The sequence below is a fragment of the Miniopterus natalensis genome, chromosome 11 (assembly GCF_054644295.1).
Source record: "Miniopterus natalensis isolate mMinNat1 chromosome 11, mMinNat1.hap1, whole genome shotgun sequence".
Classification (NCBI taxonomy): Eukaryota; Metazoa; Chordata; class Mammalia; order Chiroptera; family Miniopteridae; genus Miniopterus; species Miniopterus natalensis.
The window spans coordinates 6,245,494-6,386,694 of NC_142091.1; the positions used below are offsets into that span (position 1 = coordinate 6,245,494).

The 141,201-nt window shown below is 49.0% G+C and overlaps 5 protein-coding genes and 1 pseudogene across 9 annotated transcripts in view; 2 read left to right on the top strand and 4 right to left on the bottom strand.

Moving 5' to 3' along the window:
• Window positions 1-27,851: 27,851 nt before the first annotated feature.
• Window positions 27,852-29,844, bottom strand: LOC148091913 (trehalase-like). Its single transcript, XM_087822131.1, has 5 exons — window positions 29,761-29,844; window positions 28,579-28,679; window positions 28,324-28,416; window positions 28,085-28,201; window positions 27,852-27,978 (listed from the first exon to the last, which is right to left on the bottom strand). The coding sequence occupies exons 1-5, from the start codon at window positions 29,842-29,844 to the stop codon at window positions 27,852-27,854; spliced, it is 522 nt and encodes a 173-aa protein (XP_087678257.1).
• Window positions 29,845-30,244: 400 nt separating this feature from the next.
• On the top strand, window positions 30,245-31,520 carry LOC107530790 (trehalase-like). The gene is made up of 4 exons (XM_087822133.1): window positions 30,245-30,374; window positions 30,725-30,837; window positions 31,082-31,135; window positions 31,380-31,520. Exons 1-4 carry the CDS (start codon window positions 30,245-30,247, stop codon window positions 31,518-31,520), a joined length of 438 nt encoding a protein of 145 aa, XP_087678259.1.
• Window positions 31,521-50,746: 19,226 nt separating this feature from the next.
• TREH (trehalase) lies at window positions 50,747-73,774 on the top strand. Its single transcript, XM_016204686.2, has 15 exons — window positions 50,747-50,835; window positions 68,400-68,500; window positions 68,637-68,781; window positions 68,861-68,948; window positions 70,117-70,217; window positions 70,380-70,472; window positions 70,595-70,711; window positions 70,818-70,940; window positions 71,165-71,214; window positions 71,307-71,501; window positions 72,041-72,258; window positions 72,517-72,628; window positions 72,979-73,091; window positions 73,336-73,389; window positions 73,634-73,774. The coding sequence occupies exons 1-15, from the start codon at window positions 50,747-50,749 to the stop codon at window positions 73,772-73,774; spliced, it is 1,740 nt and encodes a 579-aa protein (XP_016060172.2).
• Window positions 73,775-74,722: 948 nt separating this feature from the next.
• On the bottom strand, window positions 74,723-118,988 carry PHLDB1 (pleckstrin homology like domain family B member 1). Of its 4 annotated transcripts, XM_087821504.1 has the most exons (23): window positions 116,343-118,988; window positions 115,561-115,684; window positions 111,936-112,106; window positions 103,746-103,871; window positions 100,760-102,105; window positions 98,275-98,556; window positions 97,704-97,844; window positions 97,455-97,592; window positions 95,017-95,145; window positions 94,512-94,667; window positions 89,648-89,758; window positions 89,437-89,526; window positions 87,027-87,212; window positions 86,421-86,561; window positions 84,907-85,044; window positions 84,657-84,759; window positions 83,268-83,562; window positions 83,069-83,159; window positions 81,571-81,717; window positions 79,825-79,941; window positions 79,479-79,581; window positions 76,234-76,319; window positions 74,723-75,414 (listed from the first exon to the last, which is right to left on the bottom strand). In XM_087821504.1, exons 1-23 carry the CDS (start codon window positions 116,400-116,402, stop codon window positions 75,274-75,276), a joined length of 4,422 nt encoding a protein of 1,473 aa, XP_087677630.1. In that variant the 5' UTR covers window positions 116,403-118,988; the 3' UTR covers window positions 74,723-75,273. The 4 variants fall into 4 exon arrangements, with proteins under 4 accessions (XP_087677630.1, XP_087677628.1, XP_087677632.1 ...); XM_087821502.1 differs by lacking the exons at window positions 87,027-87,212; window positions 95,017-95,145 and having other exon boundaries at window positions 81,571-81,711; window positions 116,343-118,986; XM_087821506.1 differs by lacking the exons at window positions 86,421-86,561; window positions 87,027-87,212 and having other exon boundaries at window positions 116,343-118,986.
• On the bottom strand, window positions 91,142-93,834 carry LOC107530771 (centromere protein U pseudogene; annotated as a pseudogene).
• Window positions 118,989-125,928: 6,940 nt separating the features above from the next.
• The window catches only part of ARCN1 (archain 1 coat protein complex I subunit delta), an 18,077-nt gene continuing 2,804 nt past the window's right edge, over window positions 125,929-141,201 (bottom strand). Inside the window, exons 3-10 of one of the 2 annotated variants that reach the window (XM_016204707.2) lie at window positions 140,059-140,238; window positions 139,720-139,925; window positions 138,594-138,758; window positions 135,118-135,283; window positions 133,202-133,349; window positions 132,535-132,643; window positions 129,542-129,746; window positions 125,929-127,876 (exon numbers count right to left, since the gene is read on the bottom strand). In XM_016204707.2, the coding sequence (XP_016060193.1) occupies window positions 127,787-127,876; window positions 129,542-129,746; window positions 132,535-132,643; window positions 133,202-133,349; window positions 135,118-135,283; window positions 138,594-138,758; window positions 139,720-139,925; window positions 140,059-140,238 (1,269 nt within the window). In that variant the 3' untranslated portion in view covers window positions 125,929-127,786. The remainder of the gene's footprint in view (window positions 127,877-129,541; window positions 129,747-132,534; window positions 132,644-133,201; window positions 133,350-135,117; window positions 135,284-138,593; window positions 138,759-139,719; window positions 139,926-140,058; window positions 140,239-141,201) is intronic. The other variant, XM_087821507.1, reaches the window with a different exon arrangement.

The window sequence follows — 141,201 nt, forward strand, 5'->3', positions numbered from 1 at the left end:
ATTTTTTCTACCCTGTCTTCTAATTCACTGATCTGATCTTCAGCTTCCATTAATCTTCTGTTTATTCCTTACAATGTTTTTTTTTTATTTCCTCTATGTCATTCTTAATTTTCTTCATAATTTCCTTTTCTTTTCTCATGCTGTTGAGCATCCTTATGATCAGTATTCTGATAGGTTGCTTATCTCTGTTTCATTTAGCTCTTCTTCCGGAGAATTCTTTTGTTCTTTCATTTGGGGCTTGTTTTTTTGTCTCTCCATTTTGGTTGCCTGTTTGGATTTGTTTTTATGTACTAATTAGATCTGCTAGGACTCCCAGTCTTTTGGATGGTCTCTGGTGCAGGCCAATGTCAGACATTGTATGTGAGTGGCCTTGAGTACCTTGTTTGAAGTTTCCCACACTCCACAGCTTGTGGTTCCCTCTGATGGGGCTGGGTGTGTTTGAACAGGACCAAGATGTGCACCAAAGTCTGCTTTTCCAAGCCCTGGGTCCAGAAGCAAATCAGGCAAAGACTCAAAGCACCCAAAGGCTGTTATTCAGTCTCTTAATGAGCCTCAGGCTGTAGAAACTCCACAGGGTGGGAAGAGAGGTTTTCCAACAGGGTGGGCAATTGCTTCCCCCCCCACACCCAGGCAAAAGCAGCAAATTGTATGCCTGAGAAAGATGTCCTCTGCCTTATGGCAGAATGACTCAGCACAGGAATCCAGATGGCTGCCCTCTGATCTCTCTTCCCCCAAGCCAGCAATCCCAGACTCTCCTCACACAGCTCCAGTCCATTCTGCCCTCCCTCTGCCACATCCAGAGGTAAGTGGCTGCACATGAAAGTTTGCGCATTGGCATTTTAACAGGGTGCCTGCGTTTCCAGCCATCTCTCCCTGGCAGACAGAAAGCCTGCAGCTTTTCACAGCCAGATGTTATGTGGGCACCTTTTTCAGTTCTGGTGCTCTTAGCTGGAAAGCCCAACTTGGGGTTTAGGCCCCAGAGTCCTCAGTGGGAACACCACAGCTGAGATATCATTCCAGACTTTCAGTTGCTGCCTGTGGGAGCCCAGCCAGCCCTCTTGTGCCTCCGCTCTTCCTACCAGTCTCTGTGAGGTCTCCACTTTAGGTCCTTGGTTATGAGGGTGCTCTCCAGCTCGTCTTCAGTTGCCATTGATTATTCAGGATGTTTTTTCTATATTTCAGTTGTCATTCCAGTTTGGTCGTGGGAGTGTGTCAGTGTAGCTTCCATTCAGTTCACTGCCATCTTGGAATCTTCATGAGTTTATTCTTATATGTGGTGTAAGAAAGTAGTTTAATTTCTTCCTTTTTTTTCCTGTGTATCTGTCCAGGTTTGTTGACACCACTTATTAAAGAGACTATCTTTACCCCATTGTGTAATTTTGCCTCCTTTCTCATAGATTAATTGACTATAGAGGCATGGTTTGTTTCTTGGGTTTTTCTTCTGTTCCACTAATCTTTGTGTCTGTTTCTATGCCAGTTTGGCTATTATAGCCTTGTATTATAATTTAATATCAGGTAACATGATTCCTCCAATTTTGTTGTTCTTTCTCAAGCTACTTTGGCTATTTGGGTCTTCTGTGGTTCCATATAAATTTTTTATTTGTTCTAGTTCTGTGAAATATGCTATTGGTATTTTGATATGAGTTGCATTGAATCTATAGATTGCTTTGGTGGTATGGACATTTTAATGATGTTAATTCTTTATATCCATGAACATGGTATATGCTTTCATTTAGTTGTATGTTCTTAAATTTCTTCCTTCAGTTTTTTATAATTTTGATAGTACAGGTCTTTTACCTCGGTTAAATTTATTCGTAGGTGGTGTTTTTTGGGGGGACAATTGTGAATGGGATTATTTTCTTAGTTTCCTTTTCTGAGTTCATTACTGATGTATAAAAATGTAACTGATTTCTCAATATTCATTTTGCATCCTGCTACTTTACTGAATTCATTTATCAGTTCTAGTAGCTTTTTGGTGGAATCTTTAGAGTTCTCTCCATATAGTATCATGTCATATGCATATAATGACTGTTTTACTTTTTCCTTTCAATCTGGATATATTTTATTTCTTCCTGTCTTTGGCTTTGACTAGGACTTCCAGTACTATGTTGAATAAGAGTGGTGAAATTGGACACCCCTGTCTTGTTCTTCATCTCAAAGAAAACACTTGTAGTTTTTACTCAATGAGTATGATGTTGGCTATGGGTTGGTTATATATAGCATTTTTATGTTGAGGTATGATCCCTCTATTCCCACTTTGCTGAGAGTTTTTATCATAAATGGGTACTGGATTTTGTCAAATGCTTTTTACTGCATCTATTGATATGATCACTTTATTTTTATCCTTAATTTTGTTTATGTAGTTTATCACATGTAGTTTGCTTGTGGATATTGTACCAATCTTGCCCAGCGGGGCGTGGCTCAGCGGTTGAGCATCGACCTGGGATCCAGGCGATCGGGGTTCGATTCCCGGTCAGGGCACATGCCCAGGTTGTTGGCTTGATCAATGACTCTCTCATCATTGATGTTTCTATCTTTCTCTCTCCCTCTCCTTTCCTCTCTCTGAAATCAATAAAGATATATTTTTAAAAATTAAATTTAATTTAATTTAAAAAATAGAAATAAAGAAAGATATTGTACCAATCTTGCATCCCAGGAATAGATCCCACTTGGTCTGGTGTTTGATCACCATGAATTCGATTTGCTAATATTTTATTGAGATTTTTTTCATCTATATTAATCAGGGATGATGGCCTATAATTTTCTTTCTTTGTAGTGGTTTTATCTAGTTTTAGAATTAGGATAATGCTGGCCTCATAAAATGAGGGTGGGAGTCTTCCCTCCTCTTGCATTTTTTGGAATATTTTTAGGATAGGTGTTAGTTCTTCTTTGAATGTTTGGTAAAATTGACCTGTGGAGCTATCTGGTCCAGGACTTTTGTTTTGTTCGGAGTTTTAAAAAAAATTTTTTTTATTACTCCTTCAATTTTATTAGTTGTAATGTGTTCAGATTTTCTGATTCCTCTTAATTCAGTTTTGGAAGATTGTATATTTCTAGAAATTTATCCATTTCTTCCAGATTGTCCATTCTGTTGGCATATAGTTTTTCATATTTTCTTATAATTCTCTGTACTTCTGTGGTGTCAGTTGTTAGTTCTCCTCTCTCATTTCTGATTTTATTTATTTGGACCCTCTTTCTTCTTGATGAGTCTGGTTAAAGGTTTATCAATCTTGTTTCTCTTTCCAAAGAATCAGCTCTTGGTTTTATTGATCCTTTGTATTATTTTTATTTTAGACTCTGTTTCACTTATTTCCACTCTCATCTTTATTATTTCCTTCCCTCTACTCACTTTAGGCTTTGACTTTTTTCCTAGTTCCTTTAGGTGTAAGGTTATATTGCTTATTTGAGATCCTTCTTGTTTCTTGAGATAGGCATTTAATGCTATGAATTTCCCTCTTAAGACTGCTTTCACTGTGTTCCATAGGTTTTGTGTTGTAATGTGTTTATTTTCATTGATCTCAAGGTATCTTTTGATTTTTTTCCTTGATCTTGTTTTTAACCCATTCATTGTATAGTAGTACAATGGACTACTATACAATGTGTTTATGTTTTGGACTCCATGTGTTTATGTTTTTCAGTTTCTTAAAATTGATTTTTTGTTTCTTACCATTGTGTTCAGAAAAGATGCTTGATAGGATTTTAATGTTCTTAAATTTAATGAAACTTGTTTTGTGCCCTAAGATGTGTTTTGATAAAGATTGCATTGTATTTGTAGATTGTTTTGAGTAGTATGGACATTTTTAAAAATTTATTGAATTGAGAGAGAAACATTCATTTGTTGTTCCACTTATTTATGCATTCATTGGTTGATTCTTATATGTGCCCTGACGAGGGATTGGAACCCACAACCTTCGCATATCAGTACAACACTCTAACCAACAGAGCTACCCTGTCAGTAGACATAAAGTGTGGACATTTTAATGGTTAATTCTTCCTATCCATTAGCATGCTTTCATTTATTTGTATATTTTTCAATTTATTTCTTCAGTGTCTTACAATTTTTTGAGTACAGATCTGTTATCTCATTGGTTAAATTTATTCCAAGGTATTTTTTGATGCAATTGTAAATGGGATTGTTTACCTAATTTCTATTTCTGATAGTTCATTTTGGTGTATAAAAATGCAACCTATTTCTGAATGTTAATTTTGTATCCTGATACTTTACCACATTCTTTTATTACTTCTAGTAGATTTTTTATGGAATCTTTAGGGTTCTCTATAAATAGTATCATGTCATACGCAAATAATGACAATTTTACTTCTTTTTCAAATTAGATGCCATATTTCTTTGACTTTTGTGATTGCTATTGCTAGGACTTCAAATAATATGTTGAAAGTGGTGATTGTTTGCATCCCTGTCTTGCTCCTGATCTTAAAGAAAAAGCTTTCAGCTTTTCACTGTTGCGTATGATGTTAGGTGTGGGTTTGTCATGAAAGGCCTGTATTATGTTGAGATATGTTCATCTATCCCTACTTTGTGGGTGTTGGATTTTGTCGTGTTTTTCAGCACTTTTTATATGATCATATAATTTTTATCCTTCATTTTGTTTATGTGGTGAATCAGTTGATTGATTTGCAGATATGGAACCAAACTTGCATCCCAGGAATAAATGCCACTAGATCATGGTGTACAATCTTTTTAATCTATTGCTGAATTCAGTTTTCTAATATTTTGTTGGAGATTTTTGCATCTATGTTCATCAGGGATATTGACCTGTAATGCTCTTTTTTTTGCCTTTTTCTGGTGTTGGTATCAGGATAATATTGGCCTTGTATCATGAGTTTGGGAGCCCTCCCACTCTTCATGTTTTAGAATAGTTTGAGAGGGATAGGTGTTAATTTTTTGAATGTTTGATAAAATTGGCCTGTGCAGCCTTCTGATGCAGGACTTTTGTTGGTTGGGACTTTTTTTTTATTACTAATTCAGGTTTTTTTTAGCAGTTATCAGTCTGTTCATATTTTCTGTTCCTTCCTGATTCAGTCTTGGAAGGTGAGAGAGAAATGTCAATCGATTGTCTCCTGAACTCGCCCCAACCAGAGAGCAAACCTGCAACTTAGGTATGTGCCCTGACTGGGAAACAAATCCACAATCTTTTGGTGTACAGGACGATGCGCCAACCGAGTCCCCTGCCCAGAGGTATTTGTATTACTACTACTATTATTATTATTATTTTATTATTATTTTAATCCTCACCTGAGGACGTTTTTCCCCATTGCTTTTCAGAGAAAGTGGAAGGGGAAGAGAAAAGAGGGAGGGAGGGAGGGAGGGAAACATCAATGTGCGAGAGACACATCAATTGGTTGCCTCTCACACTCACCCCGACCAGGGCCAAGGATTGAGCCTGAAACCAAGGTATGTTCCCTTGGCCGGAATCGAACCAGGACACCTTCAATCTGCCGCTCTAACCCCTGAGCAAAACTGGCTAGGGCTATTTGTATTTTTAAAATAATCATTTGTATTTCTGTGATGATGTCATTTCTGTTTCATTTCGGATTTTATTTAAGTCCACTCTCTTTGTTTCTTGATCACTCTGACAAATTGTTTATCCGTTTTATCTCTTCAGAGAATCAGCTCTTGGCTTTACTGATCTTCTGTATTTTTTTAGACTCTATTTCACTTATTTCTGCTCTGATTTTTATTATTTCTTTCCTTATACTTACTTTGGGCTTTGTTTGTTATTTTTCTGGTTTCTCTAGGTGTAAGGTTATATTATTTGAGATATTTTGTTTCTTGAGGTAGGTCTGTATTGGTATGGATTTCCCTCTTAGGACTGCTTTTACTCTGTTCCATAGATTCTGGGTCATTGTGTTTTCATTTTCATTTGTCTCAAGTAACATTTTGATTTCTTACTTGATCTTGTTGTTAACCCATTCATTGTTTAATAGCATGTTGTTTAGCGTCCATATGTTGTGTTTTTAAGTTTTCTTCTTATAATTGATTTCTAGTTTCATACCATTGTGATCAGTGAAGATACCTGGTATAAGTTCAGTCCTCTTAAATTGATTGAGACTTGTTTTGTGGCCTAACATGTGGTCTAGCCTGGAGGATGTTCCATGTGCATTTGAAAAGAATGTATATTCTGCTGCTTTGGTGTAAAATGCTCTAAAAATATCAATTAAATCTATCTGGTCTAATGTGTCATTTATAGCCACTGTTTCCTTGTTGATTTTCTGTCTGGATGGTCTATCCATTGATGATGATGGGGTGTTAAAGTCCTTTACTGTTATTTTTATTTATTTATTTTTTAAAAATATATCTTTATTGATTTCAGAGAGAGGAAAGGAGAGGGAGAGAGAGAGATAGAAACATCAATGATGAGTCATTGATCGAGCCCGAAACCCGGGCATGTGCCCTGACCGGGAATCGAACCCCGATCGCCTGGATCCCAAGTCGACTCTCAACCGCTGAGCCACGCCCAACCGGGCCCTTTGCTGTTATTGTCTTACTGTTGATCTCTACCTTTATGTCCATCTATATTTGTTTTATATATTTAGGTATCCCTACATCGGGTGTGTTGAACTTTATAAGAGATTCATACTCTTGTATATTGATCCCTTTATCACTATGAAAGGCCCTGTTTCTCTCTTCATATATCCTCTGTTTTTGTTTGTTTGTTTTTTAATCCTCAGTGGAGGATATTTTTCCATTGCTTTTTCAGAAAGAGTGGAAGGGAGGGAGAGAGATACATTGATGTGAGAAAGACACATTGGTTGGTTGCTTCCCACTCATGCCCTGGCTGGGGCACAGCCTGAAACCAAGCTACGTGCCCTTGGCTGGAATTGAATATGGGACCCTTTAATTCACCAGCCAACACTAACCACTGAGCAAAATGGCCAGGGCATGCATATGTATATGTATGTGTGTGTGTGTATATATATATATACACACACATATATATCTCCTCTGTTTTAAACTCTATTTTGTCTGATATAAGTACTACTACTCAGTTTTTTTCCATTTCCATTTGCATGAAATATCTTTTTCCATCCCTTTACTTTCAGTATGTTTGTGTCTGTCAGTTTGAAATGGGCCTCTTGTAGGCAGCATTTAGTCTATTTACATTTAAAATAATTATTATTGATAATTACGTAGTTTTCTCCATTTCAATAATTTTTTTTATTTTTATTTTTAATGTTTTTTATTCTTCAATTATAATTGATGTACAATATTATATTAGTTTCAAGTGTGCAACATAGTGATTAGACATTCATATAACTTACGAAGTGATCACCCTGATAATCTCACACCCATCTGGCACTGTACATAGTTGTTACAATATTATTGACTGTATTCCCTGTGCTGTACTTTACATCCCCATGACTCTTCCATAACTACCAATTTGTACTTCTTAATCCTTTCACCTTTTTCACCGAGCCCCCAGGCCCCTCCCATTTGGCAACTATCAAAATGTTTTCTGTATTGGTGAGCCTCCTTCTGTTCTATTTGTTTATTTTGTTTTATAAATTCCACATATAAATGAAATAATCTGCATTTGTCTTTCTCTGACTTATTTCACTCAGCACAATACCCTCTAGGTCCATCCATGTTGTTGCAGATGCAAGATTTCATTCTCTTTCATATTCCATTGAAATATATGCACCAATCATATTCCATTGTATATATGCACCACTTCTTTATCCACTCATCTGTTGATGGACACTTAGGTTGCTTCCATATCCTAGCTATTGTAAATAATGCTGCAATGAATATATGGATGCATATGTCTTTGATCTAGTACTTTGAGTTTCCTTGGAGAAACATCCAGAAGTGGAATTGCTGGGTCTTTCTTTGTTTCTTGGTATAGCCTTTGTTTTAAAGTCTGTTTTGTCTGATATAAGTATTGCTACCAGCTTTTTTTGTTTGTTCCATTTTCATGAAATGTCTTTTTCCATCCCTTTACTTTCAGTCTGTGTGCCTTTCCATCTGATATGAGTCTCTTGTAGGCAGTCTATGTAAGGGTCTTGCTTTCTTATCGATTCAGCCTCTGAATGTCTTTTGTTTGGAGCATTTAATCCATTTGCATTTAAAGTGATTGTTGATAGATATGTATTTATTGCCATTTTATTATTCGTACTTTGATCTTTTTTTCCTTCTCCTCCTCCTTCAAGAAGACCCTTCAACATTTCCTGTAATGCGCATTGGGTGCTGATGAACTCCTTTAGCTTTTCCTTGTCTGGGAAGCTCTTTCTCCTTTAATTCTAAATGATAGCTTTGCTGGGTAGAGTAATCTTGATTGTATGTTCTTGTTTTTCATCGCTTTGAATATTTTGTGCCACTCCCTTCTGGCCTGCAAGGTTTCTATTGAGAAATCAGCTGACAGTCTTATGGGAGCTCCCTTCTGGTAACTAGTTGCTTTTCTCTTGCTGCTTTTAAGATTCTCTCTTTGCGCCTGGCCGAGCGTGGCTCAGCGGTTGACGTCAACCTAGGATCCAGGCCATCGGGGTTCGATTCCTGGTCAGGGCACATGCCTGGGTTGCAGGCTCGATCCCTAGTCAGGAGCATGCGGGGGGCAGCTGATCAATGACTCTCTCATCATTGATGTTTCTATCTCTCTCTCTCCCTCTCCTTTCCTCTCTCTGAAATCAATAAAGATATATTTTTTAAAAAAAGATTCTCTCTTTGTATTTTAATTATGATGAGTCTTGGTGTGGGCCCCTTTGGGTTCATTTTGTTTAGGACTCTCTGTGCTTTCTGGACTTATGTATCTACTTCCTCCACTATGTTAGGTACATTTTTCTGTCATTATTTCTTTAAATAGGTTTTCAATATCTTGCTCTCTCTTTTCCTTTCAGCACCCCCACAATGTGAATGTTGGTGCATTTGAAGTAATCCTAGGAGGCTCCATAAACTATCCCCATTTGTTTGGATTCTTTTTCTTTTTGTTCTGATTGGGTGTTTTCTGCTTCCTTCTCTTCCTACTCACTGATTTGATCCTCTCCTTCGCCTACTCTATTGTGAGTGTAATGTATTCTTCATTTCAGTTAGTGTATTCTTCATTTCTGATTGGTTCTTTTTTATATTTCCTATCTCTTTGTTGAAGTTCTCACTGAGATCATCGAGCATCCTTATAATGAATGTTGTGAATTCTGAATCTGGTAGATTGCTTGTCTCCATTTTGTCAGTTCTTTTTTCTGGAATTTTGTTCTGTTCTTTCATTTGGGACATGTTTCTTTGTCTTCTCATTTTGGCTGCCTTCCTGTGTGTTGTTGTTTTTCCCCCTATAAATTAGGTAGAGCTAATGTGTCTCCCAATCTTGGTAGAGTGGCCTTATATAGCAGGTGTCCTGTAGGGCCCAGTGGCACAGCCTCCCAAGTCACTCAATCTGGAGACTTCAGGTACAACCTCATGTGGGCTCTGTGCATCCTTCTGTCGTAGTTGTGCCTTGATTGCTGTTGGTACATCAATGGGAAGGATTTACCCCCAGGTTGATCAGCTTTGAGGACTGGCTGCAACCACACTGGAGGAGCTGCTTCAGGGGTCTACCCCACCGAGCTCTGGTGCCCAATGAGTCCACCCCTTGAGTGTGTTGCTAGTGGAGGTTATTGGGGGGTGCTCTGGTGTGGTCCTAAGCTGGCCACTGGGTGCACTGGGTCTGGGGCCTCCTGGGAGGTGCAGGTCAAGTTCCCTGCCTGGGGCCCTCTGGCATGAGCTACAAAGCAATCTGCAGATGGTGGCTACTTGTGCTGGGCTTGGAGGTGCCCAGGAGAGGCCAAACTGAGACTGAGGCTGACTACCACTAGTGCTGGGCCAAGGGCCACTTAGCAAGAGGTATGGGGTATGCTGAGGCCAGATTGTTCTTGTTTGAGAGATTTAGGAAAATCAGCATAAGCCAATACTGGCTGTTTGTATGGAAAAGCAACTGGAAACAGCTTAGGTGGGTCTGAAAGTTGGGTGGGGGAGGGTCTCAGGGAATCACCAGGGTGGAGGGAAAAATGTTAGCTAGGTTGATGGAGACTCAGATATAGTGCCTACCTGCTGGCTTTTCTGGGGGGAGGGCTCAGAAAAGAAACAATTGTCTGTACCAAGATTTCTGTCTGGGAGAAAGCTTGACCTTCATTCCTTACCCCTAGCCCAACAATTACGTTTCTCCTCATATGTACCACATGAACCTTTTGAAGTGCTGCCCCAACGTGGGCCCTTTAAGAGGAATGCCTGGGACTCCAGCAGTCTCTGTCTCCCTCAGCCACAATCCCATCTGGTTTCCACAGCTAGAAGTCATGGGGACTTCTGTTCCTGGCCCTGGAACCCTAGGCTGCTGGGTCCTGGAGTAGGCTAGGACTCCTTGCTCCTTGGGGGAGCCCTGCAACTGAGATATACTTCCCAAGTGGTTGTTAATCCTCACCTGAAGATATTTTTTCCATTGATTTTTAGAGTCGAAGGGCAGAAGGGAGAGAGAGAGAAACATCTATGTGAGAGAGACACATTGATTCGGGGTCAGGGGCCGAACCTGAAACCCAGGTACGTGCCCTTGACTGGGAATCGAACCTGGGACCTTTGGTGTGCAGACCGACATTCTAACCACTGAGCAACACTGGCCAAGTCTACCCCTCAGTTTTTACCACCACACATGAGTGTGGAACCAGCCCATTTCTGCATCACCATTCCTCCTACCAGTCTCACAGTGACTTCTTTATATTCTTAGTTATAGGACTTCTGTTTAGCTAGATTTCAGGTGGTTCTGAATGATGGTTGTTCTGAAGTTTAGTTTTAATTTTGATGTGGTTGTGGGAGGATGCAAGAGTACCACATTTAATTACACCGCCATCTTGACTAGAGGCCCTGATTGTTTTTGTTGATCTTCTCTGTTCCTTTTTTACTCTCTCTTCTTTTGTATATTGATTACTTTCTGTTGTGTTGTGTTTGGATTCCCTTCTCTTTACTTCTTGTACATCTCTTACAGACTTTTGGCTTGTGGTTACCATAGGCTTCATATATATCAAGCTGTGTTTATAGCAGTCTGTTTTTTTTCTTTATTGTTGAGAGTACTACAAAAGTCTCCCCCCTTTTATTCCCTTTCCCCCTCCACTCAGTTCCTGCCACACCCCAGGCCTTTATCACCCTATTGTCTGTGTCCATGGACTACGCATATCTATATATAAGTTCTTTGGTTAATCTCCCCCCCCCCTTGAGATTCGTCAGTCTGTTCCATGTTTCCATGCCTCTGGTTCTATTTTATTCATCAGTTTATTGTGTTAATTAGATTTCACATATAAGTAAGATCATGTGATACTTGTCTTTCTCTGCCTGGCTTATTTCACTTAGCATAATACTCTCCAGGTCCATCCATGCTGTCTCAAAGGGTAAGAGATCCTACTTTTTTACAGCTGCATAGTATTCCATTGTGTAAATATACCAGTTTTGTTATCCATTTATCTACTGATGGGCACTTGGGCTGTTTCCAGTCTTAGCTATTGTAAATAGCGCTGCTATGGACATAGGGGTGCATACATTCTTTCTGATCCAAAATATATAAAGTACTCATACAACCCAACAAAAGGAAGGCAAACCATCCAATTTAAAAATGGGCAGAGGATCTGAACAAACACTTCTCCAAAGAGGACATACAAATGGCCAAGGGACATATGAAAAAATGCTCAATGTCACTAATCATCAGAGAGATGGAAATTAAAATCACAATGAGGTATCACCTCACACCTGTCAGAATGTCCACCATCAACAAATCAACAAACTGCAAGTACTGACAGGATGTGGAGAAAACGAAACCCTAGTACACTGTTGGTGGGAATACAGACTGGTGCAGCCACCATGGAAAACAGTGTGGAGTTTGCTCAAAAAATTAAAAAGGGAACTGCCAATTGTCTCAGCAATCCAACTTCTAGGAATATATCCTAAGAATCCCAAAACACCAATCAGAAAGAATATAGCAGTCTATTTTAAGTTGATGGTTGCTTAAGTTTGAACTTAATCAGTACAATTTTTATTCACCCTCTCTACATTTATGTTTTTCTCATTTTTTACTTATTTTTTGTGTGATTGTGTGCATCCCTTAATTTATTGTAATTACATTTGATTTTCCTACTTTCATCTTTTAATCTATATACTAGCTTTATAGTTGGTTGATCCACTGCTTTTACTAACTGCTTTCGTCAGTGAGAATTTTTTCTTTCCTATATTTTCCTATTTATACTTTTGATCATTTCTTCTTTTTTTTTTAAATTTTATTTTTGTTTAAAATATTACAGATGCCCCTTTTTCTCCCCAATGACCCATTCCACCCTGTTCCTTTCCCCTCCCCAGTCCCTCTCCCCACCATTGTCCGTGTCCTTGGGTTGTGCATATATGCATATAAATTCTTTGGTTACTCTCTCCCCCTCCACCCACCCACCCTCCTCCATCCCTCTGCCATTTGTCAGTCTCATCTATGCTTCCATGTCATTGAATCTATTGTGTTCATCAGTTTATTGAGTTCTTTAGATTCCACATATAAGCGAGATCATGTGATATTTGTCTTTCTCTGCCTGGCTTATTTCACTTAGCATAATATTCTCCAGGTCCCTCCATACTGTCCCAGAGGGTATGAGATTCTTCTTCTTCACAGCTGCCTAGTATTCCATGGTGTAAATGTCCCACAGCTTTTTTATCCGCTCATCTACTGATGCGCACTTGGGCTGTTTCCAGATCTTAGCTATTGTAAACTGTGCTGCTATGAACATCGGGGTACATACATTCTTTCTGATGAATGTTTCAGGATTCTTAGGGTACATTCCTAGGAGTGGAATCACTGGGTCAAAAGGCAGCTCCATTTCTAATTTTTTGAGGAACCTCCATACTGTTTTCCATAGTGGCTGCACCAGTCTGCATTCCCACCAGCAGTGCACCAGGTTCCCCTTTCTCCACACCCTCGCCAGCACATGTCATTTGTTGACTTGTTGATGGAGCCATTCTGACAGGTGTGAGGTGATACCACATTGTGGTTTTAATTTGCATCTCTCTGATGATTAGCGACGCTGAGCATTTTCTCATGTGTCTCTTGGCCATCTGTATGTCCTCTTTGGAGAAGTGTCTATTCAGGTCCTTTGCCCATTTCTTAATTGGGTTGTTTGTCTTCCTCTTGCTGAGTGCTATGAGTTCTTTGTACACTTTGGAAATTAGACCCTTATCAGATACATCCTTGGCAAATATGTTTTCCCAGACTGTGGGGTTCCTTTGTATTTTGAGGCTGTTTTCTTTTGCTGTGCAGAAGCTTTTTAGTTTGATGTAGTCCCATATGTTTATTTTTTCCTTTGTTTCTCTTGCCCTAGGAGATGTATCAGTGAAAAGTCCACTACGTGGGATGTCTGTGACTTTACTGCTTATGTTTTCTTCCAGGATTTTTATGGTTTCGTGACTTACATTTAAGTGTTTTATCCATTTTGAGTTTATTTTTTGTGTATGGTGAAAGTTGGTGGTCTGGTTTCATTCTTCTGCATGTTATCTGTCCAATTTTCCCAGCACCATTTATTGAAGAGACTGTCTTTACTCCATTGGATACTCTTGCCTCCTTTGTCAAATATTAACTGACCATAATGGCGTGGATCTATTTCTAGGGTCTCTGTTCTGTTCCATTGACCTATATGCCTATTGTTGTACCAATACCAGGCCGTTTTGATTACAATGGCTTTGTAATACAGTTTGAAGTCTGGTAATGTGATCCCTCCCACTCTGTTGTTTTTTCTCAAGATGGCTGCAGCTATTCGGGGTCTTTTTTGGTTCCATATAAATTTTCAAAATGTTTGTTCTAGGTCTGTGAAATATGCTGTTGGTATTTTAATAGGAATTGCATTAAATTTGTAAATTGCTTTGGGTAGTATGGACATTTTAATGATATTAATTCTTCCAATCCATGAGCATGGTATATTCTTCCACTTGTTTAAATCTTCCTCTATTTCTTTTTTCAGTGTCACGTAGTTTTCCGAGTACAGGTCTTTTACATCTTTGGTTAAGTTTATTCCTAGGTATCTTATTTTTTAATTGCAATGGTAAATCGTATTGCTTTTTTAGTTTCTCTCTCTGAAAGTTCATTGTTGGTGTATAAGAATGCCATTGATTTCCGGATGTTGATTTTGTATCCAGCTACCTTGCCAAATTCATTTATCAAATCTAGTAGTACTTTGATGGAGTCTTTAGGGTTTTTATGTACAATATCATGTCATCTGCAAATAATGACAGTTTTACTTCCTCCTTTCCAATTTGGATGCCTTTATGTTTTCTTCCTGTCTGATGGCTATGGCGAGGACTTCCAGTACTATGTTGAATAAGAGGGTGAAAGTGGACATTCCTGTCTTGTTCCTGTTTTTAAGGGAAATGATTTTAGTTTTTGCCCATTGAGTATGATGTTGGCTGTAGGTCTGTCGTATATGGCCTTTATTATGTTGAGGTATGATCCCTCTATTCCCACTTTGCTGAGAGTTTTTATCAGAAATGGGTGCTGGATTTTGTCAAATGCTTTTTCTGTGTCTATTGATATGATCATATGATTTTTGTCCTTCATTTTGTTTGTGTGATGTGTCACATTTATTGATTTGTGGATGTTGTACCAGCCTTGCATCCCTGGAATAAATCCCACTTGGTCATGGTGTATGATCTTTTTAATGTATTGCTGGATCCGGTTTGGTAGTATTTTAGTGAGGATTTTAGCATCTATGTTCATCAGGGATATTGGCCTGTAATTTTCTTTCTTTGTAGTATCTTTATCTGGTTTTGGGATTAGGTTGATGCTGGCCTCATAAAAAGAATTTGGGAGTTTTCCTTCCTCTTGAATTTTCTGGAATAGTTAGAATAGGTGTTAATTCTTCTTTGGATGTTTGGTAAAACTCTCCTGTAAATCGATCTGGTCCATGACTTTTGTTTGCTGGGAGTTTTTTGATTACTGCTTCAATTTCATTAGTTGTTACCGGCCTATTCAGGTTTTCTGCCTCTTCTTGATTCAGCTTTGGAAGGTTTTATGCTTCTAGGAATTTGTCCATTTCCCCTATGTTGTCCAATTTGTTGGCATATAGTTGCTCATAATATTTTCTTACAATCCTTTGTATTTCTGTTGGGTCAGTTGTTATATCGCCTCTTTCAGTTCTGATTTTATTTATTTGGGTCCTCTCTCTTTGTTTCTTAGTGAGTCTGGCTAAAGGTGCATCAATCTTATTTACCTTTTCAAAGAACCAGCTCTTGGTTTCATTGATTTTTTTGTATTATTTTTTTAGTCTCTATGTCATTAATCTCTGCTCTGATTTTTATTATTTCCTTCCTTGTACTTCCTTGGGGCTTTTCTAGCTGTTCTTGTTCTAGTTCTTTTAGTTGTTGTGTTAGATGGTTCATCAGATCGTTTTCTTGTTTCTTGAGATAGGCCTGTAATGCTATGAATTTTCCTCTCAGGGCTGCTTTTGCCGTGTCCCATAGGTTTTGGGTTGTTGTCTGTTCATTGTCGTTACTTTCCATGAAGTGTTTGATTTCTTCCTTGATCTCATTGGTAACCCATTCATTGTTTAATAACATGTTATTTAGCCTCTGTGTGTTTGAATATTTTTGAGTTTTTTTATAGTAGTTGATTTCTAGCTTCATGGCATTGTGATCCGAGAAGATGCTTGATATGATTTCAATCTTCTTATATTTGTAGAGACTTGCCTTGTGCCCTAACATGTGGTCTATTTTTGAGAATGTTCCATGCGCACTTGAGAAGAATGTGTATTGTGCTGCTTTGGGATGAAACATTCTATAAATGTCAATTAAATCCATTAGGTCTAGTGATTCATTTAAGGTCTGCATTTCTCTGTTGATTTTTTGTCTTGATGATCTGTCCAGTGCTGACAGTGGGGTGTTAAAGTCCCCCACTATGATTGTGTTGCTGTCAATCTCCCCTTTGAAGTCCCCCAAGAAACTTTTTATATATTTAGGTGCTCCTGTATTGGGTGCATAAATGTTCATAAGGGTTATTTCCTCCTGTTGGATTGATCCGTTTAGTAATATGTAGTGACCATCTTTGTCTCTCGTTATGGTCTTTATTTTGAAGTCTGTTTTGTCAGAAATAAGAATTGCTACTCCAGCTTTCTTTTCCTTTCCATTTGCATGGAATATTTTACTCCATCCCTTCACTTTTAGCCTGTGTGAGTCTTTTGCTCTCAGGTGGGTCTCTTGTAGACAGCATATATTTGAGTCCTGTTTTCTTATCCATTCAGCTACCCTTTTTCTTTTGATTGGCCCATTTATTCCATTTACATTTAAGGTTACTATTGATATCAACTTATTTAATGCCATTTTCCCCCTTTATGCTGATGTACCTTTCTCCCACTATTCCTTCTTTTTCTTAAAGCAGTCCTTTTAGCATTTCTTGCAATGCTGGTTTAGTGGTACTGAACTCCTTTAGCCGTTTTTTGTCTGGGAAGCTTTTTATTTCACCTTCAAATTTAAATGATAGCCTTACTGGATAAAGCAATCTTGGTTGCATGCTCTTGCTTTTCATTACTTGCAGGACTTCATGCCACTCCCTTCTGGCCTGAAGAGTCTCTGTTGATAAATCAGCTGTCAGCCTTATGGGGGTTCCCTTGTAGGTCACTGCTTGTCTCTCTCTTGCAGCCCTTAATATTTTCTCTTTGTCCTTGACATTTGCCATTTTAATTATGATGTGTCTTGGAGTGGGTCTCTTTGGGTCCCTCTTGTTTGGAACCCTCTGTGCTTCCTGAACTTGTGTGGCTTTCTCGTTTGCCAGCCTAGGGAAGTTTTCTATAATTATTTCTTCCACCAAGTTCTCTATCCCTTGCTCTCTTTCCTCCCCCTCTGGCATTCCTATAATGCGAATGTTGTTTTGCTTCATGTTGTCCCAAAGTTCCCTTAGACTGTCCTCATGCTTTTTAAGTGTTTTTTTTCTTTTTGCTGCTCTGATTGTGTGATTTTCTCTACTTTGTCTTCTAAGTCACTTATTCTATCCTCTGCTTCATTGAGCCTGCTTTTAATTCCTTCCAGTGTATTCTTGATATCAGATACTGCATTCTTTATCTCTGTCTGAGTTGTATTTATGGTATGTATCTCTTTTTTCATGTTTTCACTAAGGTCCTCGATCTTATCATCTATAGTCTTCTTAAGTTCCTTGAACATCTTCATCATCCATACTCTAAACTCCATTTCTGATAACTTGCTTAACTCCATCTCATCAACGTCTTTTTCTGGCGATCTTTCCTTTTCTTTAATTTGGGGGTTGTTTCTTTGTCTCCTCATTTTGGTAAGTCTTAGTGCTTGTATCTATATATTAGATATATTTGCTGTGTCCCAGTCTTGTGGGATGGGATTTTGTCTTGTGGGTCCAGTGGAGCCCAGAGGTGTATATTGTTGTTAATACTGGTGAAAATTTAGAAAATAATAATAAACTAAAATGTAAAAAATAGAGAAGCTACTGGGAGGTAACAAAAGCAGAGAAAAGATTCTGAAAGAAGGGCCAGCAAAAATTAAGGGAGAGAATAGGAATAGGATAATAGTTGAAACTGAGGGGAAAAAAATACAATAAAGAGAATAAGAGAAACTTAACAATCAGACAGGAAGACAGAAGGGAGCATAATGAAAGAATGAGAGAAAAGTAGAAAAAGAAAGAAGAAAGGGAAGAAAAAAGTTATGCCAATGGATTGAGAGGAGAGAGAGAGATAAAGCCCAGGCCGGCAGGGAGTCTGGTAAGAGATTTGGGGGAAACTATAGAGGAAAGCAGTAAACTTGGTTATAATGATAAAGTCCCAGTCGTTAAGCAGGGATATCAAGAAAGTCTTGATAGTAGAAGCAAGGATATAACAAAACAAAGCAAATAACAAAAACAAAACCAAAAACAAGCTAAGCAGGACAAAATTCTTTTATAACAAAGAGAAGGAAAAAAAAATTTAGTTAAAAAAAGAAAAAAAGATTATTATAAAATTTAAAAAAGAAAAAACAAATTTTCTCCCCTTTCTCTTCTTCCTAAGGAAAAAAGAGAAAAACAAACCCACAAACAAAAAAGAAACAAAAAAAACCCCCAAAAACCAAAAAAACCAAAACCAAACCAAACAAAAAAACAGTAGAAAAAAAGGTAGTCAATCAGGTGAGTTTCTTCTGGGCAACTTATCTCATCTGAGGCTCACTGTTTTATGGGCTGATTTCCGTTCTCCTGGGAGATGCTTGTGTATCACCCACTGTGAGGAGCCGTCTAGGTTTGGCTCTGGTGTCCTTAGGTAGATGGTTGATCTGAGGCTCTCCTTGGACCACCTCCTCTTGTCAGCTATTTTGCAACCTTGTAGTTGCCTGGTCTTGCTCCAGAGTTTTCTATAGAGTCTTTAGGGTGCAGGGTGGCTAAGTGTAGCTCAGGGTGTCACTCCCCTTAGAAGTGTCGCTGTCAGGCGCTCGCTCTGTGGGAGTTAGTCTCTGCTCCACCGCCAGCTCCTCAGTCCCCACCCTGTCCTCTGATTCTAGTCCCCCAGGCTCTGGCCTGCTGCAGCTTCAGATTGATTTCCGCCTGTTGCCTCTTCTGTGTGGGCCATTTCAGCAGCCTGGGCTCCGTGGGTTCGATTAAAGAACATTCCAGTGAGCCCTTTGCCTGCCCAGCCCCCAGCAGGGGTTTTCAGCGTTTCCTCCAGCCCCCAAACAACAGTCCCTGAGAGTCTTATTCTCGTAAAGTCCTCCTGTGAGCTGCTCTCCCTTCCCCCTCAGGACTGTGCCTTGCGGGTGATCTGGGGCCTCAGTGAGCGGGACCTGCCCCTTTCCTGTTGGGGGCGGGGCTCCTGGCTGCAGGAGAGGCCCTCAGGCTCCGCCCCTCCCTGCTCAGCTCTGGTTGGCTGGTCGCACCAGGCCCGCCCCTCAGACTGTCTTCTGTGCAGACCCCAATCCCAGCCTCTGTTGGTCTGTGCGCAGTGCATCCCGGGAAGGTGGGAGCCAGTTCCACGATCAGACTCACAAACGCCCAAAGCAACACACAGGCAGAGAGTCCGCCCTGCAGGGTCCCGCCGCCTGAGCGCCAAGGCCCCCAGGGGGAGGGGACGCACAGCCAACTCCACGCAGCTCCCCGCATCGCTGGCCTGACCAAAGTTGGAGCTGCTTCACATGCCACCACGGAGCCCCTCAGGGCCGGTCACAGATCCCAGCCTCTCCCACCGGGAGCTCAGGGCGGGAGGGCTCCTCCTCTCCCCCTCGCCATGCAGGTTCAGTGCTTTCTGGGGCTCAGCACAGTGCCCCACAGGGAGGCAGAGGGTCCCTGTGTGCGGCCACTCAGCGCAGTCCTCTGGTCCCTCACCGCTTCGGTGCCACAGGCCTTGGGACAGCCTTCCCTATGGTCAGCACCCCGAGCACCAGACGCCAGTCACAGCCGCCCCTAGAGGCTCTGTTTCCTAGGAAGGCGCCGGCCACCATCAGAGGCTGTTTCCTGGGAAGGCGCCATTCCCTCCGGGACTCACCACTCCCCTGGGTCCCTCTGCCCTGTGCGCAGGACGCTCCTTCCCCTCTCTGCTCTGGGTGTGGGGTCCCCGCTGTTGGATGCCATCCGCGGGGCTTTGCAGCCTCCAAGCCTTCAGGCTCGGAGCCCAGCACAGGCTTCAGGGGGACTCCCCCTTCCAAGGGCCCCCTCTCTTACCGGACTCCCTGATGGTTCCTCAGTGCTCCCCACTCACACTTCATCCACTCAGGTATGTTTCTCTGTTTTTTCAAGCTGGTTACATAGGATTTTAGGAGGAAATCAAGTCCATGGCTGGAGCGGGGGCGCTGCTGCTTCTCACAGGGCTGCCATCTTCTAAAATCCTAAATTGCTAAATTTAAAAACTTAGCCCTGGCCAGTGTGACTCAGTGGTGGGAGTGTTGTCCCATGTGCACTGAAGGGTCTTGGGTTTGATTCCCAGTCAGGACACATGCCCAGGTTGCAGGTTCAATCTCTGGTCAGGGCTCGTGCATGAGGCAGCCAATTCCCACCCACTCTCTCTAAGGAAAAAAATCAATGAAAAAATATCCTGGGGTGAGGATTAATAACAAAATAATAATAATAATAAATAAAAATGTAAAGAAGTCACTTGACAAAGGAAAACAGAAAGTGGACTTTTCAACAGCAGCAAAAGAAGACAGAAGTCAATGGAATTCAAAGTGTTGACAAAAACTAACTCATTCAGGAGTGTTTCGGTGATCTGCTGCTGGGTAACGCACCTCTGCAAAATTTAGTGGCTTAAAACAACGAGCACCGTTTCTTTGCTCACAGCCCCGCAACTAGGCAGGGCACCGTGGGGACGGCCAGCTCTGCCGTGCGGTGCCTCAGCTGAAGGTATTGGAATAGCTGGTAGGGGGCTGGGCCCCTCTCTCCCTTTGCCGTCTTTCACCTTCCAGGCCCCCTCTCTCTCCAGTAGGGCAATGGACTTAGTTTCACAGTGGCTGGATCCGGAGAGAGTCAAAGTAGAATCTTCAAGCCTCTTAAGATTTAGGCCAGGATGTGGCGCTGTGGCAGTCCCACGTTGTATTGGTCCAAGCAAGTCACCCAGCCAGCCCGCATTTAAAGGGAGGGCGAAGCGGCTCCCTCTCAGTGGGCAGCGTCAGCATCACCGGGTGGACCACAAGGAGTGCAAGTGAAATAAAGACCTTTCCAGACGAAGACTAATAGAGTTTGCATAACATATCACTGGTGGTAGAGCTGCTAACATTTATTTTAAGAGGAAGGAAACTTAACTCAAAAGGAGTAAGATGTAAAAATCAATGAAGAACAAATCGGTAAACATGCTGGTAAACGGATATAAGTACAGGCTGTGGAAACTACCACAGTGATGGTGAGGCATGAAGACGACAGAGGCCTGCACTGCTGGCGGACAATGGGGAAGGTGGGAGGCGATCAGAGGAAAGTGTTCCAAAGGGCCCTCCTCCTCAGAGGGTAATTGAATTTCTGACTAACTTTAGAGTCAGAGTGCACGTGAAAAGATGTAGAGATAAGCGCTAAAGAATAGTAATGAAATCTACAATTTCCAAGAAAAGAAATCAATGACTAAAACTAGAAAAAAAATAATTAAAAGGCTCAATAAATTTGATAAGAGTAGGAAACAAGGGAAGGAAAACAAACAAACAAACAAAACACCAAAACAAACAAAAAACACCAAAATAAGATGGTAAAAGCAAATCCAAATAATAATACTTAAATTTGTAAGTGAAAAGACATTGATTCTTAGATTAGATCCATGTTTTAACATGCCTAAATCTCAGAAACACACCAGCACCAAAAAAAGGGCAGCAAATTGCAAATGATACACTACAATATTCTGTACATAAGATTTAAAATATGCAAAGCAGCCCCGCTGGTGTGGCTCAGTGGTTGAGTGTCAACCCATGCACCAAGAGGTTGCGGGTTCCATTCCTGGCCGGGCCACGTGCCCGGGTTGTGGTGTGGGGCGTGCAGGAGGCAGCTGATCAGTGTCGATTCTCTCCCATCAATATTTGTATCTCTCTCTCCCTCTCCCTTCCTCTCTCTCTAAAACCAATAAAAACATTTAAAATAAAATACAAATATGCAAAGCAGCACAGCAGTTCCTCAAAAAAGTAGACATAGAATTACCGTATTACCTAGCAATTCCAATTCTGGAATTGAAAGCAAGTAATTGAACAGGTATCTGTGCACCCATGTTGACAGCAGCTTATTCACAGCAGCCAGAATGTGGAAACAACCCAAGTGTCCATTGACAGATAAATGGGTAAACAGAATGTGGCAGGTACAGACAATGAAATATTATTCAGCCTTTATTTATTTATTTTTATTTTTTAATCCTCACCAAGGATATTTTTTCCATTGCTTTCCGAGAGAGTGGAAGGGGAGGAGAGAGAGAGGGAGGGAGGGAGAAACATCAATGTGAGAGAGACACATGGGCTGGTTGCCTCCGGTACGCTCCCCGAGCTGGGCCCGGGACCAAGCCTGCAGCAGAGGTACCTGCTCTTGGCCAGAGTGGAACCTGAGACCCTTCCCTCTGAGGGCTGACACTCTAACCACTGAGCCACACCAGCCAGGAAATCCTGACTGGGGCTGCAACAGAGACCGAATCTGAAGACAGTATGCTTAGTCAAATAAACCAGACTCGAAAGAACAAATACTACATAATTCCACTTATGTGAAGAGCCATAAATTCATAGAGACAGAAAGTAGACTGGTGGTTGCCAGGGGCTGTGGGAGGGGGAGAGTCAGTGATGAATGGGCACGGAGTTTCAGTTTGGGGAGATGGAAAGCTCTGGAAATGGATGGTGGCGACGGCTGCACAGCAATGTGATGTACTTAATGCCCCTGAGCCATACACTTGAAAATGGTGAAAACTGTAAATGTGATATTATGTACATTCACGGCAATAAAAATAGCACGTGAAGCAACGCTACCCATCGTTTGCAAACACATACAGTGAGAGCATAAAGACGCGCCTGGGGACGGCCAGCAGAAAGCTTGGGGGGCGCCTCGGGGGCAGGAAAGGCAGACGTGGTCAGTTGGGCCTGTTGCACTTCAGTTCCAGACACAAAACCGAAGAAAGCGGGACAGGCCCAGGTGGGAGCCTAGTTACGTTTCTCACCACGGCGCTCCCAGCCTTTCCCTTTGCGCTGGGCTTTCCGCACCCGAAGGAGCAGGGCGCCTGTGCGCCGCGGGTGGGGGCGCTGTCGCCGGCCCGGCTGCCTGTGCCCCGCGGGTGGGGGCGCTGTCGCCGGCAGGGCTGCCTGTGCCCCGCGGGTGGGGGCGCTGTCGCCGGCAGGGCTGCCTGTGCGCCGCGGGTGGGGGCGCTGTCGCCGGCAGGGCTGCCTGTGCGCCGCGGGTGGGGGCGCTGTCGCCGGCAGGGCTGCCTGTGCCCCGCGGGTGGGGGCGCTGTCGCCGGCAGGGCTGCCTGTGCGCCGCGGGTGGGGGCGCTGTCGCCGGCCCGGCTGCCTGTGCCCCGCGGGTGGGGGCGCTGTCGCCCGCAGGGCTGCCTGTGCCCCGCGGGTGGGGGCGCTGTCGCCGGCCCGGCTGCCCGTGCGCCGCGGGTGGGGGCGCTGTCGCCGGCCCGGCTGCCTGTGCCCCGCGGGTGGGGGCGCTGTCGCCGGCCCGGCTGCCCGTGCGCCGCGGGTGGGGGCGCTGTCGCCGGCCGGGCTGCGTGACGCGCCGCGGGGCTCGGCTGAGGGCAGCGCCGCCGGCTCGCGTCGCCTGGCCGCCGCCACTCCCTGCCCAGCGGGCCCGGCCTGGAAGCCGCGGCGTCAGCCCCACCCCGGCTCCTGCCAGCCTCACCAAACCAAACCACAGCCCTCTGCGAGCGAACCGCTGGGGAACCCCGGCGCCCGCGGGCGCTGTGGGCGCCCAAGGCTCCCGGGGGGAGGGAAAGAGCCCCCTTCCCAGCGGGCAGCCGCCGGCGGGCCTCGCCCTGGGGGCCTTGCGGGAGCACTTGCTGGGTCAGGCCGGGTTTGGAACCAATTCCGCACCCACAAGGCTGCGAGGAAGATGGTGGGTGCCCACGCTCAGCATCCCCTGCTGAAGGCCCCTCCTTCCCTGCGAGGAAGGACCAGAGCCCCCCGCCCCCCCCCCCGAGTCTGAGACACTCCGTTGCTGCACTGAAGCCCCGTGTCTCCGACGCGGGTCTGCACCCCTGCTGCGCTGAGGCCTGGACGGGCTTCCTTGCAGGGGCCCCTCTTGCCCAGCTTCACTTCCACGCAAACGGTGAGCCAGGCGACGCTCTCTGGACCCACCTGGGCGGTGGCGAGACACGGCGGCGCGGTCATCCTGCCGCCTCGAGGCTCGTCTTTGCTTGTCTTCCCTCCAGTTTTCTTGGAAGAAACGCTCAGACGGGCACCCGCCACCCCGCCTCAGGCAACAGGCTCGTGCCGCACAAGGTTCAGAGCATGAGGGGTCCTGAAGAGGCAGCCCCGTGGCGACTGGCCGACAGGAGGTCCTCCCAGGTAGGCCTGGTGGTGCCTCAAACACACCTGTCAGCCCCTTGGGAAAGTCTGTCAGCTATGTGACGTGAGGTCTGCACAGCGGAGTGGACCCTCAGCTGCTGGGCATCTCTACCCACTAACAAAACAGGTGCTGCCCTTGGCTGACACCTAAAACACAGCATCTGATTCTAACAAGAAGCCTCTAAAGGAGATTTTGTCATCCCCACTTCTCAGATGAGGAAACTGAGGCTCAAAAAGGTCACACGACTTGCCTGCACCATGGAGACCGAACATGGCAGAGCCAGGGTCTGTCTGAAACCCCACTCAGAGGCAGCCTTGTCCTCAGCAGGCAAAGGCAGGTGGTCCAAGTGGGCGGGGTGGGGCTACAGGTGCAGGGCTGCGGTCGGGCTGGGCGCCCAGCGGGGCCGCATCCTGCGCACCCACTGCGGAGCGGGCGCAGGTGTCAGGCTGCGGCAGCGCCTTCCCAGCAGCGAGGGGCTGTCTGCTCCGATGAGCGCCTTCCCTCCTGCCCTTTTGTGTAACTACTTCTCACCACAACAGAAACTGCCTGTCTGCAGGTGCGCGGCTACTCTAAGAGAAGGAACAACACACAGCTCCGTGGCAGGGCTACAGGGGCCGGTCAGAGCCCACCTGCCCAGCGGCTCTGCGAACCTGCCGTCATCGCCGCAGGCTCTTCGGGCTGCCGGCCCTCGCAGACCCCTCAGTCCCTCCTGCCCCAGGGAGCCAGACCAAGCAGGCCGAGGGACTCTTTTTCAAATTTCAAACCATTTTTATTATGAACTATAGCACAATACAGGAGAGTGTATGGCCGCTAATAGGTCGTAAAGCAAACACCTTGTAGTCAGGTCACGAGGAAGAACATCACCAGCACCTCAGAAGCTGGAAGAGGTACCATCTCTTTGGCAGACACTCACCATGCTGGCCTTGCCGCCCCAGGAGATTCAGGAACTGTTGGCACCACCACTGATGGGAAGTCCTGAGCCTGGAGTGCTGTGAGGATGGTGGGCAGTGCATCTGCTTAGCGTCACCCGATATGTGAATATGTGGCAATAAATGATAGGTAGGTGGGTGGGTGGGTGGGTGGATGGATGGATGGATGGATGGATGGATGTTATGTCTTCCCCTCACACCCGGAGCTGGACTGAGGCTAGGCTGGCAGGTGGGAGCATCACAGTGTTCCTGGGACATTACAACTTTGCTGCACGTGTGATGGGGTTGAAGGAAAGTGCACTGACTAGAGGCCTCAGAGAAGGACCTGTTAGAGACTTTCAGTCAAAAGTGACAGAAATCTGAAAAACGGGCTCAGGGGTTTGTTTTTCTCATATAACCAGAGCCCGGGGCTGCTGTGGCTGAGGTGCCATGGAGCACAGTCTCTCTCCATCTTTCTGCTCTGCCATCCTGAGCGTGCACAGTCTCTCTCCATCTTTCTGCTCTGCCATCCTGAGCGTGTGCCTTTAGCCTCAGGTTCATTGCTTCCTGGTTGCAAGTGGCCTCTGCAATCCCGAGGTCACCTGTGCTCAAGGCAGGAAGGAGTGGGGAGGGCAAAAGGCAAAAGACCAAGTGCAAAGCCAGCTGAGTCTTTTCCAGTTTATTTATTTGTTTGTTTGTTTAATTCTCACCCAAGGACATGCTTAGAGAGGAAGAGGGAGAGAGAAACATCAATGTGAGAGAGAAACATCAATCACTTGTCTTCCGCATGTGCCCCAACCAGGAGCGAGCTGGCGACCATCAGTGCACAGGACACTCACCCAACTGAGCCACTCCAGCCAGGTTTTTTTCCCTTTAACGGAGCTTTCTCAGGGGCCCCTTCCCGTGACTTCCGCTAACATCTCATTTGTCAAAAGTGGGCCCCCCGGTCACCTCTAACTGCAGGGGAGCCTGGGAAATCAACTTTTTAAAATGCCAGTCACATGGCTACCCTGAGAATCGAGAAGGGAACTAGTAATTCTTCCTCCAAGAACTACTTTGGGGTAAAGGCAATGAGAAGCCCCCCTCCAAGGATGGTAGGCCGAGCAGGTCTCAGGGCTTTTGCTGAGGACGTAGTTCTGAGAACTGAGAAAAGGGGTCCCCTTCTCAGTCCCTCCCCCTAATAGCCTACAGCTTCACTGCGAAGTCAAAGCTGAATAAATGTTCCAAAGTGTTGCTCTCGCCACTGATGATGCGCTTGCGCATACGTGTGCTGAGAAAGTCTGGCAGACAAGCTAAGTGCTGAGGCGGGAGAGCAGGTCCAAGGTCAGGGAGCTGCCACAGGGGCGGTGGGGCTGCCTCGTGTGGGCTGAGCCTGATCAGATCAGAGAACAGTAAATGCGTCACGTTTACCCACCATCCATGGGGTTCTGTAGGTGTCTTCCAAGTGTGACAGGATTTTTTCACTTTTGGATTTGTAAGAGATTTCTACATATTAAGGATCTCAAATACGTACAGAGTATCTCAGTGTAAAGGGCACCAAGTAATTGTGAGTCAGCACCCCCGGATGGGGCTTCATTCAAGGGCAGGGCCCTGAACCCTTGGGGGGAAGTGGGGCCCTGCAGTGGGGCCATGTCTCCTCCTCACCACTCCACACCGCAATAGGAATCACTCCCAGATTTACAGTCAGAATTTGGGACATTGGGACACTTAAAATTTGGCATATTTTAGGTAAAAATATATATTTCCACCTTACTTTGAAAAATTGGGAGATCTGGCAAATAAGGGTCCACATCAGCTACGTCAGCCACCTTCTGCCACAGAGACTCTTACACAGGAGCGCATCTCCAGTTCCGCCCAGTCCCCACGCAGGGCTCCTGGAACCCAGCTCCATTTTCAAACGTCTCTCAGGGAGATTTGCAAACATGTGAGTCCATTGATTACTGGCTTGTGCAGGAGAGAGTGTGTGACTTGAGGGCTCCCCAGGGAGCACCTGAATTTTGCTGATACTGGGCTGTGGCAGTGGAAGGTTTGGCCTACAGGGAGATGCCTGGTAGTATGAGTATGGCAGGAGCCCCTGACCCTGTGCCCTGTTCCCACAGGGAGAGGAAGTCACAGTGGTGGAGGTGTGAACAGAGGTCGGGCAACCTGGTTGGGCAGAGGCAACCACAGACAACAGCAGCAGGCTGGTGCCTGGCCCAGATGCACCTTCTAAACCCTTTCTGCAAAAATTGCTGCCATGTGCAGAAATGCAGAAACGTGCAAGCTCTGAGAGCAAGCACTGCTCACCAGTCCCCACTCTGTGTGCAGGTGGTCCTCTGACTAAGCCACAACCGTGCACATCTCTCAGGCAACTGAGGGTTTAAAAAAAGGTGTTTTTGATCCACAGGTGGATATGGTTTGAGGAGGGGAGTATGGGGAGGGGACTTGAGGTGCTCTTTTCCAGCTCCAGGCCCTGGCCAAGAGGTGCCAGGGGAGGTGGGGCCAGTGCTGCGGTGCACAGGCTGGTGGCCAAGCTGCAGGACACAAGCCCCAGGGTGCTCTGCCCTCCTCTGTGGCCTCCTGTAGTGGGCTTTCCTCTCCCCTTGCCAGGACTGAATTCTGCTCCCCTCTAGAGGTCCATGTCCCCAGTCACAGGCCTGTCCTGCCTACTCCCTTTGTCCTTTGGGGTCTCTGCTGCCTCAGGGACAGCCCAGAGTAGGCCCTGGAACTCTGTGGGGGTGGAGGCAGACACAGGGCATGCTGCTGGACTTGCCAGCCCCTCTCCCAGTTTGGGGCAATCACTGCTGCAAACACAATGGTGTCTTCAGAAGGCCTGGCCAAGTGGCATGGACTTGAGAGAGGGCGATGCAGGCGCCCTCTCCTCAGAGCACAGACCAGGTTTCCTTTCCTAAAACACAAGCCCCCATCCCCAGTCTCACCATCAGAGAGGTGGACCTAGGTCCCCTGCCCTCCTGCCCAGGGGCCTGGTGACCCCTGAACCAGGTGAATAGACAAGAGATTGAGAGGCTATCCCCGCAGTTCCTCACCTGGGTCCCCCAAAAGGGACATAGTAGCGATTCAGGACGTAGCTCTTTCCCCCCAAGCTCACAGAGACGTTCCTGTTCTCAGTCCAGAAGTCCAATTCCAAGGCTAGGGTCCCAATGTTGTCCCTGGGGTAGAGCCAGGCACCACCTCAGCCCAGCCACACCCCCCATTCCCGCCCTGGGAGGTCTCAGGTCTGGGGAGCCTGCGGGCAGCATGGGAGGGGCCGCCCACCGTAGGAAGGCGGTGTCGCTGGTGTAAGCCACGTAGCGGTCCATCATGAGGGTGAGGAGCGGGGGCTGGCTGCGCTGCAGGTAGTACACGCGGGCCCCATTGGGGATGTGTCCATAGCTGCCAAGAAGGAGGCCTGCTGACGCCCCCGCCCATCCCCCAGGGCCAAGGCAGATCCGGCTCCAAGCCGTGGCACCTGCTTGTCCTCCCCCCCGGCCTTGAGGTGCCAGGCCCCTGCTTACGTTTTCACCAGGTCCAGGAAGTTCTGCAGCATGCCCTTCACCGTCTCGGGCATCTCAGAGAGGAGCAGACCCTCCACCACCCAGTAGGAGTCCCTGGGGGAAGGGTCCCTCAGTATCCCAGCCGGGCATCCCACCACCCGCCCTCTGCCCTGCATGCCCAGGCCACATCACCTCAGGGTATCTCACCCTGCTCAGGCCACCCCGCAGGCTCTGGGCTCCCCACCACTCCCACCCCCGCAGCTCCTGGCTGCTCACCAGTAGTAGAACTCGCGAAAGCGCCCGCCAGGCACAATGAAGGGGTGCCGTGAGTAGATCAGGGAGAACCGCTCAGGGTGCTGGAGGACCTCTGGCTTCACCTGGACCCAGGGGACGGCACAGGGAGCCTAGACCCCACGCCCCTTCCCCCAGGCTGGAGGCTGGAAGAGGCTGGGGCGGTAGAGGCCCTGGCAGCTGTGGGCTTTGGAGCCAGGCAGCCTGGGCTTGGGCTCTGCTCTGCTGCTGCGCAGCCCTGTGGCCTCAGTCAAGTCTGGCTGCTGGGAGCCCGGCCTGCTCACCCCCACGTGCGGGCTCCTGCAGCCCTGCTGTGCTCGGTGGTGTGAAGGAGCCCTGACCCCTTGCCTGGCACCAGCAGGTGCTCACCAAGCAGTGGCCACTCTCAGGACCCAGGCGGGGGGTCATTTCCTCCAGCTCCCCTTGCCCCCCGAATCTCTGCTACCACCACCAAGCCAGGCCCAGAGACTGAGGGCTCCACATTCTCTGGCCCAGAACCGTTTCCCCAGTGGGGTGGACGTGAGTGAACGTGGCTGAGGGAGAGCAAGGTCGGGCCAGAGTGGGGCTTGCTGGGTGTCCGCCCCAGGTGCTTCCTTCCCTCTGCTCCTTCCTGCTAGTTCTGTATGAGTGAGTGTGGTTTTGGTGGGAGAGGCCCTGTGGGGAGCAGTGGAATGAGGCTCAGGTTCCCGGGGGCTGGCTGAGGAAGCAGCATACACTAGCAGAGGAGCCCGGAGCACTGCTCTGCCTGTGGGTGCCAGGGCCCTGGGGGCTGGGTGGGAGGACAGGTGCTGTGCAGCCTTGGGCAAATCACTGCCCTGTCTGAGCCTCAGACAAAGGAGAGAAAGTGCCAACAGCTGAGCTGTGCTGATCACAGGGCTGGGCCACACCGAGCAGTAGCCATGGTCATTCCTGTGCAGAAGCGTGGCCCGAGGAGCTCGGGGAAGAGCCCAGCAGGAGTGAACAGTTACCAGGCGCTGTTAGAGCAGGAGTGGGCAGCCTGGAGGTGGCGGGACTGGCTAGGTTTGCCTGGGGGAATGCTGGGAGGGCTTCATGGAGGAGGGGAGGAGTTAGAAGCAGATATTCCCCTGCTCCCTCTGTGAAGTTCTCTATAAAATTCTTATATCTCTAGATTCCTTCTGTAGAAGCTAAGTTTAGGAGCCTGCTTACTCCATCCACATAGAGTGTTGCCCCAGAGAATGACACTGAAGCCACAAAGTACAGGAACCTGCGGGACCAGCGCTTGGCGGCCATGAAGGCTCTCCTTTGGGATGAGAAGAAGGGTGCCTGGTTTGACTATGACCTTGAAAGCCAAAAGAAGAACCAAGAGTTTTACCCATCCAACCTTGCTCCCCTCTGGGCCGGCTGCTTCTCTGACCCAGGTGTCGTGGACAAGGCCCTGAAGTACCTGGAGGTGAGGGGGCAGCAGGGCAGCCTGGTGCACTGGGGCAGCTCCACTGGCTTTCTCCCTGCCCCTGAGCAGTGATCTCTGGCAAGGGGCAGCCACTCTCTCCTGTGGCTTAGCCTGAGGGTCCCGCTGCAGCCACCAGGGGGCAGCTGAGAGCCAAGAGGGGAAGGCCCAAGAAAGGGACATCTGGCTTGAGCAGGGCCCAGCCTCCTGGCTCCCCACCCAGCCCCACCCACAGTCACACTGATGTCTGGAACATTCCAGGACAGCCAGATCCTGACCTACCAACACGGGATCCCAACCTCTCTCAGGAAGACGGGCCAGCAGTGGGACTTCCCCAATGCCTGGGCCCCCCTACAGGACCTGGTCATCAGAGGTAGGAGGCAGGATGGGCATGTCCCAGGGCCTCACCCCGTGGAGGTACAGAGTGGGCCTCCCTAGTACTGGGGAGGTGTGAACAAAGGATGTGGGGTCTTTCTCTGACTCCCCTGTTCTCTCAGCCTCCCAGTCAGCAAGCATTTGCGTCCACGGCCACCTGGTAGGGGACTCAGCCCTCCTCTCCCTCCAAACCCAGGCCCTGGATCAGAGCAGGTTCGCCTGTGGTTCCAGGAAGAAGGTCATAGGGTCCGGCCTCTTTCCCACCTTGAGAAGCATTAGCTCAGGCCCCGGCTCCCCCTCGGATGGGGGCTCTGGAGATTCAGGGTCCTGCCTTGGGGCGGGGTCTAGGTCTGGCCAAGTCGCCTTCACCCAGGACCCAGGAAGTGGCTTTCCAGCTGGCGCAGAATTGGATCCAAACCAACTTTGATGTCTACTCCCAGAAGTCAGCCATGTTCGAGAAGGTGAGCTGGCCCTGAGCCCAGTCCCCCCAGTTGGCCTCCCCAAGGTGAGGTGAGGAATTGTCAGGCTTGCAAAGCCCAGGCCCAGGGGTGGTGGCGGCACCCAGTGGCTACTCCTGGGCACTGCAGAGGTAAGAGACAGGCCAGAGCAGCCTCTCCCAAAGGATCTCCCATTTCCTGCTCCCCCTGGAGGCTGGGTCAGGGGGTGGGGATAGTGCTGACCTTAGGCTTGTCCTCTTGTCCCCAGTATGACATCAGCAACGGAGGACAGCCAGGTGGTGGAGGGGAGTATGAAGTTCAGGTGAGTGGGCCAACATCCTACAGGGAACTGTGGGGCTCTGCTGTCCCCACAGCTGACCATGACCTTCCCTCTCTAGGCCTCAGTTCTCCCATGGGTGTGGGTCTGCAGGGAGGAGCCAGACTGGTCCTCCTTGGTCCCCTGGGCTAGGCAGGGCCAGTGCCTCTGGGTAGAGATCCCACACGTGCCTAAAAGGACTTGAGGGCCTTCCCCAGAGGGCTTGCCCACAGGCCATGCCTCTCTCCAGAAAGGGTTTGGCTGGACCAATGGAGTGGTCCTGATGCTCCTGGACCGTTATGGTGACCGGCTGAGCTCAGGAGCCCAGACAGCTTTCCTGCAGCCCCACTGCCTCATAGCTGCCCTTCTGCTCAGCCTCCTGCCACAGTGATGGGCCCCACTGCCCCATCTGCCTCAGTTCCTCCTCCAGCTCCAGCTCCTGCCTCATTAAACCTGTGCATGTGTCCCTACCTTCTTCTGCCTCGTCATTCTCCATCCCTGGAGACCTCGTGCCCTTCTGTGCCTCCTGCCAGTCCTCAGTCGTCCTGGAGGAGGGCAGGGTAGTGACCTGGAGGTCATGGGTTGGGCCCTGGGTCCCTCCTGGAACTTTTAATAAGGTGGAAATCCTACTCTGTGGGGAAAACCTAACCCTCCTACCTCATGTACCTCAGCCCAGTGCCCCACACAACTTGGCCTTCCAGAATCACACTCCAAATGCTTTATTGTTCTGCTGAGATGCTTACAAATACTGAAAGCCACCCAGCCTGGCCCCCGCACCCACAGCCCTGTGCTGGAGCCGGGATAGGTACACACTCCCCTTTTGAACCATCCCCTCAAAGGAATCCAAACTTGAATGTATTAGTCTGGATCATTATGTCCTTGGACCCTTTTGAAATCAATAGAGTAAAAGCTGGCAGTTGTTTTATCAGCTGAGTACTCAGAGAAAGAAGGGAGTGAACCCTGCTAAGATCACAGTTCTTTTAGGGTGACTGTGGGCATAACCAAAGATGTGCCCCACTCTGGAGCAACATCCAGCTGAACACTGATGGTGGGAAATGGGATTAACTGAGGTAATCTAGCCAGTCACTCCACAATAAACAAGCAAATAACAATGTTTTAAAACCCCTGATTGGGGGAAAGGGGGACAGAGGGGAGTCAGGACACAGATTTGCTACAATATATTATCCAACATTTTTATTTTTTAACCAAAATTATGAGACATGCAAAGATGCAGGAATGTGTGGCTCATATACTAAAAAACGTAGAAAAAAAAAAACTGCCTGAGAATGACCAAATGTTAAATTTAAACAAAAACACTCTAAAGTGACCATTATAAATATGTTCAAAGAACTAAAGCAAACTGTGTTTAAAGAAGTAAGGTATAATGACAACATTGCATCAAATAAAAATATCAATAAAGAAATAGAAATTGTTTAAAAAGATCCAAAAGAGTACTTCTAGTTTCTAGTCCAGTCATCACCCTGTTTGAACAATTCAAAAACTGAACAAATCGAAAAGTAACAACTCTTAGGTCTGCTAGAGAATTGAGGCCACACGGCAAAATTGGAGACAGACAGGCGGATACAGAGAATCACAACTTACCAGAGGAAAATCTCACAAACCAAAAGCCCTACAGAAACGAAGTTTATAATAAACTAAGTTAATTCTACCCAGTACATCATGTCCAGCTTTCAACCAAAAATTTGAAAGCATAGTAAAAGGCAAAGAAGAAAACAGTTTGAGGAGATAGAGAAAGCATCAGAGCCAGCTTAGATACAGCAGGGATAATGTTGGAACTATTAGATTGGGAATTTTAAAACAACTACAATTAATAAGCTAAGGGCTGTAATGGAAAAAGTAGACAACATGCAAGAAAAGATGGGTAATGTAAGCAGAGAGAGGGAAATTATTAGAAGGAATAAAAAAGAAATGATAGAAATAAAAAAACACTGTAACAGAAATTAAGAAAGCCTTTGTTTGATAGGCTCTTTAGTAGACTGGACATAGCTGAGGAAAGAATCAGTGAGTTTGAGAATATGTCAATAGAAACTTTTAAAACTCAAAATCAAAGAAAAAAAACTGAAATAAACAGAACAGAATATCCTAGATCTGTGGGACAACCACAGAAGGTGTAACACATGTGTTAATGGGAATATCAGAGAAGTCAGAGAAGAACAAAAAGTAATATTTGAAATAATAATGACTGAGAATTTCCCAAAATTGATGTAAGACACAAAACCACAGATCCAAGAAGTACAGAGAACACCCAGCAGAATAAATGCCCCCAAATCTACACCTAGGCATATCATACTTAAACTGCAGAAAATCAAAGATAAAGAAAAAATATTGAAAGAAGCTAGTAGGGAAAATAAAACCTTACTTGTAAAAAAAATAAAGATAAAAATTACACTGGAGTTTCCTCAGAAGCCATGTAAGCAAGAGAAGAGTAGAGTGAAATATTTGGTGCTGGGAGGTGGGAGGAATGGATGTATGAACAAAATGAGAATATCAAGAGAAAGAAATTATAAAAATATACCAAACAGATTCTGGAGCTTAAAGGTACATAACTGATATAAAAATTCATTTAGAAGCATTCAATAATAGATTTGAGCAGGCAAAAGAATCAGAAAACTTGAGGATGGGACAATTGACATCAAATCTGAAGGGCAGAAAGAAAAAAAATGTGCACAGAGACAAAAGGACATGTGGGTTACCATCAAGAAGACCAACATACCCACTATGGGAGCTCCAGAAAAAGAAGAGAAAATAAAGAGGATAAAGAATATGTTTTAAAATAATGCCCAAAATTTGATGAAATACATGAATCTAAAAATTCAAGAAGCCCAGTGAACTCCTAGTATGAGAAACTCAGAGAGACACACCAAGACACAGTATAATAAAACTGTTGAAGGACAAAGAGAGAATCTTAAAAGTGGCAAATGTTAGTTACCTACAAGGGAGCTCCTATAAAACTGTCAGCTGATTTTCCAATAGAAACATTTCAGACCAGAAGGGATTGGCATGAAATATCCAAAGTAATGAAAAGCAAGGATCTACAACCAAGACTATTCTACCCAACTATCATTTAAAACTGAAGGAAAAATAAAGAACTTTCCAGACAAGAAAAATCTGAAGGAGTTCATTACCACCAAACCAATATTACAAAAAAATATTAAAGGGACTTCTTTAAGAAAAAGAAAGAAAAAATGAACATAAATATGTACAATAAAATGGAAACAAATACATACCTATCTAAAATCACTTTAAATGTCAATGGCTTAATTGCTCCAAACAAAAGACACAGGGTATCTGAATGGATAAGAAAACAGGACCCATATATATGCTGTCTACAAGAGATTAACCTCAGATCAAAAGACACACAGAGACTGAAAGTAAAGGAATGGAAAAAGATTTTTCATGCAAATGAAAATGAAAGAAAAGCTGGGGTAGCAATCCTTATACCAGACAAAATAGACTTTAAAACAAAGGTTTTAATAAGAGACAAAAAAGGAAATTACATAATGATAAAGGGACCAATCCAACAACAGTATATTACCCTTGTAAACACTTATGCACACAACATAGGAGAACCTACATATATTAAGCAAATATTAATGTACATAAAGGGAGAGATCGACAGTAATACACCCCATTGACATCAATGGATAGATCTTTCACACGGAAGATCAACAAGTAAACAGCAGCCTTAAATGACATACTAGACTAGATGGATTTAATTGGTATAGTCAGAGCATTTCACCACAAAGAAGCAGGATATATATTCTTTTCAAGTGCACATGGGATTTTCCAGGATAAGCCACATAGTAGGACACAAAACAAGTCTCAATAAATTTAAGAAGATTGAAATCATATCAAGCATCTTCTCCAACGACAATGATATGAAACTAGAAATCAGTTACACAAAAGCCTGAAAAACAGAAACACATGAAGGCTAACGAACATGTTACTAAACATTGAATGGGTTAACAATGACAAAAAAGAAGTCAAAGGATATCTTGAGACAACTGAAAATGAAAACAATAACTCAAAACCTATGGATACTGCAAAAGCTGTCCTAAGAGGGAAATTCATAGCATTACAGGCTTCTCTCAGGAAACAAGAAAACTCTCAAATAAACAATCTAACATTACACCTAAAGGAACTATAAAAAGAACAATAATCAAAGCCCAAAGTGAATAGAAGGAAAAAATAGTAAAGATCAGAGAGGAAATAAACAAAATGAAGTCTAAAAAAATACAAAAGATCAATGAAACCAAGAGCTGCTTCTTCAAAAAGATAAACAAAATTGATAAACCTTTAACTAGACTCATCAAGAAAAAGAGAGAGGACCCAAATAAAATTAAAAATGAAAGAGGAGAAGTAACAACTGACACCACAGAAATACAGAGAATGGTAAGACAATATTATGAACAACTATATGTCAACAGATTGGACAATCTGGAAGAAATGGATAAATTCATAGAAATATACAATATTCCAAAACTGAATCAAGAAGAAAATTTGAACAAACCAATTACAACAAATGATATTGAAGTAGTAACCAAAAAACTCCCAACAAACAAAAATCCTGGACTAGGTGAATATTACCAATCATTTAAAGAGCTAACACCTACCCATCTCAAACCATTCCAAAAAATTCAAGAGGAAGGAAGATTCCCAATCTCATTTTATGAGGCCAGCATTATCCTAATTATAAAACCAGATACAGACACTACAAAGAATGAACATTAAAAGCAAATATCCCTGATGAACATAGATGCAAAAATTCTCAACAGAATATTAACAAAGCAGATCCAGCAATATATTAAATAGATCAAACAGCATGACCAAGTGGGATTTTATCTCTGAGATGCAAAGTTGGTATAATATGTGCAAATCAATTAATGCTGTGCACCACATAAACAAAATTAAGGATAAAAATCATATGGTCATATCAACAGATGCAGAAAAAGCATTTGACAAAATTCAATACCCATTTATGATAAAACCTCTCAGCAAATGGGAAATAAAAGAAACATATGCCAACACAATAAAGGCCTTTTATGAAAAACTCATAGCCAACATCATATTCAATGGGAAAAAACTAAAAGCATTTCCCTGAAGATCAGGAGCAAGACAAGGATGTTCCCTTTCACCACTCTTAGTCAACATAAGTCCTAGCCACAGCCGTCAGACAAGAAGAAATAAAAGCCATCCAAATTGGAAAGAAAGAAGTAAAACTGTCATTATTTGCAGATGACATGATACTGTATATAGAGAACCCAAAGATTCCACCAAAAAAACTACTAGAACTGATAAATGAATTCAGCAAAGTAGCAGGGTACAAAATAAATATTCAGAAATTGGTTGCATTTTTATACACCAACAATGAACTATTAGGAAGGGAAACTAAGAAAATAAACCCATTTACAGTTGCTTTAAAAAAAAACAAACCCACCTAGGAATAAATTTAACCAAGGAGGTAAAAGACCTGTACTAGGAAAATTATAAGACACTGAAGAAATCAAAGAATATACAAATAAATGGAAGCATACACCATGTTCATAGATAGGAAGACTTACCATCATTAAAATGTCAATACTACCCAAAGCAATCTATATATTTAACACAATTCCTACCAAAATACAAATGGCATATTTCACAGAACTAGGACAAATAATTCAAAAATTTATATGGAACCACAGAAGACCCGAGTAGCCACAGCAATCTTGAGAAAGAAGAACAAAGTTGGAGGTATCACGTTACCAGATATCAAACTATACTCCTAGGCTATTGTAACCCAAACAGTGTGGTACTGGTATAAGAACAGACATACAGATCAATGGAAGAGAATAGATACCCCAGAAATGAACCCATGCCTATATAGTCATTTAATATTTGATAAAGGAGGCAAGAACATACAATGGGGCTAAAACAGTCTATTTAATAAATGGTGTTAAAACTGGACAGATACATACAAAAAATAAAATTAAACTATTTTCTTACACCACACATAAGAATAAACTCAAAATGGATTAAAGACTTAAGATAAGACTCAAAACCATAAAACTCCTAGAAGAAAACATAGGCAGTAAAATCTCTGATATTTCTCTTAGCAATATTTTTTTCTGATATATCTCCTTAGGCAAGGGAAACAATAGAACAAATAAACAAATGAGACAACATCAAACTAAAAAGTTTGTTCACAGCAAAAGAAACCATCAACAAAACAAAAAGACAACATACTGAATGGGAGAAGATACTGGGTGTCCCCCAAAAATGTATATACATTTTAACAGCTGATCGCTCAATTTTGAAAATGAAATGTATTTTAATAAACACTGCCTTTATAATAATTATTCAAGGTGTGTGTATACATTTTTTGAAGACACCCCATATTTGCCAAAGAGACATCTGAGAAGTAGTTAATATCCAAAAATTATAAATAACTCATACAACTTGACACCATAAAAAATATCCAATTTAAAAATGAGCAGATGACCTGAATAGACACTTCTCCACTATGGAAAACAGTATGGAGGTTCCTCAAAAAAAATTAAATGTGGAACTGCTTCATGACCCAGCAATTCCACTTCTGGGTATGTATATTTGAAGAAACCCAGAACACTAATTTGAAAAAATATATGCACCCCTATGTTCATTGCAGCATTATTTACAATAGCCAAGATATGGAAGCAACCCAGGTGCCCATCAATAGACAAGTGGATAGAAAAGCAGTGGTACATATATGGAATATTACTCGGCCATAAAAAAGAATGAAATCTTAACATTTGTGACAGCTGAATGGACCTTTAGGGCATTATGCTAAGTGAAATAAGTCGGTCAGAGAAAGACAAATACCATATGATTTCACTTATATGTGGAATCTAAAGAACAAAATGTACTAACAAGCAATATAGAAACAGACTCATAACAGTAAAGTTGCAGGATACAAAATCAACGTCCAAACATCCATTGCCTTCCTGTACACTAACAACAAAACTTAAGAAAAAGAAATGAAAAAAGCAATTCCTTTTGCAATTGCAACCAAAAGAATAAAATACCTAGGAACAAACTTAACAAAGAACGTGAAAGACCTATATACTGAAAACTACAAAGTATTATTAAAAGAGATAAAAAAAGACACAACAAAGTAGGAAAATATCCCATGTTCATGGACTGGAAGAATCAGCATGGTTAAAATGGCCATACTACCCAAAGCAATACACAGATTCACTGTATCCCCATCAAAATCCCAAGGTCATTTTTTAAAGAAATAGAACAAGAAATCATCAGATTTGTAGGGAACCACAAAAGACCCCGAATACCCAAAGCAATCCTGAGGAAAAAGAACAAAGCTGGAGGTATCACACTACCTGACTTCAAATTATACTATAGAGCTACAATAATCAAAACAGCATGGTATTGGCACAGAGACAGACACACAGATCAGTGGAACAGAACAGAGAGCCCAGATATAAAACCACATGTATATGGGCAGATAATTTTCAACAAAGGAGCCAGAAACACACAATAAAGTAAAGATAGTCTCTTCAATAAATGGCACTGGGAAAACTTGAAAGCCACATGCAAAAGAATGAAACTGGATTACAGTTTGTCCCCATGAGCAAAAAGTAACTCAAAATGGATCAAAGACCTAAATGTGAGACCTGAAACAAGTTACATAGAAGAAAACATAGGTATCAAACTTATGGACCTTGATTGTAGAGAATATTTTATGAACTTGACCCCAAAGGCAAGGGAAGTAAAGGCAAAAATAAATGAGTGGGACTACGTAGAACTAAAAAGCTTCTGCACAGCCAAAGAAACTGACAACAACGCAAAGAGGCAGCCGACAGAGGGGAGATGATATTTGCAAACAGCTGACAAAGGTTTGATTTCCAAAATATATAAAGAACTCATAAAACACAACACCAAACAAACAACCCAATCAAAAAGTGGCAAAGGACCTGAACAGACACCTCTCCCAAGAAGATGTATAAACAACCAATAGATATATGAGAAGATGTTCAGCCTCACCAGCAATTAGGGAAATGCAAATCAAAACTACAATGAGATACCACCTCACACCGGTTAGAGTGGCTGTTATCAACAAGACAGGTAATAACAAGTGTTGGAGAGGCTGTGGAGCAAAGAGAACCCTCACTCACTGCTGGTGGGAATGTAGACTGGTACAGCCACTGTGGAGAGCAGTCTGGTGATTCCTCAAAACATTAAGAATAGAGCTACCATATGACCCAGCAGTCCCTCTCCTGGGTATATACTTGAAAAACTTAAAAACATGTATTGGCAAGATGTATGTACCCCTATGTTCATTGCAGCATTATTCATGGTGGTGAAGACATGGAAACAACCAAAATGTCCTGCGGTAGAGGACTGGAAAAAGAAGATGTGATACGTGTACACAATGTAATACTACTCACCATAAGAAAGGATGAAATCCTGCCATTTGCAGCATGGATGGACCTTGAGAATATTATGCTGAGTGAAATAAGTGAGTCAGACAAAGCTAAGAATCATGATTTCACTCATATGTGGGATATAAAACTGAAACTCATGGACACAAACATCAGTGTGGTGGTTGCCAGAGGGAAGGGGGGTTCGTAATATATGGCAATGGGAGAAGATTTGACTTTGGGTGGTGGGCACACAGTGCAATATACAGATTTTGTAACATAGAAACCCACACCTAATATGTTTGTATTAACCATTGTCACCCCAATAATTTTAATAATAAAATAGAAAAAGGAAAAAAGAAACAGACACATAGACACAGAGAACAGACTAATGGTTGCTAGAGGGGAGAGGGATTGGGGACTGGGTGAAAAGGTGAAGAGATTAAGAAGTACAAATTGGTAACTACAAAATAGTCATGGGGATGGGGGGGCTACAGCATGGGGACTTCCAGTCAATTTGGCTGCCTAGGTAAACACGGTACTTGCCACCTCCCACAACCACATCAAAATTACAACTAAAATACAGAACAGCCAGCATTCAGAATCACCTGAAATCTAGCTGAACGTAAGTCCTACAACTAGGAAATTAAACATGAAGCACATGGGAACCAGTAGGAGGGGCAGAGACTCTGGGCATAATCTTGGAATCAGCTGGTCTGACACCCACATGGGGCAGTTTAAAATTGGGAGGGATATCTCAGCTGTGGAGGTTTCCTGGAGGAGCGAGGGGTCCCAGCCCTATACCAGGCCCCCCAGCCCAGGGTTCCAGTACCAGGAAGAAAAGTCCCCACAACTTTGGGCTGTAAAAACCAGTGGGAATTGAGACTGAGGGAAGCTGAAGCCGCTGGAGTCCCAGGCAGCTCCTCCTAAAGGGCCCATGTACGTACTTACTCAAACGTACTCCCTCTGGCTCCAGCGCTGGGCAGCAGCTCGAAAGGAACCTGGGACATTCAGGGAGGAACTAACTTACCTGGAATCAGGTTGAGAGGTGGAGGGGCAGCTTTCTCCCAGACAGAAGTGCTGGCAGAGGCCAGTGTCCCTTTGCTGAGCCCTCTCCACCATAGCCAGCAGGCAGGTGCCATATGAGTCTCCATCATCCTGACCCACACTTTTTGCCCCACCCTGGTGATTCCCTGAGACCTCGCCCCTCCTTACATGCAGTCTCATCCAAGACATTTCCAGTGGCTTTTCCATACACTTGGCCTCTCTTGCCTCAGGCTTAGGACTTTCCTAAAACCTCTCAAACAAGCAGCAGCTGACATCAGCATGCCCCATACCTCTCAATAAGTAGCCTCAAGCCTGGCACTAGCAGCAGCCTGCCTTGGTTCATAAGTTGGCTTCTTCTGGACACCTCCAAGTCCAACACAAGTAGCAGCCATCTACAGATTGCTGTGTAGCTTATGCTGGGTGTCCCTGGTCAGGGCACAGGCAGAGGCTGACTTTGCACCTCCTGGGAAGCCCCAGAGATTGTGCACCCAGTGGTCAGCTTTGACCATGCCAGATTACAACCCTACCACCTCCACGAGTGACACACTCAAGAGGCAGACTCAGTGAGCACCAAAGCCCCACTGAAGCAAGCCCTGCTTCATAGGGGCATCTGCTTCACAGTAGCTCTTCTGCTATAGTCGCAGATGGACCTCAAAGCTGATTGGCTTGGGGGTCAATTCCATCCCAGTGATGCCAATAGCAACCAAGGCTCAACTACAACAGGACAGTGCACACAGCACACACAGAGGAGCACCTAGAAGGCCCAGCTCAGGTGACTGGGGAGACTGAGCCACTGGGTCCTGCAGGACACCTACTAAGAGCAGAAAGAAAAAAAGAATCCAAATATATGAAGATAGGAACTTCTGGAACAACTTCAAGCATACCAACCTTTGCATCTTGGGGGTGGAAGAAGGAGAAGAGAGGGAGCAAGAAATTGAAAACTTATTTGAAAAAATAATAACAGAAAACATCTCTAGCTTGGTGAAAGAAATAGACTCACGAGTCCAGGAAGTGCAGGGTCCCAAACAAGATGAACCCAAAGAGGCTCACAGCAAGACACATCATAATTTAAATGCCAGAGGTTAAAGACAAAGAAAGAATCTTAAAAGCAGCAAGAGAAAAGCAGTTAGTTACCTACAGGGAGAGCCCATATGACTGTCAGATGATTTCTCAACAGAAATTTTGCAGGCAAAAAGGGAGTGGCAAGAAATAGTCAAAGTGATGAAAAACAAGGACCTACAATATTACTCTACCCAGAAAAGCTGTCATTTAGAATTGAAGGTCAGATAAAGAACTTCCCAGACAAGAAAAAGCTAAAGGAGTTCATCACCACCAAACCGGTGTTACATTAAACGTTAAAGGGTCTTCTTTGACTTAATGAATAAATAAACTGATGAACGAAATAGACCCAGAGACACTGAAGCATGCAACAGACTGACGAATCTCAGAGGGAAGAGGGAAGAGGGAAGGGGGATGGAGGTGGGAAGAGATTAACCAAAGAAATTATAGGCATATATGCATAACCCCTGGACACAGACAACAATTCAGCAAAGGCCTGGGGAGGGGGGAGGAGTGGGGGGGAGGGGTTAATGAGAGAACAAAGGGACATCTGTAATACTTTCAACAATAAAGATAAATTTTAAAAAGAAATGAAATACAGCATAGGAAATATAGTCTATAACATTGTAATAATTATGTATGGTGCCAAGTGGGCACTGGAAATATTAGGAGTACACTTTGTAAAGTATATGATTGTCTAACCACTACGCCTGAAACTAAACAAAATAATATTGAATGCAAACTGTAATTTAAAAATAAAAATAAATAAAATCCACACACCAAAAATAACCCATAAATCTCCCAACAAAGAAAATTCCCTTTGATGAATAGTTTTGTGTCAACTCGTCTTGGCCAAGGTACCCTGATATTCAACAAAAGGTTATTCTAGATGTTTCTGTAAAGGTGTTGTTTGTTTGTTTGTTTGTTTGTTTGTTTTTACCCTTACCCAAGGATATGTTTTTCATTGATTCGAGAGAGAGGAAGGGAGAGGCAGAGAGAGAAACACCGAGGTGAGAAAGAAACATGGATGGGTTGACGACACTCTTGAGCCACAACAGCCAGGACTGCGAAGGTATTTTTTAGATGAGATTAACCTTTAAATCTGTAGACATTGAGTAAATTGCTTTCCATAATGTGAGTGAGCCTCATTTAATCATTTAAAGGCCTTAAAAGGGAAAGACCAACTTCCTGAGAAGTAGAGGAAACTCTGCCAGTACATTGCCTTCAGGTTAAACTGCAACTCTTCCCAAGGTCTCTGGCCTGCTGGCCAAACCTGCAGATTTTGGACTTTCCAGCCTCCACAGTCACATAAACAAATTCCTTAAAGTCTCTCTCTCCCCCTAACCACCCCCCTCTCTCTCTACACACACACACACACACACACACACACACACACACATTCTATTATTTCTGTTTCTCTGGAAACTGGAAAACCATAATACAGTCTAAAACCAATGGCTTCATTGGCAAATTCCACCATATATTTAAGAAGAATTAACAGCAATCCTTCTCCAGCTCTTCCAAAAGTAGAAGAGAACACTTCTAATTAATTCTATGAGACCAGCATTACCTAATGCCTAAGCCATTACGAGAAAAGAAAATTACAGCTTAATATCTTTTATACGGATGATGCAAAAATCTACAAGCATGGTCGGTGTGGCTCAGCGGTTGAGCATCCACACATGAAACTGGAGATCATGGGTTGATTCCCGGTCAGGGCACATGCCTGGCTTTCGTTCTAAATCCCCAGTAGGGGGCGTGCAGGAGGCAGCTGTTGATGACTCTCATCATGGATGTTTCTCTCTCTCCTTCTCCCTTCCTCTCTCTCTGAAATCAATAAAATAAGTAAGTAGAAATAAAAATAGACTACATACATGTACAATTTAAAAAACTTTTTTTAAAAATATATCTTTATTGATTTCAGAGAGAGGAAAGGAGAGGGAGAGAGAGAGATAGAAACATCAATGATGAGAGAGTCATTGATCAGCTGCAGCCCGCAACCCCGGGCATGTGCTCTGACCGGGAATCAAACCCTGATCGCCTGGATCCTAGGTCGATGCTTAACCACTGAGCCACCCCCGGCCGGGTTAAAAAGCCCTTAATAAAACACCAGTAAAACAAATCCAACAGCATATCAAAAAGATTATACATCATGCAAATGAGATTTATCCCAAGAATGCAAGGGTGGTTCAACATAAAAAATTAATCAATGTAATACACTGCATTAATAGAACAAAAGAGAAAAACCCACAATTGTTAATTGATGCAGAAAAGGCATTTGACCAAATCCAACACCCTTCCATAATAAAAACATTCAAAAAAGTAGGAATAGAAGGGAATTTCCTCGGTACAATATAGGGAATTTATTCAAAACCCATATCTAGCATCACACTCAATGGTGAAAGATTGAAAGCTTTCCCCCTAAAATCAAGAACAAGACACAGATCTCTACTTTCCCCACTGCTATTCAACACTGCACTGGAAGTTCTAGCCAGAGTAACTGGACAAGAAAAAGAAATAGAAGACACTCAAATTGGAATGGAAGAATCTATCTATTCACAGATGACATGATTCTATAAATAGAAAGTCCGAAAGGATCCACAAGAAAAGCAACCAGATCTAATAAGCAGATTCAGCAAAGCTGTAGTACAAGATCAACACCCAAAAATCAGTTGAGTTTTTGTACAATCAGAACAACCTGAAAGAGGAATTTCAAAAGCAACCCCACTTCACAGTAGCATCTAAAGAGTAAGATACCTGGCATCAAGTTACTCAAAAAGATGGAGACTTGGACACTGGACACTACAGAACATTGCCAAGAGAAATTAAAGATCTAGATAAAGGGGAAGACCGCTAAAGCTCATGGATAAGAAGGTGCCACTAATACCTACAGCGATCTACAGATTTAACACAATCTCTACCAAAATTCTAACAGCCTCTTTTGCAGAAATGAGAACAGTGATCTCCTAATCCATACGAAAACGCAAGATATCCTAAATAGTGAAAACTATCTTTAAAAGGAAGAACAAGCCCTGGCCAGTGTGGCACAGTTGGTTGAGCGTTGTCCTGTGCATCGAAGGTCGCTGGTTCAATTCCCAGTCAGGACACATGCCCGGGTTTCAGGTTCGGCTCGGTCAGGGCAACTGGAGAATGTTTCTCTCCCAAATCAATGTTTCTCTCTCTCTCTCTCCCTCTCCCTACCTCCTCTCTAAAATCATTTTAAAAAAAAAAGTAAGAACAAAGTTGGAAAACTTGCACTTCCCAATTTCAAAACTTACTACAAATTTTAAATGGGTGAAAAACTTGAATAAACATTTCTCCAAAGAAAATATACAAATATCCAATAAGCACATAAAAGATGCTCAGCCCTAGCTGGTTTGGTTCAATGGTTAGAGTGTCGGCCCACAGACTGAAGGGTCCCAGGTTCGATTCTGACCAAGGCAAGTACTCGGTTGTCAGCTTGATTCCTGGCCCAGGTCCAGGCACGTTCTGGAGGGAACCAATCGACGTGTCTCTCTCACATGGATCTCTCTCTCTCTCTCCCTTCCACTCTCTCTGGAAAACAATGGAAAAAATACCCTCCAGTGAGGATTAAAATAAATAAATAAATAAGTAAATAAATAAATAAACAAATGACGCTCACCATTGCCGGAAGCCGTTCCATCCTCGCTGCTTGACACAGTCCTTCAAGGAGGAAACATTTGCACCGTCAATGCTCCATGGGACTTGGTGTGTGGCATATCCCTCTTTCGATGCTTGTTCCCCTTCCTGACGCTCTGTGTCCTTACCCGAGTCACTGCACCAGAAAAGGGCATTACTCTAGCTGGAAACTTTTCCCTAGCAAGGGCTATCGGATGGGACTGGAAAAGACAATGATTCAGTAAAAGCCGCAAGGAGTACGGGAAAATCATGTGCCGCTTATGAGGAACTCAGACTGTCAGCAGAAAGTTTAGGACTTGTTAGGCCCATTACCACAGGGAGCTCCCCACCAGGGAAGAGGCCTGGGTCCGGGCCCCTGCTGATTCGTGAGCGCAGGGCCATCCACAGGGAGTCCACCAGGGAGTTCCCAGTGAGGAATATATTACTGGGGGATGTTTATATTAATGGAAAACTCTGGGAATCCCCACAAGGAAAAAGCAGTCTAGGAAAGAGATGATTTCAATCTGCACCTCAACCCTTATCATACACAGAATATTACAATGAAGATGGACTGCTGCAGGGAATGCAAGCAGAGAGGCTAAGGCTAAGTGCCAGACAGGCGGGCAGTCACCACAGCTAAAACAATCACAGGCAAGCTGCAGAACCCTTACTTAGGACTCGCATAACCGTCACATAAGAAAAGCTGGCTCAGTTATTCTCCTTTAGCTATGTGGTACAGCAATAAAATAGCAACTTCAAAATATGAATAAAACAGTAAGTAAGACAAAAATTAACAGACCTAAACAGATGTAAATTCTTTAAAAGGTCAGATAAGAAGGTATATTCATTAACTGTGGAAGGCCAAAACAGAAACTGGAACATAGCATGATGTCATGTTGTTCAACCAGCAACAAAACCAAATAGTATAAATACAGTTGTAACAAGGCAATAGGAAGAAGCTGATTGCCATGACGCTCTGAACGCTGTCTCCGTGTCCTTCCTTCATTCTTTGCGATCGCCGTCCATACCTTTGGGGACCCCTGGACTGCTGGGGCTGGACCCCGGCACACTATCACTAATCATTAGGGAAATGCAAATCAAAACCACAATAAGACATCTCTTCATACCCACTAGGATGGCTATTATTTTAAAAAGCAAACAAACAAAAAACAGAAAATAGCAAGTGTTGGGGAGAACGGAGAAACCGGAACCATTGTGCACTGTTGGTGAGAATGTGGAAAACAGTCTGGTGGTTCCTCAAAAATTAAACATTGAGTTACCATAGGATCCAGCAATTCTACTTCTAGGTACACACTCAAAAGAACTGAAAGCATGTCTCTAAGATATTTTACACCCATGTTCATAGCAGCATTATGCACAGTAGCTAAAAGGAGAAGGAAACCCAAGTGTCCAGTGACAGATGACAGACAGACAGAATGTGTGACGTACATGCAATGGAATATTGGTTATTATTCAGCTTTTAAAAGGAAGGAAACTTTAATACATGGATGACCCTTGAAAAGATTATGCTAAATGAGGTAAGCCAGACACAAAGGCAATACTGTATGCTTCCACTTCTATGAAATACCTAACACAGAGGAATTCACCAAGACAGAATAATGGTTCCCAGGGGTGTGGGGAGAGGGGCCTGAGGAGTTATTCCTTAATAGTTACAGAGTATTTGTTGGGATCGTAAGAAGGTTTCGGAAACAGGTGATGGTGGTAATTGCACAACACTGTGAAGGTGACGTAAATGAAATTGTATCATGCACCAAAAAATGGTTGATATGGCAAAGTTTGTGTTATGTGTACTTAACCCCAATAAAAAATTGGAAAAGGGGGGAGAGGAAAGAAGCTGGCGGCGTAGGTAACAGCTGCACCCACCGCGTCCCGCAACCACATTAAAATTACAACTAAAATGCAGAACCACCATCACTCAGAGCCTCCTGAAATCTAGCTGAACAGAAGCCCTACAACCAGGGAGCTGAAAAAGCATCGAGACTGGTAGGAGGGGTGCAGACGTGGGTGGATCGGGGCTGGATTCCAGAGACACAGCTGTGGGCCCACACCCGGTGTGGCGGAAGCCCCAGGCTTTCCTCTTAAAGGGACCGAGCACGGACTCACTCAGACGCGCTCCCTCTGAGCCCAGCGCCCAGCAGCAGCTTGAAAGGACCTGGGACATTGGGGAGGAACTAACCTGCCTGGAACTGGGGCGAGAGCTGGAGGAGGAGCTTTCTTCCTGACAGAGGAGCTGGCAGAGGCCATTGCTCCTTTGGCGAGTCCTCCCCACACACCCCCGGCAGGCAGGCGCCATATGTGAATCGCCAGCACCTGACTCACACCTTTGGCCCCGCCCTGTGATTCCCAGAGGCCCCGCCCCTCCCCACCTGCAAGCTCATCCAGGCCATTTCCAGTGGCTTTTCTGTGCAAGTGGCCTCTCGAGCCTCATGCTTAGGACTTTCCTAAAATCTCTCAAACAAGCAGCAGCAGGCCCCATACAGCTTGATAAGCGGCCCCAGGCCTGGCACTAGCGGCAGCTGCATTGGCTCATAGCTTGGCCTCTCCTGGGCACCTCCAAGCCCAGCACAAGTAGCAGCCAACTACGGTTTGCTGTGTAGCTCATGCTGGGTGGCCCTGGGCAAGGCACTGGCAGAGGCTGACTTTGCACCTCCTGGGAGGCCCCAGAGACTGTGCACCCGGTGGTCAGACTTGACCATGCTGGATTACAACCCTACCACACCCACGAGTGACACACTCAAGGGGCGCACTTGGTGAACACCAAAGCTCCACTGAAGTAAATCCTGCTCTATAGGGGTGTCTCCAGCACAGCAGCTCTTTGGCTGTAGTTGCAGCTGGTCCTCACAGCTGATTGGCCAGGGGGTCAATTCCTCCCAGTGATGCCAACAGCAAACAAGGCTCAACTACAACTGGTCAGAGCACACAGTCCACACAGGGGAACATGTAGAAAGCCCAGCTCAGGTGACTGGGGAGGCTGAGCCACTGGACCCTACAGGACACCTACTACACAAAGCCACTCTACAAATTCCAGGAGACATAGCAGCTCTACCTAATACTAGAAACAAACACCTGGAAGCAGTCAAAATGCAGAGGCAAAGAAACATGTCATAAAGGAAAGAACAGCAGAAATCTCTAGAAGAGAAGCTAAATGAAATAGATTCAAGGAAGCTAACAGATACAGAGTTCAGAATTTTGTTTATAAGGATGCTCAAGCATACTATTACAAAAACAACTGAGAAAATTGATAACATTATAAAGTACCAATTTGAAATGAAGGCTACACGAACCAAAATGAAGAATAATTTACAGGGAATCAACAGTAGCGTAGAGGACGCTGAGAATCAAATCAGCAATTTGGAACATGAGGAAACAAAAAACACCCAACCAGAAAAGCAAAAAGCAAAAAGAACCCAGAAATATGAAGATAATATAAGGAGCCTCTGAGAAAACTTCCAGAGGCCCAACATTCATATTATTGGGGTGCCAGGAGGGGGAGAAAGAGAGCAAGAAATTGAAAGCTTATTTGAAAAAATAATTACAGAAAACTTCCCCTACCTGGGGAAAGAAATAGACTTACAAGTCCAGGAAGCACAGAGGGTCCCAAACAAGAGGAACCCAAAGAGGCCCACAGCAAGACACATCACAATTAAAATGCCAAAGGTTAAAGACAAAGAGAGAATCTTAAAAGCAGCAAGAGAAAAGCAATTAGTTACCTACAAGGGAGCACCCATAAGACTGTCAGCTGATTTCTCAACAGAAACCTTGCAGACTGGAAGGGAGTGGCAAGAAATATTCAAAGTGATGAAAAACATGGAACTACAACCAAGATTACTCTACCCAGCAAAGCTATCATGTAGAACTGAAGATCAGATAAAGAACTTCTCAGAAAAGGAAAAGCTAAAGGAGTTCGTCACCACCAGACCAGCACTACAGGAAAAGTTAAAGGGTCTTCTTTAAGACGAAGCTAATGAACAAAAGAATCTGATGAACTAAATAGATCCAGAGACACTGATGCATGCAATAGACGATCATATTTCAGAGGAAAGAAGGAAGGGGGGTGGAGGCTGGGAAGAGATTAACCAACAAAGTTATGTGCATATATGCATAACCCATGGATACAGTCAATAATGGGGTGAAGGCCTGGGGAGGGGGTGGGAGCAAAGTGGAGGGGATCAATTGGGAGAAGGAAATGGGACACCTGTAATACTTTCAACAATAAAGATAAATTTTTAAAAAAGGTAAAGAGGGGGAAAAAATTGGAAAAGAAAGGAAGGGAGGAAGGAAGAAAGTATTTAGCATCTGGAGTCAGGGGTGGCAGGAAGGAGGGGACTGTTTGGGGAGGAGCAGGGCACTGTCCAAGGAAAGCACAGGGCCCAGGCCATCTCATCTAGTGGCAGACACTGCCCAGGCACTACACTGACATTCTGGACAGGGAGCCTGGGACATAAAGGAAGGATATATGGTTCCTCGTAAAGACATACATGCAGTCACTGGACTCTGATGGTGATGGCTGGCAGTAGGCTCCTCCCCCACCCGTCACCTCAGGCCCACGTCATCAATCCGGGGTCATTGTTCCAGACTCTTAATGTGCCCCTGCCCCACATTCTGCCCTTAATGCATCTTCCCTAATACCGAAGGGTGAGCTTCCTAAAGCACATCCAGTCCTGCTGCCTCAGCTCACAAGCGTCTCTGCTGGTTCCCTCCCTGGGAACCTGCTGCCTTCTTGGCCTGGCCAAGGCTATTTGCAGGCTCATGCCAGCAGGTCCCTGTGGCCTTGCCTCACACCCTCCCCTGCACCAACTCCAAGTTCTATCAGCCAGGCTGGGCTTCTCCCGGTCCTTTAAAGTGTGCTCTGCACACATTGGAATGGTCTCTGCCCTTTCCCTTGGCAGACTCCTCAGTAATCTTGAAGGCCCGTTGGGAATGTCACCACTGTGTTGGGCCTCCCTGCATCTTCCTCAGAGGGATGTCTTTGTCCTACTCTCCTGCAGCATTTCTTGTAGATAATTGAGTTTCACACTACACCTGGATAGATCCTGAGCTATTCTGTTAGAAATGTTAAAGGAATGGTAACCTGAAGTGGTGGTCTTGCCACCACCCAAGCCACTGGCACCTGGTTCATAGATGTGTGGCCTAATTATGTCCCTTGCGCTCAGGTGCCCATTCCCCCATGCCCACTCCTCAACCATGTGAGTCTGACAGAGGGGCCTGAGCAGGTGATACCAGTTGAGACTGAGAAACAGAAGAGGAGGAAAAGTACAAAGATTGGGGGTGGGGTGGCCACTGTGAGCTGAGAGCAGAAGTGCATCACATACCCCTTGGGTGACCACGCCTCAAATGTGGACTTTGGCTGCTCTGGCTGGGTGCATGAGCTAAGCTGTGCCCCAGCAAGCAGGAGGTGCCTGAGCTTGTTCATTCGGCTACAGCCATAGACACCATGCCTGAGAGGACCTGGGAGCTGCGCCTGCTGATTCTGCTGGGCCTGGCGCTGGGGTCCCAGGAGGCCCTACCCCCACCCTGTGAGAGGTAGGAGTGGAGAAGGCAGCTGGGGATGGGGCAGGGAGGCAGAGGTTTGAGGATTGAGACGAGACCTCAAGCACTGGGAGTCAGACCTTCAGAGGGAAGTGCAGGGAAGGAAGTTCCGTTTCCTTGTGTAGCAGGCTCTGTGTGGGCACTGACCTCCAGTGTCGGGAAGCCGCTGCCTGAGGTTGGCCTGTGGGAGGTTTAGGAGCCCTCCTTCCTACCCTCCCTCCAAGCTGCTCCTTGAACTCCACAGGGATGCCCTCAGGATTGTTCTAGAATAGGTTCTACTTTCCCTAGCCTTGATATGGGAGAGAGTGTAAGGAACTGAAAAGAGCTCCTGGGTTTAACCTCTGACCTCTGTGACAAAGGACGAGTCAAACTGCTTTCCAGAGCCATAGTTTCCACCACCACCCCAAATAATAGGGGTAAGTGGCCCTGTCCTGCCTCCCAGGCTTTCAGGGCGTCATCCATTCTCATTCAACATGGATTTACTGAGCTCTCACTATGCCCTTGGGCTGCAGCAGTGAGCAAGAAAATTTAGGTCCCCGCCTTCATCAACCTTACATAACAAGCAAGAAAAATAATAATAGAAGCTAAATAGTGATAGAAACACAATTAAAAGTAAAGTGAGTCCGGCTGGGTGTGGCTCAGTGGTCAAGCATAGACCTAGGATCCAGGAGATCATGGTTCAATTCCCAGTCAGGGCACATGCCCGGGTTGCGGGCTCAGTTCCCAGTCGGGGCCATACAGGAGGCAGCTGATCAATGACTCTCTCATCATTGATGTTTCTCTCTCTCTCCCTCTCTCCCTCTCCCTTCCTCTCTCTGAAATCAATAAAGATATATTTTTTTAAAAAGTAAAATGAAGTTAGGGAACTGCTCATGGGGGTGAATAGAGTGTTTCAGATAAGGAAAGGGGAGGCCTTTTTGAGGAGGTGACACTAGAGCAGAGTTGTGGAAGGAACCATCACGGCAGATCTGGGAGAAGATATCCATGCATGGAAACTGCAATCCAAGGCCCTGAGGTCACTGCTCAAGGGTCAGGAAGAGGTCTGTGTGGTTGGGACAGAAGTGGGAAAAGGCTGGAGGAGATAGGGACTTCAGGGAAGAGGGGACTGGGCTTCCATGGTAGGACCAGAAAGGTGGGAAGTGGTTCAATATGGGATATATTTTGAAGGATGGGCTGATCGGACTTGCCAATGATTGATTGTAGAATATAAAAGGAAAGAACATATCTGGGATAATTCATAGATTTTTTCCTGAGCAGTTGTAATAGGGATTTCAGAAAGGTTATGTGATCGAGTGTTTGTCAAGCGTTAGGTTGGTTGCTGAAAGTATAGAAAGAAGATTGTCGGGGGTCCCTAAGAGCACCCTCAGCTTCAGGGATTTCCTAGTGCCCATCAAATGGTTATGTCCATAGTTATAGTTTATTACAGTGAAAGGATACAGACTGAAATCAGGAAAGGTTAAAGGCATAAAGGGCAGAGTGCAAGAGAGGAGTGTGAGCTCCAGTTGTCTTCTTCCAGTGGATTTATACAGACAGCACCTCATTTTCCCAGCAGCAATGTGTGACACACACACAAAGTATGGCCAACCCAGAAGGTCACCTGGGCCTCTCCTCCAGGGTTTCTGTTGGGGATCAGTTACAGAGGAATGGAGTGTCCTTAGTTACTCAGGCTCCAGGTCTCTGAAGGTCAGAGTGATAGTGGGTGGCCCTTGGCCCCAACCATAAATCACATTATCAGCAAAAAGTACCTGGCATGGCCAAGGCCTCAGGAAAACAAAGACTTATCCAACAGAGCAAAATACCAAACCTGAGGGATTTGTGTAAACTCCTAAATTTGTAGCCAGTTGGTCAGAAGTGGGTGTAGCCTGGGGACCCCTGAACTTGCAGCTGGTGCCTGGAGTGAGGGCAGTCATATTGGGGACTGTGCCCTTGACCTGGTGGTGGTGTCTGAGCTAACTGGCTAGTGTCAGAACTATATTGCAATATTGCAGTTGGCGTCGGAAAATGTGTGACTTACTAGGATGACCTCAACTCACCGAAAAACGTGGTTTGGGAAGAGCAAGATGGAAAGGCAGGGCATTTCCCTGCAACCACAGGGTCGCCCCTGGTTTGAAGCAGCAGTTGTGCTGTGATTGGTTACTAAAGGTAGCAGTTACCAATGGAATTAAAGATGATGGATCCAACCCTCGGGGAGTTGGCACACTGACTGCATAAGAAAATGCACAATAAAATGGTAACCCTAGTACCCTGCTGGTGGGAACGCAGACTGGGGCACCACTGTAGGAAACTGTGGAGGTTCCTCAAAAAAGTAACTATGGAGCTGCCATTTGACCCAGTGATCCCACTTCTGAGAATATGTCCTAAGAATCCCAAAACACCAATTAGAAAGAACTTATGCGCCCCTATGTTCATAGCAGCGCAGTTTACAATAGCCAAGATCCGGAGCAGCCCACGTGCCCGTCAGTAGATGATGGATGAAAGCTGTGGGACATTCACACCAGGGATGCTAGGCGGCTGTAAAGAGGAAGGAAATCGTACCTTTGCAACAGCATGGAGGGACCTGGAGAACATTATGCTGAGTGAATAAGCCAGGCAGCGACAGACAAACATCACATGATCTCGCTCATATGTGAAATCTAATGATTACTAAAATTCCATGGCACACCAAAAGAGATATTTTTTGCCAATCTGAAGAAAAAAAAAGGTGTAATTTTGATTCATTTACACCGGACAGCTATTGTTGTGTTGGCCGTTGTCATTTGTTTTATTTGACAATCCAGCGGGAAGAGGTGAGCGCCCCTGACTGAGTGGTCCTGTCGCAGGCCTTACACATTCCTGCGGCTCCGTGGCTGAGGGAGAGACCGGAGGCAGAGCCGGACTCGCCCCAGCAGGGAGGCTCTTTAAACGGTTATTAGGAAATGGAGTGGAAAAGGCGAACTTTGATGGCAAAACAAAGGGGGGAGGGAGAGGGGAGAGTCAAGGGGGATCTCGAAGCACCTACTAAGAAGTGGGGTGGCTAAGGCAGCTGTGGACGGGTCAACACGAAAGTCCGCATGCGGCCTTTCAGCGCTTGGGCGGCCGGGCCCAGAGTGGGGGCCCTCAGTGAGCCTGCTGTATTCTCCCCGCGTCGGCGGAACCTGGGAAGCGGCCAGGCAAAGACGGCAAGGAGAAACCCGACCTCAGTCTGCTGGGCAATGGTCTGAACTTCTAAAAAATTAATTAAAGCAATTTAATAGCTCTTTAAAGTTATTGCATTTGTTGAGAAAATAAATTGAGCTCCTTTACTTTAATGAAAATAAGCATCACATGTATGTATAAAATAATTTGAATTTGGCATACTGAAATACACAAATGTTTGTATCCTTCAACATATTGAGCTACTCTAGATATGACATATAAAAATGTTTTTTACTGCTTCAGTAAACAGCACAATCGTGGAGGAAGTTTTATCTTTAAAGAAAGCAAGTTAGTAGTAATTAAAACTGCACATTAGATGAAAACAGAGTTCCTTTTAAGAGAGGGTCTTCATTTGTAACACTCTCTTAGACACTAATGCATAATTTAACTTCCTTTGGGATTTTCAAATAAGGAAGAACAAATAATACACACATATACACTCTCATCCGAAAATAAAAAGTAAAAGTCGTACAGCTTCACAAAGAGAAGCCATTCCAAAGCAAAAGATTAACATTAAACACAGAGAAAGATAAATGATTATCTCAGTGTTTCCAATAGAACATATAGACAATAGCAGCTGCTCTCAACACAGTGACAAGGGCGTTAACACAGTAATTATTTCTGTGACATCATCTTTTATTAATTCTTTTATTTATTGATTTGAGAGAGAGGAAGGGAGGGGAGAGGGATGGGGAAAGAGAGAGACATTCATTTGCTGTTCCACTTGTTTATGCTTTCAATGGTTATTACTTGTATGTTCCCTGACCAGAGATCAAGTCACAACCTTAGTGTATCAGGACAACACTCTAACCAACCAAGCTACCCCATCAGGGCTGTGACATCATCTTTGAAAATGAAAATTTCATTATGTTAACTTTAAGGGGGTGTTTTGCCCCCCTTTTTAAATTTATCTTTATTGTTAAAAGTGTTACAAATGTCCCTCTTTCCCCCCCCGTTGACCCCTCCCCACTGCACCCCTCTCCCAGGCCTTCACCCCACTATTGTCTGTGTCCATGGGTTATGCATAGATGCATATAAGTTCTTAGGTTAATCTCTCCCCACCCACTCTCCCACCCCTGCCTTCCCTCTGAGATTCGTCAGTCTGTTCCATGCTTCTGTGTCTCTGGATCTATTGTGTTCATCGGTTTATTTTGTTCATTGGATTCCACATATGAGTGAGATCATGAGATACTTGTCTTTTTCTGACTGGCTGATTTCACTCAGCATAATACTCTCCAGGTCCCACCGTGCTGTCTCAAGGGTAAGGGATCCTTCTTTTTCACAGCTGCATAGTATTCCCTGGTGTAAATGTCCGAGAAGATGCCTGATATGATTTCAATCTTCTTGAACTTGTAGAGACTTGTTTTGTGTCCTAACATGTGGTCTGTCATTGAGAATGTCCTAACAGGGTCCCAGTTCCGAATGCAAGGGTTGGTGGAACTAAGTTGAAAGCCTGGATAAAACTCGATATGTTTGAACAGTTCCTATATGAAGCAATTGCATCTGTTTTACCTGAATGTGTTACAGGAATGGATACTGTGTCTGATTGGGGAACGTTTCCACTATCTAGTACCGTAAAACAAAAGGCTTACAAATCTGCCTATCAAGCAATATTAATTGGACATTGCAAATGATGCTGCCAGAGTCCACACAGATCACAGCCTCTGTGGAGCGCCAGACTGGGGCTTATAGCAAAAATATTTGGCTTCTCCCAGCATGACTGCTGAGACTTTGGACTAGAGAATTGCCGTTTGAGAGGCAATTACTAGCATGCTATCAGACATTAATTGAAACTGCCCCAATAGCTGAAGGGCATAAGATCACCTAGAAACCTGGAGTACCCATAATATCTTGGGTGATATTGGAGACATGCTCTAAGAGGGAGGGCAGGGCCCAGAGGAGTTCCATAATAAATTGGAATGATTTATGCAGGGACATACTACCAGGGAAATGGAGAGCTACTCAGTGTATTCAACAGCAGGTACTCTTTTCCCCTGGGACTGACTTTGGAACCACCTGAGGAGCTGCTGGACTCTACTGCCACTTGGATAGTACCCTATAAACAGCTCTCAATTGACTAACAAAGAGCTGCTTGGTTTATGGATGGCAGTGCCAAGGTGAATGGATAGCATACTGTTTGGAAGGCTGCCACTCTGATTAAAGATGATAAAAACAAATCTGCTTAGAGAGCTGAACTACATACTTAGGTTGCCACTGGGTTTGGGTTTTGACCTGCTCTTAGTCAGTGGCCTATGACCTGACCATATGGTCAGGCAAAGGGCAATGGAAAATTGGTCTATAAAAATAATGCCCTTATGTGCCACAGTCCTATGGAAATCACTATGGGAACCTGAGGGGTGCATTAAAGCAGAAGACATTGATGTCCATCAGAAAAACCCCCTTTCTTGATCAGAAGGTACGTGGAGCCAGCAAGTGAGTACCCCAGTGTGTTCATGTGAGGTGGCCACTGGGTTCCTATGCTAAATGGACAGTGGGAGCTACAGCAGTGCAGAGATGGGCTGGATCTAGATATATTCCACCAGCACTCACTAAGGCACAAAATGCCAACAAGGACTGTTCTGTCCACCAGCAAAAGACAGGCTCAGAGGCGGTCAGGCAGATCCCTGTGGAAAAGGACATGCATGTAGCTGACAAGCGGGACTGAAGCTAGAACACTCAGAAGGCTGCAAATAGGCCCTGCCAGGAACAACACCTCCTCTGGACTGGACTTTTTATGCCCAGTGGTAGATACAAATGCTCAAAATGTTATAAAAGGACCAGATCAAGAGATGCTGCAACAATTTGGACCACTGAGTTACATTTCTTCAGAGCAAGGGACACACTTTCATCCTCAGAGTAGCGATTTGATAGAAAATTGGAATGAGCAATTAAAACATTGCTTGTCTAAAACAGGGGGAATATAGGTATAACAGGCTGGCTCACCACCTTCACAAGAGCACTCACACTCAACACGAGGGGGTGAGGGGAGGGTGCCTACGAGATAGATCCCTCTGCTTCTGAGGGAACCTAGGAAACGGGGTGGAGAGGATGTCCCTATAACTATACAGTTGTTCCCGTGGGAGGAAGATGATGGTATAACTATACCCTTTTCTTTCTTCCCACATCACTTCAACTCTAGTTTTCCTACCTGATGTATTATTCCTACTGACTGTATGGGACTCTAGTAATGTGCCATCATCTCCTGACTCCTTTTCCAGGTTACATCTACCCTAGTGCAAGATGGTAGACACTAACCAACATTGTTGGTTAAATTATTTTTTAATTTTTCAATTACAGTTGACATACAATATTATATTACTTTCAGGTGCACACCCTAGTGATTAGACATTACATAACTTACTAAGTGACCACCCCGATAGATCTAGTACCCATCTGTCACCAAACATAGATATTACAATATTACTGACTATATTCCCTGTGCTGTACTTTACATCCCCATGACTATTCTGTAACTACCAATTTGTACTCCTTAATCCCTTCACCTTTCTCACCCATCCCTCCTACCCCTCTCCCATCTGGCAGTGGTCAAAATGTCCTCTGTATCCATGAGTCTGTTTCTGTTCTGCTTGTTCATTTATTTTGTTTTTAAATCTGTATTTTCTGGTGTCAGTATTGTTACCACAGCTTTTGTTTGTTTGTTTCCATTTTTATGAAATCCCTTTTCCCATCCCTTTACTTTCAATATGTGTGTGTCTTTCAATCTAAAGTAGGTCTCTTTTAGACAGCATATGTCAGGGATTTGTTTTCTTACCTATTCATCTATGCTATGTCTTTTAATTGGAGCACTTAATCCATTTACATTTAAAGTAATTGTTGATAGATATGTATTTATTGCCATTTTATTATCCATATTCTTTACCTTTTTTCTTCTTCTTTTTAAAGACAACTTTTTAACATTTATTATAATACTGGTTTGATGGTGATGAACTCCTTTAGCTTTTTCTTGTCTGAGAAGCTCTTTACTTGTCTTTTGTCTCTAAATGATAGCCTTGCTGGGTAGAGTAATCTTGGTTGTAGGTTCTTACTTTTCATCACTTTGAATATTTCTTGCAAATCCCTTCTGGCCTGCAAGGTTTCTGTTGAGAAATCATCTGACAGTCTTATGGGAGCTCCCTTGTAGGTAACTAACTGCTTTTCTCTTGCTGCTTTTAAAATTCTCTCTTGGTCTTTAACTTTTGGAACTCTATGATGTGTCTTTAGGTTCATCTTGTTTGGGACTCTCTGCACTTCCTGGGCTTAAATGTCTATTTCCTTCACCAGCTAGGGAAAGTTTTCTGTCATTTTTTCACATAGGTTTTCTTTTTTCATGTTTGAATTTATCTTTACTGTTGAAAGTATTCCAAATGTCCCCCTTCCCCCCCCCCCCCCCCATTGATCCACTCCACTCTGCTTCTCCTCCCTTTCAGGCCTTCACCATACTATTGTCTGTGTCCATGGGTTATGCATATAAGTTCTTAGGTTAATCTCTCCCCACCCACCTACCCACCCTGCCTTCTCTCTGAGATTTATCAGTCTGTTCTATGTTTCTATGTCTCTGGATCTATTTTGTTCATCAGTTTATTTCGTTCATTAGATTCCACATATGAGTGAGATTGTGTGATGCTTGCCTTTCTCTGACTGGCTTATTTCACTTGGCATAACACTCTCCAGGTCCCTCCATGCTGTCTCAAAGGGTAAAAAAATCTTTTTTTACAGCATAGTATTTCATGATGTAAATGTCCGAGAAGATGCTTGGTATAATTTTAATCTTCTTGAACTTGTAGAGACTTGTTTTGCGTCCTAACATGTGGTCTATCTTTGAGAATGTCCCATCTGCACTTGAGGAGAATGCCTATTCCGCAGCTTTGGGGTGAAATGTTCTGTAATGTCAATTAACTCCATCTGATCTAGTGTGTCATTTAGAGTCACTGTCTCCTTGTTGATTTTTTGTCTGGAAGAGCTATCCAATGAAGTCAGTGGGATGTTTACGTTCCCTACTATGACTGTATTGCTGTTGATCTCTCCCTTAAAGTCCTCCAGAAGTTTTTTATTTATTTAGGTGCTCTTATATTGGATGCATATATGTTTACCAGGGTTATATCCTCTTGTTGGGTTAGTATTATGTACTGACCTTTGTGGTCTCATGTTATGGCTTTCATTTTGTAGTCTATTTTGTCAGATATGAGTATTGCTACTCCAGCTTTTTTTTTTTTTCCATTTGTCTGGAAAATTTTTTTCTATCCCTTCACTTTCATCCTGTGTGAGTCTTTTGTAGACAGCATATATTTGGGTCTTGTTTTCTTATCCATTCAGCTACCCTATGTCTTTTTTTTTAAATCCTCACTCAAGGATATTTTTTCCATTGCTTTTGAGAGAGAGTAGAAGGTAGATAGAGAGAGAAACACCGATGTGAGAGAGACACATCGATTGGTTGCCTCCTGCACCAGCCCGGCCAGGGCCGGGGATTGAACCTGCAACCAAGGTACATGTCTTTGGCCGGAATTGAACCTAGGACCCGTCAGTCCACAGGGTGACACTTTACCCACTGAGCCAAACCAGCTAGGGCTACTCTGTCTTTTGAGGAAGCATTTAATCCATTTACATTAAGGTTACTATTGATAGATACTTATCTATTGCCATTTTGTTTCTTTATGACTATGTTTCTCATTCTCTCTATTTCAACTTCTAATTACAGCAGTCCCTCTAACATTTCTTGCAATGCTGGTTTGGTGGTGATAAACTCCTTAAGCCTTTTTTTGTCTGGGAAGCTCTTTATTTCACCATCTATTTTGAATGATAGCCTTGCTGGATAGAGTAGTCTTGGTTTCAGACCCTTGGTTTTCTTTTCTTCTTTTAATATGTCTTTATTGATTTCAGAGAGCAGAAGGGAGAGGGAGAGAGAGATAGGAACATCAATGATGAGAGAATTATTGATCAGCTGCCTCCTGCACACTCTCTGCTGGAAATCGAGCCCACAACCCAGTCATGAGCCCTGACTGGGAATTGAACCGTGATTTCTTGGATCCTAGGTTGATGCTCAACTGCTGACCCACACCCAGCTGGGCTGGATCCTTCCTTTTCATTATCTTGAATACTTCATGCCATTCCCTTCTGGCCTGTAGAGTTTCTGATGAGAAGTCAGCTGACAGCTTTATGGGAGCTTCTTTTTTTTTTCTTTTTTTAAAATATATCTTTATTGATTTTAGAGAGAGGAAGAGGGAGAGAGAGATAGAAACATCAATGATGAGAGAATCATTGATCGGCTGCCTCCTGCACACGCCCTACTGGGGATTGAGCCCCCCACCCAGGCATGTGCCCTGACCAGAATTGAACCTTGGTCAATGCTCAACCACTGAGCCTCTCCAGCTGGGCAGTGGGAGCTTCTTTGTAGGTAACAGATTATGTTTGTCTTGCTGCCTTTAAGATTCTCGCTTTATCTTGAATTTTTGTCACTTTAATTATGATGTGTCTGGGTGTGAGTCTCTTTGAGTTCTTCTTGCTTGGGACTCTCTGTGCCTCCTGAACTTGTGTGACTTTTTCTTTCACCAGGTTATGGAAGTTTTCTGCAATTATTTCTTCAAACGGTTCTCAATCCCTTGTTCACTTTCTTCACCTTCTAATACTCTTAAGATGCGAATATTACTACACCTAATGTTGTCCCACAGCTCCCTTAAACTGTCCTGTTTTATAATTGTTTTCTCTTTGGGGCTCTCTGATTAGCGATTTTTTTCTACCCTGTCTTCTAATTCACTGATCTGATCCTCAGCTTCCCTTAATCTGCTGTTTAATCCTTCCAATGTATTTTTTATTTCTGCTATGTCATTCTTGACTTTCTTCATAGTTTCCATATCTTTTCTCATGTTGTTGAGCATCCTTACAATCAGCATTCTGAACTCTGTATCTGATATAATGCTTATCATCTCCATTTCATTTAGCTCTTCTGGAGAATAATCTTGCTCTTTCATATGGGGCTTGTTTTTTGTCTCCCCATTTTGGCTGCCTGTTTGGGTTTGTTTCTATGTATTAGGTAGATCTGCTAGGACTCCCAGTCTTGTGGAGGGTCTCTGGTGCAGGCCAATATCAGATGCTGTTTGTGATTGGCCTTGTGTACCTTGTTTGGAGCCTTCAGCAATCCACAGCTTGTGGCTCCCTCTTCTCAGGTTGGGTGAATTTCTAAAGAAACAAGATGCCCACCAAGATCTGCTTTTCCAAGCCCTGGGTCCACAAGAAGATCAGCAAAGATTCAAAGCACCCAGTCGTCAGCCTTTGCCTGCAGACTTGTTGATATTCTCAGTGTCTTAATGAGCCCCAGGCTACAGACCACAGAAAAGTGTAAACTCCAGAAGGTGGGGCAAGAGGCTTTCAATGGGTGGGGCAACTGCTTCCTCCCCCCTCCCCCCCCAACAAAAGCTGCCTGGATGGTAAAGGTCTGCTTGTATGGGGGAATGACTCAGAACAGGAATCCAGATGGGTGCCCTCCAAGCTCTATCTCCAGAGCCCGAAACCCTGGATTTTCCTCACACAGCTCCAGCCCACTCTGCCCTCCCTCTGCTGGAGCCCAAGGTGAGTGGCTGCACATGAAACTTTGTGTGTTAGCCCTTTAAGAGGGTGCCTGCATTTCCAGCCATCTCTCCCTGGCAGATAGAAACCCGGCTGCTTTTCACAGCCTAATGTTATGTGGGCACCTTTCTCAGTTCTGGTGCTCTGAGCTGGGGAACCCAGCTTGGGCTTTAGACCCCATCGTTCTCAGTGGGAACCCCCCACAACTGAGATATCTCTCCGGTACTTTAGCTGCTGACTGTGGATCCCAACCAGCCTTCTTGCTGCTCTGCAATTCCTACCAGTCTCTATGCAATCTCCACTTTATGTCTTCGGTTATAAGGGTTTTCTCCAGCTTATCTTCAGCTGGCTTTTCAGGATGGTTTTTCCTTCCCACAGGTTTTCAATTTATTGCTCTTTTTCTTCTCCTTTGGCACCCCCATGATATGAATGTTGGTACATTTGAAGTCGCCCCAGAGACTTCTTATACTGTCCTCATTTTTTTGAATTCTTTCTTCTTTTTGCTGTTCTGATTGTGTTTTTTTCTGCCTCCTTATCTTCCAAACCTCTGATTTGATCCTCTGCTTCATTACTCCACTGTTGATTCCCTGTAAAGTTTTCTTCATTTCAGTTAATGTATTGTTCATTTCTGACAGATTATTTTTTATGTTTCCTATCTCCACTTTTATGTTTCCTCTTTGTTGGAGTTCTCACTAAGTTCCTCTACTCTTCCCCTAATTGCATTGAGCAGCCTTATAACCCGTGTTTTGAACTCTGCGCCTAGCAGATTGCTTGTCTCCATTTTGTTTAGTTCTTTTTCTGGAGTTTTGTTCTGTTCTTTCATTTGGGACATGTTTCTTTGTCTCCTTATTTTGGCAGCCTCCCTGTGTTTGTTTCTATGTATTAGGTAGAGCTGCTGTGTCTGCTGGGCTTGGTAGAGTGGCCTAATGTAGTAGGTGTGCTGGAGGGCCCAGTGGAGTAGTCTGCCTGTTCAACTGAGCTGGGGACTCCAGTGTGACCCCTGTATAGGCTGTGTACACCCTCCTGTTGTAGTTGAGCCTTGATTGCTATTGACACATCAATGGGAGGAATTTACCCCCAGGCTGATCAGCTGCAAGGACCGGCTGTGACCACCATGGAGGATTAGCTGTGCAAAGGCCTACCCCACTGAGCAGGATTTACTTCAGTGGGGCTCTGGTGCCTGCTGAGTCTGCCTCTTGAGTGTGTTCTTTGTGGAGGAGGTTAGGTGGTGTTTTGACATGGTCTGAAGCTGTCTTGGATGCACTGACTCTGGGGCCTCCTGGAAGGTGCAGGCCAAGGAAGGTCAGCCACCATCTATGTTCTGGCTGGGGCCACCCAGCATGAGCTACAAAGAAACATGCAGGTGGCTGATACTTGTGCTGGGCTTGGAGGTGCCAAGGAGATTCCAAGCTGTGAACGAAGACCAGCTGCTGCTAGTGCTGGGCCTGGGGCCACTTAGAGAGAAGTACTGGGCATGCTGAGGCCAGATGTTGCTTATTTGAGAGATTTTAGGAAATCCAAAGCCAAGACAGGCCGCTTGTATGGAAATGGCTTGTGTTGGATCCAAAAGTTGGGTGGGGAGGGTTTCAGGGAATCACCAGGGCAGGGAAAACAGTATGAGCCAGGTTGATGGAGACTCACATATGGAGCCTGCCTGTCAGCTCTGTGGGAGGAGGGCTCAGAAAAGGAATAATAGCCTCTGCCAGCACTTCTGTCTGGGAGAAAGCTGCCCCTCCAGCCAGTGCCCTGATCCCAGTCAGTTCAGTTCCTCCCTGTATGTCCCTGGTGCCTTTGGAGCTGCTGTCCCCAGCTGGAGCTCAGAGGGAGTAAATGCGAATAAGTCCATGCATCGGCCCTTTAAGAGGAACACCTGGGACTCCAGCAGCCTCCGTCTCACTCAGCCACAACCCAAGCAGGTTTTTACAGCCAGAAGTTATGGGGGCTTCTCTTCCCGGTACTGGAACCCTGGGTTGGGGGGGCTGGTGTGGAGCTGGGAACCCTCGCTCCTCAGGGGGGACCTCTGCAGCTGAGGTATCCTTCCTGATTTTTATCTACCACATGTGGGTGTGGGACCAGCCCATTTTGTGTCTCCACCCCACCTACTAGTCTCAGTGCGGCTTCTTCTGTATATTCTTAGTTGTAGGACTTCTGTTCAGCTAGATTTGAGACAGTTCTGAATGATATTTGTTCTGTAGTTTAGTTGTAGTTTTGATGTGGTTGTGGATTTGAGCACCACATTTAACTACACCACCATCTTTTCCAGATAGATTATAATATTAATATTGATGGTCAAATGTATTGGGAAGTTGAGTTAAAGGCCTCTTATCCTCACCCTACACTAGCTCTAAATGTTAGGTATATTCATGTTGATAAAGCAACTAGTGCTTTAGTTGTTATATAAATGCCACACCAACCAAATGCAGATCTGATTTTCACCTAAGGGACCCATGGCCAAAGACCATGGGGTGGCCTGTTGTATAACAAAGAATTGTCTGTGCTTTCACCTGGTTTCCTGGGATGTAACCACTAAGCTCTTGGAATTTCCCAAGTGATTGAAGTGTCTTTGGAACTTAGGGTGGTCTCTGACAGTTTATGTTAATGAGGTGACTCTTGGTGGGGAGTGGCTAAATGAGTCATGCTAATGAGCTGACTCAGGATGGGGACAGGCCAGGCAAGAAAGACCACGTGATTATGGGGTTGGGGCTTTGGTTCACATGATATCAGTCCTACCTCCAGGGAGGCAGGGAGGAGACAGGGGCTGGAGATTGAGTTTAATCATGTGGCCAATCAATCATGCGTATGTAATAAGACCGTAATAAAACTCTGGCCACCAAAGCTCAGTGGAGCTTCCTGGTTGGGGAACACATTAATGTGCCAGAGGGTAAGCATCCTGATTCCACAGGGAGAGAACACAGAAGCTCTGAGTTCCTCCCAGAACTCTCCATATATGTCTTGTGAAAATGAAGAGAATGAGTGCTCTTTTATTAGAGAGTGTGCCCTTAAGCCTATGGAGTCTGCACTAACTCCAGGTGGCTAGAGTCAGAGCTGAATTCAATCCACTACCCTCTGGCCCTTGGCCCAGGTTCCCCTATAGAGAAAGCATCCTATTTGCATGAACATTTAGTATAGCAATTCTATCATAGATGCAGCAATCGCATCAGTGTGAGTCTGCCTGACATTTGAAGGAGCCAGTACAGACTAGGGATAGATGTAAAGAAACAATTGATCTGGCTTATAAAGCCTTCTCCTGTGTCTTCACATCTCTGTTCTGATTTGATGACTTATTCCCCCCTTGATCTGCCTCCGTTTACATCTTATGATCAACTTGTGCCAAACTACTTAGCACAGAAATTAGCTAATCCAGTTCTTCCCCAGGCCAGTCACTTTCTACTGTTATTACATTCTGAGGAGGCTTTAACTCAATTCCCAATATATTTAATTACCCAGGTCAGTATTACCACACAGTATTATCAGTGTTGTTTACATAAGGAAGTTGAACTGTACGGTTACACCAGCGTTACACCTTATCCTAGTTTGATGGTAGTTACAACTGAGTTTCACTTCAGAACAAGTCTGTAAGAATCGCAGAGGTATTTTCTATGCCTTCCCAATGGAATCACACTTTGCCCATATACCAAATATTATTACGGACGGGCCTCATTACACGTGGCCATGATTTGCAGTTGTTGTCATTTCCAGGTTCCAAGTCAGTGGGAGGCAAAGCCAGCTGGTACTGAGGACCCATTTCCATTGTGTGCTGTTAGGTAGCAGGACCCACCTCCTGCCTGTGGGAGGGCACAGGTGTTATTCAGGATAGTTCCTGTCCCTGCTAATTGTACTTTACGGTATGTCTTCTTCTGACCTATTCTCAGTGCAAGGGCAGTCATCAGTGTAAAACACAAGTGTCTTCGAGAACCGCCATAGGTTCACAGGTCCATAACATTCCCGTAGGAGTAGCTCTTTGAGCCTCCGCAGCCGGCATGGAGGGTCACTGCCCCATGGCTACTTTGGCCTCAATCAGCTTAAGATAGTCAGAGGCCCTGTTAGGCAAGGATACAAACCCTTTCCCAGTGCTGTCCCTGGCATTGTCCAGCGCTGGCTGTTGCCTTGGCCTGACCCAGGCTGACTCCTACTTTTGCTTTCTTTTGGAAGAGAGTTCCTTCTAGCCTGCCTATTCCAGTTAATAAATGTATTTCCTCAGAAGGCCTCTCCTCCTTAAGAGCACATCCAGTTTGTTCCACACGGGTAACCTGGTTCCCCAGAAGCTCTTTTCTGTCTCATGCGCCAATGTTGCTTAACCCGCCAAGCACGTTGTTGTCACTGTGGACTAAAGGCCGAGTGCGGTTAGGATGCATGTTTACACCCAGAAATGGAAGGTCTCCATGTAGGGTTAGGTAAGTGGTAGTCACGCCTCAGTGTAATTTATTTTGAGGACGCCATAGGCCTCCCATAGCCTTCCTCATCTCAAGATGGGGCTGCGCCCAGGAAACTTGGACATATCATACGATGCTTCCTGTTTTAATCCGGTAACGAGTGAGTTCTTTTCTGTTCTGTGTAACAGCTTTCTCTCCACAAGAGCAGGCTTGTGTGCCTTTCTGCAGTAGCACACTCAACTCAGGGAACTCTCTGAGTATTCGATTATCAAGATTTACAGTTACAGAGTGAGTAGTCTACCAGGAGTTGTAATCACACAGTCCAAAGACCCTGTAGGGAGCAGTTCCCAGAGATTCCTTCCCAAACGACATCCTTCGTAATACGTGCAACCTAAAGTCAAAAGACACTGGCACATTCCTGGAGCTCCCTTTAGTCGTCAGCACTTACTCCAGCTCATCATATCCTGAGACGAAAGTGCTCCTCAGAGCGATGCCGCTCAGGTTTGCAGGCTTCCCTTCCCTTTCGTCAGGTTCCAAAGCAGGTGCAGTCATGCAAGCATGTGGCCTCCCCGCTTCAGGCTCGGGTACAGTCGTGCTGCAGACAGCACTGACCTCTTGTCCTGAGCCTTTCTCCAGGCACCAGCGTAATGGCGGAGTGCCCATTTCTGTTGCACACCCACTTATTCACCCCTTCACCCCAGCTACTAGATTTCCTTCTTTCCATTTGTCACTGATTTTTACTAAACTTTTCCACCTTTGGAGCAAACATAGGGTTTGGCCACTGTGCTTGTCCAGGTTGCCAGCAGCCCCTCCCACTCACATAGGACGGGGTGACATAGGTCCAAAATGGGTGGGTTAGTCCTTCCACTCAATGTGGCTGCATTCACTGGCAACCCAATTTAGCCAGATAGGGTGTAGGTGCAACCTGCCCCACCAGGCCCCCAGGAATTCTGACATAAAGGTTTAAAGATATAGTTACATTTTCTTGCTTAGGAATCATCCCTGCTCTGGCACTTGTAGCTGCATCAGGTACGAAAAAAGTACGTCGAGATGATGTGGAAAAGAATTGTATAGTCCCACCAGCAACCTCTCCTACCTCCTCTCCCCAGATCCCCCAGAAAAGCAGAGGACTCTATCCAGTAGGGACCCTGCCTTGACCCCCTCATGTTGAGTGGGTGCACACGCTAGTGAAGTGTAACCAGTCCTCGTGCTTTTCTCTCTCCCTATTTTGGACAACATGCGTTTCAATTGCCTCTTCCCATCCTCAGAGCCACCACTCTGAGCACATATGCAACATGACATGTCCACTAGGCGCGATGCCTCGCGGCCCACTATTGGAACTCAGGGCTGTTCACTATAGTATTTCACAGCATTTCAAGCATTTCCATCTACAACCAGGTGTGTGAAACCACTTCAACGTGCCCCTTAAACTCCCACAGTGATTTCCTTAGGGTTATGCCCCATATGGACAGCTCTTTAATAGCCTGGTTTTTCACAGCCCGTCTGCCAGGCCAGTGACCACTGCCCATGGGTCAGTAAGCACCCAAACACGGGGCCTTTTATCATTCAGTTCTTCCATCACCATCCCTGCGAAAGCACAGCACGCGGCTCAGCCCACCGCGCTTGTTTGCTCTTGCATCAGTCAGCCGGAGCCTCCACACAAGGTGCATTCTGTCCCCTGAGCAAGGGCCACAATAGTCCCAGAAGGAGCTTCTTGTTGGTCAGTAGAGAGCTGGTCACCGGCCACCACCTGCTGGCTCCTGAGATCCTTCCAAAGGCTCGGCCCTGCGGAAAAGGGGCCGCCTGCTCTCGTGCACCTCCCTGCAGTCCCAAGTCCCATGTTCCTGGGGAAAGCATTTCGGTTTTAATGAGGAGTTCTTTGGAGTCACGGCCCTCTTTATCAGTGTTTCTCTGACATCACCCAGGATGCAATGGGCATTTCAGGTTTCGGGATTATTTTTTGTCCATCAGTCATAGAGGTGGTTTCGATCAGCACCCAATAGCAAGCTAGTGATTGTCTCCCAAATGGCACATGTCGTACACTACATCTGGAAAGCTTCCAGTCCAAAAATACCAGCAATTGCCACTGGGTGCCACTCATAGGCTTTTGCCATAAGCCCTTCGGTTGGGTCCGCACACGGCAACTGTACAGAGTATGGTCCCCCTATTTGAATGTCACTGATTAAAGTGGTCATCTCATTTTCCACCGAGAATGCGATGCTGTTTCAAATTAGCAACTGATGTGGGCTCCTTTACTGCACAAAGACCCTCCTGCTCCTCTCAGGCCTGTATGTCACCCCGACCATCAGCTCCTACCGCATGTGTACACATGCACACACATGGCGCACACAGCCTTGTCCAGTGCAGGGAATATGCCCCAGGCTCTGTCGAGCCTTTCCCCTCCCCTAATGGTGTGGTCTGGCCTGCTCCCCTGCCCGATTCTCTCTGCAGCCAGATTCACTGCTACGGGCCGCTGCTGCACCAAGTTCAGATGGCCAAGCTCTACAAAGATGACAAGGAGTTCGTGGACAAGCCACTGTCCTCAGCTCCAGGTGAGGCACCTGGGGACCCCACCTTCTCCTCAATCTTCCACCAAAGATGGCAGGGGCAAGCCCAGGCAGAGAGGGGCCCCGATCAGGGAAGGGCTCATGGGGCTCGACGGGTGCCTCCCTGCTGCCTGCTCCCCAGACCAAGTCCTGAAGCGCTTCGACCAGCTGGCCAACACCTACAACCACAGCATCCCCCGGCAGCAGCTGCAGGCGTTCCTCAGAGATCACTTCCAGGTCGTGGGGCAGGAGCTGCAGCCCTGGATCCCTGGGGACTGGAAAGACAGGTACAGCCCTGGACAAGGTACAGGAGAGGGCCCTTCAAACAGGGCCGCCCCTGAACCGTGAAGGCCCGTGTCTTTCCAGCCCCCAGTTCCTACAGAAGATCTCGGACTCCAAGCTACGAGTCTGGGCAAAGCAGCTGCACCAGCTCTGGAAGGAGCTGGGAAAGAAGGTATCAGTGCCGGGGCCTGACCAAGGGGAATGGAGCTGGGAGGGATGCGCCAGCTAGGTGCTCACCCTGCCCAGGAGCACAGACTGGGATGCATTTCCTGGAACACAGCCTCCCAGTCCCCTTGTCCTGGAACAGAAACCCTCTAGAAAGAATTTCACAGAAGGAGCAGGGGAGTATCTGCTTCTAACTCCTCCCCTCCTCCATGAAGCCCTCCCAGCATTCCCCCAGGCAAACCTAGCCAGTCCCGCCACCTCCAGGCTGCCCACTCCTGCTCTAACAGCGCCTGGTAACTGTTCACTCCTGCTGGGCTCTTCCCCGAGCTCCTCGGGCCACGCCTCTGCACAGGAATGACCATGGCTACTGCTCGGTGTGGCCCAGCCCTGTGATCAGCACAGCTCAGCTGTTGGCACTTTCTCTCCTTTGTCTGAGGCTCAGACAGGGCAGTGATTTGCCCAAGGCTGCACAGCACCTGTCCTCCCACCCAGCCCCCAGGGCCCTGGCACCCACAGGCAGAGCAGTGCTCCGGGCTCCTCTGCTAGTGTATGCTGCTTCCTCGGCCAGCCCCCGGGAACCTGAGCCTCATTCCACTGCTCCCCACAGGGCCTCTCCCACCAAAACCACACTCACTCATACAGAACTAGCAGGAAGGAGCAGAGGGAAGGAAGCACCTGGGGCGGACACCCAGCAAGCCCCACTCTGGCCCGACCTTGCTCTCCCTCAGCCACGTTCACTCACGTCCACCCCACTGGGGAAACGGTTCTGGGCCAGAGAATGTGGAGCCCTCAGTCTCTGGGCCTGGCTTGGTGGTGGTAGCAGAGATTCGGGGGGCAAGGGGAGCTGGAGGAAATGACCCCCCACCTGGGTCCTGAGAGTGGCCACTGCTTGGTGAGCACCTGCTGGTGCCAGGCAAGGGGTCAGGGCTCCTTCACACCACCGAGCACAGCAGGGCTGCAGGAGCCCGCACGTGGGGGTGAGCAGGCCGGGCTCCCAGCAGCCAGACTTGACTGAGGCCACAGGGCTGCGCAGCAGCAGAGCAGAGCCCAAGCCCAGGCTGCCTGGCTCCAAAGCCCACAGCTGCCAGGGCCTCTACCGCCCCAGCCTCTTCCAGCCTCCAGCCTGGGGGAAGGGGCGTGGGGTCTAGGCTCCCTGTGCCGTCCCCTGGGTCCAGGTGAAGCCAGAGGTCCTCCAGCACCCTGAGCGGTTCTCCCTGATCTACTCACGGCACCCCTTCATTGTGCCTGGCGGGCGCTTTCGCGAGTTCTACTACTGGTGAGCAGCCAGGAGCTGCGGGGGTGGGAGTGGTGGGGAGCCCAGAGCCTGCGGGGTGGCCTGAGCAGGGTGAGATACCCTGAGGTGATGTGGCCTGGGCATGCAGGGCAGAGGGCGGGTGGTGGGATGCCCGGCTGGGATACTGAGGGACCCTTCCCCCAGGGACTCCTACTGGGTGGTGGAGGGTCTGCTCCTCTCTGAGATGCCCGAGACGGTGAAGGGCATGCTGCAGAACTTCCTGGACCTGGTGAAAACGTAAGCAGGGGCCTGGCACCTCAAGGCCGGCGGGGAGGACAAGCAGGTGCCACGGCTTGGAGCCGGATCTGCCTTGGCCCTGGGGGATGGGCGGGGGCGTCAGCAGGCCTCCTTCTTGGCAGCTATGGACACATCCCCAATGGGGCCCGCGTGTACTACCTGCAGCGCAGCCAGCCCCCGCTCCTCACCCTCATGATGGACCGCTACGTGGCTTACACCAGCGACACCGCCTTCCTACGGTGGGCGGCCCCTCCCATGCTGCCCGCAGGCTCCCCAGACCTGAGACCTCCCAGGGCGGGAATGGGGGGTGTGGCTGGGCTGAGGTGGTGCCTGGCTCTACCCCAGGGACAACATTGGGACCCTAGCCTTGGAATTGGACTTCTGGACTGAGAACAGGAACGTCTCTGTGAGCTTGGGGGGAAAGAGCTACGTCCTGAATCGCTACTATGTCCCTTTTGGGGGACCCAGGTGAGGAACTGCGGGGATAGCCTCTCAATCTCTTGTCTATCCACCTGGTTCAGGGGTAACCAGGCCCCTGGGCAGGAGGGCAGGGGACCTAGGCCCACCTCTCTGATGAGACTGGCTGCCACGGGAAATACAGGGCTGTGGGGCCCAAGGTCTGCTGAGTCATCATGGCTCAGGCTCCAGCTTTGGCACAGAGGGCTCAGAGCCTCCCACTCTCCTCTTGCCAGGCCAGAGTCTTACAGCAAAGATGCCGAACTGGCAGGCACCGTGCCGCCAGGTGAGCAGCAGCAGCGTGAGGGGTCAGGTGGGCCTGGGAGCCTGCGGTTGTGCCAGGCCTGCTCCTCTGTCTGCTGCCATTTCTCCTCACAGGCGACCGGGAGGCTCTCTGGGCTGAGCTCAAGGCTGGGGCCGAGTCTGGCTGGGACTTCTCTTCACGCTGGGTCTTCGGAGCCCCAAACCCCCATTCGCTCAGCGGCATCCGAACCAGCAAACTTGTGCCTGTTGACCTCAATGCCTTCCTATGTCAGGCAGAGGAGCTAATGAGCAACTTCTACACCAGCTTGGGTGAGCGGCCCGGGAGGGAAGGAAGGGGGTGCTTGTCCAGCTTGAGTCCCTGCCTCAGCCTTGGCAAGAGAGCTGGAGGTAGGACCTTGGGTGAAGGGTTTCCAGCTTCTCAGCCTGCTCCATACCTCACCCCTTGTGCAGCCGGGGCAGGAGTACAAATGACGCCCACTCAGATCTTCACTCCCCTCCTTTTCGCACTAGAAAGGCCTTTTAGGGCCTATGAGAGGACACCTTAGTCCACACATCCAAACTCCAACCCCTCTCCCCAAACTGCTGCCCTTTGGGCCTGCAGAGCTAGGGAATCCATACGGCCAGTGCCCTCCCAAGGATGAGCCCAGGGAACGGGACAGTGCAGGCCAGGGGAGCCATACAGGGCCATCTGCTCAGGGAATTCCAGGTCCTAGAGGCCTGAAATGTGATGGGCTCCAGGTAGGCAGTCCTCTTGGCCCTTGGGGATCACAACAGAAAGAGGCCTCTGGAAGCTCATGGGGCCCCAGGGCAGGACCTGGTAGCTCAGCCTAAAGGCAGTATTGCCCCAGGGAATGACACTGAAGCCACAAAGTACAGGAACCTGCGGGACCAGCGCTTGGCAGCCATGAAGGCTCTCCTTTGGGATGAGAAGAAGGGTGCCTGGTTTGACTATGACCTTGAAAGCCAAAAGAAGAACCAAGAGTTTTACCCATCCAACCTTGCTCCCCTCTGGGCCGGCTGCTTCTCTGACCCAGGTGTCGTGGACAAGGCCCTGAAGTACCTGGAGGTGAGGGGGCAGCAGGGCAGGCTGGTGCACTGGGGCAGCTCCACTGGCTTTCTCCCTGCCCCTGAGCAGTGATCTCTGGCAAGGGGCAGCCACTCTCTCCTGTGGCTTAGCCTGAGGGTCCCGCTGCAGCCACCAGGGGGCAGCTGAGAGCCAAGAGGGGAAGGCCCAAGAAAGGGACATCTGGCTTGAGCAGGGCCCAGCCTCCTGGCTCCCCACCCAGCCCCACCCACAGTCACACTGATGTCTGGAACATTCCAGGACAGCCAGATCCTGACCTACCAACACGGGATCCCAACCTCTCTCAGGAAGACGGGCCAGCAGTGGGACTTCCCCAATGCCTGGGCCCCCCTACAGGACCTGGTCATCAGAGGTAGGAGGCAGGATGGGCATGTCCCAGGGCCTCACCCCGTGGAGGTACAGAGTGGGCCTCCCTAGTACTGGGGAGGTGTGAACAAAGGATGTGGGGTCTTTCTCTGACTCCCCTGTTCTCTCAGCCTCCCAGTCAGCAAGCATTTGCGTCCACGGCCACCTGGTAGGGGACTCAGCCCTCCTCTCCCTCCAAACCCAGGCCCTGGATCAGAGCAGGTTCGCCTGTGGTTCCAGGAAGAAGGTCGTAGGGTCCGGCCTCTTTCCCACCTTGAGAAGCATTAGCTCAGGCCCCGGCTCCCCCTCGGATGGGGGCTCTGGAGATTCAGGGTCCTGCCTTGGGGCGGGGTCTAGGTCTGGCCAAGTCGCCTTCACCCAGGACCCAGGAAGTGGCTTTCCAGCTGGCGCAGAATTGGATCCAAACCAACTTTGATGTCTACTCCCAGAAGTCAGCCATGTTCGAGAAGGTGAGCTGGCCCTGAGCCCAGTCCCCCCAGTTGGCCTCCCCAAGGTGAGGTGAGGAATTGTCAGGCTTGCAAAGCCCAGGCCCAGGGGTGGTGGCGGCACCCAGTGGCTACTCCTGGGCACTGCAGAGGTAAGAGACAGGCCAGAGCAGCCTCTCCCAAAGGATCTCCCATTTCCTGCTCCCCCTGGAGGCTGGGTCAGGGGGTGGGGATAGTGCTGACCTTAGGCTTGTCCTCTTGTCCCCAGTATGACATCAGCAACGGAGGACAGCCAGGTGGTGGAGGGGAGTATGAAGTTCAGGTGAGTGGGCCAACATCCTACAGGGAACTGTGGGGCTCTGCTGTCCCCACAGCTGACCATGACCTTCCCTCTCTAGGCCTCAGTTCTCCCATGGGTGTGGGTCTGCAGGGAGGAGCCAGACTGGTCCTCCTTGGTCCCCTGGGCTAGGCAGGGCCAGTGCCTCTGGGTAGAGATCCCACACGTGCCTAAAAGGACTTGAGGGCCTTCCCCAGAGGGCTTGCCCACAGGCCATGCCTCTCTCCAGAAAGGGTTTGGCTGGACCAATGGAGTGGTCCTGATGCTCCTGGACCGTTATGGTGACCGGCTGAGCTCAGGAGCCCAGACAGCTTTCCTGCAGCCCCACTGCCTCATAGCTGCCCTTCTGCTCAGCCTCCTGCCACAGTGATGGGCCCCACTGCCCCATCTGCCTCAGTTCCTCCTCCAGCTCCAGCTCCTGCCTCATTAAACCTGTGCATGTGTCCCTACCTTCTTCTGCCTCGTCATTCTCCATCCCTGGAGACCTCGTGCCCTTCTGTGCCTCCTGCCAGTCCTCAGTCGTCCTGGAGGAGGGCAGGGTAGTGACCTGGAGGTCATGGGTTGGGCCCTGGGTCCCTCCTGGAACTTTTAATAAGGTGGAAATCCTACTCTGTGGGGAAAACCTAACCCTCCTACCCCGTGTACCTCAGCCCAGTGCCCCACACAACTTGGCCTTCCAGAATCACACTCCAAATGCTTTATTGTTCTGCTGAGATGCTTACAAATACTGAAAGCCACCCAGCCTGGACCCCGCACCCAAGGCCCAGTGCTGGAGAGGGGCAGGGAGGTGGGCTTAGTGTTAAGGCGCGAAGGACTGCGGCCAGGCTGCTGGAGGCCTTGTCCTCTGCTCTTCATTTCCATCACCCTTCGGAGGCTGGAGGGCAGCTGGACTTCAGGGCCCTCCCTACTCTGTGCTCCTCTGTGGCTCAGGTTTTCTCAGGAAGCAGCCCTCTGTCCCGTCAGAAGCTCAGCCCTGTACAGAACCCAAGGAAGGCCCTTCTAGCTTCTCAACCATCCACACGGCTCCTCCTTGGGATCTAGATACCCTGGCTTCATCCCTTCTGGCTCTAAGCAAGGCACGAGTGGAAGGGAGAGGGCTGGCGGGGGGCCAGCAGGCGGTGTGTCAGGGCCTGGAGACACCGGCCGGGGGAGGGAGATGTTCAGTCCCTTTTCCCCAGCATGAGATGCCCAAGGGCCTGGGCTGGAGAGATGATGGCACCTACCCTCAGCTGGGCCCACAGCTTAAGCAGTAGGCTGAGCCCCAGAGCTGGGGCAATTAGTATGTAACCATGGCAATTAAGCAGTTACTATGGTGACCATGGTGATGGGTCTGCAAAAATGGGACATGACTGAGACCTCAAGGATAAAACTTGAGGTCTCTGGCCCTTGAGCAAAGTAATAAAAAATATAAAGGTGGGAGAGCAATGGGGAGAGCAGGGTTTGAGAAGTTCGCTGCCTGAGTGGTCACCCCACTCTGGGTGTGGCTCTGCTCAGCCCCCAAGGCCCCTGCAAAGGAGGCTGAGGCAAGAGGGGATCTTTGGCAGATTCTGGTACCATAATTGTCCCTGGAAAAGGAGAACAGAACCCTGAAGGGCTGTTGCGAGGTCTGGACTCCCAAGAGGCTGCAAAGCTCAGGCCCCACCTTTGATCTTCTGGCTGGCTCTTTAGGAGGCCTGAACTCAGAAACTCCCAGAATGAGCTCCTTACACAACATTACAAAGTCCAGTCATGCTCTGCCCTCTCAGGGCCTCTGGAAGTGCCACCATGGGGCCTGGGGCCCGGGCACGACTCTCTCACAGGCAAGCAGAGCAGCAGGTGGCCAGGCATGGGTACTGGGGCCAGCCTGAGGGTCCAGGAGGCTCACAACAGTCAGTTCATGAACTGAGTGTAACCCTCAGCTCCGGTGACAATGACATCCATCCAGATGCGCATGGCCTCTGCAGATGGGGCCACCATGTAGTACAGCCGGTCATGGGTCTTCACACAGAAGGTGAGGGCAGGGTTTGGGCTCTGCAGAGGGAAAGAGAGGCTAGGACAGCTCACCCCTGACATCCTCCTTCTCCCACCTGCCTCCCGTCTGGACACCCTCCCTGTGTCCTGATGACCTGGAGCTCGGGGCCGAGCCTAAATAGGGCCAAAACCTAGTCCCCACTAGTCATGTGGGCCCTGGGCTGAGATGCCCCCTCCTCACCCCTGCAGCCCTCGGGGTTGTATTCTTCCAGGTAGGGGCCCTGTTCCTTCATACCCGAGGCACAAAAGATGGAAAAGCTACCAGGGGATGCTGGGTACCAGGACCCCAGAGGAGCAGAGATCAAGGAGGAGGCACCTGAGCTGAGGCAGGAAGGAGGCCAACTTAAAATGCACTGAGCCTACAACCAGCCTCAGACATCCATTTATCAACCTCTCTACCAAACCAGTCTCCAAGGTCCCACTCCCCTTTCAGCCATCCCCTCTGCATTGCCCACTGCCACAGGGAGACAGCTGCTGTCATCTCAGGAGAAGGGGGCATGCAAGCTTCCTGCCCTCTGCAACCCACCTGCACTCCTCCCTCAGGCCTGGGGAGGGGAAGGGCGCTTAGGGGACAGTAAAGGTCAGAGGCGAGTGGGGTATGGAGGCGTTAATGTGCACAGTAGTTCTGGTTACTGTATATAGGGAGGGGTACCTCGGTCACCATAGTGAAGCTGAAAAACCTCTTCTGGGAAGGGGAGAAGGAGACAGGAAGAGAAAGTTTACAGAGAGCAAGGGATGGGTCCAAGACTCTGCAGAGGCAGGCTGGCGGCCTTGCTCGGGAGCCCGCGCACCCCCACGGCTGCCCGGCTGTGCCCTCACCTTGGCCGCGCTGCGCAGGTGGTCATAGTATACCTCCTCGATGGCCTGGAAGTAGATCACCCCCTTCAGTTTTGTCTCATGCTTATCTGCAAAGGAAACAGGGCCAGGCTGAGGATGCTGATGTGGAGCCCCTCCCTCTGGGAAATGGGGTGACTCCCAGGATTCCTACACAGACCCCAACATCCACGCTCAGGCTCACTCGCAATGGCAGAGAACACAAATTAGAACTCCACTGAGACACCGCTTCTCACCCATCAGAATGTCAAAATATACAAAAAACACAGCAAGCTTTTGTCAAGTCTGTGGAGAAAACGGGAGTCTAATAAATGGCAAGTGGGGTATAAACTAGAAGACTTTATGGGAGATTGACCATATCTACCAAAACTAGAAAGCTGTTGGTCCTCTGAGCCAATGATCACACTTGGGAAAACATATCTTACATGTGTGCAAAATAACAAATTTACAATCATTCACTGCAGCACTATTTGTAGTCACAAGAGATTAGAAACAAGCCAGGTGTCCATCAAGCGGAAACTGGTGGATAAACTGCAGCGCAGCACGCGATGAGCTACGAGGCAGCCGCTACGTAGAACGGTGTAGAAATATCTGATGCACAGACTCAGAAACAAATCTATAAAATATATCCAGACATAAACATCTAGACGTGGATATATTTGACACAGAAAGATCTCTAAGACGTTACCGGGAAAACAAGGACTGCATTGCCTCCTGCTGAGAAAAGGGGAGGAGGAGTGTCTGCTTGTTTCCGTTCCCCTAGAGAAACACTAGAAGGACACATGAGATCAGTAAAAGTGGTCACCTATCGTGAGCGGGCATAATTCCCAATCTTCTGTGTTTGATTTTGAACTATGAGTGCATTTACCTATTCAACTCTAATGTTAAAAAATGGAAGGAAGTATTTAGCATCTGGAGTCAGGGGTGGCAGGAAGGAGGGGACTGTTTGGGGAGGAGCAGGGCACTGTCCAAGGAAAGCACAGGGCCCAGGCCATCTCATCTAGTGGCAGACACTGCCCAGGCACTACACTGACATTCTGGACAGCGAGCCTGGGACATAAAGGAAGGATATATGGTCCCTCGTAAAGACATACATGCAGTCACTGGACTCTGATGGTGATGGCTGGCAGTAGGCTCCTCCCCCACCCGTCACCTCAGGCCCACGTCATCAATCCGGGGTCATTGTTCCAGACTCTTAATGTGCCCCTGCCCCACATTCTGCCCTTAATGCATCTTCCCTAATACCGAAGGGTGAGCTTCCTAAAGCACATCCAGTCCTGCTGCCTCAGCTCACAAGCGTCTCTGCTGGTTCCCTCCCTGGGAACCTGCTGCCTTCTTGGCCTGGCCAAGGCTATTTGCAGGCTCGTGCCAGCAGGTCGCTGTGGCCTTGCCTCACACCCTCCCCTGCACCAACTCCAAGTTCTATCAGCCAGGCTGGGCTTCTCCCGGTCCTTTAAAGTGTGCTCTGCACACATTGGAATGGTCTCTGCCCTTTCCGTTGGCAGACTCCTCAGTAATCTTGAAGGCCCATTGGGAATGTCACCACTGTGTGCAGCTGTGCCCTCCGGTGCTCCCACAGCAGGCATAGTCCTCGATATAGAAATTATGCTGAATCTGAACTCTCCTTTAAATCCAGAGATATACTTCCTCCAACACCAATGACCAACAACTACTATGCCTAGCACACAGTAGGTGTGCAATGAGTTGAATGAATGAGTCCCAGGCACCAGGATTCAGAGGAAAGTCAGAGACCCTTCCCTTAGGAACTTACAATCTAGTGAGGAAGAGAGCATTTATCAACTGTGTGACCTGGGTGTCCAAGAGAACAGCCAAGTGTCATAGGTTGTTATGAGCATTAAGTGAGAGAACACATTCAGAGTGTGCAGCAGAGCCCCGGCCCGTGTGGCGCAGTTGGTTGGGCATAGTCCTGTGCACCGCCCTAAGGATGCCGGTTGATGGCAGATTCCCAGTCAGGGCACATGCTGGGCTTACAGGCTCTATCCACAGCAGGGGGGTGCAGGAGGCAGTGGATAGATGTTTCGCTCTCTCTTTCCTTCTTCCTTCCTGTCTCTCTAAAGATCAATTTTGAAAACCTTTAAAACAGAACAAAACAAAACAAAAACAGTGCTTCCCTCAAAGCCTGTTATGAAGAGTGCTCAGCGGGCACATCTGCCATTGAGTTTATTGTTATTACTATTATGGCTCCAACAGCCCCAATGTTTGCCCTGCCTGTAGTCCTAGCCTTCATCCTGAACCCAGCTGCCCTGCACTTCAATCTCCACAAGCCTAAAACAGGCCTGCTCCCCAGGCCTGCTCCTCTTAATCCAGCCAAGTGCGTCACCAGCCTGGTGGAAACAGGGACACAGGTGCCTCTGTGTCCGTGTGGTCTGGGAAAGCTTCTTGGAGGCAGCAGCACTTGGTTAGGGACCAGGTTAAAGGGGAAGCAGGGCACTCCGGGCCTGGGCGTCTCTGGCACCAAACACTCCAGCCCTTTCCTTCCAGGCTCCAAGCCAGACTGCTCTTCCTGGCTTTGCAGGGCTGGGAGCTAGCGGAACGGCCGCACTGGTCCCTGTGGACAGGCCCAGTGAGGCATTTCATACCAACGCAAGACCAACGTGGCTGCTCTCTGCCCTCTGCCATGCAGCGGTGGGCTCCAGGAAGGCGGGCTCTGAGCAGAGGGCAGGGTGCAGAGCCAGCAGAGGGCAGAGACACGGCGGGAGGAAGGAGGACGAGGGTGGCTTCCACAGCGCACCCCAGCCTCAGACTCGGTACGCGGCAGTATCCCATGCCCTCATCCCAGGGGAATTCCAGGGAACTAGGCGGAGGCTGGCTGAGGAGAGCTAAGGGAGCGAGGCAGGCCAGGGGCCTGTCCCCAAGGCTGTCCTGGGCGCTCCTTGGCACTGCTCAGTTGCTGGTCTTGGAGCCTGGGCACCCCTACAGCACAACCGTCATGCTCCACGCTGTTGGGTATCTGCCTCCCTGACAATAAGCTCCAAGGGAGGCTGCAGCTGTCTTATCCCCAGAACCTAGAGCAGTGCCTGGAACTTAACAGATGCTCAGCAACTGCTGAATAAAAAAATGAACAAATAAATGGAGGTGAAAAGGTATGCTCTGCACATTTTCCGGGGGGGGGGGGGGGGAGGACAAGGCCAGCTTGGCCCCCTTCCAGAGGACCGGCTGTCCTGGCGACAGCCCGTGGTCAGGTTCGGGAAGGCCGTGTGGGAACTCACCCACGTAATAGGAAAGGGTACGCTTGAGCCGGTCGAAGACAAACCAGCGCTTCTTCCACGATTTAATCTTGCCACCCATCTTGACCAAGTAGCCACGGCAGACCTGGGGGACGCAGGAGTAAGAAAGGACCCAAAAGCACAGCTCCTAGACCCCTCTTCCCTGAGCAGCCCAGAGGTGCCATCATCTGTGCCTGCATTCAGGGGGACTCTCTCTCCAGCCAGAACACCAGGCCCTGAAACAGAGGCCTCTGGCGTTAGGGCAGGAACTGAGGCCACTGCTCTGAGGGCCTGGGAGGGCCTCTAACCATGGGCCTCTCCCTGGCCTCCTGGGGCCATGCTCATGTACCTTGCTGCTGAGCACCACATGCAGGCAGGTGTCGACGCCATGGCCTGAGGACTCGATGTGGGTCTTCAGGTCGAAGTCCTCCTTCCGGACCGGCAGGTAGCGGGTCAATGGTCGCGCCTGGGAGCGGAGCAGAGGCAGGGTCTACAGTCTGCTTGCTCTCTTCCCCTTCATCCCTACCCGGGCCCCTTGGCTTCAGTCTCAAGTGCCCAACAGCCTGCTATCACTCCCTCCCCACCCCCATGGCCGTCACTCTGGCTTCCCAGGGTTTGTGGCCAAGCGGAGACCAGCAAGCCTGTGCTGGGGATACAGCTGACTGAGACTCCACACCTAGGTTTCCCCACCTACGACTAAGGCACAGCCACACTTGTCTCGTCCCTGCCCCTCCTCTCTCTCCTGGGCTGAATGGATACAGCAAGAGGCCAGATATGAACAGGCACTGGGGAGAAAAGCTCCATACGAAATCTGGTCTCTGACTTCTAATGGGACCTTGTCTGAGCCATATCCCCTCAGGCCTCAGTGTCCTTGTATATAAAGCAGAGCTCTGAACTATATAATCATGAAGGTCTGTTCCACCTCAGACATCCTAATATTAACTGCAAGTCTCAGTCAGCTGGAACATTTTCCTACTCTTCCTTTCTGGGAAGAACATCAGAATGGCAAGAAAAGGAAACATCACAAACTAAAGGAAAAACAAAATGCACACCTTCGAGGAGGCAACCCAAAGTTGGGCTCACTCAACCCCCCTCCCGCAGCACACTGATGGCCCCTGCAGCAACGCCTCAGCCCTGGGGTGGGGGCTGGAGAGTCCCACAGTGGCCCCCAACAGGCAGCAGGGGAGAGCTGGGCACTGGACAAAGCTCCAAGTACAGAGGTAAAACTCACATTTCCTGATTATTTTTCTTAATTCTCAGACCCACCCCAGGCAGCCTACACCCTCAATGTATGTTGTGGACCACAGGAAATCAGAAGCTGTGACCACTGGTCACCACTGGAGGCAGATCCCTTGGAGAGACCTATGGAAACCCAATAGAAGGGACAACCTGAGTCCCTTGGGCTCTCACAGGGGCTAGGATCTGGGACTATAGGCATGGGTACATTTCCCTACCCAACCTAATTTCTCCTTCTGCCTTTAAATGTTCTGCTCAAGTCTCCCATGTAAGGAGAAAGCCCCAAGTTGGTTTTTGTACAAGAATGGGTTCCTATCCCAAAGAAAAACTAGTGTCTTGGAGATGTAAACCAACAGCACAGCCAAGTCATCTGCTGCTGGTGGGGCCTGGAGCCAAAAGGTCTGGTGGAGTGAGGGCCAGGACAGCCACGAAGCCCCAGGGACAGGAGGCCACCAGGGAAGCAGCAGGGGATACAGCACAGACTCAGGAAGCTAAGGCCCTGAGAGGCCAAGGGGAGCCACTCAAGTTCAGCTCTCAGCTCCCATCTCTGAGAGGCCTGTTTAGACCATCTTCTATGACCCCAGATGTCAGCAAGGTGGCCTGCCAATGTCCCCACAACCCACCCACTCCCAACACACACACACACACACACACACACTGGCTTGAACAAGCCCCAATGGGTCTCTGTTCCTTGGGGCTGAAGGAGTCCCAGGTGGAATTCTGCGTGTGCAGAGCCAACACAATCTTTTCTGGAGTAGAATACCATTTACAGCCCAGCAGAGGTACCCCGAAATGCCCCGACCCCTCCACGGCCACACCCCCAAGCCAGGCGCCCACTATAGCCCACGCCAGCCATCACCTGGGAAAACTGTCTCTCCCGCATCTTGACCTCCTCCTCGACCAGCTGCTGCCTCCTCGTGCTCTCACTCTGCAGCCTCCGTTCCACCTGCTCCCGCCGCCTCCGCTCCTCCTCCAGGGCCTGGCGCCGCAGCTCCATCTCCTGCTCCTTCCACCAAAGCCAGGGCTCAGTGCCTACAGCTGCCCTCTTCCCCCGTCCCCAGCCTCCCCGTCTCAGAACAGGGCGGAGCCGCAGGAGGCACCCCCGCTCTCCAGGACCTTGCTGGTAAGAGTAAGTGCTTTAAAGTGAGGCTGCCCTGCTTCAAATCCTGGCTCGGCCACCAATGTGAACTGTGAGAACCTAACAAAATCATTTAAACTCTCCCTAAGCCTCAGTTGCCTCATCTGTAAAATGGAGCCAAGAGTGCCTACTCCTATGATCATAGTAAAAATTGAATGAGATCTTTATGCAAATGCGCATCACTGACTCCAGCAGGAAGGAAGCACTCAATAAGTCAGTGGGGCTCCTGTAATTCTATCTGAATTCCTAAAACATGGATGATCTGAACAACTTTTTTTGACAGTGAATATATTCAGTGGTCCTTCCCTAATCACTAAGGCCCTTTGAAACTCCAAATCAGAAACATCTGTACTTAAATTTCAAATTTTATGGGGGAAAATGAACTTACGAAAGCTGTATTAAAAGATTTTTAGTCATTAAAACAAATCATTAACCACAGAGCACGTCCACGATGTTTTATCTTAATCATGATGACTTTTATACCATTAACCCATTTGCTATTTCTTCCCAGCTTAAAACTTAGCAAAATCTCCTTTCTCTCCACTTGCCCAGAGATGCTGTGAACTTGCCCTCCTCTGATGTGAGTAGCTGCTGACTCCTGCTCCCTGGGCCCCACTCCCGTCTCAGGAAGGGCAGAGTGCCCCATGGTGCACAAGGGGCAGCTTCTGCAGATCCTTTACCCTGCCTCCTCCCGGGCCTGGGCTTCCTCAGCTGGCAGTGTGCAGGAGGAACTCCTGGTCCCTCTTTGATGTGTCCCAGCTCCAGGCCCACTTGAAGGAGATACAACTTCCCTCAGCCCCCACTGCTCCCCACGTCCCCCAGACAACACCTTTGCTCCGCCCTGGACACCCGCCTTCTCTTCAGTCCCTATTCCTCAACCTCCGGTTGCTGCTCTCCCTTAACCATCCCCCAGAGGAATGACCAGCCACCTGGGTGGGTGGGAATCAAATTCCCATGGTGGTCACAGCCCACAGAAGCAAACACACCAAGACTAGACGTTCCCACACAGGAAGTCACGGTTGGACGACGGTTACTGTGCTGCCTCCTTTCCTACAAGCTGTGAAACATGAACCTCACCAAGCCTCCTATCCCCCCGTTTTTCCTCCAGGGCATGTGACAAGGACAATGTGAGCGAAATGACTTAGAGCACAGGCACTTGGCAGTGGGAGGCAGTGCGGGGCCCTACTGCCTCGATCTCTGTGGTCCAGATCTGCCTCACCCTCGACTCCATGAGCCGGCTCTTCTCCGCATGAGCTTCCTTCAGCATCTTCTCCATCTCCTCGAGCTTCCCCACTTCCAGGCCACTTACACTGGGGAAGGAAGGGGGAGAGTGGGTGCACCAAGGAGCTGAGGAGGCATCTGGCAGAGGCAGAGCGAAGAGTTGGCACCTCGGGCAGGATGGGGTGGAGGTCAGGTACCTGGACACGTTGTCGGGGGAACAGGCTGAGTTGCCTCCCATGGAGATGCTGGTCTCCATGCTGTCGGAGCTCTCCAGGCTCAGGGTGTCATAGGCGTGCTCACCCTCCTCCCCACGTTCCCGCCCAGCCGGCAGGTGGTGCAGGATGGAGTGGTGCATGAGGGGGGGCAAGCCCAATGGGCCTGCCAGGAAGGGGGATGCCCCATGCAGGGCATCCCACTGGCACTGAGCCTCAGCTGCTGCTTTCTGCTTCAGTTCAGCCAGTCTCCGCCGCTGCTCCTCAATCACCTGCTGCCCTACAGGAGGGACAGGGGAGAGTCACAGGGGGCAATCTGTGTATCTGGGGAGGACACCGGCAGCATCACAGACAGAAGGAAGAAGCGAGCAGGGAGAGGTTACCACAGGGGCCCACATCAGCCCCACAGCTCCAGGTCCAGCTGCACTGCCAGTGCTTCACTCGCCATCTGGCCACAGCTGCAGTCTAGCTTTAGTGTTCTTTCTGCATCCTGAGCCACACAGGTACCGAGCCTGCCCAGGTGGCACCTTGGCAGCATGACAGCCAGGTGGCTCCGGCTCACAACCAAAGCCTGAATAGGTGGGGACACATGCACCCCCTGCCTGCTGGGGAAGGGGCAAGGAAAAGATGGTAGGAGCCTCTTGAGCACAAGGGTGTCAGCGCAGACCCCGCAGCAATGCAGAAGCCAGAGCAACGGCAGCCAGAAAGGACAGGAACAGGGTGGCACAGCTGAGAAGGGGGAGCTCAGCTCAAGGTAGCCAGACACCCCAACCCAGCTCTGCCTGGGAGCCTGCCCTCAGGCACTGGGGGCCTGGACAGAATACGTCATGCAGATGCTTGGGCAGAGGCTGCCTGGCCAAAGCAATGTCCTCAGTGACCAACGCTCTACCTGCTGGCTCGTCAGTTGGGAGGGGCTCGGCAGGAAGCGACTCGACTGGTGTGGGGGACCCGAGCAGAGGGTAAGGTAGAGAGACACAGAGGGGGTGAGAGGAGAGAGAAGCACAGACGTGGGCTTTCTAAACAACCAAAAGGCACCCAAGCAACAAGGACTCCTGGGTCCCCAGAGCCAATATCTTAGGGAGCGATTTCTGGAGGCAAATCCATGCCCTGCCTCCAGACAGGGCAACGCACTTCCCTTATTTGCAGGGCTCTCTAGGAAAGAGCTCTCAGCTCCCTGCCCAGACCCGACAGTCCCCTGCCCTTTGACAAATACCCAGGAATCTACCCTTTAGGGATCTAATCTAGATCCTGTCTGCTGTTGCCTAGATCCCAATTAAAGAAAACCGTCCTATGAAAGGGCACGGGTGAGGTGGAGGGTGTGAGGCAGGCCCGAGGGCCCAGGAGAGCAGGTACGCTGGCACTGCAGCCACTCACCCTTCTGCTGCAGGGCCCGCTGGCGCTTGGTCTCAATGTCCTGCAGCGTGGCTGCCAGGTTGCGAGGAAGGCTGCCCGTGCCATTCTGGGAGAGCAGAGCACTCTGAAGGGAGACGGGACATTGGGACCTGGGGCTCAGAAGACCCCCCACAAGGCTTTCGTGGGTGGCTCTGGCCTCTCCCCGGTGTAGGAGTCTCCAACCCTACCACCACTATCCTGCTCTACACACGGCCCACTCATGTCCTCAGACCTTTGGGGAGGGGCTACGGCCCAAGGTAGCCACGCTGAGCTGGGAGGAGGAGGAGGAGCCAGAGGAAGAGGGAAGGGGGCCGCTGCAGGCGCGGGGAAGAGGGCTGGTGGCTTCACCATCCATCTTGGAGCGGTAGACCTGGAGGGAAGAGATACTGCCTGGTGGACTCCAGCTCCCCCACTGTCACCACCCCCACATCACCTAGGCTGGCTGAGACCCAAGGCCTCCATCTCTAGCTGACAACTGAGCCTCCTGGGCCACCCAATAGGCAGGTGTTATTGGCAGCTGCCGAGCCTGATCTCCAGGCTGTGCCTCCTTGGGCCAGTCCCTGGTCCAACTCTGTGTCTTAGAAAGAACCCTGTAAATGGACCCATGCAAAGAGTTAACATAGGCTGGGCAGAGCTGTACAGAAGACCAACTGGTGGCCAGGGTTCCCTCTGGTCCCAGCTCTGCCACTAACATACCGTGTGACTGGGCTATGCACCTCGCCACCCTGGGCTTGGGATTCCTTACCCGCAAAAGGAGTGAGCATGGCTAGCCTACACAACTGCCCGGCTCACTCACAGTGTTCGTGTTTGGGGATACGGTCTTTGGAGTCAAGAACCCTGATTCTCAGCATAGGCTCTGCAACTTCCTAGTTGTGTGGCCTTAGGGAAATAACTTATTTCCTCTGAGCCCAAATGTTTGGTCTGTAAAATGTTAACAATATCTACCTCAAAGGCCTGTGGTGATTAAATGAATCAAAACGTGTAAAAATCTTTAACCAGCTAAGCACAAAGGAGAGGTGCCCACTTATGCATGAACCAAACTCCTCCCGAAGAGAGCACGGAGTTCCCGCTCAGATCAGCCTCAGAGGTGCGATGCCTCACTCGCGGACAAGGTTTTGAACAGTGGGGTCTCAGGCACTAGAGCAGGTCAGCGGAGTGACTCTGGGGGAGACTATCAAATACTCTCCCCATCCGCACGATCAGCAGCTTCCACAGGCTCAGGCAGGCCCGTGCCCTCCACAGAAACTCTGAGGAGACTCAGGCATGTCCTCAGGGCTATCACTGCAAAATTTTTGTCCCTCTCTGTCCCGCCTCCAAGTATCGCCCTGGGAAGACCAGGAGAGCACAACGCTGGCAGTCCTCCTAGGACACACTAGCTCTAGTGGCTATGAGCTCAAGAGTGTGTCAGGCCCCTAGACTGAGTGAGAAGCTCTGGGCTAAGGGCTGCCGAGCACACAGCAGAGACCCAGTCTAGCCCCTACAAGGCACTAGACGGACCTCCACCTGAGCACTGCTCCCAAACCCCTCCATTGGACAGTCAGTCATGTCACCTTTGGACTCATGAAGCTAGCCCTCCAGCTGCAAAAAGCGCCAGGATGGTTGCCTCACTGCCATCTCAGGGTCAAGAGGCCCCACGCTGCCCTGTCTGGACCGACCCCCCACCATTAAGGTTGCATGTGTGGCAGGAGGTTCCCAGAGCAGAGAGGGGCAGGGTCGGGGGAGGGAGGACAGTGAAGGGGGGGTTACCTGCAGCTGGCGAAAAGCTTTGGTGGGCAGAGGTGGGGGGGAGGGGCGAGGGGAGGCTACAGCAGGGCCAGTCCCCAGCCCGGCCATCAGCTCCTGGTGCCACTGCTCTAAGTCTACAGCAGGGAGCAGCAGCTTCTCCATCTAGAGGAGAGCATGGGAGGGGACAGGGTACCAGAGGGGAAGCATGGAGAGGAAAGGTCGGGAAAGGAGGGGAAAGGAAAGGGCAGGAGGGAGGAAGGAAAGGCAGAAGAAAAGGAAGGTGGGAGGAAGGTTAAAGGAAGGCCGTAATCCGAGAAAAAGACAGGAAGGTGAGAGAAGAAGTCAAGGAAGGAAGGGAGAAAGAAAGAGAGGGAGAAAGGCAATGAGAAGGAAGAGAAAACAGTTGTCGTGAATGTGCTAAGAGCAAAGAGAAGCCATCAGGGTACAACTCCCAGAACATAAACAAGTGCTACGCCAACCATGACGCAGCCAACCAGGGCCCACAGGCACAGCCCACTGCCCTGGGGCTGGCCTGGAGTTGGGGGGCTAGGTGAGCAGGGCCAAAACACACACAGCCAGAGCCACAGCAGTAGTGGGCTGGGGGTGGCAGGAACACAGACCACCAGCCCTGGGGGAAGGTGTGATGGAAGTGGAGGAGGGGGAGGAGGGCAGCCCCGGAGGAAGGCAGGTGGTAGGAACCAGGTCCTGGGAGGCAGAGGTCTGGAGAGGCGGGCCTGGTGCAGGGGTTGTGGACATGGGCATGGGCATGGGCGAGGTGTCCCACGTCACCTTCAGCTGCTCAAGCAGCACAAGCTTGGGGGAAGGCAGGGACCAGGAGGGAATACAAGAGGTTAATGGGACTGGGACCCCAGAGATGGTACTGCCCATGGGCAAGGGAAGCACAGAGCAGAGGAGGCTCACATGGCCCCAGAAAGGAAAGTGAGTCCTCTCGCCAACGCCCCCCTGCGAGAGTGGAAGGCCTGCCCCTCCTCCAGCTGCCTGGAGCTGAAGAAAGCTGCTGAAGCCTGGGGAAGGGAGGCCTCCCAACCCCCTTTAAGCCATTGCCCTTCTCATTCACTGTTGAAGACAAACCCTGCTATCCCCCAACCGAGGCCTGAGGGGCAATCTAGGGCATCTACAAGGAGGCCCTTGGGCATAGGTGGGCTCACTCAGTGGCTGGTGCCTCACTGTCAGGCAGGGGCTGGGCAAGCATGCTGAGGGGAGCAGCAGCAGCATAGGGGTCCACGCAGGAAAACCTCTGCGGGGCTCACAGGCGCCTGGGGTGCCCAGTGGGAGGGAGGTGGGGAGAAGAGGTTAACAGGTTTTTCCAGGTACCACACACCCAAACTTCACGCCTTACAGCATCACTCCATTCCCTATCACTCCATTCCATACAAAATCCAGAGCAAGGGTGGGAGCTCAGCTACCCACGGTAACCACAGATGGCTGGGGCTGGGGCAGAAAAGCGCAGGCAGACCAGCTGTCTGTGGGCTCTTCTTGGCCTCCAATTTTGAGGCCGCCTTGGCCTCCAGGCCCTGCCCCAAGCAGATCCTGAAGGCCCATCCCTGGGTTTGCCCTGGGCTGAGGGTAGGCGAAGAAGCCTGGGGAGAGCTTCCAAGAACCCACCAAGGACCAGGACCCAGCACCCAGTGCCCAGAGAACTCTTGTCTCCAACACCTTAGGCATCCCCAGTGGGGGCACACATGCAACACTGAACAGTGGTCACATCACTCTCGAGGGTCCCCATACCCCCATCTGCTGGGGCAGGGGCTGGAAGGGGTGGGAGTAAAGACACCTCTAGGGCCTGAGCAAGAAAGAGACTTTGGCAGGAAACAGCTAAACACAAAAAGGGCCCACTGCCCAAAGGTTAGGACTTGGAGTGATGCTAGCACACTCGACTGTGGTATGGGAGAGCAGAGCCTGTCATATTCCCTGAGCATATCCTTGGGCGCCTAGCTTATCCAGGTGCTGGGGGCCTAGCAGGCATCCGAAATACAGGTCGAATCAAAGCACAGAATCCTGGGCCTGCCCCACCTGGGGGAGCCCATCCCAGTCTAGCTCGAGGCTGGCTATCCTCCAGGGGTCACAGAAAACAAAAATGCACTGGAGGGTCCAGTGTCTGTGAGAACTGACAAATGACATGCAGAATACATGCAAATTAATATGCAAAGTGATGCTTTGGTGTGTGTGTTTTATGGGCTGCCCAGGTACCTACGGCACACCTCAATCACTCCAACTTGCAAACTCTGGCCAAAGGATTTGCCACACAACCTTCAGCTGGGCCCTGGGGAGAAGCTGTAGGCAGGAGCTCAGCAAGCAGGCAGACAGGCGGTGGACACAGCAGAGCAGGCAGTTAGCTCTGATTACCTCTTGTGCTTTGGGGCAGAGCTGAGTGAAAGCAGGTGGGGTTAAGGGGACAGAGGAGGTGCCAGTCTGAGGTGACCCTGGGAATGGGCCCAGAGCCATAGTCCCCAGCTCCATCTCTGAGGACTTGGAGATGAGCAGTTCAGCTGAGGGTACATAGTGAGAGGCCTCAGCCCTCGCACCCAGCCCAGCCACCCCAGCCCAGCCCAAAATTGCTCAGAAGCAGGGAGGAAGGAAAGAGCTCAGAAAACGGGGCATGTGACTCGGGAAAGGCTGGCTTAAGGGGCCTCAATGCTCACTTCTGAACTGAGCCTAGTTCTTGACCAAAGCCCAGGGTCTCCAAGATCAGGACCCCTAGAACCCTATGCTCCCCCCGAAGGTGAGTCTTCCCAGCCCTGGCATTTTTCCAAACCTCTTCATCATGTATTCAGTCACCCAAAGTGGCAAGATCAGTGGGCTCCTGGGAGCCACAAAGGTAACTAAAAAAAAAGCAGCTGGTAGCCATAGAGGGTCAAGTCCCAGGCCTCAGGACCATTCCAACTCACACCTCTCCAGTTCAGGAAAGTGCCCCCATACTCAATCTCAGCCATTAGGGTGAAAGTGCCACATTTTGCTCCAGAACCTCCCTAGGGAGACCCTTGGGCCTGAAGCTGGGCTGAACCAACCACGTTACCTCTTTGAGGGTTGACGTGGTCTTCGGGAAAGGCCTGCCCCCTGTGAGCGAGTGGTATCTTCTTTCCAACACAGTTAGTTTCTCCTTCTCCTGCAAGCCCAAAGTGGCGGAGAATCAAACGAGTGGGAGCGACAGCAAGGGAGGAGACCAGGTGAAGGGGGAACCCTGCACTCCCCTCTCACCCCCATCACCCCCTGCCCAGCTGAGCTACCTTCTGCAGCAGCTGCAGGGAGGCGTTCTTGTCCCGGGCCAGGCGCTCCGACTCCTGCACAGCCTGAGCCCGGATCTGCCCAGCCTGACTGTCCAGGACTGCCAGGCGCTCCTGGAGGAGATGGGAGTGATCAGGCAGGCCCTGGGGGAGACAGGGCTGAGCCCAAGGTCAGGCTTGGCTGTCTCTCCTGCCCAGAGAGCCTGGGCTTGAGTGAAGGGAATCAATCAGCTCTTCTGCTTGGCCTCAAGTCTCCCCAGGAAAACTCAGGCTGCTATGGTCAGCTCCCTCCCTCACCCCTCCCTTGACCAGTGACCTCTGTGCCACCAGGCAAACCAGCCAAACCCAAGTCCTCAATCTCCCTTCCCTCCACCCCCACAGTCAACATGTCCAGAATCCTGAAGATACTAAACAGTTCTCCACCTGCCCCATCCCCCCACCCTAACTCCACTGCCACCACCCAAATCCAGGTCCTTTGCTTTCCTGGCCTGGACTTTCTCACCAGCTCCTGAGTCCAACCCTCTGCTTTCTGATCCGTTCCACATTGCCACAAATACTTCTCTAAACTGGCCTTTGAAGTTTAGTTTTTGTTTGCCTGCTCATCTGAATTTTCTAATCTCTTAAGGAGAATATATATTACTTGAATAACTTTTTAAAAAATTATTAGTAAAGTTAAATCACCCCTCTTCTGAGAATCTTTCAGTGACGCATCCTTACTCCCGGGATAGAGCACGAACTCCTAGGCCAGCATCAAGGGCCCCCAGAACGGGGTGCATACTTTCCAGCTCCCTGCCCACGCTGAGCCCTGCGTGCTCGTTCGGCCAGGCTGTGCCAGGTTGCACACTCCACTATGAAGTGTGTATTCCTGGCCTTGCTTACACTGTCCCTTACTCAGCCCAGGAGAGCCATCCCTCTCTTCTTCATCCATCCAGAGCTTGCTTATCCCTCCAAGACGGGTCCAAACACTGTCTTTTCTGTAAGATCTTCTTCAGCCACCGCTCAATGTCTTTGTTCCTCTTCCTGTGCTCAAATTATCCCGTCGCCATCTCCCTTATATTGCTGTTGCTCGTGAATACAGCTGATGTCTCCGTCGCCACCACCCCGCCCAGGCTGTCAGGTCCAACAGCAGGGCAAGCTTCTTTCCCATCTCCATATCCCCACTAGGGCTTAGCACAATGCCTGGCTCAACCATCATGTGCTAAAAAAATTAAAAGATGGTGAAAGAAAAGGACAGGGGCTGGGGAAAACGGCTGGGTCAATCCCGAGAGGGCTTCCTGAAAGAGAGGGCCTTAAACCATCACCCTTAAGAGCAAGGCATGGGAGGAGGGAGAGAAGGAAGCGGACCTAAATCTGGGGTCAGCCCAAGAAAAGACTGAAGCAGAGAAGGCAGTAATCCTCACAGCAAGATCTGCTGTTTGCAGGTTACTAAGAGCCTATCAGGGCCCAAGAGCTCTGCTAAATGCTTTGCACTTGTTACTTCCTTTGGGCCCAAGAGCTCTGCTAAATGCTTTGCACTTGTTACTTCCTTTAACCCTCTTAGGAGGCAGGTACCTTTATGCCCACTTTACTGATAAGAACACTGACGTACTTAGGAGGTAAAGTATCTTGGCTAATGAGTGGTAGAGCTAGGATTAGAACCAGACCTGTTGGGCTCCAAAGCCATACTCTGAACCACTCTGACCAAGACTGGAGAGGACAGGGAAGCACAGGGCACCAGGGCAGACAGACGGGTGGGTGGGACACTGGGAGTCGAGAATGAAAGCTGAGCAAGGCTCATGAGGAGACGCACAGGGGAGAATGTGACCCTGGGTCCCAGTGGCTGAGCTTGTTTCCCAGGGCCTGGGTGGGCATGGGGAGGAAGGACCAGGAGTCCAATACTGCTGACCCCTCCCAAGTTCCCTGGAGCTTATTCCCACCAGGACCTGGAAGCAATGGAATTAGCTGATCCAAGGCTCCCTGATGCATTCGCTCCAGAAGGAAAGAAAAGGCCAGAGAAGTGCCAGCCCCCAACCCAGTGCAGTATAGTGTAGACAGAACAGGGCTTTGGGGCCAGCAGGCCTGGGTTCCAATTCTAACTCTAGAGCTTATAAACTGGGAGGGTCGGAACAAATCTGGAGCTTCTCTGAACCCTGGTTTCTGTGTATGGGGTAGGGCAAAAATAGGTTTACAAAACCTGTACAAAAGTTGTGAGTAGGTGAAACACAGAGTTTATTCTTGTATTATTTTTTTTTAATTTTGAATATTTACTTATAGGTTAAAAGCCTTTATGTCTGTGGCTATTGGAATTAGGTGTCAACACTTATCACTCAAGACACTAACCAGGAAAGTTAATTATGGCCTCTAGAACTACTATACAGTCAAACACCAGCCTGAACAACTAGACAAGTTTACTTTCTCACACGTATCAGAGTGTTGCTTCAACAATAAGAAGTAGTTTCAGAAGGCAACAGGCAGGAGCATGGGACTTATCTTTACACTAGCACGTTTCAGCGGCTGGTCTCATTTCTGGTCAAGGAGCTTCTCCAATTGATGGCTGATATTTTGCAGATGGCTTTCAGCCCCTGAAAGGGTTCTTTGAATAACAGAGCTGGAAGGCTAGATGCATCATACGTTTCCTTTATATTTGGTTCTCTCTCTCGAATATCTGAATAATCTTGATGAAGTTGTTTTAAATTAGATAATATGCTGCATTCCTAAGGGAAGGTTTTCTCTCCCTCAGTTCATCGTATTTTGTTTGTAGTTGTTTCAGCTGTGGTTCTAAACAAAGCAGTTCATCCTGGACTTCAATTAAACACTCTTTTCTTTTCAATATCTGAGATCATCTTAGCATTCTTCCTCCTCCGTTTTCAACATCTGGACTTGTGTAAGCATTCTGATGAGTTGTTCTTTCATACTAGAATGAAATTTGCTGATCGCTTCCTTGCAAATTTTAGATTCAATATTTTGACTATACTTGGGGAGTGTTTTCTCAAATGCTGACAAAACAACATCTAAGTCCATGATGTCACTGCTTTTCTTTCCTTTTAGACACAAAATATGTGTACAGTTGGAAATACCTGAGTCCATGCCTTCATTTCTTGATATTTTTTTTGCCATGAAACACCTTCTTTTTCTGAGCTTTCAATCCACTGTCTGTTGCCGGGGTCTCTTTTTCAACAGAGAACTTGGCACTGAGAGGCCCTATCTTTTTAGGAGTGCCAAGTTCAGCTGATTCTTCTGAGAGTTCTGAAGATGATATAGCTTCATGCTGCTGGCTACTTATTTTCTCTGCTGGTTTACCTTCTTTTATCATATCCCTTTCGTTACAGCTCTCAGATCCATCGCTAATGGGCTTGAGATTTCTCCCTCACTTTTTCACATTCTTTTTCACAGGCTCACTTTCACTTTCTTCAATTTCAAAACTGTTTGAACTTCTTTTTGCTTCCTTTCCTTGCAGAGTGGAAGGGAGAGATGATCCACAGTGTTCGGAGAGCTCAGCTTCTTCAGCGTATATAGCAGTGCTGTGCAAAGGGGGTTCAAAGGATTCACAAGGTTCTTCATCTTTCTCATTTTCATTCATCCTGCCCACGCTTGAGATATCAGAATGAGTAGAAAAATCATACACATCACTGGGCTTGCGCAGTTGGTTGGCTTTATCTTTTGGGGCACGTGTTCTTCCTGCAGTGTTCTTTGAATATCTCCCACCTGCGCCTCGCGGCTTCCATACCCGCCACCAAGGCCACCCAGGCTGAAACCGCTCTCCGAGCCCGCAGAGACCATGCATCTCCTGCCCTATTCTTGTATTATTTATTAATTATTGTGTTACTGTCCATACAAACAACTGTAAGCCTATTTTTGCCCCACCCTATATATAAGAGGAGGTAAGAGTACTGGGCTTAGGAGGCATCCTGATCTCAGCTCAGCATGACACAACACAAGGAAGCCTCCTCACACCCACAGGTTTGGGAAGTGCTAGCTTTTCTCCTCCTTTGCATCTGCCTCACATCAGAAGTGGGTGCACTTGTAAGGCAGAGCACCTAGGGGGGTCCAGTGGCTCCCCACTTACCACCAAACCCAGGCTGGCTGTCAGGCCCCCAACTCACCACTTTTTGACACCCCTCCCTGATCTCTGTCCTCACCTCCCACGCACTCCAGCCAGGCAAACTGCACAAGCATGCATGTGTGTGCGTGGACAGGCAGGGGAGCCACCTGAGCCATCCTCCCATTCTCCTCCCTGACATCCTCCTAACCCCTGCTTAGCACAAGCCTCCTCCCAACGTGACTCCCACCCTCACACACTCATTCCTGCCCCACCGCCTGCCCTGCTCTGCTGAGGTCAGAGGCAATCATGGCATCTGCAGTGGAGCTCTGGGACAAGCCAAGACACCACGGCCAATCCCCTTGTTTTACAGCTCAGTGAGCCAGGGCTGAGCCCAGGCTGGAACCCAGGTGGTGCTCTATCTAGAGCCCCTGGCTGGCTCGAATATCCAGATCTCAGGTCTTTGTATGTGTCCCAGCACTTCCACCAGACAGAGAGCTCTGCAAGGGCATGAGCAAGCCTACAGTTCAGCCTCCTCCCCCACCCCCATCTTTCCCTTCCCTGCCCAGCCAGTGCCCAGCTCAGAATGTGAGCCGATCCACTCTCCACTGGAGACCCGGAGGAGCAGGGCTTCATAGCAATAGCTCCTGTTCGCTGAGTGCTCACTGTGATCATATCCTATCCTGTCTTCACATCACCTCGGTTTAATTCTCACAACAGCCTGTTCATGTTTCATGATGAGGAAACTGAGGCTGAGAAAGGAGACGTTAACATTCATGAGGCCATCAACTGGACTCAACCCCAAGCAGCACTGTGTAGCACCCACGGTGGGACCGGGGCAGGACACACCTTCCTCTTGGCCACGCTGCGGAGCAGCTCCGCCTTGCTCAGCAGCAGCCCCTGGCCGGCCAGCTCGCGCTCCTCCTCCACCCGGCTCTGCTGCTCCAGCTGCTGGAACTCCAGGTCCTCGAAGAGCTTCGTCTCGGTCTCCAGGGCCTCTGCCTCCTTGAAAGACAGTGACAAAGAGGGTTGGGTGGTGTTCGAAAATACCACTCTGGGCCTGGAAGGCCAGGCCACAGAGGTGTGAGTTTTGGGGGCTGGACCAGGGAAGCTGGGGAAGGGACCTGCCCCCATCCAACCCCTTTCCTCTGCTTGCTTTGCCCCTTTCACAGGCACCACCGCCTGCGGCAGCAGAAAGGAAAAAGAGATCCCCCAATCCTCCCTGTCCCTCCAAACCAAAGCACCGACCCTGGCGTCCGGGCAGGTACTGCAGGGCCCAGGTGGTCCTGTCCCACGCTCTCCTCTCTCCTGGGCAGGTGGCCTCAGGGCCGGGGAGGGGGCTGGTGAAACTGACCCTTCTCAGCTGCTCCTGTAACTGTTCCCGCACTGACTCGGGGCAGTTATCGAGCTGCATCTGGAGCTTGGCGTAGAGCGCCTGGCGGGCCTCCAGGTGCCTCCGTCCCGCGGCCAGCTCCGCGCGCTCCTGGTCGGGGAGGCGAGGGCGGGCGCGGGGAGAAACAGAGCGCACACTCCTCAACTCCGGCGGCGGCGGGGCGGGGAGAAAAGACAGAGTAACGCGGGGAGCAACCCGCAGGAGGAAGCGGAGAGCGGACAGGGGAGAGGGAGGCGCAGGGGGAGAGGCGGTGGGCCCGGGCAGAAATTCTGGTCTCGAAGCCCCTGCACTAGAAACGTGGGCGCAGGCCCAAGAAAAGGCCCTGCTTTCTCTCCACACCAGCCGCCCAAAGGCGGCTCCACATCACAAGTGGGGAGCTTCCAGCTCCGGCACCTCGCCCTCTTCCACTGCCCAGAGACCAAAATTTAACCCTGGGGGAGGGTAGAGATGGTGAGGGTTAGATCCAGGGACTGGGTGTGAATCAGCGGAGGACTCAGAGCCACGCAGCGCAGCGGGGACCCCAGCCCAGCCCCGCGCCTCCCTGCCTCCCTCCCGCGGGGGGCGGGGTGCTGGCACAGCAGGCTGAACTTCAGCAGGGCGAGGGCTGCAATTAGTTCAGGCGTTGCCATGGCAACAGGTGCCCCGTGAGTGGGTACAGAGGAGGTGGATGGCTCTGTCTGGGGCTAGACGACACCTCTGAGGGCAGGGAAGGGAGGGGAGGAGCTGGTGAGTCACCCTCCTAAGGACAGGCAGAGGAGAAATGGTGACTGCTGATTCCAAAGCCAGGGTGGGGCCGTGGGCTAGGGGCTGGGGGAAACTGAGCGAGGCCACCCCCCCACCTCAAATAACTGGGCCCAGAGAGAAGGCAAAGTCCAGGACTCCAGGCAACGCCAGGTAAATGAGAAATGCGGTTAGGCAGGTTCCTTCTGAACTGATGAGCCAGCTTCACCTGGGCGTAAGACCCTATGCTGAACCCTGTCCCCACCCACCCCTACACTCCACCCCATCCCTGAGAGGGCCTGACCAGTTCAGTCCTGGGGTCCAAGCACTTCCCCACCGCTGGACTCAGCCTTTACAGTACCCTATGTTCTGGATGACTTGGGGGCAGGAGATGGGGAGAGGCTCCCATTCCCACCCTCTGCTTGAGGTATCTGAATTTGGGCAGAGTCCCTGTCCCAGCCCTCCACAAGCCACGCTGCCACAACTAGCCTCCTTACCCCTCTGCTGTGGAGGGAAGGCCGGCAGATGGCTGGAGGACAGCGGGCCTTGCCCTCCAACAGTCTGTGGAGGCAGCACCCAGGCTTTTCCCAGTGGGAGGAGCTCTTCAGGCTGAGAGCTCCTCACCCAAGCATTTCCCTCAACCTTGTCCCCATCCTGCCAATGCCCCATTGAGTCAAGTTGAGCTGTGCACCTTGCCCATTCCTTTCTGATCAAAACCCTGGGGTCCCACACCAAGAAAGGAAGAAGGCAGCATTAGAGGGGAGAGGCCAAAAGCCTGTGGAGTTAGTGCAAAAGCAGCACAGCTCAGCCCTGCCCGGGTGGCACTGGCAGTTAGGGGCATGCGCAGAGCCCAAGACAGTGATTGGGACAGTGGGGGGTGGGAGGGCGTTAGTGCAGGCCTGTTTGATAAGCATGGAGTTAATTTGGCACAGAATTTGGGAGTGTGGTTTTGGGGGCCAGAGCCAAAGCTCAAAAAAAAGGGAGTCAAAGAATTTTTAAGAGCTTCAAAATCTAGGGGAAGGAAGAAGGCACTCTCAAAAAATGCAAGAGGAGAATTAATTCTTAGAAAAATACTGTCAAGTCCAAAAATAGATGGCCCCTCCACTTCAGAGCTTTTGGCACGTTGTGGGGCATCTTGGGCGTGGCTGGCACAGCCCCTCTGGGATGGACTGGCCCCTGCAGGCTGGCACGAAATCTGAAAGGGGCAGGGGCAGGAGCTGGGACCATCTGGGATGGGAGGCTGCACATCCTGAAGGCTCAGAGGAAGCAGAGACCTGAGGGCTGTCTCCCAAAACCCACCTCCGGCGCACCTGAGGCATGCTGAAGGGAGATCTCCAGAGGGAGGGACCCAAACCTGAATCACTCCCTAGCACCAGTCCCTCAGGCTGTGTTGACTGCCCAAGAAGGGGTTTTGGTACTTCCTAGAAGGGCCCACCGTGGCACGCACCAGGCACCCAGAAATAGCACGGAGACCCAGGCACAGGAGACCCCAGACACCAGCCCAGCCCGCAGTGGCCTCCAAGCTGGTACCTTCCACAGAGGACAAGACCCCTACCCTGAAGCGACAGAGACCAACTGGTCTGCAGGTTAGAGGATGAGGTAAGGGGCCCAGAGAGGGAGTTTCTCCTCCTCTCCCAGGCCATTGGTCCCAGCACTGAGCCAGCCCCGGTGTTGGTTACCTTGTCCCTCTCCTTTTGGATGCCCGTCTCCAAGGCCACCAGTTTCTCCTGCAGCTGGTCCACCACCTTCTGTTCCTTCTGCAGCAGGGCCCGCTCTGCCTCCTTCTCCCCTTGTAGCAGTGCCCGTTCCATTTCAGCCTGGGAGCAATACCAGGGTCCGCATCAAGGCCAGTCAAGGCATAGGGACTCAAACCACTCCTGGGGCCTTCACTCTGCCTGGGGAGGAGCCCGGCCAGTCTCCAGGCTCACCTCTCGGGCTGACTCCTGCAGTTGCTGCTCCAGCTCCTTCACACGAACCTTGAGCTGCTCCACGCGCCCTAGCACCTGAGCCCGCTCCTCTTCCAAGGCCAGCACCTCTCCCTGGAGCTTGGTGCCAGGTGCATCTTCATGCTGGAGGGGAGGGAAGCCATCAGCTGGAGAAGCATGGAGCCTCCCAGGGTAGAGTAAGGAATGGATCCCCAGGCCTCAAGGCACTTGGATGGGGCAATTGGACTTAGGTAGAAAGCAAATTCCCTCCCTGCACGAGCGAGGAGCAATGCGGACCCACTTAAATGGAATAAAGCTCTACCACTGAGCGCCAGGCCTGGGTGGGGCCCAAGGCAAGGCAGGTCAGAAAGCATATTTATAGCTTGGCAAACTCATCAACACCTCCCTCTCTTCCTTGCCTCATTTCTACACTTCTCATCCCTGATCCCTTCCCAAACTGAATCCTTCAATTACGTCGCCCTCACTGGGCCTTGGCATCCACCACAAATGCCTGCCTGCTCTGCCTCCCAGCACATCCGGCCTCAGCCCTCACCCAGCCACCCCCGTATCCCACCTCCTGCTGGGTGCTCTCAGTGCTGCTGCACTCCTCCTTGAGATTCTCCTCATCTGAGCGGTCGACACTCTCCCACAGGCGTGGGGTGGCACCTCCAGGCTCCTCATTGCTCCGCCCAGAGGCCCCAGTGGCCCCTGAAAGGCCTCGTGAGGGCCTCCGGCCTGCCAGTGCCAGTGCTGCAGCGGCCTCCCCGATGCTGGGCAGCTCCCCGGCCTCAGGCGCCCCATCAGCCCGGCTGTACTCAGCGCACAGGTTCAGGATGGTCTCCAGGCGCTGTCGTTCCTGGGAAGAGTGGACAGAGCAGAGCATGAAGGGGAGGAGGCAGGGTCCTGGTGGAGCCGGAGCCAGGCACAGTGTCCTGACAGGAGAGAGAACTAGGATTCTAGTGGCTCAAGGCTCAGATCAAGTCAGGAATGCACCCCCTAAAGCCTAGCTAGGCAGAGGGAATGAGGTGCCCCAGAAGTGAGCAGGAGAAACCCGGCTGCTGTGTCACTTGGCCACATGGCTAGCCCCTACAGTCTTCCTTTTTCCTTTCCCTTCTCACTCTGTCCCAGGGTGGGACACACCCAGGCACACATGGGAACACACGCTGGGAAGCAGACAAGATCACAGTGAGACACAGATAAACGCTCAGGTGCACATGCTGGCACAAATACACGAAGATCTACGACCCAAGGGACACAGCAGCACTGACAGAGGACACATGTGCCCTTAACGGGCAGGTACACACAAACACCAGCCCTGACACGCACGAATGCACACTGGTGCACACTCACGCAGATAAACTGCACAGACAGGTGGGTGCTGACAGAGCTGGAGACAGACCATGGCCCACGGGCTGGACAAAGGGCACACAAAGGTGTGCTGAGCATGTATGCACCTGCCAGGCAGACCTGGGGCATGGTCCTCCCCCCACCTCAACCCCCAGTCACTCTCGGGCAGCCCTGCCTTCTGGCTCCTTCCCAGTAGGGTGGGCTGCATAAATGCCCTGGCCCACATGAGTGCTCCACGACCCCTCCCCACACAGCCCACCCAAGATACCTCTCAGGGCTTAGGATCTAAAGGAAGGAAGGTATGATCACACTTCCGGTCCGTGTCCCCCTTTCCCATTCATAACACCCAGCCTCCCCATGGCTCTCCAGGGTCCCTCAACCTCAGGTGTCTCACCATGTGCAGTTTGGCCAGGACCCCTAGACACTTACCCAGCTTCCCTGCTGTTGCTTGCCTAGTTCCATGGCGAAACAAAAAAAACCAGGAACAGCCTCAGCACCCAGGAGGCTGGGCCAGTGCTCCCGCCCCTACCTCAGTACCCAGATAAGCAGCCTGGTTGAGGTGGGAGGGGCAGGGCGGGCAGCCTCCAAGATTTAAAGTGGCAGGTGGGGCAGGTCAGGGCTGGTGGTGAGCTGTGCGCTTGTGTAGGGGGTAGGGAGGCTGAATGGAGGAGTTGGGGGAGGCTGGGCCACTGCTCTGCCTGGCCAGGCTCGCTGCCCCTCTCCAGAGCGGGCCCAGCTTTCTCATCTAGGCAGTGAAGAGGAGCAGCAGCAACAGAGGACTGGGGGTCCTGCCTCATCTCTCCCCACGTAACACAACACGCTGCCCAACACCCTTGCCTCACCCAAAGTTGTCCCAGCCTCTTCTGAAAGGGTCTTCAGACAAACCTCCTCAATTCTGATTCTCCTCCTCAAACCAATCTCAGGGCCCCTGCTACCCCCCCGCCCCGGGAACCCCATTCTACTGCTCACAAGAGAGAAAGTGCGGGATTCTTTTTCTACATGTGCTCCAGTGTGCACACACCAGCCAGAGCCCCTCGAGCTCCTGGTGCTGTCTAGGGAATCCCAACCCCCACGCAGCTCAGATGCTCTCTCTAGGACAGCTGGTCAGAGCCACAGCCGGCTCCCGAATGCAGGCCAACACACACAACCACAATTACACAGGCTGGCCCAGACTGGGCCAGGGGCTGCCACCCACATTCCCAGGTGACCCTGCGTAGGCCAGGGTGAGCAGAAAAGCAGGACCAGGGGCTTTTCTAAAGAACAAGACTTGGAAAGACAGACTCAGGTTCCATTCCCAGCTCTGCAACTTGCTGTGTGACCCAGGAAAAACCCACCTGCCCTCTGGCCTCAGCCTTCTCATCATCAAGACCTGCTTCTCAAACTGCGAGGGGCAAGGCCGCAATCAGAAATGTAGTGTTTTCCTAGCGCTACAATGTATTCAGGTAAATGTGAAATTTTAGACATTAAAACAGAAGCTGTGTTATGGAATAGGCAGAATTAGCATACATTTAAAGTAGAGCCTTAGAGGCTTCAAAGGAAGTTCTTCTTCAGGGCACCGGACCCTTGAGGGACTGGTCACTATGGTGTATCCTGGAGGAAGCCCAAGAAGCCCAGGCCCTGTCCATGGCCCCTCCCATTCTGCCAGATGGCCTGCCCACATGCTAGTAGGGACCCCGCAGAGGATGTCGGCAGCCTCCCTGGCACTTGCTCACCAGCCTCTCCATCTCCTGCTCCCGAAGACGCTCTTGGCGTTGCCGCCGGTGGTACTCCAGGAGGTCATCCTCATTGTCACTGATCTCTGTGATGCTATTTTTCCGCTCTCGAGTGACAGGCACCTGTAAGTCTCCACTGGAGAGCTTCCTCTGGGCACGGGGGCTCTGTCGGGGCAAAGCCCCAGTCAAAGAGCCCAGACTGTAGGCTGGGCTCAGCCTGCCACTGAAGCTGCCCTTGCGGGGTGCTAGGGACTCCCCTAGTGTGGGAGAGGGGCTCCGTGTCCTGCGGCCCCGTGCCCCCAGTGTCAGTGAGAAGTCCTCTGGTGAGGGCCCATGGGCTGCCCAGCGCCGGGGCCGGGGACTCTCTGCCATGTCTCTGGTTAGTCTGGGATCTGGGGTGGCCCGGGAGGGCATGGGGGAGAGAGCCCGTCTGGACAGAGACGGGCTCAAGGGAGGGAGTTCTCGCATACTGTCCAGGCCCCGCCGGCTCGGGCGCGGACTCTCAGAAGGCTGCAGGGTGCGGGTGGCTGACCCATCTGAAAATGTTCGGCCCACCAACTGGCGTGAGGGGCTGGTTGTCAACACCCGCTCAGTGCCTGGCAGTTCACGGAGAGGGCTGGGAGGGCGGTCCTGAAGTGTGCCAATCTTGTTTCGGGGAGCAGGGACTGGAGGCTGGAACTTGGGGCTGCCAGGAATGCTGGTAGGTTGGCAGTGGGCACTGGAAGCTGGGTATTCTCTCAGGCTGACAGCCACCACAGGCAGCTGCCCACCCACCCAGGGGCTCTCAGAGGTTCTTCGGGCCTCCGCCAAGACAGTAGCTGCAGGGCTGTCTGTCAGCAGACCCCGGAGGCCAGGGCTGGGAGGCCTCTCATGACCCGCCTTCCTGCCCAGCCGGGGGCTCTCGGAGGAGCGGGCACCACTAGGCCAGGACTGTGGAGGTTGCAGGGCCAGATGGTAACTGGAGGAGCGAGCAGGCACCATCGGAGGTACAGAAGGGGCTGGCTCCTGCCCACTGGGTGAGTGGCTGGCACAGCTCCCACTGCTGGCTGGTGAGGAGAGTGGAGAGAAGGCTGGAGAGGTGTTCTCATAGCTGGAGCCCATAGACATGGCACCGGGGCTGGTTGGGGGGGACAACAGGTAACGACCACCGTTAGCCATCGGCGACAGTGGGGAAGTTGCAGCAGGCTTCTTGCCAGCAGCACCAGGTTCCTCTAGCACCAATGAATCCATGATTTCCTGCAGGTCCTTCTCAATTGAGCTCACCAGGGAGCTGTGGCTGGCATAGGCTGAGGCTCCCTGGGTTGCAGGCTGTGGGGTGTGGTTTCCATTCACCAGGCTCTCTGATTCTGTTAAAGGGAAATGCAAAGATGCTCAGGCCCTGGTCTTTCACTCTGGGGAGGTCCCTATGAGTGAGAGCAAGGGCAGACCCCACCTCCTCCTAGCACAGTGGAGCCGTGAAGACTCCAGAGACCTCGGTTCCGGGCCAGCTGTGCCACAGACCTGCTGTGCGGCCTTACCCGAGTCGCCTGCCCTCAGTCTCCCCATCTGCAGAGGAAGAGGACGGGTCAGGGTCCTCTGGCTCTGACATTCCGTGACTTAGGACAGAGCTGGCAACAACGCCAGGCACGCTAGGCCTGGTTGTTGCCCACGCACCCCAAGACCAGGTTCCTCCCTGCCTTGGTTTTCCCAACCTTCTAAGTCTCTCCTTCAGGAACGGCAGGTGGACATTCTGCAGAGGAGATGCGGGCATGCTGTGGAGCTGCCGAAAGTTGCAGGAGGGGCCCTGACCTAGTAGGACATTGGAGGCTCCAACACAGCAGCCAAGACCCAGGAAAACACACACACAAAGCCTCCCAGACTGAAGGAGGGGTGTGTGCTGCACCACTCTGCCAAATCAGAGGCAAGGGAGGGGCACGGTGTGGACGGCTAGTTCCTTAAAGCCAGGCGGACCAGCAGCCAGGTGCAGCTCAGTGCCTCCGAGGAGCCCATTAAGCCATGCCAGCAAGAGCCTGCCTGTGCCCTGCCCCAGCCCTGGTCAACCAACCAGAGTAGCTGGAACCACTGCCCCAAACAAGGTTAGGGTAGGAGCAGAGTAAAACAAACGAGGGAATGGAGGGAATGGACTGGGGAGCCCAGGCATCTGAGCCCCTGAGGGGCTAGAAAAGACTGGGGGTGGAGGAAGAAACAGGAAAGACTTTACAAGACTGAGTTTGGGTCCAAAATTATGAGGGCTATGTAGGACCACAATCAGAGGGGTTACCATGGACACTGGTGGGATCCCAGTGACCACCCATCTTTCTTCAGATCCCCAGGCTATCCCTTTAAGCCACTGACGTCACCCCACTAGGTGTACCTGACATACATGTCCACCTGTCCCAATACCACGTTCACATCTGTCATCCCACAGCCATCTGAATGCCCATGCAAAGTCTGGGATGGTGGGCCCACTGGCAGCTCCTGGTGTGCACCCCACTAAGCAGCTGGGCTGAGGGAGCTGTGCTGGTTCCCTGGGATAATCACCAGGGATCAATATTCATGCACAAACTGCAGCTGCTCCACTGAGTCATCAACTGCCATAGAAAAGCCTGGGGGTGGGGCAGGACCCAAGGGCATGATCGCCAGCAGATGAGACCCACCAGAGCTGAGATTCAACCTAACGCTTCCTTCTGCCCCCTGAGGCCACATTCAAGAGTGAGGCTCCCTGGTGGTAACACAAGAGGGTCAGGGTCCCAAACACCGAGGTGACATCTTCTAGGGCAGTGGGACACAAGCTGGCAGAGCCCTCCATCTCTCAGGCTCATGATTCCCTGGTGCAAGCCAAGCAGCACTTCTTGGATCTCTCCCAGTGGCCCATGGCAGGTGGCAGCAAGCCCAGATCATGGGTGTTGTCCTGCCCTGACACTAAAGCATGGCTGGAGTGGGCACAGAGAAGGACTATCCAGGGGGGTACCACCAACCCAATCTCCTGCCCCAACTGGGTACTTACCTGGGCCAGGACTGTAGGGGGGCCCAGGGGCCCGGCTCCCAGCCGGAATCATGCTTTTCATCCACTTGGCTTCAGCTGGGTGATTAAAGCGGAGGAAGGTGGACTGACCCAGGCACAACATGCAGCCTTCAGAGAAAGAAAATGCTTGGGATGGCAGGCAGGGCTAAGGTAACCTCCACCCCACTAGCAGGCTCACCCCTGGCTCCAAAGAGCCCTCCCACCTGCACTCACAGTGTCCACACTGTCCATGCCTGACCCTACCTATGCTTGAGAAAGGCAGGGCTCGAGAGCACAGGGCAGAGTGGAAAGAGCACTGGTTTGTGAGTCCCAAGATCCAAGGACTAGTCCTAACTCTCCTTCTTACAGGTGAAGTCACTTCACGCCCTGAGTCCAGTTTTCTCTCTGGAGAAATGAGGACAATACCACTGACCTTGCAGATAAGACAGTGCATGTGAAAGTGCTCTGTAAATGGAGAAAATTCTTCATACAACATGGACACCCTTGTCCCCCAACCCAACACAGACCCATGCCCTTTGGGTGAAAGGATAAGTTTGAGAAACAGCAACTTCTAGGATCACAAAAACTCTGAGGTAGGAGACAGGTAAAAAACGTGATGCCCCCTCAGGGACCAGAATTTGCTTCCTGACTCCAACAGCGGGGATGGTCACCACCCTTTCTCTCTGACAATGTACCCTCTGGCCTGATACCCTCCTACTCCTAGTCTCCCCTGGAATGAAGCCAACCTAGGCCAATGGGCCCAGCCTCAGCCAAGCACATTCCCAGGCAATAGACACAAGCCCAGTCCTGCCCAGGAAGTGTGAGTGCATGGAGGGGGGAGGTTATTCGGGAGCCAGAAAATGTAGCCAGGGGCACCAGGAGTGTGCACAGCGGCAGGTGTGCCCACAGGCGCATAAGCCTGGCTGGCAGAATTCCTCCCCTGGCCACACAAGTGCTAGAGAGCTCCTGCAAAAGACACTATGTTTGGAGAAGCTCCTACCACCCACCCTTCCAATTTGTTCACATCCCTGGCCCTGGCCCCAGCCGCCTATCTACCCAATCTGGTGCCACTTGGCACCCCAATCTTCATGCCAGTCTGAGCTGCGACTAGCAAGGAAATCTACATTCCTGGACGCTGAGACAGTGCAGGCCACAAGGGCATGGGGCATCCCAGGCCACGTGGGTACCTTAGCAGGCCCCCCACTGAGAAGCCTGTTGCTGGAACCCAGGACATTGCCGTGGGGGTGGGAAGACCTGGCAGACTGAGAGGCCCAGACAGATAACCATAGTGGACAAAGCCACCCACTTCTTTGGCACACCACAGGCCCTCCCAGGCAGGGGCACCAGCAACTCTAAAGGCTAATGGGTGGTTAGAAGAGGGGGAGCCTTCCTTGCCAAGTCACCAATCAGAGGAGCTGACCCCAAAGTAATCATAACCGGAATAAATAATAGCCAACTATCCATCTACCTAATTACAACCACAGCTGTTTCAGGGAGAGGCCTGCCAGGCTCCTCCCCCTCTTTTCAGCCAGTTTGCAGGGTCTACACAGGCACACTCAATCCTCGGTGGATTGCCCAGCAATGCCAGGCCCACCAAAGAATGCTGCGGGCACCTACGAACCCTCAGTGCTACCCCTCCTCTGCCCCTCACCCTCCTCCATACAGGAGGTGTGGCTAGGCTGCCTCTGGACTATAAATAGGCGATGCCAGGCAACAGAGCTGGATCTGTATTAATAGAGTGGGCAGGAGGGCAGCAGGACTGAGAGAGCCCAGCTCCTGCCCAAATTAACTTTCTATTTGCACTCAGGGGCCCCGGTAATTGCCCCAACTTTAGTCCTATGCCCCTGGGGGCTTGGCCAGCCTATTTCTGAGAAGAAGCCTCCTCTTGCCCACTGCTGCCCCACACCGCCAAAGGTTAGCCCACTCAGGAGACCCAAGAACCCCTTCTCATCCTGGCAAAGTTGTGGTCGGTGCCCCCCTCCCCAAAGGGGCTCAGCGCCCAGTGCTGTGCAGATGGGAGAGCTGCCCGTCTGGAGAGGAAAAAGCAGGGCAGAGAGTGGATCCTGTCTGAGATGCAGAGGGGACGCCACACACACACTCTCACAGGCTCACACCCACACCCATCTCACACACACACGGACACACACACGGACACACTCTCACAGGCTCACACACAGGCTCACACACAGGCTCACACGCTCTCACAGACACACTCACAGGCTCACACCCACACCCATCTCACACACACACGGACACACACAATTCACAGGCTCACACACACACTCACACACACACACTCTCACAGGCTCACACCCACACCCATCTCACACACACACTCACTCACACACACACACTCACTCACACACACTCTCACAGGCTCACACACACTCACAGGCTCACACACTCTCACAGGCTCACACCCACACCCATCTCACACACACACTCACTCACACACACACACTCACTCACACACACTCTCACAGGCTCACACACTCTCACAGGCTCACACACACTCACAGGCTCACACCCACACCCATCTCACACACACTCTCACACACACACACTCACACACACACTCTCACAGGCTCACACACACTCTCACAGGCTCACACACACACACAGGCTCACACACTCACACACACACACTCACACACACACTCACTCACAGGCTCACACACTCTCACAGACACACTCACAGGCTCACACACTCTCACAGGCTCACACACTCTCACAGGCTCACACACTCACTCACACACACAGTCTCACGCACAGGCTCCCCCATCCCCGCACACTCACGCGGGCACCCGCCGCCCTGCTCACACCGGAGGGACAGCGGCTGCCTCCGGGCCGCACGCGCGGAGGGGGCGGCGGGATGCGGGGGGATGCGGGGGGATGCGGGGGTGCTGGAGGGATGGAGGGGGCCTTGGCCCCTCCAGCTGGGACCCGGCGCCCCCACGGCCCCCACCCTCGCCCTCACCCCCGGAGGCCACGGAGCCCCCCGCCCCTCGGCGCGCCGGGCTCCCGCTCCCAGGGAGGGGCCCCGAGACCTTCCCCGCGCGCCCCGCCCGGCCGGCCGGTGCCCCGAGGACTCACCGCGGCCCCGGGACGGGACGCGCCGCCGGCCCCGCCCGCTGGAGCCCGCCGCCGGCTCTGACCCCCGCCCCGCTCCCGCGGCCGCAGCCAGGCGCGGAGCCCGGAGGCGCCAGGGGGAGGGACAAAGGCGGAGGAGAGGAAGTGATGGCGGCGGGGGCGGGGCGGGGGGCGCGGGCGGCGGACACGGCCGGGCTCCGGGCGTCCTCTGCGGCCGCCGGGCCCCACGGGCGGGCTCCACGGGCGGGCTCCACGGGCGGGCCCCACGGGCGGGCCCCACGGGCGGGCCCCACGGGCGGGCTCCACGGGCGGGCTCCACGGGCGGGCTCCCCGCGGGCTGAGGCGCCGGCTCCCCCAGCAGCGGGGTGAACGCCGCAGCCGGGCCGAGGGGACGGGCTCTCGGGGACCCGGCGCCCTGCAGCTCGGGGCCTCGCCGTGGCAGGGCCCCTCCTGCCCTGGGGCCGAGGCCGAGCCCAGCTGCCCCCACCCGAACGCCCCCCGCCGCCGCGCCCACTCCCGCGGAGCCCCGCCCCGCCGCCCCGCCCCGGGCCCTCCGGCCGCCGCCAGCTGCGCGGCCCGGGAGGGGGCTCTCCCGGGAGGTGCCCTCTCCATCCCCGGGCCGGCGGCACCTGCCCCCAGCCTGTCCCGGGGACTGGCCTCTGGACACCGGGACCCCGAGGGACACGCTGACTCGCTCGGCGCTCACCCAGACCCACGGACTTCCTCTCAGACTCCCATCAACTGCCGGCCCCAGACCCGCTGCAGCCGCGCGCCCCGAGCCACAGCGCTGCGCCCCAAGCACACACCAGTGCGCCCCAAGCACACACCAGTGCGCCCCGAGCCACAGCAGTGCGCCCCGAGCCACAGCACTGCGCCCCGAGCCACAGCACTGCGCCCCAAGCACACACCAGTGCGCCCCGAGCCACAGCAGTGCGCCCCGAGCCACAGCACTGCGCCCGGAGCCACAGCACTGCGCCCCGAGCCACAGCACTGCGCCCCGAGCCAAAGCACTGCGCCCCGAGCCACAGCACTGCGCCCGGAGCCACAGCACTGCGCCCGGAGCCACAGCAGTGCGCCCCGAGCCACAGCACTGCGCCCCGAGCACACACCAGTGCGCCCCGAGCCACAGCACTGCGCCCCGAGCACACACCAGTGCGCCCCGAGCCACAGCAGTGCGCCCCGAGCCACAGCACTGCGCCCCGAGCCACAGCACTGCGCCCCGAGCCACACCAGTGCGCCCCGAGCCACAGCACTGCGCCCCGAGCACACACCAGTGCGCCCCGAGCACACACCAGTGCGCCCCGAGCCACAGCACTGCGCCCCGAGCCACAGCACTGCGCCCCGAGCCACACCAGTGCGCCCCGAGCCACAGCACTGCGCCCCGAGCACACACCAGTGCGTCCTGAGCCACAGCACTGCGCCCCGAGCCACAGCAGTGCGCCCGCCGGCGCTCACACCACCACCGTGCTGTCCCTCAGTCACACACATTGAGACTCTGGAATCAAGAGTCAGCCTCCTCAAGGAATAATCAGGCTCTACTCTGCTGAGCACCAGCCCGCACTGCCGTGCTACTCACACTCAACACTCACACACTCAACATCCACTCACACATTCACATTCACCCACTCAACACATACACACTCAACACACACAACACACATACACTCACATACACTCACTACTCAACACACACACTCAATTCACACATTCACACATTCAACATAAGACAGACACACTCAGCACTCACATTCACTCTCAACACAACACACACACTCAACACTCAACACATTCAACATGCTCAGCACTCACACTCAACATGCTCAACACACACACCCTCAACACTTATACACACTCAACACACGCACTCATGCACTCACACACTCAAGCACTCACCCGCACTCACACACACTCACACCCTCAACATTCATACTCTCAACACTCACACACTCTCAAAATACACTCACCCAACACTCATACACACTTACACATTCAACACACACACTCAACACTTATACACTCACACACACACACTCACATGCACTCAATGCTCACACATGCACGTGCACCTTACTCCCCTTCTGAAGGAAGAAGGAAGAACCATATAGGGTCAAATGCAAAACAGGGAAAGCCTTTAAAAAAGTCTACTCAGGAAGTGTGATTCATCAGTCTGGAAACTGATGGCCAGTTGGACAGACCCAGACAGTCACAGAGGGTGCCGCCAGTGAGAAATAGGGTAGCAGGCAGGCACAAGAAGTGGGGAGCTAGGAGCCTTTGCTTTTTCTCTCCTCCCTTTGAGCTTTATTAGTCAAGATCTTTATCAGTCTTAGAGGACAATTGGAATCTTCACTCCCATTTTACAGAAGGAATAACTGATAACTGGGTGGGAGAGGAAAAGGCTCAGTGTGCTGGATCCCAGAGGGAGGCAGCTAGACAACCCAGGAATCCTGGCTCCCCAGCCACGTCTCAGGGAGCCTCCCATGCTGGCCCTCATACAATCCCCTACCCACCAATGAAGGGCTTAGGGAGTAAAGGAGACGTGGAGACAAGGGATGGCAGCAAATGCTGGGAGTGGATGGGGACCTACTGTCTAGACAGCCTGGGCCCTGAGTGTGTGGCTTTCTAGGCCCTCCCCTACTTAGTCCCCTCCCAGATCTTTCATGTGGCCTGGCCCTGTGTCCCAGGGTAGGGCAGCCTAGGCCCAGACTGAGATTCCTCCTCTTTTCCTTGGTCCTATTCCCAGCTCCACCTCTTGCTCTGTAGAGAGAAGGCAGCATAGGATGTACCAAAATACCCAGGTATGGGAGTGGAATCAGGATCTTCCTGGCACCCTCACTTCAGGCTCCCATGTCCATAGCTCTAGCTTAAGGTTAGCATCTGCTTTCTGCCTACCTCCCCCCACCCATGACCCAGGCATATTCTTGCTGGAAGAGCCTGTCACTGCCATCTCTGCCAGTCATGTTGTGTGCCACTCTAAATTGCCTATGGCTGGGCACAGTGCCAGAATGAGTCATCTCAGGACTGGCCAGGCCAGAGAGGGCTCCTTGTTATTTCTAGGGTAGACCTCTGTTTTTCAAAGATGAGGGTCCCTTCCACAAAGCTTGATTGGGGGAACAAGACAGAGAAAATGATCCTCTTGCACATATGTCCAGATAGGCATATGGCCAATGAGTCCTCATATACACATAGGAATACACACACGGACTCTGGCACCATCAGTCCTGAGCTCACTCCCGCCCCCACTTGAATACTCTGATCTATAAACTCAAGGAAAGACACAAACACAGAGATACACAAGCCCAGAATCACAAACACATCCGGAGATACATAAACACACTCCAGTTGCATAGACACACAGAGATAGCATATACACCCACAAGCCACCCAGTTCCCAGGGAAACGCACTCCCAAGAATGTCCGGAGCGGGGCCAGGCAGGGCTGGGCTTGGTGCCTTGCTCCAGAGATGAGACAAGGAAACCCTCAGCTCCTGGAGCCCAGGGGAGGGGGAGTGCTGGGGAGAAGAACACCCATTCCTTTGTGCCTCTGCCTACCCCTCCCAGGCTGCCAAGCTTCGGGGACAGGCGAGCCTAGACAAGAAGGCTATAGGGACGGGAGGGAGAGAAAGGGAAGGGGGTTTGGGGTCAGAAGAGAGTGGGAGGGTACAATTGGCAGGGTAGGCTTTTGGCTACAGAAGAATTGGGGGTCATGGGGGTCACAGGAAATGCCTAAGAATTCCATCTTGGCCCAGGCCCTCTCTCTTCTCTGGAAGCTAAATGAGGCACTGGAAAGACTGGGCAAGAGAGGCCTACCGGCATCAGTTCCTCCACCCTGCTCCACACAGGGGAAGAATGTTCCTGCCCATGAATGTGAGCGATTTGGGGCTGAAGGGGTGGTAGGGTAAGGGCTGGGCTTTCTCTAGCCTTCTTTGAACTCTGTCCCTACCTCTCCTTGCTGCTCTGTCTCACTTCCATGCACCCAGATCTTGGGAAGATGCTCTGTTTGAGACTGAAGAAGGCTATCAACAACCAGATGGCATCATAGCCAAAGTCCCAATTGGATCCTCCTCTCATCTAGAGTCAGAGACCTTGAAGCCCTGAAGGAAACAGGCTTGCCTGCTGCTGCTACTGGGCCTGCCTCCCCGAAATCATTGTATTGTCCCTGCCCCCTCCCCTCCCCAACACTCCCAAGGGCAGGAAGAAAGGAGCAGGGCAAGGTTGGGTCTCCTGGGTCAGCTGTGAAGGGAGGAGCATTTAAATAGACCCTGAGGGGATGTGAACAGAATGCAAGAGGGAAACAGAGGGATTTCCACTGCAAAGGAGCTTCTAGCTAATAAAAGGTACAAGTCCCCAGAAAGTGGTTCCAGGACGCCAGTCCTCCTGCTCAGAGCTAGGCTTAGCCCAAAGCTCCCATCCTCATGTTAATCCCACCTCTACCCCCACCCACATCTGCTTTTCTCATTCCCCTAAATTGATGCCCAGGGCAAACACACTTGTTCTGTCAAAGTGCCACCTGGGTCAAGCCCTTCCTTGCCTGCCTGGTCACCATAGTAACTGGGGCCCAGTTTTCAAAGCTGCCTTACACAACAGAATGGCCTGTTGCTTTAGGAAACAGGGCACTAACCATATTCATGAGTCCAAAGCTACAGTCAACATTTTTTAATAGGAGTGGGCATATCCTCAGATTTTGCCCTTCCCCATCCCTCAGGGGGTACTGCGCTCCTCTCCCCACCTCTACAGCTTTTCAGACCACAACTCCCTCTTGGCATCATGGTACAATGTCATCATTCCCCTCACTGCTGCTCCAATTGCTCTCCCCTAAGGACCACTAATGACCACTCTCCATGCCCTCTAACAACACGAACTGGAGTCTCTTCTCCCCGTGTGGTGTAGGGAGGAAGGATGAGGGTGACTAGAGAAGAAGAGCAGTATGAAGACCAGTCCGGAGGCCAGAGGGGTTGGGGGTTGTTTAGGCACATCAGATGTACTTAAACACCCCACCTCCAACATGGCAGTTACCATGGCAACCACACAGCAGGCTTACTCTGCACCTATCATGCATAAGCTTTTAAAATGAGACCCCCCTCTGTCTGGAGGTGTCAAACCTTACCCTGAGTGAGCCGGGTGGGCTGCCGGACAGGAAGCCCATCAATAGCACAGGCATTGCCACAAGGGTAGAGAGTGAGGGTTCCCCGCAGGTTCTCGATGTAGCAGTGCTCTGGAGCCAGGCCTGGACCCTGCAGTGTGATGTCCTTGGCCTCAGAGCCAATCACTGTTCTCCCTAAAGACAGGAGGCAAACTGAGTCAGAGGGTTTGAACAGCCTGAGAAGGCAGGAAGAGGGCAAGGAGAGCCACAGTGGAAATATATTTCCACCCAGGGCTTGGAAAAGCAGACTTTGGTGGGCATCTTGGTCCTTTCTAAATGCACCCAGCCACAGCAGAGGGAACCACAAGCTTTGGAGTACAGAAAGCTTCAAATGGTACTCAGGGCCAGTCACAAATAGCATCTGACATTGGCCTGCACCAGAGACCATCCAAAAGACTGGGAGTCGTAGCAGATCTACTTAATACATAGAAACAAATCCAAACAGGCAGCCAAAATGTGGAGACAAAAAAAAAACAAGCCCCAAATGAAAGAACAAAAGAATTCTCCAGAAGAAGAGCTAAATAAAATGGATATAAGCAATCTATCAGATATAGAGTTCAGAATACTGATCATAAGGATGTTCAACAGCATGAGAAAAGAAATGGAAACTATGAAGAAAATCAAGAATGACATATTAGGAATAAAAAAATTAAAAAATGTTGGAAGGAATAAGCAGCAGATTAGGGGAAGCTGAGGATCAGATCAGTGAATTAGAAGACAGGATAGGAAAAAATCAGAGAACCAAAAAGAAAAAAACAATTAAAAAACAGGAGGACAGTTTAAGGGAGCTGTGGGACAACATGAAACATAGCAATATTTGCATCATAGGAATGCCAGAAGGTAAAAAAAGTGACCAAGGGATAGCAAACCTGTTTGAAGAAATAATGGCAGAAAACTTCCCTAACCTGGTCAAAGAAAAAATCACACAAGTTCAGGAGGCAAAAAGAGTCCCAAGCAAGAAAATCCCAGAGACCCACACCCAGACACATCATAATTAAAATGCCAAAAATTCAAGACAAAGAGAACCTTAAAGGTAGCAAGAGAAAGACAGTTATGTACAAGGGAGTTCCCATAAGATTGTCAGCTGACTTCTCATCAGAAACTCTACAGGCCAGAAGGGAATGACATGAAGTATTCAAGGTAATGCAAAACAAGGAACTGAAACCAAGAATATTCTATCCAGCAAGGCTATCATTCAAAATAGATGGTGAAATAAAGAGCTTCCCAGTCAAAAGAAGGCTAAAGGAGTTTATCACCAGCAACCCAGCATTGCAGGAAATGTTAAAGGGACTACTGTAATAAGAAGTTGAAATAGAAAGAACAAACTCGGCCGGCATGGCTCAGTGGTTGAGCATCGACCTATGATCCAGGAGACTGCAGTTCAATTTCTGGTCAGAGTACATGCCTGGCTTGTGGGCTTGATCCCTGGCAGGGGCCATTCAGGAGGCAGCTGATCAATGACTCTCATTATTGATGTTTCTATCTCTTTCTCCCTCTCTATCTGAAATCAATAAAAATATTTTTTTAAAAAAGAAATAGAAAGAATGAGAAACATAGGCATAAAGAAATAAAATAGCACCCAGCGGACGTGGCTCAGCGGTTGAGCATTGACCTATGATCCAGAAGATGGAGGTTTGATTCCGGTCAGAGCACATGCCTGGGTTGCGGGCTAGACCCCTGGTGGTGACGTGCAGGAGGCAGCCAATCAATGACTCATTGATGTTTCTCTCTCTCTCTCCCTTCCTCTCTCTAAAATCAATAAAGACATATTTTTTAAGAAAAGAAAGAAAATGGCAAAAGATAAGTACCGATCAATAATAAACTTAAATATAAATGGATTAAATGCTCCAATCAAAGGACATAGGGTAGCTGAATGAATAAGAAAACAAGACCCAAATATATGCCGTCTACAAGAGACCCACCTCAGAACAAAAGACTCAAACCAGCTGGAAAAAAAAAACTTCTGGAGGACTTTAAGGGAGAGATCAACGGCAATACAGTCACAGTAGGGGACTTTAACACCCCACTGACTTCACTGGATAGCTCTTCCAGACAAAAAATCAACAAGGAAACAGTGACTCTAAATGACATACTAGGTCAGATCGATTTAATTGACATTTACAGAACATTTCAGCCCAAAGCTGCAGAATATGCATTCTCTTGAAGTTCACATGGGACATTCTCAAAGACAGACCACATGTTAGGACACAAAACAAGTCTCTACAAGTTCAAGAAGATTGAAATCATATCAGGCATCTTCTCGGACATTTACACCATGGAATACTATGCAGCTATGAAAAAGAAGGATCCCTTACCCTCTGAGACAGCATGGTGGGACCTGGAGAGTATTATGCTAAGTGAAATAAGCCAGTCAGAGAAAAACAAGTATCAATGATCTTATTCATATGTGGAATCTAATGAACAAAATAAACCGATGAACAAAATAGAACCAGAGACAAAGAAGCATGGAACTGACTGACAAATCTCAGAGGGAAGGCGGGGGTGGGAGAGTGGGTGGGGAGAGATTAACCTAAGAATTTATATGCATATATGCATGACCCATGGACACAGACAATAGTGTGATGAAGGCCTGGAAGGGGGGGAGCAGGGTGGAGGGGATCAATGGGGGAAAAAAGGGGACATTTGTAATACTTTCAACAATAATGATAAATTTTTCTAAAAAAGAGATATATTTCCACCTCCTACTCCAAGGAGAATCACTGCCCACCACTGGCCACCCCTTTTGGGCACCAGAGCCTGGTGGAAACAGTAGGTGGTAGAAGCTCTTTTTAGGCAGAAAAAACTCTAGACCAAAGATGGGAAGGCCCAGAGGGCACAGTAGGATACAGACTCCACATAGAGTAGAGAAGGGGGACTTCTTTTCTGCATACCTTCCCTTAGTTCCTCCAACTCTCCCTCTCTAAGTCTGTTGTCTCCTTCATCATACTCCCCACTTTTCTTCTAAATTTCCCTCTCTCCTTCTCTCCCTCCCTTCTGCCACCTGCGACCCTTGCGCTCCCTCCCTCCCTCTCTCTACAGTGCAGCCTCTCCCCTCACTGCTTCTGCATGAGCAGACCCTCCCCTGGCAGAGCCCCTAGGACTGGTATTTGCAGAATGTGGGGAATGTAGTATCACCCAGGCAACAAGTGCAAACAGGAGAGAAGAGAGGAAGGGCAGAGGCTGCAAAGCGAAGCGGCTGTGCCAGGGCCTTATCTTGCTTGGGAGTCTGCCCCTACTTCCATCCCTCCATTCTCCACCGGTACCTTCTCCCGGGCCAGGCATTGCCCTGGAGTGCGGCCCCTCTCTTCTTGGCTATACTGGTTGCTAAGAGCAAAATGCTCTCCTGTTTCAGGGTTCTCCTTGTTTCTAAACTGATCTTGAATCCTAGTCACGAAGCCAGATTATCAACCAAAGAGGGCAGGCAGTCTGGGAGGGCAGAGACAAGGGAAGCAAACTGGTGGGGGTGGCCCCACCTCCTAACTGGGGGAGGTAAACACTGCCAGCAGATAGCAGAAGGGCCCCCACACATGCCTGGACCCCAGAACAGGAATGTCTATAAGGATGGAGGGTGGCAGGCCCTTTTACTTACCTTCCTCCAGCGGCAGAAGGGTGATCGCTGTGCTGAGTCGCCCACTTCCCAGGCTCACTAGGTGGGGCTTGTCTGTCTGCACTTTCAGGCCTTTGCCTGTCTCAATCAGGTCCAAGGGTCCTTTCTGCAGGCAGTGGGGGTAGGCAATGAGCATCATTAGAGACCCCAGGCCAGCACTTTACCTCCCAGTCACACCAGCACTCTCTCCAGCCCCTATCCTCTCCAAAGGGCTCTGAGGGTGTCGAGAGGCTCAGCACAAAATCTTGCACAGAGCATTATTCCACTACTGTGTAATTAGATCTGAATCTAGGCCACTAACTCGTCCCACCAGATTTATCTCAAGTCTTGGCTTAACTGCTCCTTTTGTCTATTAAGACAGAAACAAGGAGAAAGTAGGGGGTGTGGGGAGGCACTGGCTAAGAGGAGGGGCACTATAGAGGAGAGCCAACCAAGACTTGTCCCATAGACTTGTGTGTGGCAATCCACTTGGCCAGTGCTTATCTCTGTTAAACCAAATCACAAGAGGCCAGAGGTAGGATTGAGGACAGAAATACAGCTCAGAGTCAATCTGAAAACCCTTCCTGACTTTCAAAGGGTATTTTCTGGGTAAACCAATTAAATTAACCTGATTCAGATAAAGACTTAGCTGTTAATAGGCTTGGAACCTGGGGAAGGGAGAGAGAAACTGCTGCGTTCATTCTTGGGCTGGAACCATGGGCGCACAGAGGAGCCAAACCATCTTCACCAGCAGCCCTCTGCCCCAGGGCCCCGATCCAACTCACCTGCACCATTGCTTGGGTCTTGCATCCGGGGCCTACCTGGTTCCTATTGAGAGTGTCCATGGTCCCGGGTCTCTAGAGCTCCTGGGGACACAGCAGAAAGCAGGTGAGGTGGGGAGACCAGGCAGGAAAGGGAAGGAGTGGGCTCCGTGGCAGGGCTCTCAGGGAGGGGCAGCACCAGCCAGCACCACTCCCAGCACGCTTATGCTGAAGGAAAAGTAGGGGCCGCTCAGGAGCTTCCCGGGGGAGGCAGTGCATCTTCAGCCACGGCAGGGATGCCACTCCACACCAGTCCTAGTCCTGGCCTTTGCCCCCATAACCACCAAAAGCCCTCTAAGGCTCAACCTGTATTTCTGTGCTTTCTTGCCTCTGACACCTAGCACCCAGGTCACGGCAGATGAGGACCCTCAGACATCTGAAGCTGTAAGCAGGGTGGGAAAATCTACCTTAGTGGGAGAAGGCGAATCCAAGGAACCCCCTCCAAGGACAGTGGTGGCCAGGGGGTGGCCAGGGGGTAGCATGGCTTCGACAGGAGCTCCCTCCCTTTCCCCTCCTTTTGTCTCTTTTCCCAGGTGGCCTCAGTAGGATCTTTTCTTTTTTCTTTCTTTTTTTTTAACTTTTATTTATTGATTTGAGAGAGAGGAAGGGAGAGAGAGAGATTGAGATTTGCTGCTCCACTTATTTATGCATTCATTGGTTCATTCTTGTCTGTGTCCTGAGCAGGGATGGAACCCAGACCCTTGGCGCATCCTGAGAACGCTCTAACCAACTGGGCTACGGGCGAGGGACAGGATCTTTTCTTAAAGGAGACATAAGACACATTCAACCGGAATATTAAAAAATATTTGCTGAAAAAAAAGAAAAACTCAACCATTCCTTCTATCTCTCTGTCTCAACTCCTGCACCCTCTCTTCCCCAGAAAGCAATGTTGCCCCCACACAATGAGAAAAGAAACACAAAACAAAACAAAAGAAAAAACCCTCAGTGGTACTATTACTGGGAATTTAGGACTCTTGGATCTTAACCTGACCTGGTGCGTAGGAAGCTTAGGTCCACAGGGAAAGGGTAAAATAGATGCCTGAGCCAGAACGCAAACCCTTGCCCACCCATCTTTCTCCCTGGCTCACATTTTTGGTACCTGAGAAAAATGAAGGACCTTTGTGTACTAATGTGTGCCTGCATGCCCATCCCCTGATCAACTTGCTAGTGTGAGAACCTATTTGCTGCTGAATTGTCACCGGGGAAAGCTGAGAAGATGTGGCTGAAGGCAGGGTTTCCCTCCGCTTTCTCTTCCAGCCATCTACCAGGTGACTTGGAGAGGAAGCTGGGGCGGGAGCCAGCATTTCAAGGAGTGTCTGACCCTGGCAGCAGGGTCCAAGGGCCTTAGCCATAGAGTTACTAATTTTACCCTCCCAGCTTCCCCCCTTCCAGGCTTGTACTGCATCATCTCCGTCAGCATTTCCGCCCGAGCTGGCAGAAGAGAGGCCAGGTCAGAACAGGGCCTGGGGCCCATCCTAAGTCTGCCCGGGAAGAGGGAAGGCAAAGGCCATTAACCTACACCAAGGCCCAAGCTGGCATGGCGCCTCCCCAGGAGATCTGGCGACAAGAAAACTTTTCCAGGGACAGAGATTGCTGTACTGCTTCTTTCAACTCAGGGAAATCCCTTAGCATTCTCCTAGGGAGGAGAGGCAGGAGACAATGGGTTGAGAATGGGGCCTCTATATAAAGAGGGGGTAAGAAAAACAAAACGATGTTAGCGTCGAATCCTGTTCTTTATCATTTATTAGCTGTGAGATCTTGGACAAGTTACTGAACTTGTTTCTGTCAACTTGTTCTCTATAAAACTGGAATAATGATTTTATTTATTATTTATTTATTTAAAATATGTTTTTATTTTTTAGAAAGAGAGGGAGGGAGAGGGAGAGAGAGACCGAAAGGTTGATGTGAGAGACACACTGCTTGGTTGCCTCCTGAACACGCCTCCTCCACCAGGGCCGGGATGGAGCCTGCAGCCCAGGTAGGTGCCCTTGGCCAGAATCAAACCCAGGACCCTTCAGTCCGCTGGCAGATGCTCTAACCACTGACCAAACTGGCCAGGGCTGGAATAATGATTTCAGAAAAAGATTGTATGGACTCAGTGGTCGTCTGGGATGGGGAATGACTAATAAATAAATGGCACAAGATTTCTTTTTTGCCTGATATGTTCTAAAGCTAAATCGTGATGATGGTTGCACAATTCCGTAAATATACTAAAAATAACAGAATGTACTTAAATTGAGTCTTACGTTATATACATTACACCTCAATGAAACTATTAATTTAAAAAATGCAGGGAGGATGTGGGGTGGAGGGGATCAGTGGGGAAAAGAGGGGACAGCTGTAATACTTCCAATAATAACGATGAACTTTTTTTAAAAAGATTGTCAGGAGATTCTGGTTTTCTATTAAATGACACGCTGTGGACTACAAACCACTACAAACACACATACAAGTATGAACAGTTATTACGCTGAGCTTCATGACCTTAAACAAGCCGCTGCACCTTCGTGGCCTCAGTTTCTCCGTCTGTCAGCCGTGAGGCCCGCACCCTGCGAGGCGGGGGGGCGGGGGGCTCATGCACTTACACCAAAAACGTCGGGTGCAGATAGACTGTGCGGGCGGAGGGGAGGGGCCCGAGAGGACCAGAGCGGATGGGGGGCGCAGGGAGGGGCGGCGGTGAGGGAAGGGCGGGCCGCACGGCGCGGCTGCGGCCGGACCCGGGGCGGGCGCGACGCCCGCAGCCCGCACGGCCACCGCGGGCGCCGAGGCTAGAGCCGCCGCCTGGGGGCGCCCTGGCGCGGGCTCCGCCGCCTGCCAGCCGCCCCGCGCCCGCAGGACCCGCCGCCCCACCCGCCCGCCGCCCCGCGCCCGCAGGACCCGCCGCCCCACCCGCCCGCCGCCCCGCGCCCGCAGGACCCGCCGCCCCACCCGCCCGCCGCCCCGCGCCCGCAGGACCCGCCGCCCCACCCGCCCGCCGCCCCGCGCCCGCAGGACCCGCCGCCCCACCCGCCCGCCGCCCCGCGCCCTCAGGACCCGCCGCCCCACCCGCCCGCCGCCCCGCGCCCGCAGGACCCGCCGCCCCACCCGCCCGCCGCCCCGCGCCCGCAGGACCCGCCGCCCCGCGCCCTCAGGACCCGCCGCCCCGCGCCCGCAGGACCCGCCGCCCCACCCGCCCGCCGCCCCGCGCCCGCAGGACCCGCCGCCCCACCCGCCCGCCGACCCGCGCCCCGCTGCCAGAAGGCGCCGGTGCGGGGCGCCCCGGGCCCGGGGGCTGTGCCACACCGCGGCGCAGAGGCCCCCGCGCCAGCCCGAGACCCCGCTCCGGCCGGCCGCTCCCGCCTCCGTGCCCCCCCGGCCCCAGCAGCCGCCGCCGAGGCTGGAAGGAGGCCGGGAAAGGGCCGAAAGGGTCAGGGACCAACAGGCTGGTCCGGGCGCCAAACCCGGCCCCAGACGAAGGCCCGCGGCTGCCCGGCCCCGGCGCCCCAGCCCTCGCGCCCGGGGCACCCGCCCGCCCCCGGGAAGCGGAGGGACAGGCTGGGAGCCGGGGGAGGGTCGCCGGGCAGGGGGCCCGGAGTGCGCGGAAGGGCCGGGGCCCGGGGGGGGGCGCGGCGGGGCGAGCGCCCCGAGGGAGGGCGGCGGAGGGCGACCGCGGGGGCAGGGCGAAGGGCCGGGGTCCTGGGGACCCGGGAGCGGCCGAGGGCACCGAGGACCGAGCGGAGCGTGGAGGGGGGAAGGCCGGGGCCGCGGGGCCCCGCTGGGGGCGGGCGCGGCGGTCGGGGAGAGCGGGCGGAGGCGCCGGCGTGGGGAGGTGCCGCTTTCCGGCCGCGGGGCGGCGGAGCGCGCGGGGAGGCGCCCCCTCCCACGTGGCGGCGGGGCGGGCGAGCGCCGGCCGGACAAGGCCGCACTGTAGGGCGCCGCGCCCCCGCCCGGACAAGCGGCCTTTCTGAGGCGGCGCCGGGAGCAGGAGCCGCTTGTTTGCGCCGCGGGAGAACCGGCGGCCCCGCCGGCCCCGCGGAGCAGCTGCGGGAAGGGGCGCGCGTGACAGGGCGAGGCGGGGCTGCGTGAGCGCGGGCGCCGCAGGTGCTGCGGGCGGGGCTGCGCCGCTGCGCGGGGTGTGGGTGCGAGGGTTCCGCACGGGTCGGGGCGAGGAGGCGCGTGGGAGGCCCTCTGACGTGGTGGCCGTGTGTGCGTGTGTGTGTGTGACCGCTGCCATGAGTCAGCCTCCGGCAGCCTCCGGACCGCTGAGCTAACGGGCCCAGAATGCAGCCCCGCCCCGGCGCCCGGGTCCCCGCCAAGCCCGGCGCTCTCCCGCCCGCGACCGCCTGGGCGGAAGCGCCCGCCGGCCCCTCGCCCGCAGCCCCGCGCCCCCAGCCCCGCGCCCGCAGCCCCGCGCCCCCAGCCCCGCGCCGCGCGCACGGCCCACTCCCGAGAAGCCCGGATGCCTTGGCTCGGGCCGCGCTCCGGGGACTCCGCGAGCCGGGGCCGCGCGGGATGGCACGGGGCCGGGACTCTCTCCGGGCTGCCCCAGCCGTTCTCCCGATCACCGAGAGACGTGGGGTCCCAGACGCGCCGCCCACCCCCTGAGGACACCCGGGAGGACACCCATGCCGCCGAGCCCGACTCCGGGCGGCCGGGCCAGGACGGACCGGAGATGCCCCAGGGGACGCCGTCCTCCGGGCGCAGGGCTGTCAGTCCTGCCACCGGCAGGAGAGGGGGAGCTGTGGGGCTCAGGCAGAAGGGACCCCGCGAGTGTCCGGCGGTTCGTCTGGGCGCCCGCAGGCAAGTCTCCCCGGGGTAGGTTCAGCGCCCCTCCCGGGGCGAGCGCGCGGGCTCCCTCTGGCGGGGGCGCGGGAGGGCAGGAGAGGGCGCGGCCCACGCCCCACAGAGCCCCTGCGCTCCCGCGCACTCACCTGGGGCGCCCCTCCTGCCCACGGCTTTCCCCGGGCTCCGCCGCCCGGCGCTAGTCGGAGGGCTCGCGCCAGGCCCCGGGACCTCCCCTTGCCAGGCCCGCGCGCAGCCGTCGGACGGCGCGGCCGGGCGCTCTTACCTCGGAGAGGCGCGCGGCCCTCGGCCAGGCCGGCGCCGCGGCCCCAGGTCGGGAGCTGCTGCTGCTCCCCGAGCCCGCCGCGGAGGTGGAGAGCGGGTCCGCCCCTCCGCGCTAGTCCCCGCCCCGGCCCCCGGCCCGCGTCCGGTCGGCCGGGCCAGCCAGAGAAGACGCCCTTGTGGGGCTGGAGCCCAAGGTCCACCCCCCTTTCCCATAGCAGCACCCCCACCCCCGCCGGCACAGCGACCGCTTTGTTCCTGTCTGCAGCTGGGCTCTCCGCGGCCACCCCTCCCCTTCCGACGCCCAGACCGCTCTCCACCCCTAGGCTTCAAGGCTCTTCTGAGAGGGTGTTTTTGACAGTTTCTCGCTCTCACTCTCCCTTCAGCTACCCCCTCCCCTTTTTAACTTTAGATGCCTGGACCTCCGTTGGCTCCCAGTGAACCTCACAGCCCTTCAACATACTCGATACCCTCCGCAGAACATTTGCTGCGGGTGCCCAGGTGGGCCCCTGTCACCCCTTCTCACCCTCTTCCAAGCCCCACCACGAAGAGCTGTAAATGGGGTTGATAACCCTGCATAGCAGGCTTCACAGATTTTTCTAAAGATAGGCATAAGTAGCATGTTCAAGTGCGACAGATTGCAAAACACAAGAAAGATCCATGTAGCTCCACCCGCACCCCACCCTGGCCGATTACAAGGGAAGACAAGCCATAGAAATACAGTTGAGCACAGTATCCTGTAGCAGTTTGGGTTTCTGTAGGAGTAGGGGGTTAATCAGGAAGGAAAGAGGGGACTGAAAACCTAAGAGTAGCCTAGAAACAGCCTGGGTGAAGCCATTCTTCATCTCAACCCCCACCCCGAAACCCAACACTGACAGTGGATCCTTACCTTGCAAAGCCAGCTCTTGCCCCAGGAGACTGACTGGGGAGGCCCTAGGGAGCTGAACTCGGCCAGACTGAACCTCTTTAACTGCACTAGAGGGACTCCGGAGACTCTTCGGCACTGGAGGAGGGAGCAGAAAGACCCCAAGGCCGGCATAAATTCCAGCCGGGTGGATAGCAGAACATAACTTGTCCTCTTTGGGATGGACAAATTTTGTTCAGATTCAGTAACTTCAGTTTATGCCCTCTCTGCCTGACCCAGGACAGCAGGAGGCTGAACTGCAGGAATCTGGCCACTTACTGGCAGGGCCAGCCTTAGCAGGGGAGCCCCAGGCTGGAGGCTGGAGCTCACCAGAGCCAGGCAATGGACGTGAAGGGGGGGAAGCAGAGGACACTTTGCAGCCACCTGCTGTAGCTAACAGACCAGGATCCAGCGCTGGGTGCACCAGGAAGCCCTGGGATGTGAGGGGCGGGGGCTGCCTCCTATTCTTCCTCTCTTCATACTGTTTGTGCCCCAGGAAAGTATTCTGACTCTGGTCACCTTTCATGAGGCAGATCACAACAGTAATTTCAGACTGTTCTGGTAAAAGAAAAAGAAAAGCCACAACTGTGTATCCTATGGGCCAAGACCCAGCGTTTGAGGGGAGGAGCTCAGGTTGGAGTACTTAGAGACCTTTCACTTAACTCACAGCTTACAGCTCTCCTTTACAGTCTTGGCCAGGAGGAACTTCAGGGAATAATTGAGCGTGCCACAGACAGCCGATGCTGAGACAGGGAGTTGAAATAACACTCAACTTTTCTCTGTCCTCCTAGCCCAGGGACCAGCTGACCCCATGCTAAAGGCTTTGTGCAATGTGTCCTAGCTCCTTCTGTGTCAAGACCCTATGTTCCCACAGTTAGAGCACTCAGGGGACTACAGACCTACCACCCTCACAGTCTACCCCCACCCTTCTCCACATCTGGAGTGCATCAAAAAACTCAGTGTTCTCAGTTATGCAAGAGGTCGAGCAGCTGGGAGCTCAGGAAAGGGGGAGGAAGAGAGAAAAAAACAGAAAACAGCTTTCCAAGCATGCTTCAGACTTTCCGAAGTGGAAGCAGGGGGAGAGGGCAAAGGCTGGGTGTGGGAGGAAGAGTGGATTTTTTTTTAGGCCTTCTGCGCTTGGCTATGAATGTCCTGCCTTTGCCTAGGCACATTTCCCACCTCTGTCCCTCCTCTCAAATTGTACTCCTTCCAGCCCCAGAAAGGTAACGATTGCTTATTACAGCAAGTAACCCCTATAGATACACACCCTATCCAGAAAACTCTCTTTTTGGGCCTCTGGATCCTGAACTCAGGCATCATTAGTGTAGGTGTGGTGGCAGCAGTGATGCCAAGTAACTCCTTGCTGCATCCAACTTGGGGAAAAAGTCAAACCTTTTCAGCAGCAGCAGGAGCAGAAGCTCTCTTCTCAGCTTGTCTTCGGAATTGCACGCCCCACACCCCTACCCAAAGCTTAGATAAATCCAAGCTGAGTGGGAAACTTGAGTAGGACAGAAAACTGGTCTTGTCTACCTCCAGGGCTCAGGACCCTCCTATAAGCTTGTTAGGACCTTCCCAACAAGCATCCATTTGGCAGAAGAGTGGGAAGCAAGACCTATTTCCATTTCTCTCATTGCTTTGAATTTGAAATGCCTTTTTCAAATAGCCCCTCAACCTTATCACACAGAGTGCACCTATGGGAGCTTTCCAGAACTGGACTAAGCCCTAAATAAAATTTAGCTCCTGCTTATGAACAGCAAGGCAAAAAAAAAATCCCCTTTTGGTGGGGGGTGGGGATAGTGAAAAGCAACCCAGATTCTAAAAACTGGCTGCTCGCTTGACCTTTTGTGTTTGAGAGAGGGGCAACAGCTTCATTTAGGAAGGTAGTCTTGCCCTGGCCAGGTGCCTCAGTTAATTGGAGTGCTGTCCCGATGCGCCAGGGTTGGAGGTCCAATCCGCAGTCAAGAATAAACCAATGAATGCATAAATAAGTAGAATAAACTGATTGCTCACTTGCTCGCTCTGAAAAGTCAATCAGTATTTTAAAAAAGGTAGTGTTAAGCATTGACCTATTATCCAGGAGATCGAGTTTCGATTCCTGGTCAGGACACATGCCCGGGATTGTGGGCTCGATTCCGAGGGAACGTGCAGGAGGCAGCCGATCAATGACTCTCTCATCATTGATGTTTCTCTCTCCCTCTCTGAAATCAAGATATATTAAAAATAATAAATAAAAGCTCTACAGCTGCAAACATACGTACCAAAGCGAGCAAGAAGAGGGAGACTGGTTGCAGTAAGAGATGTGCACAGTAAGGGGAGTCGAGTCCGAGTTTTTGCTTTCCTCCAAAGCTGAGACATAAACCCTACTCCTCACCCTCGCTGAGGCCCATGCTGAGCGTCACTAGTTACAGTGAACACTCGTCCACCTTAGGAAGGTGGCTTTGTAAGTAGGTACAGCCATTGCTTCTCGTTAGGCTTGATTATCTCAAGGGTGGGGACTTCTATTTTTCTATTTTCCTCCCATGAGGCCTGCAAGATGTTAACTTTTAAGAAAGGCTATTCTATCTCAACCCTGGAAATCTCTCATATCATACCCACTGTGAACAACTTTAAATTCATGGAGGGCCAAGTTTCCCATGAGATGCACAGGTCAATAGATGGGTTTGAAAATACTGAGTAGTTGAGTGACACGTCTTTCTAAAACGGAACTCCTGACCATGAAGGGTGTGCCCCCTACCTCCTCCTTGTGGAATTAATTAAACCAGAGCAGTAACCACAAGCCTCCTACATTAAATAGAATGCTGTCAGACCTAATTATTTTGTTAGAGGCCAACAAAAAGCGCACTTATGCCGTGGAGGGGCCAGCTGCCAGTCAGGGTATGGCATGGTTTGGGTGTGCTTCGTTTCACTGGATTAAAGTTAGTCTCAGAGAGCCAAGCCACATTTCAGCAACATTAGACCAGATACTTCCTAAGGAAAAAATTTCAAAATCTTCACTTTCACCATTAAAATAAAACCTTCATCCCCACTTACTGTTCATTAGAGAGTAATCTGCCTCCCAATTTGTTGATGTGCAGTTTTTCAAGTTAAATAAAGTGATGCCTTTTCTGAGAACTATCAACAACTCCCAAGGAGTTCACCACTCACCCCTGGTCGCTTATTTCTTACCCTTCTACTGGGGAGGAGGCTTCACATGACAAAAATTTATCATCTTTACAGATGAAGCCTGTTTCCTGACTCTACAACTGCCCCCACCCCCAAACAGAATTAAGTCCATGAGTAGCGTTAACTTCTTTCAAAAGCTACTGTCAGGAAGTAGGGGGCAAGGATGGGGGTGGAAGGGGTCCCTGGGGAGGGTGGAGGGGGACATCTGTAATATTTTCAACATAAACTTAAAAAAAAAAAGCTACTCTGTCGAAGCGTGTATGTGTTCAAATGTAAAAAATACACGACACAAAATACCTAAAGTGGGAAAAGGCAATGAATACTCTTAGAGATTATTTTCTCTTAAAAAAACCGTATCATTAATTTTTAATCTTAGATCCCATTACATTATCCTGCATCAGCAAGCAGACACCAAAGAATGAGACAAGAGTCTAATAAACATTCATTTTATAATACTTTATTTGATTAAAGAATTTGCCTTTTTTGTGTACACTGGAATGTTATATTCCCTATGTATTTTACAGGGTTACAAAACATCTCATTTTAAATATTACCCCAAAAGTAATTTCAGGAAAAAAAGTTTTTGTAAAACTAAACTTGACTTTTAAAAAATCATATGGACAAGCAACTCTCAAACAAAACTGGATTAATAAGATTTTTTGCCTATTTAACTACATGACAGATTTCTTGTCCCAGGCCCCTTCCTCAAAAACAAACAAAAAAAAACCATGTGGAAACCAAGCTAGAGATAAGGATTCTTCCCTGATGCAGTTAAGGGAAAGGGAAAGGCCAGAAGTTTCTTTGGCAAACAGTTTCATCCATAACCAGACGTGTGGCTACTTTGCTTCAGGTGCAGCACTCTTCACAGGGAAGGCCAAAGCTGCTGAGTGGGAGTGGTGCTCTCCAACCAGCTGACAGTGCAGAAGTCACCTACAGTCACCTGCCTCTTCTCCTGCCTGCGCCTGCCACCTGACAGCAACTCCACCAACCCTTCTGAGTGCAATACTGGGTTAAAAGCCAAAGATGGGCTGGCTGATGTAGTCTTCTCAGTTGAAAAACGGATGAGATGGGGCTAAGAAATAACTACTACATGATGACACACAATAGAAAAGACTTGGGGAGGAAAAGGAAGGATTTCAGAGACAGGGACAGATAGGCTGGTGAAAAAATGCTGGGCACACTAGAAGGAAATGGGAGTATCAGCAGCCTAACACATACCAATATAATCAGCTGCCTTTTGAAATGCTAAAAACCTGGTGGTGGAAATGCAGTCTCTTTGATAGTTGAGAGCCAATGGAATTGGCACAAGGACTCAATGAACCCACACCTCCAAAATCATTACCTTGTCTTTGCTAGAAAAGGAAGGACTGATGACATAGACAACAGCCAGGAGGAGGGAGGTGGTGAATCTGAGGAATATGAATGGGTTACAAACACCATGAGCTATTGTTTTAGCTGAAGTACCCAAAATGCGGAGAACTGGAAGCCTGGGTAGCACCTGCAGCAGACATGATTACCTGTGGATGTGAAATCCCTAACCGGACATAGTCGTTCTCCTCCCAGGCGTCTTGAAGTGGGGGCTACGCCCTTTGGAAGCTGTTTCTCCGCTGTCTTTACTATTCACAGTACTGTTCTAAACTGGAGGGACCAGCCTAAAAGGAGAACAACGTGGCAAAGGAAAGGAATGGAGGAATGAATGGATATAGGAAAGAACATGAGACATCCTTATCTTTTAACTTCTAGACTCCAAGCACCGTAAACAATTCACCTGTATAGTCTAAAATCAAGACTGGATCAGATCAACTTGCTCTAGAAGTACCAAATAAATACACTTATTTACAGATGATCCCAGTGCTTGAATGTATAGAAAGAAAAAACTGAAGGTAAAGAAAAGGAGTATGAAAGATTAAAATTTGCAGAGAAAACTTTTAAAACACAAAGTAAGTATGAAATACAAGTATATTTAGGGATTAAAATAAAGGAGCAACTTAGGCCAAGGCAGAGAAGGTATTTAACTGGGGGCATTCTCTGGAGAGCTTGCTTTCCTGAAGGCCAGTAAAACCTGCCAAAGAAATCAGCAGCCTTTCCCTTTATGTTTGTGTCATTTCTTTGCCAAAGAATGTCTCTGCGACATGAAACACTGAGGGTGAGTTGAGGGTCCTTGCGCGCCGAGAATCGTGCATTACACTAGAAAAAAGGGTCTCCAATGGCTTGTAGATTTGGAAAAAAATTCTTCAGCCATTGTTGGCTTCTTCTTTATTAATTTGAAAGTTTTCCTTTCGGTTTCCTCTTCTTGGTATTACAGGATTTCATACTTATCCACTAGGAAAGTGGTCTCTGTGGAAAACCTTACCGGGCTGTTCCCATCTACCTGGGTCACTTTGGTTACCTAGGAAAACAAACAAAGAGTAAGGTAAAGCAGGAAGAGTCATCTCCAAGGTACTAACTAAATTCTCAGTATACAACAGATCAAATTTCCTACAAGCAAAGTGCTAAAAAACAGTTCAGTTCAGCCCGGCCAGGCATGGCTCAGTGGTTGAGCACAAACTTAGGATCCAGGAAATCTCGGTTCGATTCCCAGTCAAGGCACATCCCCGGGTTGCAGGTTCGATCCCCAGTCAGGGGGCATGTAGGAGGCAGCCGATCAATGACTCTCTCTCATCATTCATGTTTCTGTATCTCTCTCTTCCTCTCTCTGAAATCAATAAAGATAGATTGAAAAAAAGAAAAAAAGTACAGTTCACAAATGCAGCTTACAGCATCCCTCTTCCCCAACATGATCATCCCACTTTCTAGACAGAAAACGACAACCACTGGCATTAGATGTGGAGCAGAGTGGTACTAAGTAAAAGGTCCAGGATGAGTAGCCACTGCCCAGGCCCTGACATACAAAATCTAGAAAGTTCATAGATATTCTATCAGGATGCTCAATTAACATCCTGCAATACTGTAACTCTTCTAAATTATTTGTTTAATTTGCTTTCAAAGTCTAAGCTGCTCTATCGTACTTATTTTCTAGATATAGCTGGGTCCTTCTAATGAGATCTTGTCTATTCTTTTAAGTAATAAAAAATGTCTAGTTTAATCAATTACCTGTAACAACAGTGCCTATAATGGCACAAACATAATACCTGAGCCATTGATTCATGTTTTCTAATGAGGTTTTGAGAGAGCTATTATATTGTCTTCCTCTTCAAATGGTCCCAAACAGGAAAATGTCTCCATTTCTATCTAATGTCTTGGGTTCAACAATGTGCTCCCAATAGTGAGGAGGTTATGCCAATAACTGAGATGGGCGAGAGAGAGAGAGAACTGTTCTTTGGAATTATCTAACAAAGGAAATGATAATTTCCCAAGCTCCTACAAGAGAGAGAGAGACCATCTGGGAAGATAAGCCAGTGCCAGAGTAATTAGCAAATCCATGAGTCCAGCGGAGCAGTACAACATAAACTGGGTCCCTGTAATGCAAATTCAAAACAAGGAGGAACAATGAGCTACAAACAACCCGAGCAAACAGTTCACAAATTGCCTACCTAAAGGGCAAGATCTGAATCAGAACTGGCTCATGACTATCTTTATTAAAGCAGGGAAGCTGTGACATAAATAATCCAAAAAATGTAACCATTAGTATTAGAATCACTTTTTGGGGCAGTAACTTTGTCTTCTAAATAAAAAACTTTCTTTCATTCCTTGGGTTCAAACCAAGTGACAATACAAAAGACACTACAAAACCATGTGTGTGTTGGGTGTTTTAAAAAATGGATTTTAAAATCGATGAGATTATTTTAAAAATAGGCAACTAAGAGATATCTTTCACAGCCCACATTTTTTAAATATATATTTATATTCCATGTCTTTGCTTTGTCTGATCTAGAGAGGAAAACTAAGGTAAAGCAAGTGAGAAATCAGACCAAGATCATATGATGAGTCAGCAATGGAATGGGGAGGGGACACCAGCTTTTCTGGCTTTTTGCTCTGACCATGAAGTCATGCTACCTATCTGGTATCTATCTTACCACTCTCCCAATATAGGCTCTCTATTAAAATGGGGTACCTGTATGTTACAGTAATTTTTTTTGGAGATGAAGGAGACTTGAACAGGAAAGAAATCATTGGGCTGCCCAGCAATGCTGAACTCGAGGCTGCCACTCTTATTTTTGGCATCAATCACTGGCAGGCACCACTCCAAGGTATTTCGTCGACTGTCATGTCGATACTCGCCGTCGATCTCACCAATAACCGGTGCACCAACACCAGATCTGTCATGAGAAACGTCCATGTCAAATTAGTTATCCAGAGCTGGAAGAACTCTGCCAAGGAAAACCAGCCCCAAATTTGATTATGCTCCTCAAATTCTGCCCACTTTTATATAGTGCAAGAAAAAATTAGGTTCCCTAATAACTTCAAGGATCAAAGTCCTGGCACCTTGGCTAAGGGTCTCGCTCATTCCCTTCGTAGATACAGATATATGTATCTATATCTGTATCTACAGTATTACCTATTACAGATACAATAGGTAATTGGCAAATATGCCTGTGGGCTGCTCCAACATGTGCACTAGATCTGGAGCTAGCAGGGGACTGAGACTGACAAATGTGTGAAGTGGGATATATTTCCAAAAATCTGCACCAATGGTTTGTTGCTGTGTCAAGAAGGAATTTTAATATAAGGTAGCTCTCTTGACAGGTGACAATGGGGGAAAAGGTTGATGATAGTGGGAGGAAACGTGAAACACCATTATGTAGTTACTTAGAATGGAGTGAATCTGGGCCTTTGAGAGAATATTTTGAAAAGATTTTAGAAAGTTTCAAAACTTACTGTAGTTGAAGTCAGTGGGTTTATTTGATTTACAATCCTAAGTGGACTTAGAATATACTTTGCATCCCCACACATAGCTGAAAGGCAGTGTCACTTACTCCTACACATTCTATATTTACCATTTTCTAATTCACCAAGGACATTCAATGCTTGTATTGGGGCCAGGTAAATACTAGAGACAAAGAAACTTTAAGGGTGATGTGACACAATGAACTCTTCCCTATCAACCTTATGGCACGTTATACATGTGCTTCTCTTTTCCCTGTTCCAATGCTGATTCTGACTTCTTCTCTTTTCAATGTGTTTTTACTGATTTAAGAGAGAGGAAGGGAGAGGAGGAGAGAGAGAGAAACATCAATGATGAGAGAGAGTAATCGATTGGCTGCCTCCTGCATGCTCCTAGTGGGGATTGAGCCTACAACCCAGGCATGTGCCCTGACTGGGAACTGAACTGTAACCTCCTGGTTGATGGGCTGGCATTCAACCACTGAACCACACTGGCTGAGCTGATTTCTAACTGGGTCAGTTCTAGACAATAGGGTAAAATGTTGTTTAAGGATCTCTTTTGGAGACTACTGAAAAACTGAACTAAGACACAGGAAACCACCATAAGCACAATTACAGGGTAGACGGAGAGGCCTAAAAATTGTGGCATCCTAAAAATAGTCCAGCGAAATAAGTCCTAACAAAACAAACCCCACACCTGTTACCCATGCCCAAGACCTATGTTCAAGGCAGTCATCTGCTGTTCTGAGAGAATAACCTAGCCATGAAGAGTCAGATAGTTACCCCATTAAAGGGACATTGGGATACTGATGATAAAGCATATTTTTAAAAATGGAAATAACAATGACTAAAGCCAGACCTTGCCATGTAAAGCCCTGAATTATCAAAACGGGAACAAAACTAAAAAATTAAATTAGTACAATTTTCTATGCAACAATAAGGAAGCAATGTAACACTAAAGATACACTAAAAATACACTTACTGGGCGTTCACAGGGGATGGGGGGCTGAGAAGTAAAGGACAGGAGCTGGGATTCACTGGTAAAGTACTGATAGTGTACACTCACTGGAAATGCTACAGAGGAGATAAACTTGAGGTAGAGAGTACTTCCAGATGAACCTAGAAAGCAGGCCACTTAAGCACACAAGAAACACTTCTGAGGGTGACACACAAGAAACACTTCTGAGGGTGATGGACATTTTCATTAGCTTAACTGTGGTGATGGCTTCACAGGTGTATACATATCAAAACTTAACTGTACAATTTAAATACGTGTATTTGCATGTTAATCATACCTCAATAAAGCTGTTAGAAAATTTACTGAAACCAACATAGATATTGTTTTTCAGCAAGAATCAATAGTTCCCTTGAAAACACACTTTCATCTTCAGCTGAAAGTTTAGAGAGCAAAATAAAAGAGTCTGACAGACTCAATTTCTTTAAGAGTTGCAAAACAAAACAGAGAAAGTGAGCAGGGGCTCCTCCTTCTGGAAATCTTCATCACTACATGAGCAAACTGAAGACCAGCCTCTAAAAAAAGCTCTAACACAAAAATTGGCTATTGGTTTGGTTTTAAAGTCAACAACTCCATACTCCCTTTAAAGTGTATAGCTCAATGCATAATGACAGATGTATGTAACCTTGTAAGCACCATCACAATCAAGTCATAAAACTCTCCATCATCCCCAAAAGTTCCTTGTGCCCCGCCCTTTGCAGTCAAATGCCATCTAAAAATAAAAATAAAAAGCCTTCTCTACCTCCTCCTGATCTCTGTCCCGAGAATATTACCTTTTCAGAATGTCATATAAGTGAAGTCATATAACATGTAGTTTTTTGTATCTGGCTTCCTTCACAACTGGCCTTATTAAGCAGCAAATATTTTTGCCCAGCTGGTGTGGCTCAATGGTTGAGCGCAAACCCATGAACCTGGAGGTCACGGTTCCATTCCTGGTCAGGGCACATGCCTGGGTTGCAGGCTCGATCCCCAGTGGAGGGCATGCAGGAGGCAGCCGATCAATGACTTTCTCATCAATGATGTTTCTTTCTCTCTCCCCCTCTCCCTCCCTCTCTCTAAAATCAATAAAAACGTATTAAAAACAAAGAAGCAGCAGCAAGTATCTTAAAATGAATAGCCAGCTAATTGCTGCCCCCAAAACAAGTTCCAAAAGACTAGTTCTATAAACCCAATATATAAAAAATCATTATGTGGGGGACACTACTTACGGGAGTGGGATGGTAATAACCACATCATTCAGTTCTAAATTATCTTCTTGTAGCTCATATTCTATGTTGACATCACAGCCATTTCCACTCTCTGAGGGCCAGCAATTAACTGAGGAGAAAAGCAAAGCAGACATACTAGAACATTACAAAAAGAGTAAAGCTCAGATGGTAAATCAAAGCTGATAGCTGTGGGCCTTAAACATCCAAATGTAAACTATTATAAATAACAGTTTTAACATTAAAGCTACTAAAAAATAAAGCTAATACCCTAGCCAGTTTTGCTCAGTGGTTAGAACGTCGGCCCTCGGACTGAAGGGTCCTAGGTTTGATCTGGTCAAGGGCACATTCCTCAGTTGCAGGCTCAAACCCTGGCCCAAGTCAGGGCATGTGTGGGAGGCAGCCAATCGATGTGTCTCTCTCACATCAATGTTTCTCTCCCTCTCTCCTTCCCTTCCACTCTCCCTGAAAAGCAATGGAAAAAATATCCTCCAGTGAGGATTAAAAAATAAATAAAATTAAATAAAAAGCTAATGACTAAAACACACAATATGCAGGTCATTTTCTCAAGAAGAATTTGTTATGGCAATGAAGAGAAGAGTGTATAAGCCAGGACTATTTCTAGTTCTCAGTGCAGACTAGCTTAGTGGGACTGGCCAGAAGCACTTACTTGTCAGTGGAATAAAGGACTCCTCTGTGGTTTGTAGTCTCCACTTTAGCACCCCTACGTCACTGTTGACTGGAAATGACTTCTCTGGATTCTTCAAGCCAATTAGAGATTCTGCAGTGAAAAGTTTTTTATCTACATTTGGATGGGTCTGAAACGAAAAAGGAAAGGCTTCTGAGGCTTAGATGTCTATAAGACAAAATAAATTCCCTCTGGTCTTCCATGGCGCATAATCAAAACATCTCAAATAGGGTACCTAAAAAAGTCCAATTCTTTTGATTTTGAAGAAAGATTTCACTTCCTTAAAGATTTTTAAGATTTAAGACATTTAAAAAAAATTTTAAAAACTGCTTCAACTCTAAGCCATTTTATTTGTAACTAAACAAGCTAATAATTTTTTAATTGAGGAAGTGAAAGACCTTTACCCAATCCTTTCCGAAAATACTTCACAGGGAGCAGCCTAATGGTGGGATCAAGCTTGCCAAGACTAAGGGTTGCCCTGGCTGGTGTGGCTCAGTTGGTTGGGCATCATCCCCACGCACTGAAAGGTTGCAGGTTATATTCCTGGTAAGGGCACATGCCTGGGTTGCAGCTCAATCCCCATTAGACGCCATGCAGAGGCAGCTAACTGACGTTTCTCTCTCTCTCTCAAATCAATAAAAACACATTAAAACAAAACACTAAGGGTCACATGTTGATCAGCTGCCTGAGTCACATAGTAGTCCTGGCTTTATACTAAAGAGACAGGAGAGGAAAAAGCTCTGTGGAAAGCTTAGCTGAAATTTTGCCCAGAGCGCTAAAGTTGTCCAAACTCAAGCCAAGTAAGATGGGCTAATCTTTTCAAAAGAAGTCATCTTAGGCCTGGCCTGCATGGCTCAGCAGTTGAGCATCAAGCATTGACCTTATGATCAAGGAAATCAAGTTTCAATTCCCAGTCAGTGAACATGCCTAGGTTGCAGGCTCAATCCCCAGTAGGGGGGTGTAGGAGGCAGCTGATCAATGACTCTCATCATTGATGTTTCTATCTCTCTTTCCCTCTTCCTTCCTCTCTCTGAAATCAATAAAGACATATTGTAAAAAAAGACGTCATATTAGGGGGAAAAAAAGAAAAAGAAGCAATTTTTGGGTAACAACCTACATATACTTTAAGAGCCAACAAAACTGCTGTCAAACGATAGAGCAATACTTTCAAAAGACAACTTTGTGCTGATTACGGGAGGAATATGAAGTATACAAAAACACATTTTTCCCTGAAAAGGCTTTGTTCTTATGATAAGAGATAGAAAATCCACCAATCTAAAGAAAATGTGACAAGAACAACTGTAATAATATAAAGAACATCATATATATAATCAAGTAGGTGGAACATACACATTTATTTTGTAAGGATTTTATGCACCTATCAAATATACCATTAGGTATTGCCCTTCAGGTAACAAAACAAGCACTGGTAGTTTATGCAGTGCAGAAAGAGTAACTCTGGTATCATAACCTGTTTTAATAAAATACTTCCTTATTAAGTTTAAAGACTTTGTTTTTTAAAAACTATATTTCAAGCAGTATCCTAAATGAATTACTCTTTACATAACAGTAACAGATAAATATCTCTCTGCACCTTTGCTAATGAGTATGAAGTCGTTTTTATAGGTTTTAAAATGACTTTTCATTCAATTACTATATTAAAAGGCCATTTTAATACAGCTACTGTCAATCACTCTCAACGGCTTGAGATTTATTGCCTCAAAGCATCCACTGTATGCAATAAATTAACCTCTTCCCTATGCATCTAGAACGGCACTAGTTATACAACTGTAATACTTCTCTGTGTTCTGTGGTTCATATGAGAAACTCCAGTTGGCATGACTGTGTAAGGTAGACAAACAAAAGTCTCAATACTCCATTATCAAGTCTCCACACACCTGTAGTTGTACCCCTTTCTTATCTTCATTTTCCACATGAAGACGAATTCGGCCAAATTTATCATCCGAGATCCTAAGCATGATCATGCCATGCAACTCCATATTCTGTAATCCTCCATCTCGTCCACAGGTTAGTGTGATTTTTTCCTCAATCTTCATGTGCACACTGTAAAGAAACAGTGACAATTTGTTCAGAAAGGTAGAAATCAGAACTCCCCTTCTCCAGGGTTTAATGGTGATTAGACATCCACAACTTATTTTAAGGTGCTGCTGCTATACAGGGTGGGGGGAAAGCAGGTTTACAGTTGTGAGTACACAAATCAGTTTATTTTTGTATTATTATTTATTAATTATTGTATTATTTTCCATACAAACAACTATAAACTTACTTTTGTCCCACCTTGCATGTATCAAAATTTAAAGCATTATACCCTCAATTCAGCAATTCTCATCCACCAGATAAATTCTTACCCATGCAAACAATATAGTAAGTTATTCACTAAAAAATTGTAATAGCAAAAGTTTGCAAACAATTCAAATGTCAATTCAAAAGGGCAGTGCTTAAATGCGTAAAGGTATATCCACAAAAATGAATATTAGGCAGTTGTGAAAAAAAGCAAATGACCATTTAAAAAGCTTTTATTTGAAAATTATTTCAAATACTAAAAAATTATACCAGGAATACATGCATAGTCTTTTTACCCACTATTAACATTTTATCACATTTGTTTTATCATTTGCACACCATCTCTCTATATAAATACTATATTTTTATTTTTTTCCATGAGCCATTTAGAGGCAGATAATATACATCATGGCCTTTCTCCCCAAATACTTCAGAGTACATTTTATAAGGATATGGATATTTTCTTACATAACCATCATACTCTTATTAACTTCACTAATTTTTATTGGTACAATACTTTTATCTAACCTACCATCCATATGCCAATTTTGCCAGTTGACCTAATAATGTCCTTTAAATAGTAGTACAAGATCCAGTCCAGGTTAAGGCACTGCATTTAGATGTCATGTCTCTACAGCTTCAAATTAAGGGAATTCTTATCTCCAAAATAATCAAGGGAAAAAAGCACCTGGAAAATGTGTCTAGTCTGCTACCACTTGTGTATAAAAAGGAGAAAAGCAGACTATATACGGTATTTTTATTTATCTATATATAGTCTATCCTCCTCAAAAAGATACATAAAAAAACTAGTTAATATTAGTTGCCTCCAAAAAGAGAAATTTTCCTGGCTGGGTGGAAGGAAGACTTATTGTATGTAATACCTTTTGCATCTTTTGAATTTTGAACTAAATCAATTTATAACCAAATTAAAATACATAATTAAAAGTGCTGCTATGGGCAATTATTAAGTACTCTTTACTAAAACTATTTTTAGCTGGGTGAACTGCAGAGGCTAAAACGAATATTCTGGCATCCAACTCTGTTCTCTGTTCCAACCTCTGTTCTCAGAAACAAAGACCATAAAGGGGTATATCTTAGGGTAACGCAGAGTCCCATTTACCTTCACAAGAGGTTGCTCCATGTTCAAGAAGTATTTCATCATTTAGAAGAGTCTCAAGCCCTCTCTAATATGTAATGGTCTCAAACATCTTAAAAATTTTTTTCTTTAAATTTATATGTATTTATTGATTTCAGAGAGTGGAAGGGAGAGGGGGAGAGAGAAACATCAGCGATGACAAAGAATCATCAATTGGCTGCCTCCTGCACACCCAGCACCGGGGATCAAGCCCAAAACCTGGGCATGTGCCCTGACCAGGAATCGAACCATGACCTCCACATTCATGGGTCGATGCTCAACCACTGACCCATATGGGTGAGGATCTAACATATTTTTAAGTAGTGTCAAGCCTCTGTTTCACTCAAAGCAACAGGCAGGAATAGCAAAGGAGCTTTAGTGATTTAAAAGATTTATCCTGAGCCACGGACAGTGTTGTTCAGTGGTTGGAGCATCAGCCCGCACACTGAAGGGTCTCCAATTTGATTCCAAGTCAAGGGCTATACCTGGGTTGCAGATTTGATCCCTGGCCCCAGTTGAGGAGCGTGAAAGAGAAAACCAATCAATTTCTCTTCCCTTCCTTCCACTCTAAAAAAGAAATCAATGGAAAAATATCCTGAGGTGAGGATTAACAATGAATCAATCAATGATTTACCCTGATGTAACCCTGTTCGTTTTATACAGAACAAAACAAAAATACTCCTTCTATGCACACCTGATGGAGGTACCCTCCCAGACTCATCTTTCATTTGCCCTCAAAACTATCAGCAACAGGTCTGGGCTTCAAGACAAGAAATCTGAGTCATGAATATGTGAACTTGATAACTATTACTTCAGAATGTTACCAACCAGTACCACAGTCCTGAGATAAGAAACAAATCAGGTATCCTATACTGGCCCTGGCCAGGTAGTTCAGATGGTTAGAGCGTTATCCTGACACACCAATGTTGTGGGTTCAATCCCTGGTCAGGGAACATACAAGAACCAACCCATGAATGCATAAATAAGTGGAACAAATTGATGTTTCTCTCTTTCTCTCAAATGAATAAAAATATAAATTAAAAAATATAGTCTAGCCCGGCCGGGCGTGGCTCAGCAGTTGAGCATCCACCTAGGATCCAGGAGATCAAGATTCGATTCCCGGTCAGGGCACATGCCCAGGTTGAGGGCTCGATCCCCAGTAGGGGGCGTGCAGGAGGCAGCCTATCGATGACTCTCTCATGACTGATGTTTCTCTCTCTCTCTCCCTTTCCCTTCCTCTTTCTGAAATCAATAAAGATATATTTAAAAAAATGAAAAAAAAAATATATAGTCTATACTGGATTCAACTACTTAAAAGGCAAAATATGTAAGCTTGCTGTTAAAGATATTTATAAATTTTGTGTTAAAGATTGTTTTTCCTGAGCCCTAGCCAGTTTGGCTCAGTGGTTAGAGCATCGGCCTGCAGACTGAAGGGTCTCTGGTTTGATTATGGTCAAAAGCACGCACCTCAGTTGCAGGTGATCCCCAGCCCCAGTCAGGGGCATGCGGGAGGCAACCAATCGATGTGTTTCTCTCACATCGATGTCTCTCTCTCCTCCCCGCATTCCACTCTCTCTGGAAAGCAATGGAAAAAATAGTGTAGCGGTCATCACAGCTTTAGCCCTCTAATTCAAGATCATGTTAAGATACAAGGCACACAGTAGGCATGAAGACAAGCTATTTTTAATTTAACCAGTACACAGAGTTGATAAAAAGTTTTAAACTTCATTGAAAGGAGATGACTGAGAACCCCTAATCATGGTTAAAGTAAAAAAACAAACAAACAAAAACCCTCATGTTAATAACCTAGAATATACTCTATGTAAGTCTTTTAAATCTGGAAAAATTAAAAGACACAAAAAGAATTTACAGTGCATTGAAATAAAAATTTTTAAACATGATGTGGTTGTTCTTACTGGAAAGAGTACTACTTACCTTTCCATGTTAACGGGCGGAACATACACTTTGGTGGCTTCAGAGGTACGTTTGCCCATATTGGAGGACATGATAGTTTCACCTTCAGATTTCAATTTGTCCACAAAGTTATCTACTTCCTTTCCTTTGGCTCCAAGTTTCAAAGCCTTGCTGGGGCCTGAAGGCCTAAGTGGAATAATACAAAATAAGAAAAAATACACATATGACTTAAAAACAAATCAAATATTAATTTTAACCCCATATCTTTGAAGCTTTTCCTGAAGCTGTTCTCTAAGAGGAATGTGAAGGCCTCAAGGGAAAAACCCACATGTCCTAGTGCTTAGTAGACTAGACTACTCCCTGCCCAAACTGGCAGCTGATTCACTATCAACATGTAAGCTTCAAGTACCCAAAGACCAAAGCTATACTTTTATAAGCATGCATGATCTGATGAAAACTTTGTATCGTCCACTCAAATACACCTGTATATAAACAAACTTTTACATACAATTTTCAGGTAGTCACAAATTCTCCTTGAAATCCATTCATGGACACCAGATCAAAAAACCTATATTCCTGCCCTAGCCAATGTTGCTCAGTGGTTAGAGCTTCAGCCCATGAACTGAAGGGTCTTGGGTTCGATTCCCAGTTAAGGGCACATACATGGGTTGCAGGTTCGATCCCCGACCCGTCGGGGCGCATGCAGGAGGCAACCAATTGATTTGTTTCTCTCACATCGATGTGTTTTTTTTTCTTTCTCTTTCTTTTTCCCCTCCATTTCACTCTCTCTAAGTATCAATGGAAAAAACAGCCTCGAATGAGGACCAGCAATAAATAAATAAATATAAAATTTTAAAATCCATATTCCATAAATAGTTAAATTTCCCTCCTCTCCCAAAATAGGGCAACTCTCATAGGGAACTGAGGTCATGGTATAATTTATAAAAGAATTGTTTTACACAAAAAGAAAACACCACATTCAGATTTCTCCTTTATCCCCATATAATGTAACCAAATTCAGTATTACATTTTACTCCATCAAATCACTCATTATTTATAGCTTGCCTAAAAATCAGGTAACACTCAAAAAGACACACACAGCCTTCATCTGCTATTCTTGGGCTGTTGTTGATACACTGAATTATACCTGGCTGGTGCAGGTGCCACTTTTGGTTTATCAGTTTCAATGATGGTCTCTGTAATCATGGTAGCTGTGCTGCCTCCAGAGACTGCGGAACTTCCAAATCCCCCAAATCCTGGTGCTTTTTTGCCTTGTCTCTCTGCATCTCTTCGGGCCTGTTGTAATTCCTTTGCTTTACGACGCATCTCAGCCTTGGCTTCACGTTCTTGAGTCTATGGAAAGAGACATGTGTACATGGATGTGATTTCAGTACAGTCTATACTAGCAAATAAAAACAGGAAAATCAGATAGTGAAGCCTAAAAGAAAGCCATACAAACCGCAATCTCAGAGAAGAAACTATTTACCTCTCTGACTGCTCTGAACACCTTTTCCTCATGAGAATCCATTTCTGTGAAGGTTCTGATCTGTGCCAGGTTAACATTCTCCCGGTATCCCAGGGCAACAATTTCATCAAAAGCAAAAATCAAATCAAAACAGTGATCAGATATTTCATTCTCCTCTAAGGCTCGGCAATATTCAGGGATCTGATCATGGACAGCAATGGAAAAGAGAGATTATCAGCAGTTGAATGCTTTTCAAGTCATATCCTTAAAAGTACACAAATTTCAATAAACCTGAATCCCTTGACTTGGGCAGAAGTGTGTCTATATCAATAAGTCTTTTTTCTGTGTGCTTCAAAAAGTTCTTTCATAGCTGAGGTTTTATTGATTGTTTTGAGGTTAAGTACAGACATTTCTATTTGTACACAATTCCTACTATACATAGCAAAAATATAAAAATTCATGTAGCTATGATTCTTTTCTAAACAGTTATTCCAGTGACTTTTCAGCTTAAAAATTGGAGGCTAATTTTCCTTAATAGAGTATAGCAAGTACCAGTATCTTTAAATTTTGACATGCTGTTACATCAAAGTCCCACTAATTCACAATTTATTTATTTTTTTAAACTTTAATATTTTTTTTATTGATTTCAGAGAGAGGAAGGGAGAGGGAGAGATAGATACATATATCAATGGTGAGAGAATCATTGACTGGCTGCCTCCTGCAAGACCCATAACTGGGGATCGAGCCCAAAACCTGCCCTGACCAGGAATCAAACCATGATCTCCTGGTGCATGGGTCAATGCTCAGCCACTGAGCCATGCCAGCCAGATCCACTAATGCACAATTTAATATCATACGCTCTACACAGTCAAATTTTAATCTTTCACAGCACATTAACAAAGGTACTAGGAAAACTGGACTACCACACTGAAGATGTTACAGAGTACACAAAATTCTGACAGGGAGAGCCAAGATCAAGTAGTTTTCTTTAGGAAACAGTTCTACCAAAAACATGGGAATAGAATTTTAAATGTTCAAGGCATATTAGGCTGGCCAGTGTGGCTCAGTGGCTGAGTGTAAACCCATGCACCAGGAGGTCATGGTTCAATCTGGGGTCAGGGCACATGCCAGGGTTGTGGGCTCAATCTCCAGCAGAGGGTGTGT

Bases quoted from the DNA above. Each gene is read 5' to 3' on its own strand.
- LOC107530790 (XM_087822133.1), top strand. From the start codon at position 30,245: ATGTCTGGAACATTCCAGGACAGCCAGATCCTGACCTACCAACACGGG. The intron at 30,375-30,724 runs GTAGGAGGCAGG...GGCGGGGTCTAG, and splicing joins ACAGGACCTGGTCATCAGAG to GTCTGGCCAAGTCGCCTTCA. The intron at 31,136-31,379 runs GTGAGTGGGCCA...GCCTCTCTCCAG, and splicing joins GAGGGGAGTATGAAGTTCAG to AAAGGGTTTGGCTGGACCAA.
- TREH (XM_016204686.2), top strand. From the start codon at position 50,747: ATGCCTGAGAGGACCTGGGAGCTGCGCCTGCTGATTCTGCTGGGCCTG. The intron at 68,501-68,636 runs GTGAGGCACCTG...CCTGCTCCCCAG, and splicing joins GCCACTGTCCTCAGCTCCAG to ACCAAGTCCTGAAGCGCTTC. The intron at 68,949-70,116 runs GTATCAGTGCCG...CCCTGGGTCCAG, and splicing joins GGAAGGAGCTGGGAAAGAAG to GTGAAGCCAGAGGTCCTCCA.
- LOC148091913 (XM_087822131.1), bottom strand. From the start codon at position 29,844: ATGGCCGCCAAGCGCTGGTCCCGCAGGTTCCTGTACTTTGTGGCTTCA. The intron at 28,202-28,323 runs GTAAGCAGGGGC...CCTTCTTGGCAG, and splicing joins TTCCTGGACCTGGTGAAAAC to CTATGGACACATCCCCAATG. The intron at 27,979-28,084 runs GTGGGCGGCCCC...GCTCTACCCCAG, and splicing joins AGCGACACCGCCTTCCTACG to GGACAACATTGGGACCCTAG.
- PHLDB1 (XM_087821504.1), bottom strand. From the start codon at position 116,402: ATGGACACTCTCAATAGGAACCAGGTAGGCCCCGGATGCAAGACCCAA. The intron at 94,668-95,016 runs GTCAGTTTCACC...CTGTCTTTCAAG, and splicing joins TACAGGAGCAGCTGAGAAGG to GAGGCAGAGGCCCTGGAGAC. The intron at 84,760-84,906 runs GTCTGAGGACAT...GTCTCCCTTCAG, and splicing joins GCCGTAGCCCCTCCCCAAAG to AGTGCTCTGCTCTCCCAGAA.